Raw genomic sequence first — 128402 nt, 5'->3', positions numbered from 1 at the left:
GAAAGCAGGGAAGCTGGGAACTTCAAAACAGCAGTTGAGCTAAAAGCCTCGAGTACCACAGCTGAAACTTCCCAACCATACCAAAATCCAAATAATAAAACAAGTCTTTCTTCTTGGTAACTGTTCTCATATTAACTTTGTAAAAATGCATGTGAAATTGTAAGAAGCATTCTTAAAAATGTATGGAGCATTAGTTAGAAAATGTGCATGAAAACAGTGTTACTATCTTATTACTGAAACTCAGTGCTATCTCCTGCCATTTCCTACAAAATCAATTAAAGCTTTTGAGCAAAGCTACCAATCAATATCTAATGAAATAGTAAAGCCATTTCCATTAGAGATGTGAATAAAGCACCCGCAAAGCAGAATAACAATGAAGCTTATAGTACCTCTTGTGCAGAATTTGATAGATCCTGCATTCACTTCACTCCCCTTTGTCCAGAAATTTTCAGTTGTCATTGTCTTTTGTAGGCACATTTCACAAGTTTCCCACAGCTTATTCCAAATCCAAAAAAAAAAAAGAAAAAAAGCCTCTCTCTGGATAACTTCTAGAATTTCATACCCACTGTTTCTGCTGTGATAGGCAGCTATACATCTTTACCATTTTGCATTTAGAGTAACTTGGTAAATTAAAGTAAATGGGGTATCTGATCACTCAAAACCACACCTTCCTTTCTCGATTGTACTTTCACAAGCACAGAGGTTTTTTCTCCAGGTGCACAAAGAAACCCTGTGGTTGCCTATCAGAAACATTAATTCTTTATAACATGTAGGGAGTATTTGCACATATCTTAACACTTGGATAAATCCTAGCCCATTGAGATAATACAGGATGGCTATCGACTATTTCTTGATGTTATCAAAGGTTCATTACTGGAGAAGAACAATGTTCTTCTGAGCAATGCAAACTGTTACGATCACAGACTGCTAAGGGAAGGAAGTAAAGATTCAGGGAAAAGAAAATGGGCTCAAGAAAGCAGATCTAGCTGAAGTGGAAGGGCATCTCTCACAAGGGCTCTGTTTTAACAGAACACTCTACTTTGTAGTGAAACGTTAAATTTGGACAGAAGCCAGAACACATCCACCATTTCAGGACACTAAGGTGAAGCCAAACTTGAGACACAACAAAATACTGACAATCAGGTCACATTTTAGTTCTCCTCAAAAGGAAAAAATATTATCAGTAAAGCAAACTGAGAAAGAAGTTAGTTGCCACCTCCAAGCATATGACTTCCTTTGCATTGTTTTACTTACCTGTCATTCTTTTTCTTCTCTTGATGTCTGTATCACCTTTGTTACTAAATATAAAAACAAACAAAAAAAGTAATTGTGAATGTTGCTCATTTACATTTTTCTCATTCACTTCACTTTTCATCTTTTTACTACAATGACCATCTATTATTAACAGACAGTAAGTCACTAATTCCACTATTTCAACCGCAAGAACTGATCAAACACTAACCAGTATATTTATTTTTCTCTTGTGTTTCTCCTTACCCTTTTTCAAGGTATCAGCCATGAAGTGTTCAGTTTCCTTTTCAGAACCTGGGTACACATACCTCTTCTGTGTTTCCTCAAGGAAATTCTGCATCCACTGTGTAATAGCTGATTGCAATTCCCATAATGAATATATTCCAAATAGCTTTTGTTTCCTACTGCAGGTGTGTGTGTATATACATATATGTATGTATGTATGTATATATGTTTTTACCACATAGTCTTTAAGTTGTAATATTATGCAAATAATATTAGGCAAACATGATATAGTTATGTGTCAAACATAACTGACACATATGCTTCCAGTGGATTTTGTAAGTACCAAATCAGTAAGTACAGCTTTGATAACACTGAACATGACTATAAATTAGACTTGGAAAAAACTGCACTTTCTTGTAGGTTTTGTACCTAGTATTAATGTTTTCCTTAAATTCTGAGTACCCAATATGTACTTCTTTCCACTAGTCAGCCACACATAGCATATATGACTATGAAGAATGCATGCAGTCTTTATTGATTTAAGATAGAAGAACTGGTAGGAAGTTCTAACATGAATGTCCCTATCCACACAACTACAGTGATGTCCAAACACAGTCTGCAAATTCACTGCTGTGCAACTTCCACCCCTAGTCATCCTAAGGCAATACTAGTATACAGTAAAAAATATACGTTATTGCCAGTAATGAATGACTACCTGTTCCATTTATTTGCACAGCCTGAGTTTCAGGTTCAACTGTTAACTGAAGAAATCTGATCAGATATTCACCAAAGGATGCCAAAATCAGATCACTCCTCCCATATCTTTTTTATGTACTTGTGTGTCAAATCGGAACTATAATGGTAATTAAAGAACTTAGTACAATGTAGAATATTAAAGACAAATAAAAGGCATTACAAATCGTGTCTAGTCTAGCTTACCAGTCCCAGTAAAAATTACAGATTCTGGCATTCTGGCAAATACACAGTTGGTGATATTTTTAAATTTGAAACTCCATCAGACTTACTGTTCTAATCGCAAGAGGTACATAGCGACCCATTCCGAAAATAACCTGTGTTTACCCAGATCCTGGAGAGCCCAGAACTCCTAAAGAGAAAGAAAGAGTTAATGGTAGATAACAGAATTTTGTTACTGTTAAGCAAAAACCAAAGCGAGCAAATTTTAAGAGGATATAAACGAGAATCATGTAATGAATCCCCAAGGATTCTTTGCCCAAAATCCTACTAGCATCTTTATTTTCTATTTATATTACTCTGTTTTGCTAGCATGATACATCTGTATTATTCCACCTTTGCTACAGCAAATTCTTCCTTAATACCTCCAGCTCTTAACCCCTATTTTTCTTCAGTTTATATGCTGACTTACCTTATTTTCCTTGCTATTTAACTACAGGTATCACTCCCTTCTGTGCTTTGCACATTACAAGTTAGGGAAAGGCAGTTGGAGCTTCCCAGGAAAAGTAAACATCCCCCACATTATATCAGGGCCCTCTGTCCAACCTGATTTACTCACTTGAGTGTTCCTAAAATGGGGTGCCTGTATTAATTAATACCTCAGGGATGTGGAGCTCCTTTAACTGGTCTTCAGTAATTTCACTCAGCTCTCGAAACGTCATTGTGAAGTCAGCCCTCCTATCTTCCATGAGCTAGTGAAATAAAGGAATTTCTGTCAGTGTTTTTTAAAGTATGGGGTATAAGTTCAGATGTTTGCCAACAGGATTAGCAAACCAAACTCACTTTTAGGAGGAAAGCAATCAAATAGTTGTCATCCTCATCGTCCCCAAGAAGACCCAGTTTTGCTCTGAACAATTCTGTAAAGCTGAAAATAGCAAATAGTAAGAATATTGTCACATAAGATGATTTATAGTATTGTGGCTATGGGGGGGGGGAGTTCTAGAACTGCGTACCGGGTATAATAGTGTTGACCATATCCCTCCAGAACTTGGGAAGCTCTGCAAAAACAAATGAAACGTCAAATTGTATGGAACTACAACGCTACTGTGGGTGCAACCCTACTGTACACTAAGCAATACAAATTTCTGTTTGATACCTCACAAACATTAATATGCTGAATCCGAATCAACTGGGATCTGCAGTGGGAAAAAGAATGAGGGGAAACAATTTCACAGACATCAAATACATCAACAACTGTGGCAAAGAAGAAAAATGCAATCTGTCTTTCATATGAGCAAGAAATCATGAGTTTAAACTGCACAAAGATTAGTATCAGGAATCTTTACAAAAGGATATCAAAATACTACTCCATAATTTCAGGAGGCTGTATGGTCTTCCTAAGAATAAAGGATAAGCTAGAAGAATAAGAATATTTACTAAGAATAAAGAATGAGCTAGAAGAACCTATAAATAGAAAACTACAGGCAAAGATCCTACTTAGGGGAAGAAGAATAGCTCTCATGGAGATGGCCTTCCAGCTATGTTTTGCTATTAATTATGATTAATAAAAAACTTTCTCCCCTCCCTCTACCTTATTTTGGATGATAATTAGTTCAGAATCAATTTTCACTTAGAAAAAATGTTTTAAAAAGCTAATCCCTTTCTTTCCTATGCATGTGGTGATTAGGGGTCTCCCATCTCACTAGTTCTTTAAAGCGTTTAGATATTTTAACGATTACTTACAGCTGCTTTTGCCTGGGATCCAATAAAGGTTTTAGCGCTTGTAACAGCTTGTTCAGATTAAACAGCCCAACATTTGCCTGGTTTCCTATTTTATACCTCCCTTCATCATCAGATGTGTTTGGAACAAAATCTGTTTCAAACAAAACATTACTTTTCCCCAACGGAGTAATTACAAAAACAATCAATGTTAAAATATTGAAGTACATTCAATCTTATACTTACACAGTAAACTAATAAAAGTACTGAAGATATTTAAATATTTAAACTTAGATCACAAGGATACTTATTTACAGTGGATTAACTCAAGATCTAATATTTGCAAATCTAGGAAATACATACTTCACAAACGCATTTCCATATGTCATAGGTGGCATTTTCCAACTTGAAGATACAAAGTAAATTTAGATGTTTAAACATTTTTAACACTAAAAATGTGTTAAAACATAAGCAATGTTTTCACTACATATAGTGCTACTATTAAGTACAAAGACTAAGCAAATAATTGTACAACTGAGTTCTAGATTTACTAATAGTTTTGGAAAAGTAACATATATAAACATGCATTAAAAAAAAACAGGCCACCTGACCAGGATTTTAGTTGAATAATCAAGTTTTACGTATTCATTTCTGAAAAATTACATGTTCAAGTAAAGAAATCCATTTTGGGGAGATAAATATGTGACAGGCATGCAGAAGTTAAATGTACACATATCTACAGCACTGGTCTCAGAATGGATGCAGTATGAACTGCCCACCCAGATCAAAAGCAGATAAGCTGATCAATGCATACTGCATTGCCTGGAACCTCAGAGGACATTAATACCAACCAGCATTAAGGAGGAGACCTGTGACACATCTGTCAGGTCTGGAGATCTGTTCAGACTGGAATCTTTAGCTGTAAAGCATTTCATCCAGTTCTAGGGTGCAGCGGGTCTGGCTAGGATGGAGCTAATTTTCTTCAAGGCAGCCTGTATGTTGCTGTGCTTTAGGTTTGTGACTAAAATCGTATCAGTAACACACCAAGGCTTTAGCTACTGCTGAGCAGTGCACAGCATCAAGGCCTTCTCCATTCTCACTCTGCCCTCCCAGCAAGTTAGGCTAGGGGTACGCAAGAGGCTGGGAGGTGACATGGCCAGGCTGGATAACACCAACTGATCAAAAGGATATTCCATGCCACATAATTCATCCCTGCCTATGGCAGGGGGGTTAGAGTTAGATAATCTTTAAGGTCCTTTCCAACCCAAGCCATTCTATGATTCATTCTATAATGTCATATTCGGCAATAAAAACTGAGCAGTACTCTTTCCAAGGTATTGCTTGGGGACAGTTAGGCATCAGTCTGATGGCAGGAGTGACCATCTTTCATCACTTGTGTTCTCCTCTCCTTTTTTTTCTCTTCATTTATTAAGCTGTCTTGAAGTTGACCACAAGTTTTTTCTCACCATTGCTCTTCCAATTCTCTCTCTCGCCCTGTAGCAGCAGGAAATGAATGAGTGGCTGGTGGGGGCTTTTATTATTGGCTGGGGTCAACTCAGCCAATTTGAGGCTGCAATCTCATGAAAACAGATTATAAGATAACCACTAGTGGTTCTGAAGTTTACTCAGATGAAACTTCCAAATAATAATCAAATGTAATACATTTATGTATGTGCTAGACCTACACTTACCAATCTCAGACTGAGTTCATACTTTCAAAGAAAAGGGTAGATTTGATTTCTTTTCCTCCAATATATAATTAGCTGCTGTGACTACAAAGGCAGAGCATAATGCATACAAAGTTGTATACAATTTTTGGCACAGGCTGCTTATAGAGATGTGCAATTTTAATTTGTTTTTTAGGTTTCTGTTGTGGCATCTGTTGTGGCAATTGATGAAATCCATTAGGAAACATTCTTCATGAAAACAGGCTTAATAGTGACATTTCATTTTTAGAGTTGTAGCACTTGAAACACAACCTGCATAGTGTATTATAAAACTGGTCTTTGATATATTTTCCCCTAAAACTCTTCAAGCAATACACATCCTTGGGATTTTTCTGCTAATAACAAAAGACATTTTCATGCATACAGAAATTACATAAACTAATATAAGACATTTATTTTAAGTCAAAATTTGTATTTAAAAATGGGTGCTACACTCACTTGGATCATAGGAGTCCATAAATCCAAACGGACCATAATCTATTGTTATGGATAATAAGCTGAAGTTATCTGTATTGCACACACCTACAATTAAACAACAAGGAGAAACAAAACTTACAGTTCTACCTGAACTCTGTAGCTTCAAGATTTCCTGTGAAATCTATCTACCAAATCTAGATAACATTGGAGCAGTTACCTTTAAGAAAACAGATTCAAGAAAATAAACTTGTCTCTTGTATTCTTGACCTAGCAGACATTTAAAGTATGAAAACTAGGAATTTTTGCTACATTATCTTGCATCTGTTTTTTATACCTAGGTGGCACTGTTTCCTTCTCCATTCAGCACCACACTGTTTTGAAACAGCATCTTGCACAACTTGTCAATTAGTTTCCTCTTTCTAAGTTGACAATGTGCTGTATTAGCAACACAATGCTCTTTTATTTTTCATAATGTAAATCTGAAACAAAGGTGGACAGTACTCTATTCTATACACTATAAAAGAACAGCTTTTTATGTAGATGAATCAAATTCCCAGCAATACGTGACATCAATACATGGTCTTTGTACATCAGACATCCACAACAATTCTGAGAAGCCCATATGCTTGTTCTGTTCCTGGCTTCTGTCAGATACAGTCATGCTTTGAAAAATCAGGAAGTTCTCTCTGTTATGAAAACAGCTCTTCAGTATTAATGCACAACAGACATTGCTGTAGGCACAGACATCAGAAGGACTGAAGAATAAAGTGACAAACGAAAGCCATCTTTAAGTACACAACTATAAAGAGACAATCCTGTAAAGCTAATACAGTGACATCTACTGCAGCTTACCATGTGCAAAACCCACAGACATCCACAACGCAATCAAATTTGCAGTCTCTGATACGACTGTAGAGAAAAATTCCTAAAATCAAATACACATTTTACTTCAAGTAAAACTATGGAATACAATGAATAATATAAACATTTGATTCACTTTAAAAATACTTAATACATTCTGGTTTTAAACATGTACCTTTGATTGCTGTCAGTTGGGACTGATAATTCACATTCTAAATGATGTGACTGCAAAACAACCTTATCCAGCAAAGACTATAGTTAAATAGATATGTTCAGATATACTAAAAGAAATGTAAAAGTCCTAAAAAGAAATAAAGACACAATACGTACTATTTTTATATTAGGAAAAACATAACAGATACCATCATGACCACAGCTCACTTGAAGTCTGGGCAATCAGAGAACAAAAAGTAATGGAAATTGGAAGCTTCCCAATAAACATTTCCATAATCAGAAGTTGTGAAAAAAGAATGTTCATATTTGATTTTGAGAAAAACTACAAGGAGCAGATTTTTGTTGTTAGTTTTTTTGTTTGGTTGGTTTGGTTTGTGTTTTTTTAGAAAAGTAAAAGAATGCTTTTGCTAATAAAACCAGGAAACTTACCTCAAATTTTAAAACCCTACAAACTGAAAAATTAAATAGCTTTGTATAATTTTTGTTCATGTGATTGTGGAAAACAAAAATAGCTTTATATAGCTAATAAAAAGAAAAGACTTACCAGATATCGATCTGAATCATTCACAGCTATTAATGGAAAATGTTCTTGGATGATAAAGTCAAGCAATCTCCTGTAATATGAGATGCAGAATTCATTAAAAAAAAAAAAAGGTACTTTTAGAACTGATCATTCAAAATTCTTACATTTGAATAAATAATGCTGAACTACAGCCTGCTGCAAACAGGTATTAGAAAACTTAATCTATTTATTCCTATGTGTTTTGGATTAAGCCCTTCCAAAAAGTTGAAGATAAAAGCTAATGTTCCAGTTATGAACATGACTGGAGACTGCCACATAGAGTTAAAAGTATTCTATGTGTTACTTTTCCAGGGCACATTAGGATCTGGTTTAGCATACTATAATATCAATCTTTTAGGAAAAAAAAATAATTTGTGGATGAGAAAAAAAAAAAAAAAAGTATCACTACAAGGAATAATTGCAGAACAGAATACTCCACAAAGAAAAATCTTACGTCTGAATTCTCTGGTAGTAAGGTTGCCACATTTACTGGCCATTAACATGTTCATTAAATCCAATGGGACACAAATACTTTAATTAAAGAAAAAAGAAAAATGCAGTGTTGTGTCATCTTAAATTCAGTTCCTTAATTCAGTCTTTCACTTTACAACAAAACACTGCTGTGAGGTTTCAAAAAAGACAAAGAAAGACAGTGTAGAGTCATGCAGGAAGTTATCTTGAATTATCTGTTAATACAATATACAACAGCTGCTACTTCTCTTTCTTGATTTTAATCACCCCAAAACAATTTCTGTTGCAAGTGATTATCAACCAGCATATTACTCCTACAGGGGAATGACCAACATTGAAGTATTTAAAATAGAACTAAAAATCTGCCATGCTAATCGCTTGAGATGGAATAACAGAAATTAATATAGCTAAAAGGCTTAAAGCTGTGCAATAAATTCTTACCTAACATAATTCTCTGGTTATATGTGTTCCTCAAAAGCACAGCTTATACAACAAACTCATGCTAGTGACTTATTTCACATTTCTGCTAATTTAACTTCACAGAAAACTGAGAAATCTAGGATATTAGTCACTGAATTTACAAATCTTACCAAACAACTCTCCCCTCCTCCCAATGCCTAGTTACCAGAACTATTTTAGCTATAATGCCTTTTACGTTTTATAAGATCCTGGCCTTAAAAAATAGGTAAGGGATTTTATCTCTGTAAATTGATATCTTTTGTAAGTTTGTAAAAAAAAAAAAAGGAAAAAAAAAGTTATCTTTCTGAATTATGCAGTCTTCCTTTCTAAATAACTTATGCCTAAATTTCAACTGTACATATGCGTTCCAATATATATTTAATTGTTAAGAACACTAAGAGAATAGGAAGATTGAAATCAAACCTTTCTAAGTCCAGTTCCCCAGAATGGGCTAAGATTTCTAAGGATCCTATACGAAACCACGATTTGGCAAGACGTAGCACTATAGCACCTTAAAAATAGACACATGTTTAAATGTAAACAGAGTATCAGCAAAACAAATTAATCCCATAGCAAAGGCCATTATATGTTGTTTCTATAGACAAATAATTTATACGTGCATAGTTAAACAAGTATTTCTGTAAGTATGCTCAATGCATAACAGATGAATACATGTAATACTACTTTACTGTATGCTAATGAGAAAGCTTAATTTGCTGGAAAGCAGTAAGTAGTTTTTTACTCCTCCACATCTTCATTTGTTCAGTAAGCGACACTTTACCAGCAAACACAAGCAAAACTCCGGTATTAACTTTAGAATTACCCCAGAGATGCTAGCAAGAAAGAAAGAACTAACATAAATCATTTCTGACTTTTCCCCATGCTGTGCCATCCAGCTCTGTTTCAGAACTGGTTTAGAGGATGGAGCAATGGTGCAGCCATGGCAGTGTTCCCATATAGTATTGCTAACAGAACGATGGAGATTTCCCCTAAATTTCAGTATCATTTTTTAAAATATTAAATCCCTGTAACACATATGCCACCATCACAGCGAGTCTGTTCATAGGACTTCATTTCTTTATCTAGGGACCGACTTTCTTGAGAAAGGTTTTCTATCTCACTAAATTAAATGAAGCCTATTACACACTTTTATTACACATATATGGCATTAAAGTTGATTTTTGCTATGGGGAATTAAGTTACAGTATTGTATCATATTATTCTGAAATGTGTTCATTACCTCTCTCTTTCTTAATATTCCCATTGTAAAACTGGTCCCTCCATACTTCATCATCACTTACAACTAAGCTGTAAGAAACAAGAAATGAAAATTAAAAGGTTACCTTAGGAAAAATAATTTGCATTGGAGATCAAGTGATATTTATATATTTTTTTCTTTCAGAAAAAAAAAAAATCTGGAAAAAAAGAGCTTTGTTTTCACAAATAACACATAGCAAACAGGAAAGCTGAGGCTCACCAAGCTTCATTAGCAAGATGCATTTCTCTTTTATTTAAGTTGCCCACTTTCCATTACCTATGTTGTTCCTGGGAAGTGGGTTGCGTTCAGAAAAAGCACTGCATGCATTTGGAACTTCAGTGACTGATTAGTGTGATGATAACATAAAGAAGTCACAAGTCTCCCGAGGACAACAGCAAAATTGGAAAGACAGAGAAATCAGAAGCCAAATTGTTGCATCAGATGGAGGCTGCCCTTTATATGAGGCCAAAACTGTTGTCTCAGTAACCTCGGGCACAGATCTGGGATCCTTAGCAATCAGGAGCTCTGCAAATAGTATCAATGCACAAAAAAGGCATAATTTTGATGAAGCATTATAATTATTCCTTTCTTCTTTACTGCTACTTGTACTTGATTTTTTAAAAACAATATCCCCCTTTCAATTGCCTTAAATATCTGCACATCCTTTGCATTTTCACATTTATCTAAATATTGAGATTTACAAGTGCTTGGAAAAATGACCCATTTTGCTTGCTCTAAAACGCCTCACAATTTACCCTCATCTTACAAAATAAAATATGTAATTTCACTCTATTTTATTATCAGAAAAAAAGAAAAAAAATGCATCAATCATCACAAACCATGCAAAGGAACTATTTTCTAAAGTTAATGTGTAGGAGGTTTCTCTCCAAAGCAACTGATATTACACGAACCATTCAGCAGAAGGAATGCTTGGTGCTGTCTTTTGAAGGAAATGTTCTCCTTTCAATAGGGGCAGAATACCTCTTGGTTAAGAGCCTAGCAGCAGGAAAAAATACCTTATTTTATATAATTCTTTTTTGCTTGCTGATAATTGAAAAAGGTCTTTCTATTCAGAATAGCTGGATGGCACAGTACTGGAAATGTAATGCAACTAAGTAAAGGTACCTTTTAGGTAGCTGAAGACCCTACAGAAAACAGAACCAAGCCTTCCTTGGAGGAACACAGAAAAGTACATCAGGAAAACATAATATTCCATTCGCAAATATGACTGAAGACAGTCAAGAGTTGAAGCAACTCCCAAGTGTTGAATTTTAAGAGGTTACCATATAGTTTTTACAGACTTTAGCTGTAGATTTTGCACATTTGTGTAGATTTTGGAAAAAAAATAGTTGGACCAAAAATGTCGGGTGTGCATATACACATGAATATGTATGAAAAAATCATTAGAATTAATAATTTGTCTGAATTCTTACAACAATAAGGATCAACTGTGGTTTTGAAACTATATTACATTTCTTTTCTGTCTTTCTGAAGGCATCTGGTAGCTATCCGGAATGAACGTTCTCTAACTGCAAAGAAAAGGCTGTGTATTGTTCCAAAGGCAGGAGGGAAGAAAATATATAGAAAACAAAATATCAAAAGTATTGTTTTGCAAACAATTAAAAATGTATCAGATAAAACACCAGAGGCTGTAGGGTGGTTTGCCTACACTTTCACTCTGCTGCTGCTAATGCTGGAACAACATTAGGAATATTTTCCAGATAAGATTGTTTTGGAAACAATCATCTGATGATTGGTATGTCTCTAAGAATAAGAAGTGCTGACATAAGTGAGATGGAAGAATTGATCTTAATTGAAGAAGATTGATCTTCATCAAGAAAATCAAAAAAATTCAGCGAGTATGAACCCCAGGCACTAACACAATAGTGTGTGCATCAGAGCACTAGGAGAGAATAGTCAGAACAATAATGTTACTCAGTTCTACTGTTCTGAACAAACCCCTGCCAAAAGGGTTGTTTCATTTTGACGGTGTAACTTGTAGCACACTTTCTGCCAAATTCTTACAGAACACCAGCACTTTTCTTATTGCTGACAAAAAATAAATATAAAATCCAATGGGACAGCAACATTTTGTTAGTTACTAATACAAGTAATGGGTAAGCAACACTTAGGAGCTAGTCAGAGAACTGAGCAGCCATGTAAAGATACTTACATTACTGCTATAAAATAGTTTTCAAATGGCCCCTGAAGTTTACAAGTACCGTTACTTGTTCAGCAGCAGACCAGATGTACACGCAGCCACATGAGACAGAGCACTCAAATTGCTGTTACATCAGAGAAGCTGGAACAGCTCTCACAGAAGGATGGAGGGACTACATCCCACCCCACCCCACCCGTAGCTCTGGGTTAAACGCTAGACTTCACTCTTCCAAGCGCCCTGCATGCTGTTTTGCATGACCACCAAGCGTTTACAAGTAAGGGCCATTTCACTCTGAAAACTATACATATTGGCTTACTTTTTTGACCTAGCCCACAACACCGCTAACTAGTAGTCCCAGTATGTGGCTAAAATGGTACCACATGAGGAAGCGTTCTATATCTGGCAGTACAGTCATAAACTCTAGCACCCCGTTGGGAACGCAGTACTTGAAATTAACAGAGCAAACCAACCTGCTGGGTGTTCTGGGATAAGCCGTAAGGCTTCTCCCCACACTTCTGCCAAGACTTGACAAGAAGTCTAAGTGAATCTCACCCGCCTCAGTACTACAGCTTCCCGTTGGGAAGAATATGGATATCAGCTGGGGTTTTTTCCAAATGAAGCCTTGAAAACACTTTGGAGAGCCTGTACAGCAGTTAAGAGAGCCAGGCATTTAACCAATTTGCCAGCAGAGAACTAAAGCACACTGTGTACTCAGTAGAATTTGTGCACTGTTAAGGAGTAATTTCATATTGTTTTTGCACTGAGCAAATTGTTGAGACGACACGAAAGAAAGGACGTAACCTTGCCAGATGCTTTCCTGCTGATATTCGGGCAGATTTAACATTTTGCATCAATAGCTAACAGCAAAGGGTCTCAAGGTGAAGTCAGTGAATAAACCATCAAAAACGTCATTTACAAACACAGCACTTCAACAGAGCAAATGTGTTAGAATTAATGCTAGAGAGATTTGCAGGCACTTTGCAAATTTAGAAACCTAGCCATGAGGCAGCTGAGTACTGGCCTTTTCTGAAGAACATTTACTTCTGTAAAGCCTGAAATTCCGGAGTACAGACATGAGATCCCTTGGAACACAAAATAAACTTGGCATTTTAAACACAATCATCTGAAAAATTCAGTTCACTTCATTCTGAGAAGGTCATCCAAATGAGTGAATTTATTAGTCTTCTTTGGTTCAGACAGAATTAGTTTTAAATGAATTTTTAATGCAATCTCCCCCTCTGCTCAAGGGGTGTTGTATAAATAAAGAATTGGGAGCAAATACCTACACTCATTACTACCTCCAACATTAGTATCTATTTACCAGGCAATTTTTCCTACCAATCTTAAAAAAATGCAACTGCTTGACTATGACAATACAGAAATAGTTACTTCTTTTTCTTTTTACAGAAATAGTTACTTTCAACATTTTCCTACTTGGCCAAATAGGAATACTTTAGCATAATAATAGCCACTTTAGCATAATAATAGCCTCAGTTATTAACCATGTAAAATGTATTACTGGACTCATTGATTATCCTCATTCACTAAAGGTATTAGTATCATTTACAGAGCAGGAATCTAGTCCTGCTGGTTTTGCAAGCCTTTCTGGTGAACAAGAAGAGAATAAAAAACTTACTTTATTTTTTTAAGAGAATAAACTCGGATTGCAGTACCATAAAAATTGCAAAGGGGAGTTAGTGCCGGATACAATCACTCAAACTAATTTCCACTTTTTATTTTCTTCACAAATGAACTAGATTTCAAATTAAGGTAATTTAGTTAAGACAGTCTTACAAGTGCACAACAGCGGCTGACCACAATGCAAAAACAGTACATAATACAGCATTTAAACAAAGTTATATTTTAAAGCATACCAAAGATACAAGTGAATGGATAAATGGCTGGAGCTCATTATTATTAGAAAGTTTTATCCACAAATCTAAGAAACTCTTCTGATTGCATACAGGCAAAAAGAAAGATGTGTCCTGGAAAACAGCTGTCCTGTTTAATTGATGCAGTGAAACTGAGACACAAAATTGCCTTTAAATAAGGATATTGTGAAAAAGAAAAGAAAAATACCTGGCAGCTCTGCTTGTTGGAATTCCAAGATAGTGCATAGCCTCACTACACAAAAATTCTCGCACAGAAGAGCGAAGCACAGCTCTTCCATCACCATTCCTATGGAGAACAAAGAAATAGGCAATCAGTCATAAGATCTATGCAAATCTAAAAAAGAAAACATCCAGTTTTGGTATTTATGAATTAACTGCAACTCACCTGGAGTATGGGGTCTTTCCTGAGCCCTTCAACTGGAGTTCCCACTTCTCACCATGCCTGCAAAAATACCTTTAGAGTTTCTGACAGTACATCTTGGGGTTTGCATGAATCAGCTACACAGAATACAGAAGTGAATCAGTCTTTTCAAAAAATACTGCACCTGTTTGTATATACTCCGATCAAGTGAGCTCTTCCATCACCCAGCTGACCTGCCCAGCTACCAAACTGACAAAAATGAAAACCAAGTTATTCTCTTCTATTGGTTATAGCAGTTAAACAGTACAAATCACATGCAGGTTCACTGTGACCTATACAATGCAACACGTGCTCAGGTAGTAACTTAGATATTGATCCCTAAGGCTGTATTTCCATACACATCAACAACAAATCAGAAAGCCATGGAAAAAGAGTAATATGAGTAATTCCAATATTTCCCCCTCTAACTTTCAGCTTCCGGTCTCTTTTATATAAGGTTTTTAACTGACATTGCTTGTAATATATATAAATATATATACTTTTTTTCTTTGTCTGGAAATTACACATCAAATTCTGCCACTCTTTTCCATGAACAGTTTTATCTATTTCAATGAAATTTAACACTTATTAATCATGCTATTGCTGAATTCAGTGAGGCTCTGACCTTCTTCACTCCTCTGAGCTGGTAATACCTATCACAGATCAGAGCTTGTCAGGCTGCAGGGGTGCAAACAGACTCTGCAGCTAATGAAAGTTAAAAGGATAATTTGCTTCTGAGACAAAGAAAAGCAGAGAAAGCAGACATGGTACCATGAAAGAACATTGTAGTTCTCTTCTACCTGTAGTCCCTATGAAGAGCAAATCCACAATCTAAGCATCCGTAAGCATTCATGTACTTAAAGGCACATATTCATATACTTACAGGTATAGGTACGTATATATATATATATAATTCAAGTAAATAATTAAGTATATAACATACTTCAAAGTATAATTCGTATGAAGGAACTACATATTTCCATCTGGAAGAACAAGCGTTGTAGCTACCTGATGTCCTCCGTATCTGTGAGCCAATGGAACAGACCCAAATATCACTTTCCCACCACTGACAAACTGAAGAAAATCAGACGTTCCTTGGACAGATATATGAAGATCCAAAACATTTTCAATAATATCCTGGAGAGAAAAAGGTAATACATATATAGTACTTGAATATAATCAAATTTTCAGTGGCAAATAATGTGTTTTCTATACAGATTTTGTTATTAAAAGACATCTGATGGTATATTTTAAATGCTCTATTGCTTTAAAGTGAATATTGTTAAGTGCATATAAAGTGTATATTGTTTATTGACTTTAACAATAAACAGCTTATGAATATTAAAATATATTTTAGTACATGTGTTAACAATCACTATTAATTGGAGAGGAACAAAGAAAAGAATAATAGCCAACCTTTGAAACAGCTACAAGAAGAACTTTAGATTTAAAAGGTGTAGGATAGACAACTGAAAAAATGCAGTTTCTCACATTACGGACATAATTTTCCTGGATTGGATCAATTGGAAAAGAATCTGTAAGCAAGAAACACATGAGGAATGTTTAAAATATAGGAATTAACCATATTATTCTTGATAACTTTCCTCTTAAATTCAATCAAAATACTTCGGAAACAATGCATGAAAATGAAATTAATGCATGAAATGAAAAACACTTCAGAAACGATACATGAAAAATCTGCATGAAAATCAAGCCCAGATAAATTTAGGGTCTTACTCTGCTTGGGATTTTTGAAAAGGACTGAGTCCTGCAGTTAAAGAAAACAGGCAGAGCATGCCAGCTCTAAGCTCTAAAACCTATTTTGGAGTAGTTTCAATCAACAGTGATTACAATAGTCTCAGGGCAGTTTTATATTGCAGTTATTTTCAACTCTAAAAGGTATTTTCAGACAGAAAAGTCCAGCTTAGCTACTTGCACAGCTAACGATGCAGCGTAAGGGAGGAAGCCGCTGTGCACCTGGAACTGCACAGCCCATTGGCAGCCATGAACGCTGAGCAGCCAGCTTGAAGTCTTCTGAGTAACGTAAACAGCAAACGAAAGGGACAGAGGATGCATTTCTTGCTGTAGTAACGTACTTCATCCTTCCCTCAGAGCTACTCTGGGTGATGGTAAGAGAGGACAAACGTTGCTTTATACCACAGGACTAATGCTGGGGGTTTTAACATCCTCCTGGGTCTTTGCTTGCAATAGTCACACAGTTCTGTGTTAACTATGGAATTCCTATGCCTCGCAGACACCATTTTGTAAAAACCCTAAGTTATTATCTCTGGACACTTGCTGTTGGCAGTGTTCCTCAATACCTCATATGACAAATCCCGTTTTAGACAGCTGCCACAAGGTTTATCCCTGATTCTTGTTCTTACTGCAAGCAATTCTACCACCTGAAGAAACCATTTATCTGATAGCAATAGTGAAATCATCTTTGCTATTACAGCCAATTCTGCATGCCTGAGCACTACACAGCCTTGGGCACTTCAAATCAGGTGTCAGTTTATCAATTTTGCTTTGACACGTAATTGGGACTTGTGCATAATTATAAAATGTCAATATAGGGGGGTGGGGAGAGGGAATCAACCAAATAGCAGAACCTCCGTATGGCCAATCTACTTTTAATATTGAAGGTAGTACTTGACCATCTTTGTCATCACCGCAAATCCCTCCAGCTCTTTCGAAACGAGGCCTTAATGACTGCTAATGACTTAATGACAGGGCAGGAGGCAGCGTACCTACGAGGCTGGCTGAGGAGAGCCCCCAGGCGCCGAGGCCGGCAGCTCCCCACCACGTCTCCCCGCAGCCCTGCCCCAGGGGCGACGCGTTCAGGCCGAGGGGAGCCCGGCAGAGCCCCCAGGAGGGGCAGAGTGGGTCCAGGTCCACACAGCCGACCCCACAAGCCCAGACGAAGCAGGCGACAGCCCACGGGACGCGGAGCCGCAGCATGTCCCCCGAAAGTGCCCTTCCACAGGGGGAAGGGAACGTGAGGCGCCTAAGATGGCGCCGCACCCCCGCCACGCGTGGGGGCGAGACGAGGGGGCTGGGGGCTGCCCCGTCTGTCCGTCCGTTTGTCTGCCTGTCTGTCTGTCCTCCGTGCCGCCCTGCCGGAGGGTGGTGGCGGAGCGGGGCTTCCGCCTCCGGGTCGCGGCGGGGCTGGGAAGGCGGCGCCGGTGCGGCGGGGCTGGGGGACGCCATGGCCTTGCGCTGGGGGTGGTGGTGGTGGCGGTGGAGGTGCGGAGCCTCCGCCCGCCGGGCGCCGCCGCCGCCGCCACCGCTCGGCTCCGTGCCGGGACCCGGCTCCCGGCCCCCGCCGCCGACCCTCGGCGGGGCGGTGAGTGCCGGGGGGGCGCCTGGAGGTCACCGGCAATGAATGGGGCGGAGGGCAGCGGGGGCTGCGGGGACGAACAGGGCGGGAGGGCTGAGGTGGGGCTGGGCGGCAGGAGGATGGGGGGAGGCTCGGAGCGGTCCCCGGTGGGTTCCCGTGGGGATGGGGGGCTGCGGGTGCAAGGTTAAGTGAGGGCTTTAGGGTCATTGTAGGCGGGGGTGCTGCTGTGGTGAGGGACATCTCGGGTGCTTCTCTAAGTGGGAGCCCAGAAGGCGATTCACGTTGCTAGGGGGTGTAATTAGCGGCGTGGGTTGTGGTCGGGGCTGGCTCCTTCAGTGCCTTACCCCAAGGCCACGCTCCCCTTCTGAGCCTCCCTGCTGCATTGCACCCAACCTCATGGCTGGCCGGGCCCTGGCAGCCTTAGGCAGTGTGGTAACGGGGAGAGTCCGGCTGTGCCCTCCAAAAAGGAAAAACTCGGCTGTTTTTTGACAGAAAATGGGAGGTGCGGGAGAGCAGACTTGTAAAGGTCTCAGCCATGGGACTGATACGCTTCCCTTTTGGGACACTGGAGTCGTACACCACTGAATTGCAAGTCCTTGATAAATTAGGGCTCCTTCCTTCCCTCCTCATCCGCTTCCTTCCTTCCTGCTCTACTTGCCTGGCTTTTTTCCTCCCATACACAGGGAGGACAGAAGGGTGCCCTGGGCTGTGTGTGTGGTACTCTTGTTTCTCTCCCTGTGCACAAGCAGAGTTCAGGCCATGTAAGAGGAGACACGGAGGGGTGAGGAGCATGCCGAGGGCACCCTTCTCCACCTCCAGGTCTTTCCACGTGTCTCTGTGCAGGCTTTAGGAGAGGCGGTTCAGTGAATGTGTAGATTGCAACGATTTCAGGGTGGGTCAGCCTTACGGGCCCCTGAGTCAGTGTGCACACAAAGCAGCAGGGCTGGGCAAGTCTTGGCAGTGTTGCTACGAGCATAAAAAAAACAGAAGTGTTTCTTTTCTCACCTTGTCCCTGCTGTAATCGTGTACCTGGGACCAAGCCTTTTACCAGGGTCCTGGTTTCCATCTCTGGGGAAAGACCTTTGGAGAGCTTGCTGGCTTTGGAGGTTAAGCTCTTGACATCTAGCAGGGAAGAAGATATGCAGGTGTAAATTACGAGTGTGAGCCAAATTATAATTGCTGCAGGGGAAGAAAAAAGGATACGTTCTTCTGTTAGTGTAGTAGTTTACAGAAACTCTTGCCCTTTGCTCTGTGACTGGTGCTATCTGGATTTATCTGCAAGGCAGGAAATGTTTGAAAACCATCTTCCATGAGTGCAAAAGCAAGATTTCGTTAGAGCTGTTCCTTGGAAGTGAAATGATAGGCTTTCCTGACTGTTCCTGAAAAGGGTTGAAGTTCACCGTGCCAGAACAGAAGAATTGGTTTAAGTCAGAAGTTAACGTACACATTGGCAGTTACGCCTCACGTGATACAGGAGATTGTGAGACTGCCTTTGCTGCTGAGTTGTTAAAAGGGAGAAGTGGAGCAATGTTGATGAAGACTTATAGTTTTGTAATCAAGTTTTTCATCAGTTTAAAAATCTGTATTTTAAATTAACCCTCATTTTTCTTTATGCAGATGTGTCACTTTCCTCAAAGAAGCTCAGTATCGTTATTTCCAAAAATATGTAATATATTTTGGCGGTAAGTTGGAGATTGCTGTTGTGTGATGGGTAAAGACACAATTACTGGGTGAAGTGTGTAGTAACAGATGTGAGCTGTAAGCTTAGACTGAAAATAAGGTTATTTGCTATAGTCTGTCATTGGATAATTCATTGTAGACCACTGTTACAGTATGGAGCTGGAACCGAAGTCCTCCATTTTGGAGAGCAGCGGGCAAAGCAAGAGCACTGTAGGGGAACCCATAAAGCTCATTTTGAAAAAGGAGACATATTAAGAGGTATAAACTTCAACTCCAGGAAATATGTAAAAATAAATAATTTAATTAATTAGGCCTAAGCCTAATGCACCTTCATTCATGCAGGTAGAACTTTGACCTTTTATTGCTGACCTTTCATGGAATTGTGATATTTCCTGGAAGTATTGATTTTAATTTATAATTTAGATAGGGCCATCTAATATAGCTGGGTGTGTAAAGGGGAATTTTCAAATACAAGCCAGAAATATTTTTCTAGGAGGGCCCAGGAGAAGGAAGAAAACAAAAAAAAAGTGTTGCTGGAAGATGAAGGCTTCATCTAAAGAAGTATACTACTATATTGACAATGGTGTATTCAAAAGGAATACCTTGAAAGCAGCATAGGTTTTTTTTTTGTTTTGTTTTGTTGTTTTTTTCCCAAAAGACTTCTGTAATCAGATAAGTGGAAGACTGAGTGTGGGGTTTGGTTCTTATGTTTTCTAAGTGCTGTGCTTTGCTCCTTAAAATCTATGTTCATCAATATGTAGTTTTGCAGTTCTTGTTCCTCATTAGCTGGCTAAAATCAGTATTTTTATGTCGTGTGTTTATTTTTTGGCTAAATTTTATATGAGGGGAAAGGAGGAGGAGGATGTGCTTTGCAACGTTTTTCTCTGGGGAATCATGGAAAGTTTGCTTTATTAATGTTACTCTTTTGAAAAATACACACCAGGTTTCATCATACAAGTACATCCCAAATGTGCAGCTGCAGTAAGACAGTTAGTGATGAAAAATACCAAGACCCTTTTCAACTTGGTAGAAAAGACTTGAAGAATCTCTATGAAGATATTAAAAAGGTAAGGGATTTTAGTGCCTATCCTGGGATGTTGTAATGATTTTGACTATAATTGCAACCCTTGGTTTGGAAGATAGTTATTGAAGGAATATTCTTCATGCTTACGAATTGCTGTCTGAATCCTAAGTGAAGATAAAAAGAGCATTTCTACATATCCTGTAGAACTAGAACATAATTTTTGTTTTATCCTGATGTACACTGCTGGAATACATCAATTGTGTTTCAGATTACAATGAAAAATAATTTAAAAAACAACTTCAGCCTACGTTAGTGGAATGAATACTGGCAATAACCTTACACATGCATACTGCTTACACTAACAGGTTGGCTTTCTCACTTTTATTCTGATATATTCTTTTCCTTTTTATAGGAATTACTTGTATCTACAGCAGAACTTAGGGAAATGTGTGAATATTACTTTGATGGGAAAGGAAAGGCCTTTCGACCAATGATTGTGGTGCTAATGGCAAGAGCTTGCAACATTCACCATAGTAATTCCAGGTGAGTCTGTTGCTTTTAGGTATATGGACATGTATCACACTAGAAGTTTGTCATTCATGTGTTCCCCACAAATATATCTAGTAACCTTATGGCAATAAAAAGATCCTTGGTAAAACCCAAATTTAAATTCCATTTTGAAGCTGCATTTTTGTACTTAGCAGTGCAAAAAGAACTACAGGTTTCATTACCAGTAGTGTAAAATGTGTAAATTTCATGTGTAAAATTGTTGGCTGTACTGCAGCTGGAACTGGTGATGAATAAATAATGTTGCCAAACTGTGGAATTTGGGGTTTAGCCAACTCTAGCTTCTTACATAAATGCTTTATTAGAACTTGTAATAATCCTGGGAACTATATAAACTTAACTAAAACTATTTTTCAGTTGTAACCATTCCTGTAGCTATTACATTCTTTGAACAGGTAAGAACTTTGCTTCAAGAATAGACTTCCATAATGTTTTTGTAATTACACAGAAAAGCCATGAAGGTGGTATAATTATATTCAAAGCTGTGAGACATTCCGAGGTTTCCCCCACCTTTAGCAGCAAATTTCTATGCTTTCGTGTAAGATTCGAAGCTTAGAGGTGCTGTAGTCCTCGTGTCCTTGAAGATACTTGTCTCTTGAAGGCAGTTTTAATAGAGCAGAACATCATATTGCCCCAGTATTCTCTATCACCCCTTGCTCTGGCTGATTGCAAATGCTTCTTTCCACATGTTCCTATCACTTACGTTTGCGTTTTGAAGAAAGATGTTGGCTGGAGTGCTCTCCACATTCCAATTATGTTTCCAGTCTTCCCTCATATAGAATTTCAAATATGAAATTTTTGGTCCCTTGCCAAAAGTCTTTCTAGACTTCTTTATTAGTTAATGTATCAGTCTTAAGGGATTTCCCAGCCATTGCACCATTTTTTCCTTAGTGCCTTTCTGAACTTTATTTCTGTACCTCAGGGCACAGTGTATATTTTGTGGCTTGATGTGGCACAAAGCCCTATATGCCAGCAACATCTTATTTTTTCCCTTTCTATGTGAATATAATTTCTAAGGAGAAAGAAGGACCTAGTTGGCAGTGTCTTGTCCTGTGTGTGCCAGTTCATCTTGTTCTAGGAGAACATTGTCAAGAATTAATGAACTTTACTCCGGCTTAATTCAGTTACCCACACAGTACCACTCTTTGTGATTGTGTTAGAGGTAGCCAAAGGAACAGTATTTGTGAAAGTCCTTAGGGATGTCCTTTGTCACAGCACTGGTTGGCTTAATATTTTTATGAGTGATCTTGGGATGAGTGTGGTGATGGCACTTTCCAGTGACAAAATCATTCTTGATGACTGGCCATCTGTGGTGGAATAAAAGGTAGAGCAATAACACAACATTTTTTGCTTGAGCTTGGAGACTCATTACTGCCCCAGTAGGGCATAACCCCAATGAGATTTACAGCCATCTTCTCTGTGAAAAACTTTAAAGTGATCCTTGCATGTATCATGCATCAATCATAGAATATCTGGTTCAGCTAAGGAAGTACCAATACCATTGTATTGCGCTTTGTGAAATCATCAGTATCCATGATTCTAGTGCTCAAAAAAAGATAACTGCAGCTAGCTTCAGGAATAGACTGCAAGGATAATCAGGGAGAATGAATGGCTTGTGATCCACAAACATATCGGGAATGGAAGAGAGAGGGAGCTATTTAAGACTGCCTTGGGTTTATGTGGCAAGGGTTCAGTAGCAGGGGTTGCAGGGGTGGTCAGCAGCTGCCCCATGTCAGGTCACAGCCACCTCCAGCCGGCTCCAAAAGGGACCCGCTGCTGGCCAGAGCCGAGCCAGGGAGTGACACTGGTTGGGCCTCTGGGAGAAAAAGAAGGGGAAATCTGCTGTGCAGAACCAGCCCCACAGCCCCCAAGGTGAGTGCAGCAGGAGGTGCTCCAGGCACGCAGCAGCAGTTCCCCTGCGGCCTGTGGAGAGGCCCCTGGTGGAGCAGGCTGTCCCCCTGCAGCCCATGGGTCCCACATGGAGCAGATCTCCACGCTGCAGCCCGTGGAGGAGCCCCCGGTGGAGCAGGTGGATGTGGCCTGGAGGAGGCTGCGGCCCATGGAGAGCCCCCGCAGGAGCAGGCCCCGGGCCAGAGCTGCAGCCCGTGGAGAGGAGTATTTTCTCCTTGTATTTTCTCCCCCTTTTTCTTTGGGGAGGGGGAGTGAGAAAGTGGTTGTGGTGGAGTTTAGCTGCCCATCAGGGTAAAAGAACCACAAAGACAGTGTACAATGCTGAAAAGAGAGTAAATATAAATTCAGGGTAGAAATTTAGGAGACTTTTAGCAACGGAACAGTGAGGTTTTAGAAGATCCTTCTAGTCAGAATAATGAAAAATACGGTTTTATCTCATTCTAATGTTTAGCATGAGATGCTTATGAATGAAATTACATAAGTGTACATGCAATACCAAGAAGTCCAGAATTGATGTAAAGAATCATAGAACATCAGATGTGAGCAGTGAATCAAAGGGAAGAAGGAACCATAGAAAGAACTGAATTTGCCTTTATTTGCTCAGTGTACTTGCTGCCTTTTGACCTGTATGTGCTCATGGCTGTATTATTGTCCATGCATTACGCTGAATTGAAACAGCCGGACCAGTTTTGAGACCTGACCCATGCTGGTGAGGAAGTGTGATCTCTGAGTTAGAGAGCTACATAGAACTAAGGCAAATAGCCAACCCTCAGCACGAACACTCCAATTTACAGATACCCATGTCATTTGACAGCTTTTGTACATCTGTTGCAGTTTTCATCAGCACCTCCAAACTATGCTTGATGTTTGAAAGTCTCCTCATTAATTTCAATGTTCCTTGTACAAGGACAGACTGAGTCATCATCTGACATGGGTTTTTTTAGAATGAAGTTCTGAGTAGGGAGAACAGAGATGTTTTAACAAAAGAAGATAATGAAATCCCAGGGTATTTACCTTCCTTTTTGCTTCATGACACTTTTCTCAAAGTAATAGTTAATGAAATTAATGTATGTTTATGCAAGCCTTTAATATACTGCTTTTAGTTTGTGCGTGATGACCAGTGCCTTTTTAGGATTGGGTAGACCATGCCAAAGAATATACTATCATATTTTGTGTACCTGCTTACTGAGTATTGATGAAGTTTCATATGTATTTTTTTTTCCTCTTTGCTTTCAAGTTTCTTGAAGCAGGCTGTGTGTTAACGCCTGCTTTATATACACGTATACTTCCAGTTCGCACTGATGGTAGTCTCGTTATTGTTGCTTCTTACAGAATTGTTGTTTCCAGGTGACAAATTGTTCTTTTCATGAGGGAAAATGTACATGTAGAGAAGAAAACACTGCGTATTTGTCACTCTACTACTCTGCTGTAGACCTGAGGGGGGAAGAAAACAACCCTTCCCATTCTGCCTCTCCCAATTGTTTTTATTATTATTGTGGGGTGTTTTTTTGAGATGTTTCTCCTCTTTGAACTTGTCGATTCCCTTAAAGCATTTTATCATTCTTTTGCTCAGTTTATATTGATTCTTCTCTCAGACTTGTTTTACTTTGGTTCCCACAGATGTAATCAAATACACTGGCCAGAACATCTGTAGACTTGTGGGGTGAGCAATTTCCTGTGTTGCTCATCCCTAGCATTTTTATTTTATTTTTTTAATTCTGCCTCTGGGGCTTGTGTTACTGCTGTTGAATTTCTGCCTCATCATACCGCCCTTCTCAACTGTCATAGAATTTGCTGGGTCCAGCATGCTTTTGCATGTTCTTCTGTCTGTTTCTCTGTGTGATTTTGTTTGTTTCATTTTGTTTTTGTTTTGTTTTCCTTTTGATGCAATTCTTGCAGGAAAGGTAATATTCTTCCTTGTTTGGTTGTTAAATAACGGGACATAACTTTGTAAGGGTATTGGTCCTGATCTTTTGAGACAGGCTGCAGACTTCTCCCAGATCCCCTTGAGAAGATAAGAATCGCTGAGACTTCTTAAGAGAATGGAGGGGGATACCCAAGTAGCACTGCTTCCAGATTGGGTGGCTTGATCTCTTGTGTTTAGGTTTGATAAAGGTAGCCACTTAGAATGTCCCTAGCAGGTCAGCTGTCTTTGTAGAGTAAGGTCACTTAGTTGTATTCATTATAAGGAGAATGACAGTTGTATAAGGCCATAAGGAATCCAAAATATTATGAAAAAGTGTCCAAAGCATTCAAATTGTTCTATGCTTGTATGACTTTTTTTTCCCCCTTGAAGATCCAAGAGCCAAAAGTCCATCCCTGCCTGAGTCCTTATGCCCCTTGTGCAATGTGTTTTGTTTAACAATTTAGCAATTTATCTTTGTGTGAGAGCGAAAATTGTTGTAAAGAGATTGTGCAAGCCCTCAATTTCACACATCCTCTGCCATGTCTTCACACAACGCCTGTGTGCAGAATTTCACAGAATTAGCCTGACTGGATCTCTATTTCTGTTTGGGGTGTATTCTCCAGAGGTGTTTGTAAATAGGAGTTTTTATGTCTATTTCTGCAACCAAAAGGAGAGACAAACAAAGAGAAGGTCAAAGAAGTACAGAGACATCTCAATAGAGAAAATAGTGAGCACAAAAGATTTAGGGAGAAAAGAAGGGAAATAAGTCATCAGAATGGTGAGATAAATACTTAAATATAATGACCTAGCTAGACTAGAGAGAATAATATTTCCTAATCTTTGACAACCTGCCAGCAACCTTAGCCCTCTTTTATTTCCCTCCTCCAAACCACAGTTGGCAGATGCCTGTACTGTACGTTGTATTTCAGCTGTTCTGCAATTTGCTCCTGGTTAATACATCACTTCTCTATGCTTCCCATAGTTTGCAGTGCCCTTCTGTGTCGCAGACCATGTTTCTGAACTGTTCATTCCTTTCAGCCACGTGGACTTAACACCAAGAATGCACTTTGAGGAGTGTGGTCATGCCACAGAAATTTTGCAAGTTGTTTTGCAGGTTTCCTGTCTTTTAACTGGCAACACTTACTTACTGGCAAGCTCATTGCAAAGCTCTTGGTTGTGTCTGTAAATATTGTTTTGTGTTCTTTTGGAGGGAGAAGGTTGGGCGGGTTGGTTGGTTCACCTGTAAGATCAGCCTCGGTCTTGTTCAGTGCATGTGAAACAAGTTTTGTTACAGAAAAGACCCCAGGATACCCTATGTCTATAAAAGCTTATTCAGTCAAGCAGGGGGTCCTTTACTCTGAGAATGACCTAAAAATGGCATAATTTCCCTTAATGAACTTGTGGTGATACAGTTATCTATTGACATGAGTTACTGCTGCTACTTTTTGCTCTTCTTTTTCAGGCGAAGGAGAATGAAAAATGGCAGGGAATGAAAAGGATCCTGTTTCTTGTGTGTTTTCCTTAAAATAGGCATGCTCCGATTCAGAATTTTTCTGACAAGATGTTTGTAGAAAACTCTTGCAAACTTTCTTGCCAGAGGTGGGAAGAACTTTGCTGGAGACTTTCCAGAAATAGTAACTTTAAAAAAATGTTCAGGTTAAATTATCCCGTTTGATATAACATCCCAGCAGCCAGACACATTAACCATGAGCTCTCCTATGCCATTTTTGGTCATTGTCACAGATGAACTGCACTGTAAAACAGAACTTTTCAAAACCTGCTTTTGAGAAGTCTGTCCTTGTGCTGCCTTCATACTACTGAACAATTTTGGTGTGTCTGTGAGTGTTGCCATTTACTGCTACTTCCCAGCAGGAAGTCCAGTCTGCTGACATAATTAATGAAAAAGGGAGTCCCCAAAAGGAGGCCAGTGCATGAAAGAGGCTGGAGACCTTTACAGTTGTTTGAAGGTAAGTTCTCCTACTTAGTAACAACAGGTTGTTTTTTTTGAAAACTACTTACACTGAACTAGCATTTGACTAAATTACTAGTCCACAGTAAAACTTACCTTCAAACAGCCATGAAGGTTTCCAGCTCTTATTCTTGTGTATTTCAAAAGCCACATTTTCACAGCCTGTGAGCCACACATCCTGTTATTGTTCAGGATGTAGAACTCCCACTGACAGCAATGCATACTTCTGCATAGAGGTAGGTGTCAGAACACTGTGTTATGTCAGCAGACTGCAAGATGTTCTTTCATTTTGTGATTAATCACTAGATTTTAATAGACCAGGCAATGCAAGATTTTAAATTTCATTCGGCTGAGCTGAAATGATTATCTTCTGCTTTCTCTGAGTTCTTTTTTCTCGGTTCTTTTTCCTCTCTGATGGAAAATAGCATGATTTGCTGTGTTACCTGTATACCAGAAGTAAGGTATCTATGTGTCAAAAGTAATCTTATTTTATTTTTTTTTAATTTTATTTTTTTCTCATCAGTGTGGGTTGGTTACAGCTATAAGGCAGGGCTGACTGGGATAGACATTTCTGGGATCCTGCATGCAACTCTTGATGAAAACAGGTAGAAAAAGATAGATACTAGAATGAGGCAGTTGCAATTGAATACTAAGGTAGATGGTCTTTTTTTTTTTTTCTGATCCAGGACGGCTTTTTTTGTGTTCATTTTGCCAGCCTGGATTCCTAGATAACTGGTTTTATGTTCTTCCCTTACCTTTTTTTTGTCTAGTTTAAAAAACAAAGTAGGTGTGAACTAGTGAGGGGTGAATCATCAGTGTTAGATTTTCCCAAAGGCTGAATTTCATTAAGTGTTAGGTAGTTAGTGTTTACAGCCCTAAAGTGATTGCAGGGTAATTCTAGCTAATTCCTTGGGCTTTTGAAGAACCTCTGAAGTCTTAAGATAATCAGATAAAGGATAAGGTCCATGAGTTATGTTTTCAAATGTTGAATACAGGTTTTCTTTGCTGATCTCCCCAGCTTGCTGGTTAGTAGTGTTAGCAAGGTTTGGGGAGTTTGTGATGCTGCATCTTAGAGGTAGAGCAGCACAGAGATAAGGAAAACTTGAAACTCCTACAAAACCGCTTGTCGTTCTTTTCCGTGCCCTTTTCCGGATTTCTCTCTGCTTGGAATGAAGCATCCTTAATGCTGTGCTATTTATTGCAGTCTGGATTTAGAGGGATTAGAGTCAGTAACAGCGGTTTCACAGTGCTAATAATGCAGCAAGGCAGAAATAGGCCTAATAAGGATGGAAATGTCCCATGGTGCTCACTGTACTAACATGATCTTACTTTTCTCTCGTCTTGCTAATTTCAGGTTTGAAAGATGGGGTTCAGACCATGGAAAAGCTGCAACAGCTGTTTTCAGCGAAACACTGTTTGGTTTTCACAGAGATTTCTTCTAGTGTACTGCAGCACTTAAAATGTATTTAATTAAATGACAGTTCTTGTTGTTGTTTTTTTTATTATTATTATTTTAGGGAGGTGCAAGCAAGCCAACGCTCTGTGGCCATAATTGCAGAGATGATCCACACAGCTAGCCTAGTACATGATGATGTTATCGATGATGCAAATTCTCGCAGAGGCAAAATGACAGTCAATCAAATCTGGGGAGAGAGGAAGGTGAGTTTGTCATCACGTGCAAGGCTTGCCTTTGAGTTCTGGAAAAGCAGAAATACCTAGCTAGGGTTGTCATGTTACTCTGCTGGGGTACAGTTTTGCTATGCTTAGGCATAGTCTTGGGATATTCCAGAAAAAGTGTGAAGCAGTGCCTGTGGATTGTAGGTAAAACAAATGGATGTCTTCTTACTGAACTTTGGAAGCATTAGAGAAGGTATGGGTGCAGAGTGATTTTTAATGCTTTCAGCATTGTGGTGCTGCTGGAATACTTTGCACTTGTACCTTATCCAGAACGCAGTAGGATAGCCTGTTTCAGTAATAAATGCAAAAAGGTTTTAATTCAGCATGAGGATTTTTTGAGAGAGGCATTTATTTACAGAGTATTATTAGGAAAGTCTTAATGAGCAAATGCAAGGAAACAAGTAAATTGCTGGTACATCATAACTTACTGAGGCAATTTAGAGGTGACGTGACATAACAGTCAAATAGAGAGGCAATGTTTTAAAGTTCACAGGCAAACAGATTCCGATATTGCATAGAGGGAGGACACTGCTTATAATGGAAAAGTCTAAACAGCACTATAAGATAGGGATTCAGAAATGGTTCCAATTTTAATATTCAACCATCTTCTGTTTTCTCTCTATTACAGTGAGGAATTTATACTTTATGTAGGAAAATGATGTGATGTGAGTAGACCTGCCTAATAAAGGAAATGGTATTGTCTTTACTAACACTTACAGGAAAAGACTTAAAAGATATATTTTTCTTTTTTGTTGTTAGGCTGTTCTAGCTGGTGATTTCATCCTGTCAGCTGCTTCCCTAGCATTAGCACGGATTGGAAACACTACTATCATCTCTGTTCTAACTCAGGTGATTGAAGATCTGGTGCGTGGTAAGGTCTTTTTCTATTTTTATCTTCAGACTTGTTTGCCTAAGCAGTAGACCCACAAATAAAAACTCCTATCTGTGCAAATTTTTAGGTGAATTCCTCCAGCTGGGTTCCAAGGAAAATGAGAACGAGAGATTTGCTCACTACCTCGAGAAGACTTTTAAGAAGACTGCGAGTCTTATAGCAAACAGTTGTAAAGCAGTATGTACGTCTGTCTCTTCTAACGTTAACATACCATACTGTAAGCTTCACAGCTAAACTCCTAATTATTTCTGCTTTCTCTGGAGACCCTCCAAAGTAAACCCTTTAAATGGTGTTCTGCCAGAATGGGTTTGAGATTGTGAATTTTATCTCAATTCAGCTGTGTAGCCTCCAATATTGGTTTTCATTTTTTCCTGTTTTATATTCATACAGAGATTTATTGCTTCTCCTCACTTGCATCAGAACAAGGTTCACAGCGGCAACCTCAAATTCATGAAATTCTGCAAGTTTGAGACAGTGGTTTTTAACGTCAGTTGAGAATTCTCAAGCCTATAATTTGATTTTAAAACATCTTTGACATCTGGTCCCACTCACTGGTGTAGAATGAGCCATTAAATTTTAACAGTAGGAGGAAAAGACTGCTTGCATATACTCTGCATTACATTCTCAAACAACAGAAGTGTGTACTTCTTGATTTGTCTGTTGTGTGCTTTTTTTAAGATCTTGCTATATCTAACCCTACCTGTCATTCAGTTCTGTTAGTTCATTATAGAAAGATCTCATTCAAGACAATGTCCTTATTCAAAAAACTTGTTTAGTCATAGTGCAGAAAATGGAGAAGGTGGACAACAGTCTTATCCCCGAAGTTGTAATATTTAATTTTTCTTTTCCCTCTTCCTGAAGGAGTTATAGGTGGTGAATGCCATAGCGAGAGGGAATTCTAAGGGAATTAGATTAAAAACATATGCTAGTGCCCATCTTCAGCCTTTGTTCTCAGAGAACTGGTAGTTTTAATCAACAGACAACAACTGTGCGTTGCTTATATCAGAGTGAAAGACAAACTGTCGGGATGCTACCTTTTAAACGTAACATCTCTATCTGTCATTATATACATTCTTCCAGCTGGAGGAGAGAACTTAAATATTCTGGATTTCTCATATTAATGGCAGTATGGCCCAGGCAAGAGTTTCCCTTTGCAATTCTTCTTTTGTATTCGGGGGCAATTGGAGTAGTAAGGAGTAGTACGTTTTTAAAGTTTTGTTGTTTTTTTTTGCGTTTTTTTTTTTTTTTCCTTTTCATAACTCACAGAAGAGTTAAGGATTTAAGCACTTACCTCCACATTGTAGCTGTGATGCTAGTGAACGGGAAGGATGTGTGTTTGGCTGCTGTTCTTCAAGTAGTTGTCCTGAGTCGTTCCAGTGCTGAATTACTGGAATTTCATATGCAGTAGAATTTGTGTTAGAAATTAAAGCAAAGGAGAGGGCTGTCTTTAAGGCAAAACCATGCTTACTGCCCACAGCATCAATGATGTGTCTCCTTCAGTTTCGTGGATTGGGGAACTCTAGTGATACTGTTAGCAGTGAAACGTTTGTTTTTGTGGTTTGGGTTTTTCATTTGTTTTCCCTTTTCCCCCACTTAGATGTTTTTGACTCCTTGAGAAGGATGAAATCAGAAGGGAATTCTGTTGTCAGTAGTGAAGATGATCGGTAGGATCATCAGTTCTTGCCTGAAGGGAAACTGAGTGGGGGAGTGAAGAGTATTCACATCAGATTTTCAGGGACAAAGCTAAGGAAAGAGATTTTTGGTTTTCAGAACATCAGTTATAACCAGGCTGGCATGCCGTTAGGTACAGTTCAGTTCCTGTTAATGACTGGAGAAGACATTGTTTTCGGTGCCTAAATGAGATACAAGTGTTCACCGAAATAAAGATGTGAAACTAGATCAGGAGGCATCTTAGAACTCTACACTGAGAAGGGGGAGTGGAGTATTCCTCATAAAATGTCTGAACAAGACAATAGCTAGTGTATCAGCACTAGCATGTATATTCACTGCATTCAATATTTTCTGTATCTCCAAAGCATGACTGCATTTGAATCAAAAGTCCATTAAGGTAGTAATTATTTTTCTTTAATGGACAGAACAGTCTCTTGAAGATATTAGTCATCCCAGACCACAGTTTATTTCTAGAATAGTTTTAAATGGGGAATGTCACCAAAGTTGCAGTGAAAGTAATACATTGCAAAAGTAGATGGTGGCAGATGGCCCAGGGGGTCACTGAAGCTTTAGTTACTTATTTATGAAAGGCCCTTTTCAGAGAACCATTACAGGTGACTTTGGTTCAAGACTTAAGGAACAATAAAGCTGAATTGGAATTTCTGTCTGTCATCAGTCATGCCGGAGAGAGCAAAATAAGCTTAGCAGGTTCTCTTTCTGTCTTTTTTTAATCTTACTGTAAAGTGAATTCCTAACCCCAGTGAAGCTATTTATATTTTGCATAACACAATCTCAGAAGAGGGATTAATCTTGCTTGTTTTGAGATCTGTATAAAGTCACATTAGAAATTCTTGATTTCCCTGATAGGGAGAGAGCACGCAGCCTCCGTGAGTACGGCAAGGCTGGATGTGGAAGGTTCTGCCTTAGGGACTGAAGAAAAAGAAGCGCCTGTGGCTCTGGATCTACCTGTGAGCTTAACGAGTTCATGGTTTCATGTGTGCACAGAGCTCCATCTGAAAAAAACATGCCAGGGTATGGAACTGCTGTGACATCTGAAATATTAGAAGCGGGAACACACCAACAAAAATTGATCTCTGCCCCACCCTCAAACTAGGCATGCAGACTACAATGAAGTCCAATGACAGATGTAGCCTAAAAGTGTCAGTGGCATCAGAGGGTCAGGCAATAGCTTTCCTTGCTTCTTATATAATTTAGTAGTTCCTCTGGCGGTGTTTCTTCTTCATAATCTGTTTACTATGGAAAAGATTCCCATAAAAGGATTACAGATACTCAGGCAGGTAACCTTCACTTCTGTAAAAGTACAGTTCTTCATAAACAAGCACCTGCCTAACATGTTACGACAATATCCAAATTAAATAAAATATGAATTACTTGAGAACAGGTAAAATGTATGAAAATACAAACTCTGGACAAGAGGGTTGTCTGCTGTGTGAGCAGGCTGCTGCTGGGTAGATATCTTCCTCTCTCAGGGAGGCTTTATAACCCTCCTCCCAAGAGCAGTTACAAAAAAGGGTTTGAGGAGCCTGGAGGATAAGGTAGCAGTGAGGGCTAAGCACATATGGGGCAGAATCACGAGCAGCATAGCCCATGCTTCAAGGGCTGTGGGTTTTCCTCTATCCAGCACGTGAGACCTCCTTGGCAGTATTGTACCCAAGACTGGTTCCCTCATACGAGGCAGACATTTGTTTTGTTAGTGAGTTCAGTGAAGGGCCAGCCATGATGGTAGGTGGCAGGAGCACAAAATGTTCCACGAGCTGGCTTTAGTCAAGCAGAGAAAGCTAAGGGGGCATCCTCCTGCTGTCTCCAGCTATGTAATGAGAAGGCGTAGGAGAAGATGGAGATGCACAGTGAAAGGACTAGTTGTTACATGAAAGAATTTACTAGTAAGAAAAACTTCTCTGTGAGGTTGGTCATACACTGAAACATGTTGCCCATACAGAGCGTGGGGTCTCCATCCCTGGAGATGTTCGGAACTCAGCTGGACACAGCCATGAGCAGCCTGTTCTGCGTGGTAAGCTTTGAGCAGATGACCTGACCAAATAACCTTCAGAGGTCTTTTTCAATCCAAACTATTCTATTCCACTGGAAAGAGGACAGTGCTACCTGGAACCAGTGCAGGATGAGCCACAGCTGAGATGGCAGGATCTGGACTGCTTCCGGAGAAGGGCGTGGGGTAGAAAGGCTGGAGAGCAAGCAAAGGGAAGATTTCAGAGCCTGCCAAGATAGCCAGCAGCCTTTGGAGAGGGAGTTTGAGAGCAAACATCTCTTGTACCATGTATACAAGTATATATGTGCCCAACAGTGGGTTTTTCTATTGAGCCTACAAGTCAGTGGTATAAATGTGCAACTGTTTTAAACCCCAGCTGCTGTGTTCTCCCATGCTAAGAGAGCAGGATGTATCCAGAGCTGATGGAGGATATTTTATGGATGTGAAAAATCAGCACAGAGGCATGATTGGTTTATAGGTTCCTGTGTAACATAAAAGATCAGAAACGATTATTATTATATATATTCTTTTAGTTTTAAAAAGTGTGTTTGAAATAATACTAAGCAGATTGAGTTGCTTTACTGAATTTAAAGAACCTTTCTAAAGAATTCATTCCACTTGGTATTAGGGTTTTTTCATCAGGATTTACTAGAGACATATCTGGATTCTTGCAAGATTAAATTTGTAATCAACCAGTCATACCTTGGGAACTATAGGATGTTCTCAGAGGGTGAGCTTTATCATTTAAACACATACAATTTATTTATATTGTTACCCTGTTCTTTATCTGTAAATGCATGCTATTACCGCAGCATGGCTTCAGTTTGCATTCCATCGCTGCAGAGTGGCAGGCTGACTGGGACAAGCCTGCCTGCATCCCAGTGAGCGTCCATGTGGGGGCAATAATCCACAAGAGCAATTTCAGAAATTGGTTCCTGAAGGATCTCCTTGGTAGATGAGACCCAGTCACGTTGCAGGTTTATGATGTGGTCGTGGTAAGAGAGTTGCTCACTTGAGGAGTGATAGGTGTATAAATCTGCTGGATTAGTTTTATTTTTTGGTCCTCAGAAATGTTCATAACTTGAAAGGGAGTTATGACGGTCTTTTCTTGCAGATTCACTAATTCATTTTTATGATAAATTTTGTTCATGTAGAGATGTTCTATAACTCATCTTATGTTTTTCAAATGTTCATATACTGTAATTATATAGGTAGTGACGATGTCCCCGGAAAAACTGTCTCCCTGCGGGGATAGCTCAGCTCTGACCTTTCAGGTTAAATGAGAAAGCTCTTCTCTTTACACAGCATTTCCTCTCTCCATCTACTAAGATGTCCTCGCTCTGACCTTTTGCCGTCAACCACAATTCTGTCATTTAAAAACTGTTCTACTGAATTCCGCATTTTAATTCTTCCCTTTAAATGTAGTGACAGGTAAAGGCTTTACTGGAACAGGGTAGGTGCAGTCACCCCGCCTTGCAGATCTTTACTGATGCTACAGAAGTAACCAGAAGGGCATTGTACAGCAGCAGATGCTGTTAGCTCTTTGGGGCAAATACTGCTATTTAAGAGACAAGCCTCAAAAGGAGGATACAAGGGCAAGATGTTCTAATTGGACAGTCATTAGTAACTTCTATTTAAACACCTTGTATTTGAAGTTCACTGCTTTAACGGCCTTCAGAATTTCATATGACTGTACATAAGTAGCATCGTTTCCCTGCTCTGCTCTCCTCTTAAAATGGGGAAATGCGAGGTGTTAATGACAAAGGGATCCGGACCCCTGGGTTTTAACTGTTACCCATTGATAAAGGTTACAATAGGAAGTTTTCTGGTGCTTAGTTACAAAATGCACTGATGCATGAAATAATTTCTAGTCTTAATGCAAATTGCATCATGTTAGGGTATATCCTTCGGAATCTAACATTGTTTGTATTTACAGCTTTATATTCACCTTCAAAACTACTCTTGGACCTTCCTTCAGTTTGTTTGCTTTTTTTGCTTTTTGTACTTTTAGTGATCCTACCTTACATACTCCTTTTAAAGATGATTTTTATGTACTTATTTTTATGTTGCATGGCTCTCCTAGCATGTATTTTTAGTCTGACATTAAGTAAAATGTACCTTCACTCCTTCCGCTAGTCGCAGTAGACTTGCATGGATTTTTGTCCCCTATTCCTGATTGCTTTATTGAAGGCTGAAATAAAACTGAGCCTTTAAATGTAACCAACCTCCTTTTGCAAAGTGTATAATCAATATGTAAGTGCAAAAGTGTAAGTGCCCTTACTTTAGGGCAAGATACTAATTCTGTGATCTTACTCAGCATCCTTTATTTTAGTTTTGTGGAGTTTATTCAACAAAATCTGTCTCTCAAGTAGTCAATTCCTGTATCTGTGCTCAAAATGTTTAGTTTAGTGATACTTCTGTCTAGCCTGGTGTGCTTTTTCCATTCACTGTCTTACTTTTCTTTGCTACTAATTATCCCTTGATACCTCTGTCTGAAAATTAATCAGTTTTCTTCCTGAGCAATTCAGCTTTAGACAGTTAACATCACCTTAAACATAATTCTCCTTATCTCAACTCCCTCCTGTACTGGGTGCATCACTTCCAATTTGTGGATCTTTTGTGAGGCATGTAATGTCCATTTATCTGTTATCTGACCTCTTATTATCCCCTGGCTGATTTAGATACGTAATAAATTTAATTTCTCTTGTCTCTGGACTGTGTATGACTACTAACCTGCATGTGCAATGCATTTGTATTCCTTCCCTCTCCATCCTTGCATTACAATTTCCAACTGATTAATATTTAATAAAGCTCATATCTTTCCAGAGTTGTATGTATTTCTCATACTGCGCTGCTGTTCAGCCTTGTTTTTCCAACGAGCTTTGCTATTTGTGTGTATCCAAGAGATAAGCAAGAATGTGTGCCTGACTCAGCTTTTAATCCTTTCCCAGATTCCTGCAGCCTGTGCTTGCAGTGTTGCACTTCTGGTCAGAGACTAGAAGGGGATGCTAACTAAAGCTCTCTGTTTGTTTTGTTTTTCTTTCCAGGTTTCAATTCTAGGCTGCCCTGATCCCAAAGTTCACGAGATTGCATACCAGTATGGAAAAAATGTCGGCATAGCTTTTCAGGTAGTGCTTTTGTTGAAGTAAAAGGAATCTGAACTTTTCCCAACTACCTTAGAAGTCAAAGTGAGCTGTCTTTATTATTTCTATAAATCTCTTAACAAGGATTATTCTGTATTTAGTTTTCTTAACAAAACAAACAAACTGCCTTAAATTAATCTGTGTGTTTATCTTTTTCCAGCTAATAGACGACGTGCTGGATTTTACATCATGTGCCGACCATCTAGGCAAACCAGCAGCGGCGGATCTCAAGCTTGGATTAGCCACAGGCCCTGTCTTGTTTGCTTGTCGGCAGGTAAGTCGAAAGGGACACGTCTCTCCCAAACCACAAGCCATACGCTGCTCCTCACAGCCACACAGAGGTCTAGCTTGAACACACCAAGTCTTACAGCATGGGCGATGAACATGGCCTGGGCACATGTGAAAAATCAGTGCGTTCAGGATCAGCTGGATTTAGGGTGTACGTGCATGTTTTTTCAGATTGACAAGCACCTTCCTCCACAATCACTCTTACCGTTAAGCCCACAGGCTAGTCTGGGGGATTCATGAACTTGTTGTCGAAGCATTATTTCAGAATTTGTTGATAAGCAGCAGGGCCTTGTTAGTCATCAACAGCCAGGGTTGTCTAAAGGAACAGCGAGAGACAGGTACTGAAAGAGGATGCAGCTGTGTATAGATACTTGAAGGGAGAAAGGGGGACATAGCACAAAGACTGAACGGAGTTTGGCAGACATCGGGTGACACTAATTGTCTTGTGAATGTTGAATATTCCGATTTTTTTAATTAGAACTATTCTGTTCTAATTCTGTTCTAATGAAAAATTCATGTATTTGGTTTGGTTGGTTGTCTCCGACTTGCATCCACCCCTTATCATTTAGTTAGTTTGATAAGATAAATAACAATATGGAAATGCAACAAAAAACCCATCAGTTTTATTTTAAAATCTTGAACTTCATAGGTCACTTTTAAATGTTTTTAGTCATTTGTATTTGATAGAGAGAAATGGAAGCTTCCCATTCAGGCTTTCATTGAAAGGTAACTTGATCATCCTGCAAAGATTTTCTCATTAAACATAAGACTTCTTAGCTGAACATTTCCTGCTATTTTCAAGGAACTGGAAGAACAGCACTACAGACTTAAATGATATATAAACAAAGTATAAGTGCTAAAAAAAAATCTGGAGCTTCAACAAATGCTTATCTGTGTTGCTACTAAAAGATGTTTCATCTATTTTTATCTGAGAATAAAAAGTCCTGAGCCAAGGACTTGAAGATAGTCCAAAATGTAATTGTTAGTTATAGGCTGTCTTTTCTCTCAAAATTAGTATTACTGCTATCCTACATACCCTTTAATTTATCTGCTAATCCCCATGTTTTCTTCCTGACAACCACACTTCAGTTTTTAATGTTGTCTGGATCTTAAGTGATAGCCTTCTTTTCTTCTTGTCCTCCACCCTCCCTCTGAAACACATTTTTTGCATTGAAATATTGAGTGACCTTTAAACAAAATTGTTTAGCTTGATATAAGACCTCTTCATTTAGTATTTTAAGCTCATTCACATTGTAAAGAAAAAATCCTGATCATTTTTAGAATTATACTACTGTATGCTAATTCTAAAGTTACTCTTTAACTAGTTCAGCTGAAGAATGAGGGTTTATTTTTATTATTAGCATTGCTATCAAATGCTTATGTACTACCCTTTAAATCTGTACAGCTGTTAAAAATAGCTTTTCATTACAGGTTTGGGTATTTTTATATTCTTTGGAGCTTAAATGTAACACATGAAAGCATGTACCTCCTGTATCACTGTAAATATGAATAATATGAACATCGCAATTAACTTGTCATTACACGGGAAGAAAGCTAGAATCTAAAGAAAGCCAGGTATGAGTCACCAGTAAACTTTTAAACCTATCTTCCGAGATGACTACCTCTGACTAATAGAGAAATGTCACAACAAAGAGGGATATTGCATGTTTGTTCCCCAACAAGAAGTTTGTAGATCTGTGGTTTCAGGCCCAAAGGTGTGTGTGCAGGGAAAGCAGATCGTTGTTGATGAGCGTACTGCGATCTGTGTTTACTGGTATCTGTAGTAACAACAACGGCGGGGAAAGGAGGCTCTACTTCAGTTTCTTTTTCACCTCAGCATAGCCAGCAGCCACATGGAGAACAACTCATAAGCAGTACAAAAACCTTCTCTCTTTGTGCTTAGTTTCCAGAAATGAATGCAATGATAATGAGACGATTCAGTAAACCAGGAGATGTTGAGCGCGCTCGGAAATACGTGTTGCAGGTAGGACTGGTACCAACTACTTCATTCCCAAAGTGCTGTTTCCACTGAAGCCAGTATGAAATTCATTGCCTCTGAAGTAACATGGCAGGGTTGCATTTTTCAAATATACGTTAAGTAGCAAGCTATGTGCCATACCAAGTTAGTACTCTACAACTGCCTTACTGGCAGTGTTTGAAGTTACTGGTTACTGGATTTAATAGCTTTTTTTCCCCTTCAAATAGCATAAAATCTCCATAATAAAGACAAAAAGCTCATGCATAAACTCAGTTCCTTCAGTTGAAGAGTCCCTGCATCCAGCGATGAAAGCAGCAACTAATTCTTGCAACTGAAGCACGCACTCCAGTTTTAATTGACTCCGATGTGAAAAGAGTGAATAATTATCTGTGCAGTATTAGTACATATTTAGTCAGCATGGCATGTTTGTGATTTTTTTGGGGGTATGCCTCTATTTTGGGTAAGATGGGGAGGGGTTGATCAATTAGTTTCCAGTCCTACTGAATCACATCTTAGTAATACCCCTGTTGTTTTATAAATACAATGAAGTTTAGCATGGATGAGTTTTAGTATTTCAAAGCTTTGAGGAGGAGATGTAGGATTCAGCGGATACAGAATGAATCCTCTTCCCCTTCAGAATATAGGTAGGAGTTCAGGGTACTTACTGACTTTTAAAACTGCCCACTGTGCCTGGAAGAGGCAAAAGGGGGCCGATCAGTTACCCATTACGTTTAACTGTCTTCCTACATAAGAGTGATGGTGTGCAGCAAACGACCTACCTCGCCCAGCGCTACTGCCATGAAGCTACAAGAGAGATCAGCAAGCTACGACCATCCCCTGAAAGAGAAGCCCTCATTCAACTGACAGAAATGGTACTCATGCGAGACAAGTGAGAGAACTCCTTCCACTCGTTCTGGCAGCTACTTACCAGACTGTGCCTAAATTTACTTCACAAGTTATCTGCTTCCAGCACAGGCTACCAAAAATTATTTTTTTAAGAAACTTTTTTTGGGGGGGAAGTTCTACTTTTTTTTCTAAAAATATAAAATAAAAATTAAAGTGTTTTATTGTAGGAAACTATACAAATTGTGCTGTACAAGTTTTAGTGGGGGGCTATTAATTGTGGGGTTGGGAAAGATGTTTACATGTTGATGCACGAAGGCCACAGATGAGAATAAATATAAATCCGTATGAAAACTGAAGTTGCTCCAAATTTCGTTCATTCACAACAATAAATAGAACATGCATGTGGCTCGCTGTTAAAATATCTGTGAGAATAGATGGTTTGAATGCTTTCCTGGCTGTTAAACTACACAAGTATTTGGAATTTTATATATGTGAAAGGTTTATAGTAACAACTCTTATGTAGACGTTAATAGCTCATATATATATCATGAGACTCCCCACCTGGCGTAATGTGTTCAGCTCTGGGGCCCGCAGCACAAGAAGAACATGGATGTATTAAAATGAGTTCAGAGGAGGGCCATGAGGATGATCAAGGGGCTGGAGCACCTCCTATGCAGACAGGCTGAGGGAGCTGGGGTTGTTCAGCCTGGAGCAGAGAAGGCCCTGGGGAGACCTTACAGTGGCCTGCCAGTACCTAAAGGGGCCTACAGGAAAGCTGGGGAGGGACTCTGTGCCAGGGAGGGTGTAGTGATGGGAATGGTTTTAAACTAAAAGAGGAAAACGGGGGAGATTTAGATTAGATGTTAGGAGCAGATTCTTCATTCAGAGTGGGGTGGGGCCCTGGTACAGGCTGCCCAGAGAAGCTGTGGATGCCCCATCCCTGGAGGTGCTCAAGGCCAGGCTGGATGGGGCTTTGGGCACCCTGGTCTGGTGGGAGGTCCCCCTGCCCATGGCAGGGGGTTGGAGTTTCATTATACTTAAGGTCCCTTCCAACTCAAACCACTCTATGATTCTATTCTATGTTATAAAGGTATGCTATTGGTAGTTACTTGCCAGTAGTTAAGCAAATAAAAGGCTTGGTATTTCTAACTCACTCCAAAATGAATGAGTCAACAGCCAGTCAAAGCTACAACTCCATAATTGCCCATCACTCATTTATGGAGTATATTCAGTACCCTCCCCATACAAGACTGCTGTGAAGGCCCAGACACATTCCTACGGCAGTAATTAACCGGTACTACCACATTCCTTTTTCAGGTTATTTCAGCCAAAGAATTTGTAGACCAGAGAAGTATCACCTCTAACCACCTCTGCTTAATGCAAACAGCTAAGTGCCTTCCTTGCTCTGTTCCCTGTTAAAAGAAGCCACATCCTGTTGTGGTTGTTTCCCCTGTGTCACATCTTGAGAGCAGCCTCCCTCTCTGCTCAGCTGGGCACAGGATCAAGTCCAGATACAGTTTCCACTGAGAAATGTCAGTTACAGATAATGTCCGAATTACTGCAGCTCGGTAACTAGATTCAACCAAAAATCCTTGCTAAAATTTATTTTGGAAGAAAAGAACTTTTAGGAGTTTGTATAATGGGTAATTCAGGTTTCATATCTAATTTATTTGCCCTCTGTCAGTGATAAAGTCATGGTACAAACATTTGCTTTTTAGTACATTGCCTGGGATAACACAGCCATGGTTTTGCTACGTTAGCATTCCAAACTTCTTTGCCAAGCCAACCAACAAAGTAATGGACAAGACCTTTGGTTCACTTATATATTTATGAATGGAAAAAGTCATAATGTAAATTTACTTATTAAAAAAACTCGGGTACAAATTACACATACATAAGACCACCCATTTTTTGATTCACATGGACACCTTAGACCCAAACAACTCATTATAATAGACTTTAGTGAGAATACTCCAGGTAAAGATTACAACAATTGGAAGCATCTTGGATTTTTAAAAAAGTATATTTCAATACATAAGTTTGTATGCATGCTTTAAACAAATATAGTTCAAGAATGAGCAAAGAGTCTAAACAAAAAGTAATATGACCAGCACTAACATTAAACTTCTCATCCAGATTTTAATATGTTAGTCTAACGTAGTGTTAGTTACCATGCTGTACTGAAAAATGTAATGGCACAATCTGAATCATGGTTCATTAAATATTATACCCTACTTCCCCAGAATATTTAGGCTGGTCATAAAATTAACAATGCATAAGTAAATAAGTATAACCAGTTATAGACAGTTGCTTGTTTTACAAATTGCCATCAGGTTAAGACATACTGTCTCCAGAGACTTCGAGATGGGCATTCAATCATACCATTAAAACAGTATGGCCTGAAGAAATGGGCACATTTTCTGAAAGTATATTAAGACAATTCTGTTAGCTTTTAGTTACCCCTTGTAAATAATCATGGTATGACTGAATACAAGACCCAACTTTGAAAAGCAAAGGATTTTAATCGGCATAGTGCATGATTGATTCGACGTAATTCCCAGGAAACAAGCCAGTTACTCGATTGCAAACTCCTTCATACCAGCCGTCATCGTTCTTCTTTATCACATAAATGATTGCACCCTCCATAAACGACAGCTCATCGTCTTTGTCCTTTGTATAGTCATATATAGCAACAACTGTGGATTGAACAGAGAAAAAGTTTAGCATCACGTTAACAGCACCAGTAAGAAATTCTTTTGAAGTACAATTATATTTTGAAAACAATAGTTTGCATCCTGGGGTTTTCCATTCTGAATTCACAGGGTTTTCCTGATCGACATCAAGTACAGAAAGTGAAATTCCTCTTTTCTTGCAGGACTGGCTACCAGTAAGTGGGCGGTGGCTGCATGGAAACTCAGTAAACCTTTTGGTGGGGAGAGGTACGGTTGGCTGGGACACAGCGGAACAGTGCATATGGGCTCTTAACTGAACTATGGAAGAGGTGGTCTAGTAAGGTGGCACTAATTTCTGGTCAGAGTACCTCAAAAGCATACAGACCCCTGCAGGGGATCTCTTGATTAGGAAAGCCTAAAAAAACCACCGCTCTATAAAAAGGGACCTAGAGGAAAAATTTTTACACAATGGCCCCTGCAACTATGTAGTGAGTGCTGCAATGTGTGATTCTGTAAACTTAGCTGCTTAAGGCCCCTGTACAGAAGTGAATGATTTCCTGCCTTTTCTACAGAGTTTCTATGTGATGGCAAGTTTTGGCATTTCTTCTAAAGGGGCTGTGATGATTGCAAGTGTTGAAGTTACTGTAGGAAAAAGTGGAAGTGCATTTACAGCAACATCCCCTATTGTATGGTACCTGCCTGGTAGAGACCTTACTCTCACCAACCTCCCATTTCCTGTGTGTAACCAACAAAGCAGAGATCTCCCTAAGGAAAGGCAATGTTGCCACCTGTAATACTGGAATTAAAAAATACCACCACAAACACACAAACTGTGGACATCACAGCCGTACCCTCTAAAACAGTTAGTAGGAATTTACGCCGTCGGCTGTGTAGATTCCAAGAACCTAATACTTTACACGTAGGTAAAATAACCTTCTCAGAAACAAAACCTCAGAAACCTGATGCCTTAATGCCCAGCAAATAACGATGCGGCGTGTCAGTTATTTTCACCCCATAAGGACGCCGTGCATGGAGTCCAGCCAGCAGGGCAGGTGGAGCAGAGGAGTTCTGTCGCTGCTGCGGCGACAGGTATCACAGACATCCCCTTTCACACATGCTCCAGGACCAGCCAGGTCCTGGGAAAGCTTGTAACACTGCTGTTGACAAACTGGTCACTGTCCTAACACAGACAGCTCGATAGGCAGGAAATCAGCACCTCAATTATTCATGGGAAGATGCATTTACTGCAGGAGTTTGCGTCTCAGCATAGTTACAGTCTGCTGATCTACACTCACTGGAGGTCCCCATGGAAGCCTCACTGCATTCATAGCAAAACAACCCACTCTGGCTAGCTCTCTGTTTGATAGGACTGAGACTTCCTGGCATTTCTGAAACACTTTTTAGATGATTGCCCAGCAATCCTGAGGTAGCTTCAGACACAATCCAGCAGCTCTGCAAGGATGAAAAAAAATGAAAAGCCACCCGATTCACATCTGCTTCTCATAACTGGTTTTTTTAATCCCTTCATTCTAGAATGCTTGAAGGTATTTATAATCCTTCTAAAGAAGGATTATATTTTATCACATCAGGTGTAGCCGCTGACAAACTACAAAAAGAATGGTTGGAGTTCCAATTTAGCAGGGAAAATGGTTGTTTTCACCAGACCCAAGCTAAGTCCTTCATCCTCTTCAGATACCACTAATCCTCCAGCACTGCAGGAACACGGAGTTGCCACACTTCTTACCTTTCTCTATATAGTTTTTAGGCGCCCAGGCAGGATCTCCATCCGCGTAGGGATCGCTGTACTGCACAACAGCAGCCTCCTCGTCCTCGTAATCCACAGGGGGTGGGGGCGGAGGAGGAGGAGAGTCATCGAACATCGGCATCTCGTCGGGGGGCGGTGGGGGGGGAGGAGTCGGGCTATCAGCAACTGGAAACGTTGGGAAATCGTGTTTTGTTTTGTTTTGTTTTTAATAAAAACCAGCGTGCAGGCACAAACCAACCTGAGGCTGTAAGACTGTAAATAAAAGGGGTGGGGACAACGACACACACAGCATGCACTATGATCCCATGCACTGATTAGAAACAGAGGCTTCGTATTAAAAGCTACGACATACAGCTACGTTTGTTATTAGTGGTCAGATCTAGGTATAAATGCTACTAGAGTCGAAGCACATGCTGCAGGGTGTAAGCTGACCACCAGCAGAGGAAAGCTCCCTGCCCCACGTCCCCGCGCCGAGGGCTAGCGGCAGCAGTTAGCTATGGGAGGACTCCGAGCGGCACCCTCTGAGCCAGGCAGCAACAGGCCTCTGGACTGCACCAGCAGCTCAATTTTTAAACAAATCCTTTGCCTAGACAAACATTTCCATTTGTTTCCAAACACTACTGCCTTGGATTCCTTCTCTCTCAAAGCGAGCCTTAAGGGGACAAAAAGATCTGGTGCAGATCATAAAACAGGGAAGAGACCAGAGTTTGAGATCTAACCAGGTAAGAGAAAGCCAGGTAATCCTTCTGCAGAAGGAAAGCTTTGAACAGATCCTTATCTTCCAGACTAGCTTGTGCACATGCACACATCCAGGATTCACCTAATAGATGGAAAACTACAACAGGCAGCTGCTGTTCTTGGGGGAAAGGCGCTCGAGGAATGAAGTGTGTAAGCTAAAATGTCAAATCCCTGCCCTGAGATTCTCCAATCAGCACAATTACAAGTTGCTTTGGGAAAGGGAAAAAGGAGAAAGGCATTGTGGTACAAAGCACTCTTCAAATTAGCTCATCAAATTAATTTTCAGTTCACAGCAGCTGAGAGCAAAAGGGAGGGAGAACTCAGATGCAAGCCATCAAGTCATCCCTCTCATCGCTCACCAACTGCGGTCCACTACACATCAACCTGGGTGTGAGCACTATCAAACTACAAGTTATTGAAAAGCAGTTACTGTCACTGAACGTGGCTTTTTATACAGGAATACAGATTTAATTACGAGCAATTTGGGAGCCTGCACACTGAACACAGACACAGGTTGAAAACCCCTGCTCTAGAAGGTTTGACTGAGGGAGCGGGGCACGTGCTCCAAAGGCTGGGCGCGTGCTGCCAAACACGACGCTAATTTTAGGGAAGCTAAGCTGAACTGCAAGGAATAAACACCATAGCACTGAGTGAAGCTCCAGCTATTGCTAGTTACAGCAGCACTGAAAATTACAATGAGGGTTTGTTTGTGTTAATGCTCTTTACTCCTGCCTGGCCGCCGCTCCAGCAGTGACTAACCTTTGGGCTTCGGCCGCGTGCCCCTCATGAGGGGCTTGAGCTCCGCTGCCACGTCCCAGCCATGTCAGATGGGCCGTGCTGGTACAGGGGAAGCCAAATCCCCCTCTGCAGGGGCCAGGAGCTGCTGGGGCAGCCCTGGCACCCAGCCTGCACTGCACCCCCTTGGGGAGCTGCTGCTCTTCTTCACCTGTGGGCCCAGCTCCTCTGCAACGTGACCAGCTGGGCCACAGCCCACGGCTCTGCATCAGCAGGCTGCCTGCCACTGTGCCAGGGATCCCTCGGCCATACAGAAGCCCATTTGTGTCGCTTGGAGACAGACTAACAAAGTCTCTGGCCAGCTGAATGCTGTGTCTTGCCTGCGTTACTGAGCAGCACTCCCGGGCAGGCTTCATTAATCCACCGCAGACACATGACAACAGGATTTATAAACGGACTGGGTCTTCTCGGCACATCTTTCACAAAATGTATTTCTACCCTTAATTTTCATCTGCAGCCAGGAAAAAATAGTATTGAGGCAACGCTCCTTTGGGATGCTGAGGAATCCTTACCTTAATAAATGCATAAAGTTGTATTTATTCAACAATGAGTTGCTTATTTGGAAAGAACAAAAGAGGGGAGGAAATGCGAGTGTGGAAGTGCCAACACAGATAGACCCTACCCGAGATGCAGTGCTGAAACTGCGTGCTTCATGGGAAACACTGACAACAATTCAACTTCACATTAAAACAAGGGGAGAAAATGGAACAGAGAATTAGACAAGTACCACCCCATGGACATATCCCCGCCTCTGGGACTTTAACCTAGACGTGTCCTGGCTCTGAGCTTAAAACAGGCAGAATCTAGAATAGCACTGATAATCCTAGGAGGGGGAAGGAAAAAAAAAAAAAAAAAAAAAAAGGAAAAAAAATTAAACAGAAAAACACTCTAAATGAGAAAGGGTAACCGGACCAGTATTTATACAGCTCCAAATTGAAACATCTCTTCTGTGTGCTCACCTTCCTGTTCTTTAAGTGGGAACCATGAGAGTCCTCTTTAAAGGACTGGTTGTGACAGTGACAGTGCAGCAGTCTACATCCGATCAGAGGTCTCTGGGCACACCAGAAAACCTCTCTGAAGGAGATACCCACAGGTTGGGCACAGGGCGCAGGAAAAAAAGAATAGGCCTGGTGTATTTTGTAATCCGTCTGCCCTAGAAGAAATCCAAAAGGCTTCCACGTAGCGGGGGATGTTGCTTTCCAAACCCACAGATCTTCATGATAAGGAAGGAACATTTTCCCATAAAAGACAAGCCTACCCACACGTCTCTGTAACTCCACTCCATGTAGACGTTTGGTGGAAAATGAGGCAGATGAAGCACACAAGGCCAAAACTCAACAACAACGGCCTCGACAGCCAGTTTTGCCGAGCGTACGCATGGACTGCCACATGTACTCCTGCCTCCAAAATGCAGCTCAAAGCCATACTCATTAGGTAACTTTCAACCCCAAGGGACTATTAAAGAAGGAAAATAAACGGAACAATTCCTAGACCAGATTTCAAGCTTCAGCTATTTTTGCTGCAATCTCATTCCCAAGTCAGCTTTATTTCTTGTTGTGACACACACAAGTAAGTCTGTCCCTTTCACCTCGGCTCTCCCAAGTGCTGTGTTATCTCCAGGAGAACAGTACTTGGAACAATTCAGAAGCAGGTGCCAATTTTCTCCTTTCTCTGCAAGTGAAGACTTTCTGTAACCTTCATCTTTAGGAGGTCTAACTCTACGCCTGGCATTTTGGAAGCATTTGTCAACGTATTTTTGTGGCGTGCTATTCTAGAAAAACATGGTTCTTAGTATTTACCTAGCATTACACCAAAATATCTTATTTTTGAATGGGAACCATGGAGATGCCTCCTATCTCTAGGGGAATGCTCAGAACATGAGCACTTAAAAGCTCGTACGGGAAGCTGGACAGCAGCACTGAGGGCCCCTAAGTACATGCTGGAGCATCACTACATAGTAAGAGCCTCTGAGGTTCTAGCAGACTTTGCTACGGTTCCCAAACGCTCTAAGAAATGTTTTACACTCGTTATTTGTTTTATACTCATTTCCATTGTATTCACTCTGTTGTTTATTAAACTACAACATTCTCCTATGACAGAGATGTCCCTGCAGCAGGAGCATGACTTGACCCCTGTGCTAGCATTTGGGACAGGAGCACTCACCTGAAAGGAATCAAGGAAAAACAGTAAAAGCAGAGAGACCAGTGGAAAACATCTTGCAGCACAGATCATAGCCAGGAGGCATCTCTTTCACAAACCTAACTAGCAAAGCTATGCTGCAAGAAGCTCTGTAGGGAAACCTGGCTAGAGGACACAAAGAAATGGAGAATGAAAGGCTGGCGAGAGGAGGAATACCTTCGGAGCTCCTTTGTAGTGGCATTAGATCCTAAGACTGCACATTTTCAATTGACTGTGTAGGTTCCTAAAAACTACTGGAGGATTAGAGTCAGTGGTTACGCAGTACATATTCTGACAGTCTACATAAGCCTTTCTAATAAAAACTAATCAATTATCCCTACTGAAGAAGCCTCAGGCAGGATGAATCAACATGAAATTAATATTTTTAATTAAGATACGTTTCTATATTCAGACCAAGCAGATGCCACGTATTTCACGCTGTATTTCTATAATAAATTTGCAGCTCAGATCTTAAATGGGTCAGTAATAATCATGCACGTTATAAAATATTGAAGAGTGTGCCCTTCAGCTCCAATAGCATATCGACACTAGAATGCAAGATGGTATTAGCTTCTGGAAAAGGAAACAAAATAGAGTCTGACTTGCCAGCCATGCATGCTAGAAGAAAGTAGGCTCTACCCTTTAACAGCTCAGCTTGTCCAAACTTACTGTTTTCCTGCACCCTGGCCACGAAGCCTGTGAGAGGTATCTGTGGAGTCAACTGAGGCATAGGGGGAGGGGGTGGAGCAATAGAAACTGGTAGCAACGCACACAGCATATCGGGGGAAGTCAACGGACACAGGGGGAAAAGGAAAAAAAAAAAAGGAAACAAACAAAAGCAGCCGTCAGTAACGAGGACCACAAAAAACAAAGTATGTAAAGAACAACAAGAACACACAAACGGAAGAACCTTCTTCAAGCTTGTGTTTCCAACAAGGCTGAATTCATGGCTAGCCAATTGAGGCTTGAAAAGCAAAACGTGCCCGTGTCCATCTGAACAAAAAGCAGGGCGCAGGCTGCGTGTTGGGGAGCTGCGTGTGCCAAGGGGTTTGCTCAGCCTCGCTCGGGGAGCACGCAACACGGGGCTTTCCATCATGCTGCTCAATGAGCACTGCTCAAACATAGTAGTTCTCTTTTACAAGCGTGCTACCAGAAGAGGAGGTGATGCTGTAGAGGATGCTGGACTCCTCCTCTAATGTAAGAGCAGGGAGCTATATCAAATGCAGCGCAGCAGCCCTGCCGCAGAGCAAAGACAACTGCTTTACAAAGGCTATGATGCTGTCATGTCGATGCTCCGTGTCCACACAGGGAGCACCTCCCGTCATCTTGCTCTGCTCAGGCTTGCAGGGGGCAGTGGCAGGCTTACGATGTTTTTGTTGTATGTGTGGTACATCGTATGTACGATGTTTCTGTTGTATGTGTTGCTCGTTGGTGGGAAAATGGGTGGGTTTAGAGCTGAATGGAGCTCTGTTTTAAATTAGCAAGTCTTCTCTGATTAGAGGCATTCAGGAACTTCAGGAATCTGGCAAAGGCTTCAACGGCTACCACTGGCTACAATGGTGCCCAGAGCTGCCCAGGAAGCACTCACAAGCTCATCTCCTGTGACGTATGGACCTCCTCAGCGAGCAATGAGGTGTGAAACACAGGCACCAGCGCTCAGAGATGCTGGGCTGACAGCTGAGGTGTTGCTCTTTCCTCTACAGGTAGGAGAGAGGCTTGGTGGTAGCAGGACACGCCATTTAAAGTACCAGCTCTGGTGGGACATCTCCCAGTGAAGGAGGGGGGGGGGAGAACAAAGCAAGCAAACCAAAAAAGAAAAAAAGAAACAGAAAAATAAACAACAGAACATAACTCATTGGTTTATACCATGCCCCTTCTCAGGAGAATTTCTCTTGCACTGAAATAGAGAAGTTCCTGTGAAGGTGGGAATTCAGCAGTATACTCCAGTTGGAATCAAATTTGAAAGAGGTTCTGTACTTCCCAGTAAGCAACAGTTTTAAATAAAGCCATAACTAAGATTAATGTTCAATGGATAAAAATGAAGCATTTAGTTCATTACAAAACCAATAATCAAATCAGCTGTATGGGGGAAACAATAAAAGAGGGACAACAAACAGGTTTCTCACAAAATTGAAGTAAACATCTAAGAAAAAACAGAATATTTGTTAGCATGAGAAGTAAAATCTTAAAGAAACATGGAACCTAGATTTAATGTCAAGACAGTAGCATTAAAAAAAAATCACCAGTTACAGAAACGGAGAAAAATAGTTTAAAGTAGAAAAACACCCATCAAAATACTGTTCAAAAAAAATCTTGACAATCAGTATTTTGAAAACACCAGAGAGGCTAGACTAAGGAATAGCACCTGCATTTGAGCAAAAAATTGCTTTGGAAAACTCCAAATGTTCAGAAACAGTGTGTAGAGCATTCGAGGCAACCGAACTATTTCCAGGAGTAATGCCCTGTTTATTCAACAGAATACGACTGTTTGAACAGGAAGGAGTTTCTATTGCTATGGTGAATTAATTTCAGGGAACAGGAGTGTGGAGGAAAGTGAAGGGTCAGAGTGGGTCAGAGAGAGTAGCAGGAAAATTAGAATTGGGAAAAAAAACTAGATAGGTACTGTGCCTGCATACAAAGATGCTTTTGGACAAACTTAATACTTGTAAACCTCTGAGAAATCTCTTCACCTCAGTGTCTCAAACATTCTGTATCTATTCTTTCCATTATAGTAAGTATACTAACAACCAGCACTCGTCTGTAGTGGGGTTTAGCCCAAACATCTACATTTTGTTTTAAAGAAACATCACTTTGAAGTTTAAGGAGTTGGCACACCACCAGAAGCCATTAGAGTACTATCACTCTTCTATGTATATTTGGTCAAAATTATTCTTACTGAAATTCTTCCTTGCTGGAAGCAGCAAAGCAGAGGTTCCTGGTCTAAACCTAGCTTCCCACCAAGATTCTATTAGATCCCTATTTTGCAGAGCTTTCTGCAGTCACCCTTGCTTGCCTTGCTGGGTGGTTAGGCAGAATGCTGATGACTAAAACTAGCTCAGCTGCCCACTGCATCCCATCCCTCATTCATCCCTATCTATTCTACTTGTGTGGAAGCACAGAGGAGTTGTCTGCTGAAAAGAAAAGAGGCTGAACTCTTCTGTCCCTTCTTTAACAGTTAAGTTTAAAATGAAGAACAAAGGAGAAACTTGGAATCAGGAATAGGATTTGGGAATGAGACAGAGACAGGTAGAAACTATGTAATGGGAAAAACTTGTCATAGGAGCGCTGTGCTCTGACAGCACTCTCTTGCCACTAGCCCAGCAGTGGAGGGAGTGTGCTACGAGCACATTAGGTCTCCTGAAAAAAAAATTTGGTTTTAGTTTATGTTCCCCAAGCACACCTGAAATACTAAGTATAATGTGCCTATAATTAGATAGGCAATCATAATAATTTCTTGCCATGAGTAACAGCAAACAACTCAGAGGGGAAAAACAGTGTAATTGCATACAGTGCAATCACTGTACAGCTTAAAGAGGGTTTTTCTTGTTTGTTTTTCCTTCTATTTTAGGAAAGAAAGCAATAATCTTATTGATGCTCTTCACAAATGAGTTAAAATGCCATGCATGCTTTTACAATCATTTTGCTCAAAACAGTTTGTGATTTCAGAGCTCAGAAGCTTACTTGAATTTTGAGAATAAAGAGGCCCGCCATTAACATGAGGTTGAGCAGAAAATGGGGCAGTCACAGAAGGATTCCGTCTGTATCCACCAGAAGATGCTGAAGAAGTGGTAGAGTTGTGTCGCGAGATTTGCCTGGTCATTGTGCCATACTGGGAACCAGGAGCTGAACCCGGAGCAGCTGAAAAGCATTAGCCAGAGGAACCGAGGAAAAGACTTAAGCAGAGCATTACTTGGGGCAGAATGCAGAAAACAGAAAAAGCCCAGAACATGGGAATCACTTGATTACAGACCACCAATAACTTAAGGCAGTACCAAGAGATTAATAGAAAACAAACATCCCTGTTATAATCAATAATGAGAAAAAACACACAGGACATAAAATAACATTGATATAAAGGGCATTTGAGAAATGCTGGGAAAACTACTTTGAAGACTGGGTGGGACTGGAAAGTTGAACCAGCTTCCAACTCATAAGCATATCTCAATATTCTACATGCAATACCCTTTATTAAAAAGCACACACAAAAAAATCCACATTCTGCTCAAAGCAAACGTTTTCCATTGTGAACCAGAACTTGTCTCCAATGTAATACCAAAAATTGCTCTAACAAAACAGTAAATTAAATGACATGAGCTTCAGACACTTGGCGTGTTTGCCAATCATGTTTGCTAGTTGTGGTTTTGTATTCACGGCATTTATACTTCTACCAGATCAGAATCACCAGTGCAGGCTGACAGAAAGACACATCACTCTCTCATCAAGATGAACACCCATTTTTACCTTCCACATGCTTGCTGCACAAAATTCAAGGTTAATAAAAACAATTTAAGTGCTCTTTTTGCATGAACCTCTGACAGATGAAAGAATCAAACCTTGCAAACTAATGAATCTCACATGTTGAGGTCACATGGATCAATGCACAACTTTGCAATGTTTAAGTGCAAAAATTGTTTTGCAGTAGAATGTTCTGTGCTTTTAAATGCATACGTATATATCTTTTATAACCATATAAAAATATATACAAAAATGCATACACACACACACGTACACACACAAACCGTGTGTGACCAGAAGTTTGCAGTCCTGTAGTGCCATCCACAATCACTTTCACTTAAACACTTCAGTAAGAGAAAGTGTTACAGGTTATGTGGGTCAAAGCCTCCAAAGCTCGTCTCTTAACAAGATCAATGAATTTTGCCATCAGCCTGTGATAGGAAAGGGGTGGTGGTGTCTGTCTTCTTTTATACTTACTACTTTTAAATCAATTTCTAACAGCTACACGTAATGTTTGAAATAATTTTTCAAAACCTGTCAGCTCGTATCCTCAAGTCTTCCAGTTTGGCATCTGCCTGCTGCAGTACAGCATCACTGTGGCAGACACTACTGCTTTCCAGGCACCTTATTTCCACAAGATAGGTCACATACATCGCACATCAGCTACCATTTTTTAAGTGAGAGTGCAACCATAGTGGCTTATTTTCAACTGCAAGAGTGATACAGCAGAATACCAATATTCAAGCTGATTTGGAATTGTTATAGATCAAACTAATTAGATCTCAACTTTATCGGGAATAGAGATTCCAAGCAACTAGCAACCTGCTCCCCATACCTTGTGCATTTACCTTCAGAGGCTTTAACCACAGGAAATTAGTGATTAGATTGTTTAAAGAAAAAAAAAAATCACCCCAGAATTGATTTGTGTACTAAAATCATACAGCACCCACTACAAATGAAAAAAAACAGCTTTGCTAAGTCCATTAGGAAGAGATGATTATTGATTATGCAGCACGACTGCAATCACTTCAGCATTGACACAAGTCTCACCTATCAGACTGCCCATCGGGAGAGGTGGTGGCAGTGGTGGTGCTGGCGGGGCTCCAGGAGGAGGAGGAACAGAAATGTGTGCTAATAAAATAGTTTATATTCCCAATTAGGCCATATATTAAAAAAGCAAATAAGAAAGCATGGGCACATGATAGGCTTCCCAAATAAATATGAAAATTCAACTTGAGTCAACGGATAATAGCTCAGGCCCTGATCCTACACAGGGTTCTGTATCTGCAGATCTTTATTCCCATTGATTTCAATGGGATGACAGATGATGGTAAGATTCACGCCTATTTGTACCACTGCAGGATCAGAAACACCTGGGAAAAAGAAAGGAAAGCCTACATGTGCATAAAAAAGTGAAGACTTGCAACCAAGGAACAACGATTTAAGAGGTGCAATAGCGTAATTACATTGCACCAAAATTCTGCTATTTTCTTGTACAAATTAATTTTACGCGCTTACAAAGACACAAATGTAAGCAAGTGTCAGAGTTGGTTTATTACCACGGTAATCCTGCAGTCTACTAATAAAGAAGGATTCTACACAATCACACAATTTATCATTATTAAAAACAATTGAGCAGTTTTTGGTGATGAAAGATCATTCGTGGTTCTCTTTTATTGCTGTCCTATAGTATAACACTTGTTCTTCTGCCTCTCACAGTGATCTCACTCATAGCTTAGCAACTTCAGACTGTAACAGAATAAATGACACTGGTGGATGAGTCTGAATTCTACTACTGATAATTTTTTGTAGGTCATCTTCTGTATTTTATTTGAGGTAAAGACTTTTATTTAATTAAGAACACACACACAGAAAATCATTGGCAGATGGTAAATTAGTAGACTATTTGGGAAAAAAGATTTCCCATCAAATATGTAGTGACAGTTGCTGCTGCTTCTCAGGACATTCAGAAACGCCTACTTGTAGGCAAGGCCTTTGAAAATGTACTGAAGCTTTGAAGGGACATACTCTTCCTCTTTAGCATCCCCTGTCCCACAATTGTCTTGTCAAAACATGGACAGACAAAGGTGTTTTAACCATCTGTTACTGCACAAGTGATTGTTCTCTAAGTACTTCTGGTAAAGAATTAAAACTTTACATGTCCCCCAGCACTCATAAATGATTTCCTGACTACGACTGTGCTTTGCGACGGTTTCTCCTCCATTGTGTTCAGGAAAAATTCCCTCTGCAAACACATGACTGACATTACAGCCTTAAGTTAACATGGGAAGACGAGCCCCTCATACCTGGTCCAATGGTTGGCGGTGAAGGTGTAGGCACGGCAATGGGAATGCCAATACTGCTGCTTCCACTGTTCTCTCGACTGCCACTTCCTCCACTACTACCGCTATAAAACAGAAGAACATTAAGTATTAGCACAGCATTCCTACAAAGGCCTATCAACAGTCACGTTCCTTGTGTGAACTATGCTGGCCTAACTCAATTACAGACTTGAAAAATCCACTTTAAAAAAACCCTGTCTCCACCTACAATCTCATATAGCTAATCAAGTCAGGATGCATTACACTCCTAATAAATGGAATTAGCTAAGCTGATAAACATCACTACACATAAAATGTCTAATTAAATGATTTCAGAAATAAAAAGGTAAGCATCTATACTAGTTCTAGGCAATGGAGTAACAACTGCAGGAATAGTTCAAGGGCCTTGTATTAATTAGAAGTATTAAGCTGGGGCTGGAAGAGTTCATGCCTAAACCGTAAATAATTTTTCTAAATTATTTACACTATCAGCTGAAGGAATCTTTTCTCTGCTCAGAATAGAGCTTGAGAATAAGAACTTTTTAACTGAGATCAAGCACAATAAACCAAGCTGAGAAGACAGGAAATAATTTTCTGTGTAGCCGATATACCTGTTCACATACACATGCACATACTTTTTATGTACAAAAAGGTTGTTTCTGAGGTAGTCTGTAAGGTAACAGTACAGCCAGGTGGCAATTTGTCTCAGTACTGTTTATATGATATTCAAATTCAAGGCCAGCAATAGAGATTTGTACAGAACATACTTCTAGTGACTACTGAATAATGTTTCTATACATCTTTCAGAGGCCACATCATCTCTTTTCATTGAGGGAGCCAAAAAGGAATCAATCAGGGCTCAGATGGAATCTCTCCTTATTCTTATCCATGAACATTCCTTAGGCCAAGGCTTGAATCTACACAGATTAAATGGTAATACAAAGAAAACTAAGTAGCCAATATGCCTTTAAGCCAAAACACCACTTTAACCTATTCATGCTAATTAAGGAGTACTCAGTGATTTTACAGTTTATTTAAAATTCCTGAGTAGCTGCAAATCAATGCTGTCAGGAGTCAAGAACAAATCATTTGAATATATCTTAAGAAAATAACAGTTACAAAAAGAAAACCAGTGATATGAAATGGAAGCCAAGATAATTCCTTCAAAATCAATGTTCTGTCTGCTGAAGACCTTGATCTTGTCACCATGGTTGCGGCTGAATTTCTAACTGCAGTCTACATAAAAAAAGATCTTGTGAGACAAGAGTAGGGAGCATTCACAGTAGCCAGCTAAACAGATTAACAAGATCTTCACTGCAATCAGATTTAGTTGTTACTTAATTCTGATAGTACTTCATGAACAACTGTATCCAAAATTCTCTCTCAACCCCTCAATTAGAGACCTACTGTGTTTAATTGACTACTGGGAGTTAAAAAATAAATAGGGGAGAAGCTGTCTGAAAAAACTACCGTCTTATTTTTAACTACACTGAACTCTTTTATCTGCTTTTTCCCTGCAGTTTGAAGCCTCTGATACAATCAAATAGAGGAAACCAAACTTGCTCCAAGAGGCTTGGAGAAGAATCTAGCCTTGCAATTTGAGAAGAAATTTACATATTAAAAAAGAAATGAACAAGGTACACATGAACACCTTTCTCATCCTGAAACACACTGCTCTTTCAAAGCCCATAAGTACATGGAAACAACTGGCTAACACCAATACCTGCTGGTAAGTTTAATTTTCTACTTCTATCATGCCAGCACTGATTACAAGCATTACGTTTTAGCCAAAACAAAGCAATCAGCTCTTTCTGACTATCTTTATCACAGCATTTCTAATCAAGAGAAACTTCTCTTTGCAATTAGTGGTCTTGAAAACAACAATAAAAAAGATATTCTATAAAGCCTAACTATATTTAGGATAAGATTAACAATGTACCTTCTGCTTTAACCCAGTAGGAACCATCATCATCCCACTTCTCAACTGCATAAATGTTTAAGTTTTGCTTATTTGGGGGAAAAAAGTAACAACAAAACAAATGAGGTCTGTGCTTATGGAATTATGCTGTTAGATATATTGAGGCTTCAATAGAGCACAAAAATGGTTCTGTGTGTTAGAGAAGTCAAACAATAACTACATTGAAGTTCTGTGCATTAACAGAGTGGTAGAATAACTCACCTTTTGCCTTTTAACAAAGAAAAAAAAGCACAGAAGTTCAAAGCTTTTCTGTGACTTCAGTAAGCAGCAGCACGCCAGGCAGGCAAGAGTTTGAGTGAGGAAAGAAATGCTCTACCTGTGTGTTCTTGGTCTCTGGTTCAAGGAAGCTGTCCTTCCTGGGCTGTGCTGGCTGCCCAGTCTGGCAGGACTGGTCATGTAATCATTAGGAACTGTTGGTGGTTTGACTGGCTCCAGGGTTTTGTAAGGAGTATTTCGTCTGGTCAAGGAAAAAGATTTCAAGACAAAGATAAATGATCAGAAGAACAAAAGAATAAATGCATGAAGTACTGATGCCATTTGTTTCCTTCAGTTTCCATGTGAGACCACTGCACAGTGACTCGCATTACAGCATATTAAACAAATTCCACCAGGGAGATGTGGGGTGAAATCATCTTCAACTCTCTAAAGTGCTCTTAGGTAGAAAGATCCACACAAGTTGGCCTAGAGCACATAAACTGATTTAAAAAGCCTACACTAAATTTAACACCAAAAATATCTTCTTTGAACTACATACCATACAATAGTTACACCTGCATACTATTCCAGGGTTATCTTTTAATACACTGCATGTGACCACCTCTTCCACAGTAACAACGTCCTGTTTCTCTTCCTCCCCTCCAACTGCTTAACGGTCCTAAAAGCATTCTTGGCTAAAAGGTATTCAACTCATTAAGACAGGAGCAAGTCTGAAAGATTCACAGAAAGAGTTACATTTGCAATCACCAGTGCTTTTCCTAGCAGCATTGTTTTATGCTGTAATCAAGCATATCACTTAAGCAGATCTTTAAGTGCTTCACAGATCAGCTTCATTGTCTCCATCTTACAGACAAAGAAAGTGAAGCTCGGAGACTTCCAAGGTCACGTAACAGGCTGCATCAAGTCAGAAATATAACACAGATCTTTCCAGATCTGTTTACCCGACCCGTTGCTGCCTTAGGAACAGTCTGTGTATTGTGCTCAACTGCAGAGCTCCTCGGTTCGCACTAGTAACTGAGAGATCCCTCGCAAGACACGGGATTTGGCAAAGCACCAGCTAAGCAAAAACAAAAATAGTAAACTACTGGCATTTAATCATTTCTTCAATTACTGGTTATGACCGAGCTGGTGAGTTCCATGGCTTCACAGTATTTAAAGAAATGTATCGACTTCCTTTTCACAATACAGAACCAAACAGCACTAAATTTTAACTACAATGTTTTATTATTAAAACCTCTCTAAACAGAAAAACGGAAACATCATAACTGTTTGCATGAGCTATGGTGTTTGTAAATGAGTTTGTCTATACAAAGAACTGCAGATGAGTTTGATACGCAGACTGCTACCACCTATAGATCCGCCAAAGGAGATCAGTCATGGGAAAAATAAATTTCGTATTCTAGCTATAAGAGACAGAGCTCTAAATACCACCAAATAAAATGGTAAGCACGGAAGATTTTAAATGTGCTTCCAACAAAAATAGCTTTGAAAACTACTGTTTTAGAGTTTTCTCGGTGGAAATGCGCTGGCAGTAGGAAATGTAGCCCCCCCAGCTCTGTAGTACTATTTATTTTGCCAATCAGATTTAAGTATCCTATCAAAAGCAACCCCCTGCTACATTTTCCAGTTCAGCCAAGCTTTGGTTTCTCCTTGTTCTTCTCAACTTTACTGAAGGACTCAAACTCCCAAGCACCAGAGAAGTAAAAAATAGATTCTTTCTGCCTCCTGAGTCCAGTCCTTGCCTTTGTTTTTCTGTCTGCCTTACACCGGGGAGAACAGCTCTGTCCCGGCACAGCCCACGGCTGCCCACCTCACCATCCACTAATTCCTGCCAGCAGGTAGCTAAAGGCAGCCCAGGGCCGTGTGCTGCTCCTGGTCCCTCACGGTGCAACTGCAACTGCTCCCCTCATCCAGCTCCACTCGTTTTGTCCCTTGCTGTATTTCCAGCCTGAGCAGCTCCGACAAAGACCCCCCTGCTGCCATTCCTTTCATTTTGTAGCTCGGACCTCGGAGCAGGAGTTCCTCCCTCCCCACAGCCCTGCCTTGGAGGGACGAGCTGTACAATAGGCAGCACGTACTACAGGCCCGTGTTAGACACCAAGCTTGTTCTGATTTTACACGCTTATCTCTGGTTTTGTGGATCAAAGGGAGAGGAGTAGCATCCTTGCGGTTTCTAGCAATTTTTTCTGCATATGTTAGGGGAACCAGTCATGCCTATGATATTTCGTGCTTTGGCAGAACGCGGCAGCTCAAGACAAGAGCTTCCTGAACAAGAAGGGCAGATAGGAATCACTGTACGAGCCCACATTATTCCTCCCCCTCAGCCAACTGCTGCCTCTCGTCAAGCTCATCTGGAAATGACGTTCAGCTGATTAATCCTTATCAGGCATCAGCGGAGGCAACCAAACAGCTCCGGCTTGTTCGGGGGAGCAGGAGAGAGGCAGCTCACCAGCGCATCAGCGCTGCTGTTTCACTCGGAGTGTCCAAGAGGACATGAAAGCCTTCCCCTGCTTCCCGGGGCTGATAAACAACTCTCTCTCTGCCGGGATAAGAGAGACAATTGGAATACTGATTGCGTGCCCTCGAGCAATGGGAATTTTCACAAAACACGCTGAGGAAACCCCTAGGGTAATTTCTCTGTAGAATACACAATAAACACAGCCATCTTGAAGCAGCAAAGCAGCAAATCAGGATTAAAAATCACTAAGTCTTTGACAAAAGCAGTTGCTGCTCCTAATTTTCCTCGACCATTGCTCCTGTTCTGTCTCATTATTCCCCATTTTCCAGCTCCCCACTTTTTCCAGACAACGTACCTGAAGCCAATACAACCACACCAGCCAGCTTTACAGTGCCTCACTCTCCCACAGCGTATGGGAAATACCGAGAGGGACAAATAGGTAGATCTTGCTTCGGATGGCTTCTGGAAGATGGGTATACAGAACGGCGTGGCAGAGGCTTTTCAGGTATTAATGCTTCGGTCCCTAGCAACAACTGCTTGCTGGCATACAATGATAAGCAGATTTCCCTCCCCACAGGTCCATGGCAGTGAAATTGATGCTACGGTAGGGAACTGAAGTCACAGGGGGACTTGGGAATAGCAGTATCTTTCCTCATTTAAGCATGCAAATAAAAATTCACAAGCCAATGAGAACTAGTGTGGTCCATGTGTTAACAATGCCATGAATTTTGCTTAGATAATTTAACAAGTATGGTATCTACAGCCACCTCATATCTCTGTAATACTGAGAAACAAGCAGACAAAGAACTTCAACAATGAAGTCCTTCCCCCACTGAAGTTAAAACCTTATTGATATTCTCTCATGTCATCAAAGATTTCTGTCCAAAATTCAGGAATAAACAACAGTCTTCTCATTCACCCATATCTGTAATAAATCCTCTCCCTCATGAAAAGTGGCTCTTTCAAAAGGTCACCACGAAAATAAGAGTCAGTGCAGCTGAAAGGGTTTATACAAAAAAAGCACAATTGCGTTATTTGCTAAAGGCAATCAGAACTACCATCCATTCCACCTATTTAATAAAACCCCACCACTGGCACAATTAAAACTATATATTACGCAGGAGGCACCAAGCAGCTTGCATTCTTACCCCAGAGTTCCCCGGCCTGACATGGGAGGACTTGGTGGTTTTTGTGTAGGCGGATTTGTTCTTGACAAGGTGCCAGTTCTTGCAGGCTGGTTATTTCCATGCTGAAATAAGGGAAAACATGATTTTATTTTTATAACGGAGCAGCTCTATTATTGACAGTTTTTATTTTTTTTAAAGTGTAAGAATATGAAGTGAGAATTCCCAGACAGCTGTCAAACAGCAAGTTTTTAGCTACACACAAGACAGACACCAGTATATACAAAGAGTCTAAATACAAGCTTAATGTTATTTTTGCTATTAATTTACAACAGACATCAGAAAGCTAGGCAGTTGACAGGTTCATGCACAAATCTCTTATGTCTCTTTTCTTTAAAGGGAAGCCACATTTGTGTTCGTCCCAGCTCGGGTGTTAATAATTCAAATCAAACTTTACGGCTGACAGTACAACACAGCCAGCATGGGCCCAGAATTTCTCAGTTTGCCCCTGCTATTTGACTAGCAGAGTCATTCAGGTTGTCTGGGAAGTCTCCTGCAAAAAAAAAATGTAAGTGAAGGGAATCAAGGCATCTACTGAATCCAGAGCAAAGCACTACATGTGTTAGAGAAATTAATGTATCTAGGTATAAATGCAGATGTCAATGTATCGCAGATAGATTGACACACGCTAAACGCTGTAAATAATAAAAAAATCAAGTACAGCATGTTTAATCTAAATATCCTATGGAAAGCAGAGGAGAGCGTAAGAGCGCGCTAGTTTTCAGTTTTAATGGCTCTGCAGCCTCTACTATCAGTCACATGAGGCACTGTGGGTCAAAGGAGAAATAACACTTCTTACCTTGGCTTTTAGCCACTTAACGTTGGCAAAAAAGGGGGGAAAAAGGCAGAAATTAATGGCAGGTCCATCACAACTGACAGGACAGGTTAAACTACAGATAATCACATTCAAAATATCATTTGTGCCTACTGATAATTAGCTCCATCCCAGTACACTAACAAAGACTTTACTGGCTCGCGTAGTAAAGGCAGAACTTTCAAAGATGAAACGACCCAAAGAAAACAAAACAAAACAAAAAATAGCGGCATCAAAATCAACTTAGCTCAGCTCTGATGGATTTATTTGTCAGATTCCTCAAGGCCAGGAAAGGGTTGAAAAGCCCTTTGCTGACTAGTCAAGTCCAAAAGCAGATCAATGCTATTGCAATGGCAACGTGCACTTAAGAATTTGCTCACAAAACCACAGTCGCAGCTATACGGTGCAGAATGGGCTGGCCCGTTGTTTTGACACTTAACCTTCACGTGTTTTGAAGAAATCCTAGCTGCTGCACTGCATGGCAAATAAAGAAAAGGGAGTCCTCGGATGGGATGAGCAGCAGAGCCTTTCACCTCTGGTTTATTGATTGAAACCTGATTCAAGCCAGCACAGCGCTGGCTGCTCAAATCTGCGTTGGCAGTGATTGTTATTCTGAAATTTTAGCTCTTAGCATCAAGTCTTTATGTGACTCCACTCTATCATTTTTACAGCCTTCGTGACTGCAGAGGAGAAAAAATTTGAAAACTTGGCCTCCGTTCTATAAGGAAAAGTCATGCCATTTTTTTAATTCCAAGTTGAGTTCTTCACATTTATTGAGGGGGCAGGGTTAAGGATTCTTCTTTTTGAATGGGGAAAAGGGGTAGTTTCACTGATTAAAAAAAAAAAAAAACACCAACTACAACATAAAACAGTCCCAGTGCTATTTTGGAGGGTTTTTAGAAATAAACTGTCATTTCCAGAACAGGCCTCCTAAGGCAGAGCTCTACAAAGTGCAGTGTGCAGACCTCCTTCTCCTCCAAGATGCACAGACTAGTCCAAAGCAGTTCACACACTCAGAAAAAAGTAATGAAATATTTTTTTATAACTTTATAACGGAGCTTTACAACGATGTACATATGTGAGGTGGATTTCTGACAAGGCCAGCTTAACCAGTGAGGAACAGTTGGGATTTACAAATCAAGAGGTTGGAAGCCACTGCCTCTACGTTATTCACATCACAGGAGCAGAAGCCCAATGCCCAGTCCCAAACCCAAATGAAAAAGCTTAGCTGCGCTAAGTACATGTGAAGGCCATCCCATGCGCTCCCAGTCTGGGCAGAGTGGCAGAATTAGCGCATTTCAACCAACCGCTTCTGTCCCTAAATGTTTATTTTGCAGATAAACACGAAGCTCAGTTTCCACGACGCCCGGGTCCTCTCAAGTATTATATTTTTAGTGCAGGCTTGCAGCGATTAAATTTGCTTTCCCTTCTTCCAGGAGTACGTGACCCTTCCCCTCACTTCTCCAGTTGCCAAGGGCAATAGCATAATACGAGGAATTTGTTAAAAGAAACCAAATAGTGCAACTGTCGCCCCGTTCCCCTGTCCTCCCTCCCCCAGCAGCCAGACAAAACCCTCACGAGGCTTGCAAGGAAGGGTGGCATGGCTCCTTACCCAGCCTCTGCTATTACATTCGCCTGCCTGAAAAATGTTAAAACAAAAAGCTTCCTCGCTTTCCTTCCCTCATGCGGTGTCGCTCAGCACTCGTGGTGAGTCTTTCCACCCCCTCCTTAATCACTGCACATTCTGCCTCCGCTGCCGCAGCACCGTGGCTGCATCTAGCACTGAATCTGGCATCTTCATCTCATCTCCTACCTTCCTCATGCTAAGCACTGTTCAATTTACTGAACGTGTATCTCGAGTCCAACTCCTGACCTTTGTTCCTGTCCGTACGACTCCGTCAGGTGAGCTTCGTCGCCTTTGCTACCAATTAAATTAATACACAGATACACAAACATACAGACAGTTATTTTTATTTCTTTATTGTGCAGAAGAGTTAGTAACTGCTGTCACCCTGCTTTCAGTAAGTAAAAAGCTCCGTAGAGCCCTCCGTGCTGCTGTCAGTATAAACAGGAGTCACACGGGCAGGAAAACACAGAAGGAAGGAACACAAAGGGGACGGGACTCTTAGGGCAGAGGAACTCCTGATCCAGAAGAGAGAAGTATGGGGAGGAACGCAAATGAATCAAAGCGAGATGAGCCATATGGCTATTTAATCACGGTTACTAAGCTAATTAATTAGGAGGAGCCATTTTCTTGTATTTATTGGCTGAGCTCACGAGGTCAGCCTTGCTGCCTTTCTTGGTCTGAAACCCAAACTCCGTGCTCTCTAAACAATTCAAAAAATTGCTTAGATCTGGGAACAGTTCAGGCAGCAGGGTCTAGACTTGCTATGAACTCAAGAAAAATGGGGAAAAAAGGCAGAAAACCAAAAGGAAAAGCAGGCATATGCTCCGTTTGGGTTCAGGCATCTCTCTCCAGCTGCCTCCAGGCCAGCCAGCTGGCAGAGCACGACCAGCACCCCCAAACCGCCGCATCAGCACCACAAAGGTCAGAGGCCGGAAGGAAGGAAATGGAGGCAGGGCACGAGGAAGAGGCAGCAGGGCACAGGGTTCACAGCATGAAAAAGGGAGAGACTGTACCTAGAGGGAGCTGTACCATTAGAGACAGGAGGTGCAAAAGGTTTCAAAAAAGCTTAGTGAGACAAAGAGCAGCACTGAGGGCTCCTGCAGAAGCTGTTAAGAAGCACAGCTCCCTTCTCCTGCTATCTGTATTACTGAGACGGTCTTCAGGCAGACACCAGCATCCTGGACAAGGCACACATCAAAACAAAAAGAGTGCACAGGCTTGCTGGGGGCGTTTGCGATGCTGAGGCAGAGAACAAGACAGAGTAGGATGCTCCCAGAAACAAGCTAAATGGTAGGAAGCAGCAGTACTGGCTGGGGTTTCTTGCAAGCATCCTAGCAGAGAGGTGTTTTCAAGACAGGAACAGAACAACTTTGCTTTTCCTGGAAAAACCTGCCAAGCATGTGGATAAAGTTTTAAGGGCTGACACAAATTTAAGAGACAGAAACTACAGGTTTAGGTTCAAGAAAGAGGAGCCAACCCCCTGCATTTCCAAAAGAAGCAGCGGCACTCCTGCAGGGTTTTCACTGCTAAGGAGAGTGGGGTGGGCGAGGACTGCGAGCCAGCAGTGGGCTGGGAAGAGGTAATGTAACTCAAGCACTGGGCAAAAGCAGGTGTTTGTAACAGCCATGCAAGGCATTTAACAAAGGCAAAAGCATGTCTGCTTTTGTAACTGATGCAGGGACTTCAGAGAACCTAGACTGAGAGTTTTAAATGCGTTTGGACAGGGCAAACAATGCTTTGGGACAGTCAAGTGATGACTCTAAGTAAGAGGCTTACTTGCTTAAGGCAATTGTTTCAGCCTGCTCGATTCCAACAGATTTAACAGTCCAAAAATTAACTGCAGAGAGAGGCAGTACTGCAGGGCTGTGCTGTATGTGGCCAAAGGGACAAGGCCACAAATGGCCTAAGATTCATGACCAGCATAAAAGGGAAGAGGGGCTGAGGCAATCAGAAGTATCTGGTAGCCAAAGGATGTCCAGACATCTGAAGGGCTCTGCCGGCTGCCCTCAGGAGGCAGCCATCTACAGAACTGTTTTTAATAGTTTCCATGCCAAGCACCAAGTCATGGGGGAACATTAGTCATGATTCAGGGAACCAGAAAGCTATTATTTGAGTTACAAATTGTGTTTGGAAAACTCCAGTTATGAACACTGCACATAACTCATTTATGTGAGCAAACCTATCTGCAAGCACAGAAATACAACGGGCCAGTTGCACACAGGAGCAAAATCCTCACCACACTGAAGTCCAGGAAGCTCCTTCCATACCGTTCAGGTATGGACTTTCCAGTCCGAGACTGCAGCAACTTTACATTTCTGTGCAGGTCGGCTGTACCTCCCCTGCTGTATGCTGTTGCTATTTTTCCAGCTCCTGAATTTCAAGAGCCAATTTCACTCTGTACTCCGCCATACCTAGCATCTCTGAAAGCAGTCATTAAAGACTATCCAGGATAAATGCTGACAAAAGGGAAACAAAGGTTTAGAAACTGCTGTCACTCTAATCTGCATTAATAGAGAGTATATGGCAAACTCAGAACTTCAATATGGATACTCTGTAAAAGCAATAACCAGCCTTAGATCTGTTGTTACCTTTGACCAGTAATCAGTCATCAGCTGCAACAGAAAAGCACATGATTGCTCTTGATGACTCTTTAGCCAACCTCCCCTTTTACTTTAAAAGTTTTATCCTTTATTAGCCAAAGGAGAATCACCTGGGACATCCCTACATCAACCGCAGCAGGCCATAACACCTTTGAAGTGCTGTTATGTCACTGCAGCTAGGCAATCCAATTGCCCCCCAGGCATCCGCACAGGTTTTTGCACAAGGACTGCCTCCTGCCTTACCAGCGGAGCAGTTTGGGATTTGGAGTAACACACGATAATACAACTGGAGCAGGAAAAGCAGCAGGAAGGGCAATTGTACAGGAAAGTTTGGGATGCTTCAGGAACGGATACAGTAAGGCACTAGTCTAGAAGCTTCCCTGCAGAAATCAAGATATGGACTTAAGGAAAAGGGCATTTGTGAACAAAGATGTTTCTCAGAAGGCAGCCTGTACGTGGGCATCAGACACTCAGGGTAACACACTTCTGCCACTAGTTCTGAGCAGTTTTTTGAAGAAATCATTCCTGTGTCTCAGTTTCCTTACTGAATGGTTCAGAAGGTTGTTTTTTTTTTTAATCTTTATTTTGTTATAGTCTATTTTAAGGCAGCTATTTTGAGAAAAACTTCAGCTCCAAATCAATATTTCTTTCAAAATTGAATGTGAGCAGGTAAAGCTTCTGCAATTAAATTTTATTTTCTATCTGTAACATCTTCTAGTATTATTTGCAACCTGGTAATTACATAGCTTTCTGTTAACAGTAACCAGCTGTAGCTTGTCATTATTCCTTCTCTCCTGTATTTTCTCTTTTTTTAATTTCTTTTAGCTTCAAAACTAAGCAGGCAAAAATTTTCAAATCATTTTATTTTAAAATGTTCTAACATATTAAATGACTGTTAACAGAAAGAAACTATTCATAGACAATGGACAAATTTAATATTGTTCCTCAGCAGTTATCAGTAGTCTTGTTCAGACAAAGATACATCACATTCCTGCTTTGAAATACCTCAAGCTCTTTGAATTCTTTTAGTTGGTAATATCGAGTAGCTACAAAAAAATAAGGTTAATAAAAATATTTTCAAAATTAGAAATGAGAGACCTCATAGCATTAAGTTTTCTTTGGAACGAGAAAGGCCTGAAACCTACATCATATCAGATTGCATGCTTCTGAACTTGAACTATGCACACTTCTGAACTTCCAGTAGCAAGTGCCCGATGAAAGGCACTCACTGTCAGCACTCACCCCGGCCACCAGAGCTGGCAGCAGGGAGGGTTACTTTGTCCCCCCAGAGAAGCTTCTTTACCCTACAGCAATAATTACTGTTTGGCCATGCCCTGCTGAGTGATGATGTGACAATAATGAAATTACATCCTTTGAAGCACGAGTGTCCGACAGCCCCTAACACAGGAACAAAGGCAGCAGAGGCTCAGCTTCAGCATCCCTGCCTCGCTTTATTTTTATTACAATGAATTATTTAGAAGTTAATACTCACGTGGCCAACACACACACAGTCTTATCCTAAAGGGAAAGCAGGCATGATTAGGTGGCCTTCCACCCCCATACCAGCACCTCATCTGCATTTTTGCCTTGCACAGAGAGGTAAGCATGAGGACTGCAGGTGCCTGGAGCAGGCTGCAAAGCACAACACAGGTGAGAGCAAGACTCCCTGCTGGAAGCTCAGTATTGGTTTGGTAAGCTTGGGCCCCATCCCTACTTTAAGGGAGTCCTTCCAACTTCCATACGTACATTTTATGGTGAGGAAGTTCCAAATTTTTTCTTCAAACAGCTGAACACAGCTCAAGGGAGTTTTAGAACTGATTATTGCATACACCAAACTCGATCCAATTACAACTATGATGTTTTAATTTAACACATATTCAACATTATGTCCTTTACCTTAAGTCATCATTTCAACTTCCTACTTTGCTGCCATTTTACAGATAGCTGCAAGTCCACCTGCCTCTTATTAAAAAAGGGCATCGGAACAAATTCTAAGGCCATCACCAGGGCTTTCAAGGCGGCTTCCATGCTTCCTCCTCCTTCTCCCCCCTCTTAAACTGAGGATTTTCTGTATGAGTAATTGTATTTGACCTATTTATTTGCTGGCACATTGCTTTTTTCTTTTTCCTCCTTTCACAAAAGAAAGGGAGAAAAAGGAAGGAAATGTTAAAGCAACCTCTGCCTAATTGTCAAACCAAGCTCTCTGCACAGGAAGGTGGGCTCTCACATCACAGCAGTTACTCTGATTTACCAAGAATGACTTCAGTTACATTCCCCTATCCCCAGAGGGTGACAGCTGAGCCACTACTTTGCAGACTGGCACAAACACTTGCCTGTGTGTTTCTTGGAGCTATCTACACACAATATTTGTGTAGCAAGGGAAAGCCTTGTCTCTAGAAAACAGATTATAAAATTGTTTTGTCCTGATTGTGACTGATGCTAGCCTTGACTTCATAGGCACACATATAAAAAACAGTTTTACTCCTTATGGAAATTTCATCTATATTAGGCCTTTCAAAAGGAAGGGTAGGGAGTGAGCAGCACAACCTGGGGCTGCCGTGGAGTTTTGGACTGGAAGATAAAGCACTTTAGCCATCCTAGGATAGTCTCTAAAAGCTTTTCTGTCAAGATGCTACTGGAGAAACTAGGAAACTGCACTGCCTTCCAAGGAGGTTTCCCACAGCAGGGCAGAAACCTGCTACAGAGAGCAGCTGCCTACCACCACCACCTGCCCCCTCCCCATCAGCTGCCTCTCAAAAATTGCTGCCTGCATGTGAGAGGCAGGCATGCAGAGCCCTCCTCCATGCCCCAAGCACAAGTTTCTGCTTTTGTGTCCCCTCTATATAGCCACGTTAAGCATTACAGAGAGACAAGGAAACCAGGGTTCCTCTAGAAAATGTACAGGGGAAGAAGGTCTTTACTCTGAAGATTACATCTTTTTTTCTTTTTTTTTTTTCTTTCTTTTTTTAAGTCCGAGAGTTTTTGTTCATATTTCATTTATGATTTTTACAAAAAAGTTCCAGATCACTCCTTAAAATATACTGCATATTCTAAAGACATTTTCACCATCCAGGATCAGTATTTCTTGAAATAAATAAAAGCAGGAACAGGACACAATCCAGCCTGTATCTTTGATCCCTCTTCCTTGTATTTTCTCCTTTCAGTTTCTTTATCAAATCCCATACCAAACCACCAAAACCAGAGTCCTATTAACAGCAATAAATCATCATCTATGTATTTCAAAGTGCTGCATAATTTTGAGTTAATACTAAATGTCAATGTATGTGTTGTACTTTATTGACTGTTGTATAGCAGAGATATAATCAAGGACCTGCAATTAGTACAGCTGGAAAGTCAAACATTTTTTTACACCTAGAATAAAATATGATTTCTAAGGCCTTAGTGCAGATGTTGCTGCCTATCAGCTTGGAGAGAAATTTTTCTTAAGTCTTTCTTTCTTGACCATAGTCTGAAGTGTCTTCTGGGACCATTCTTGGCACGACAAAGCTTGCAGTGCAGTTTCCTGTACACTTCTAATTTGTATGTGCAAGAGGCAACCCAGCCTTTCAGCATCACTAGTTATTTGTGCTGACTTCCAACAGGACCTGATCCACCAGTTTCTGAAGTTATTTTGATTTGATTTTCTTAAAACAGGACTGTCTACATCTAGGTTTGCTACTTCCTTTAGAGCTTCGCTTTCCTTTAGAGCTGTGACCTGTGTCACACTCTAGTAATCCCAGTAATATGCTGGCTAAATACATGTAATTATGTTATTCACTGTCTCAGTCCAACAATGTGTCCAGTGAAGGTCAAACTGATGAAGGTGTCAAACGTATGACAGCCACCTTAAACTATCTACCTGAGGCCTGATGAGCAGCTTGTTTCATTTGTTTAAGATGTCTACATACTAAATAGCAACATCATCTTTCTACTCACTGCTTCATGCTCCCCACAGTAGGAAACAGGCTCAGGCATATCACTCAGGCAATCAATGTCACATTAAGAAACTAAACTGGGAGGATCTGTTCACTCTGTCAAGAGTATAGAGGCCTTGCAGAGATCTTGACAAATTAAGAGGGCTGTGCAATCACCAACTTCATGAGATTTAACGAGATCAAGTGCCGGATTCTGCACCTGGCAAGGGGCAACCCCGGCTGTACGCACAGACTGGGGCGAGAGGCTGGAGAGCAGCCCCGCGGAAAGGGGCCTGGGGGCTCTGGTGGAGGCCAGCTGGCCACGAGCCAGCCGTGTGCCCTGGCAGCCAGGAGGGCCAGCCGTGCCCTGGGGTGCGCCAGGGAGGGCATAAAGCTGGCACAGAGCCTCCAAGGGAGGGCTGCCGAGGTGGTGAGGGGTCTGCAGGGGAAGGCGTATGAGGAGCGGCTGAGGGCCCTGGGTTTGAACAGAGCAGGCTGAGGGGAGGCCTCATGGCGGCCTGCAGCTCCCTCACGAGGGGAGCGGAGGGGCAGGTGCTGAGCTCTGCTCTCTGGGGACAGCGACAGGACCCGAGGGGACGGCATGGAGCTGGGACAGGGGAGGGTCAGGCTGGGTGCTAGGGAAAGGTTCTTGACTGAGGGGGTGGTTGGCACTGAGACAGGATCCTCAGGGCAGTGGTCACGGCACCGAGCCTGCTGGAGTTCAAGAGGCATTTGGACAACACTCTCAGACATATTGTCTGATTTTTGGGTGGTCCTGTGTGGAGCCAGAAGTTGGACACTATGACCCTTGTGGGTCCCTGCCAACCCAAGATTCTGTGATTCTATGTTTCTTACACAAAGAAACAAGAGCAAGATATAATTTGTAGCTGACTTATGAGATGCTCATTTGGTTATTACTGGATACTGTTTCACTTCTGAACAGATCAAGTTTGTAATACAGAATTAAACCACTGAGAGTTAAAAAAAAAAAAGCTTTATTAAAAATATTCAATAAGACCTGCCCGAAAATAGGTAAACAGCACTCTTTTCCACCTCCTGAATAAAAAGGGTCACATTAATAAAGATGCTAGTACTCCTAAGAGCAGGTAGTCATACTGGAAAACGCAACTGCTACAGCTTAACAACTTCAGCATTTAGGGATCAAGTACCTTGTTTTGAGCCTACACAACACAAGTAGTCTTTGAAGCTGATGCTTTGCTGCACTAAGAATAATTATTCTATTTTTTTTAATAAAGGTCTTCTACAGCATCTGAACCCTAGAGCACTTAAATGTAGAAAACAATATCCTGATGTTGAATTTGTGGATTCCTGAATTCTCTATTCATTGCGCTCTCTCCTTGCATGCAGGCAGAAAAGTCAGTCTGACTCTAGTATTTCTATTCTACAGCTATTCAAAAGGCTTCTCTTTCAGGCTTCTTCATAAGATTGTGCTCCATCCAGTCCATCTCAAATTAATAGTGTGAAAGAATCGTACGAATTACAGATTTAGTACAGGTTTGGCTACCAAAAAAATGAAACTAAAAAAAAAAAAAAAAAAAAAAGTCAGGTAGTTGAAAGCCACTGCATTAATTCACAGCCTTGAGCTGTCATGGCATAGTGATGGCTTTTTAAGTTGTTTTGGAATTAGACACCTCTAGGCATTCACAGGGTTACTACAATGCAGGAGATACTTTGGCACTCTTCTGTATTAATTCTGAAAGATCTGTTCCTCAAGAGCTCAGCCATTCGAATGGCACTTGAAGGGCTGATCTAGCAGCTCTGACTGACCAGAATACGTCTAGCTTTAGAGGACACACAGGTCCTGAATAAAAGCTTTTTAATTCTAAGACTGTTGTGAACTGAACATACCTGAAGGTCTGCTCTGGGGGAATGCAAGGTTTTTATTTGCTATGAAAAGATGTCCAGGGAGCAAAGGGTGTTACAATAATTCATTTTAACCATGGCAATTTCAAAAGAGGTAGACATTAATTTACAAGAGGTTTGATTTAGAGAGAAGAAAAATGAGGCTGCCAAAAGCACAAATGGGAGGGAGACATCAAATGCCACTGAAATTTCAATACCAACTATCTGTCCCCCCTGTTCCCACTCTCCCTTCTCCCCCACCACCCCCCAAAAAAAACACTAGCTAGTTTCCCTATAACAGATGACTTATTTTTCTCAGTACCTTAAGAAATAAAGGGAGTGGCAGAGACAATTTATTCAGGGTAGGAAGTAGTGAGAATTTTAGCAGTCAGTCATGTCTTTTTTTTGACAAGTCACTAAGCTAAGATCATGAGCCAGTATTTCCAGACACTGACTACCATAGACAGTCACAGGGTTATGGCAAACATTGCTCAGAAAAGTCTCATTGTAAAACAATCCATTCTGTTATTGAAACATTTGTACGTGGGAGCGTATCAAACCCCCGGTCCTTCCTACCATAAGTGAGCTAAACATTTTTATGTCAGTAACATTCTGCCCCAACCCTATCTCCTGGTCTGTATTACTTGGAGTCCTGAAGTGTCCAAGTATTCTTACCTTTACGCCATGGCCAACATCATCCAGCACCGTGTAGTCTATAGGTTTTCGAATATACCTTACAGGACGCTCCATGTTCGCTGGCGCTATAATTTTGTGAGTTCTCGATGTGTTCTTATTGGTCGTCAAAATGCCTATCTCTCTGCGAGCGACCTTTTCTTTATGGATGTCCACAGTCTAGATTGAAAACAAGAAAGTAGGGGTTTCTTTAGGCATTTGTTGTTTTTCTTTTTAGAGCTATCTACATGTTTAGGCTACACTATTAGACAAAGATTCTGAACCAAGTTAATGCTGCTGGAAGGATGCCAGATTATTGATGAAATGAGTTCAATCTACACGAACATTGTTTGAAAATTACACTTTAATGAAATAACCAATATTAATAATAAAATTTCAATTATACATTACTGCTTTGATGCTCTAAAGACACTATGCAGATACTGTATGTGCAGATTAACCCTCGACATTCTTATGAGTGACAACAGCAATAAATTCTCCCACTCCCCAGCTGGGAAACCAGGACAGACAAGCTCAGCAGTTTGCCCAGAGCCCCAGAGGGGAACTAGGCTTGGGAAGGCTACGAGGTAATTTATTTCTACGCACAGAGCCATCAGTGCATATCAAAGTAACAGAGTGCAAAGGGAAGGACCAATCTTAGCACTGACACTAGTCTTGGTCACACTATTTACAGTATGTTTACTGAAAGAATAAAATGGAGCCTTACAGATACAAGTAAGGGAATATAGCAACACCCATGTTAAGCTTCATCATTATATTAGGAAATTCCTAAAGAGACAGAGAAAGGTCAGCCCTGCATTGTGTGAAGGATCAAACTAGGCTTCACGTACCAGATGCGTGATTCTACATGCAAGATGACCACTGCTTAAACCCTCGTTGAGGTAGAACAAGTACAGATCAAGCATCAGATGGACATAGCAAATCCCACCTCTAGGAAGCCTATTTCAAGGTCCAGGGATTTAATTTACTGGTTTATGTCGTTACTAGAACCTCAGGATCTCATTACAGAAGATGGTACCTGACAAAAACCACCACTCAAAGTCACTTTGAAGAAAACCTATTAAACCATCACTTTTTCCACTAAGGAAAATAATTCTTAGTCTGTAAGCGTCGATTTCTCCTGAACAGACAGAGCGTCACAGCCCAGGAAAAAAAAAAAGAATTCTTCACCCATCAGTACTGGTTTGGGTACATCTCTAGAAATCCCTAAGCTGAAGTGGGTATTAGCAAGAGCAAGGTTTTGTTTCATGAAGCAGAACCACAGATGAAGCATAAAATTAGTTCGTGTTTCACTCCACATGAGGCAGGATGAAAAAGAAAAAGGTAAGCATCGAGGAAATGACCATTTCTAATTTCTAGAAAAGCCAGCACTCAGTGTTCAGAGTTCACTATCAAATTCCTTCAATTGATAACTCTTCTACCCCCATCTTTTACCTCCTCTTTACCAAGTGTATACGCTCTCATACTCTTTAATTTTCTGAAGTATAGAAAGAAATTCTTCAACAGCTTTAGTACATGGCATTGCAGATTGCAAGTGGGAACGCAAGTGGAGAAGCATCTAAAAGCAGTGATATTGAGCAAGCTTGTTTTCACAGCTTAAAGCCAAATAATAGACAGCTTGTAACACTGCAAAAGGGTGTTACTTTGAAAGGTAAGCAACCATAACAGAAATGAAACTTTTCCAGACCAATGCAAGACATTCAGTGTGTATGTCTGCATTAGCTTATTTGGAGTAAGTTAATTACATACCCCAGTGAAGTTTTGGAAGCTTTGGGTCAAACTTTATTGTTCTAAATACTCATACCCTGAAAAAATACCAGTTGGGGTGGAAAAAAAGAAAAAAAAAGAAAGCACCTTTCTAAATTAGACAACCCTAGACATGAAGCATTTGTCATTACATCAGTATCAAATACATCAGCCACTGCACCCACGTTTGTTCTGGAAGCCAATTTCACAGAAGACAGAGCAAAGACTTAAGAACAAGACTACCGGTGTTTCTTCAACTCCAGCTATTATTTGTTCTTTTCCTTTTAGAGACTGAAATGTGTTAGTGCTGTCTTTTAGTTGGCTTTCAGCGAGATCAAGAGCCATTATTTGAGTATTCTGCTACACATTCTTAGATCATCTCTCCTCCAGTTCCTCTGTACAACTTGAACCCTTTTGTTCAGTGAGCCACTAAAACGCAATGCCTCAAACTATCTTGCAAAACTCTAAGGTGCAACTCCTCACATTTTTAATACATGAAGACTGCACAAGTAAAAAATAAACACTTCAAAGTCACCTAAACAACACAGGATGCCACAGAGAATGTCATCATAAGGCACACACTACAGGGTCATAAAAGAGGATGTTTTAAAATACTACTGTGCACACTGAAATTCATATTTATACTTCACTCTTATGAGCTGAATCTGTTGCTACTAATAAATTCATTTTTGTTCAGTGTGGACAAAAATGCATCTTTATACTAACAGTTCTCTTAATGTTGATAACAAAGTAAAAAACAAAGCTCTTCACAGTACAGAAACATGCATCTTTTCCTAGCAGGTGGCTCATGAAGACTGACTTTTCCTCCCTGCAATGAACAATGAATTCCATAAATTACTAGAGCAGAGAATAGGAGATTTGCTGTTCAAAGCAACCGAGTCTGCAACTCTTATTTAGCACATCTGGTACACCAGAAAAGCAAGGTGGCGTTTTGCCCTGTGCAAAGCCAAGGCTCCAAACATATGCTTTGCACGTAACACTGCATATGAATTGTTATGTGCTCAGTAGACAATACAAAGCACGATCGTTGTTCATTTTTACATTTGTATTTGTATTAATTTCCTTGATGGCGATGTGGAAGCTTATCGTTTAGTCATAGACAATAGAGCCTTGATTTTTTCACTTCCAGAAAGAGGAAAAAGCCATTTCTAGCAGGATTGCATAGCTGGCCAGCCAGACAACAGCTAGTTCCCAAGTGAGACAAGCCAAAGACACCGGGTAACAGCCAAACCAGGCCATCCTGAGCCCTGGCCACAGCTGGCACCTGCAGCTGCGAGCTGGTGCCCACTTGGACGTGGTGACGGGACAGCTCAGCAGCAGGTGGCTTGCCATTTCATACACGAGACCTAATTGTAACCTTCAGAGATGAAGAGAAGCAAAATGGGGCAGACAGGCTTGGGTTCACACAGGTTAACATGCACCAGGGAACAGGCAGACCAGCTTCAAGTACACTGGGGCTACTCTGAAACAACTATGTGGCATAATTTAAGGTTTGGGAAATAGGGATGGGATTCCCACTCCTAGACAACATCATCCAGAAGGAAGAAGTCCAGCACTGAACTGATTTGGAGAAGAGGAAAGAGCCCTTCCAGAAGCACTTTTTTTTTTTTTTTTTTTTTTTTTTTTTTTAGGAAGCAAATTTAAGCTAAACCCTTTTGCCATTGTAACTAGGTGCTAGGGAGCATGCCAGCTGATCCCAGAAGCAAAGTTGAGCTTGGAGGTTGAAGGGACTGTTAATGATTAGCTGCCTCCGCTATCTGTCTGCTTCCAACCATTTGAAAGAAGCAGTGGATCAACAGGATGTAGAGTTAAACTTTAACCGTTTGCTTTCTCTGAAGTAGCCTCAAGGCCAAGTGGAGTGCAGCAATGATGCAGCAAGAATTGAATGTGTTCCTTTTGTGTGCCACTGACACAGCTCTACCCATGCCCAAAGTGTGCAAGATGCCCTCGACAAATCCTTTACAGAGATAGAGGCTGCAGTATACTTGGCCAAGCTAATTCAGGGAAATATCTCAATAGTTTAACCAACCCCACATATATAATGATCACATCAAAAAAACAACTTCAAGCTTTGGCCATATTCGTAATACTGAACCCCTGCACCTCAAACCACTCTGGCTCAAATTTATGAGCCACATACTCGCACAGCCACAGCTTTCCTTATTAAATGTAAGCCCAGTTGGTAAAGAGCACTTTTTTTTTTTTTTAATCAACTCAACTCATCAGCTGTTGCCAGTATCAAGCTGTCCTGAACACAAAGACAACTCACTGCATCAGTACCACAGATTCACACCAGATAAATATCTGATTTAACTGATATGCCAGAAGCATCACGCAGAAAAACTCTACTTAAGGTTTCCCACTACACTGTTCTCCAGCTCCTCAAGAACCAGCCTACATGAGCGCACACCCTCACCTGTCGAGGAGATGAGGAGAAGCAATTTGTGGCACCGAAGAAATGGGAAAAGCTGCTTTTGGGAAGAGTGAGGTAACAGCAGAGGGAAGAAAGCAGTCCTCAGCAATCATGGTTATCATGTAAAAACAGTAGGCAAATGAAACCCCAGAAATATTTTAATAATTTAATTTGTAAGAAGCTACAAACTAAGTTTTTTCAAAAATCAACACCACTTTCACCCATGTCTTCAGGGGTGAGTGAAAAGCTACTTTGAGGGCATTTCCTTGATTTAAAAATGTAATATTCAACATACATTAGACAAAAACAATCCTAAAATTATGCCTCCATTTCTAATGACAGTTTTTCGGGCCATTTCATACAAAACTTTCAGATTTGTTTTTTAAAATTATATCATAAATGTCCTTCAAACAACTGCATTGTGCTGCAAAGATCTGCCAGGAGGTAATTTTTCAGTTTGGCTCCAGGTTCAGATTCAGACAAGAACAAACGTAGGCTCAAACTCCACACACCACCTGAAGCTGCTATTTAAGAGAAAGCAAGGAGAAAAGGAAGGCAGCACTGTATGTTATTAGCAACAGCGCTCCCTAATTTCGACATTGTTTCCCTTTTTCGCCTTTTCAGTTTGTGGTTGAATAAAGGGTTGAATCTATTACTGAAACTTGATTTGAAATGAAGTAAAGCCCTGATTACAGGGCAAATCAGCATTACACACATCTAGATGTTAGCAACATCGGTTGGAATTACTTTATATGAGCAAAAGCAGAGACACAAGGCAGAAGCTTTGCAGTCAGCATGACCTCTTACCACTTCCCAGCCCCATCTTCCCAGCATATGTGGTGCAACTACACACCACTGCACTTGGCAAGTGGATCTGCACAAAGCTGGTGCTGGACTGCCTGCAAGCCATCTCTACAAACCCAAACTGAGAGTTACAGGCCTTGCTAGGGTCAGTGCTATTAAACAGCAAGTTAACAGAGAGAACAGGACTTCATTTCACATCTGAGAGCAGTGAAATCCTCATAATCAAAGACTGTATTGCTGGCAACATAAGGGAAAAGAACGCCATAAAGATAAAAGTAGGATTTCTGGTCAAAGACAAAACAATTGCAACACTAGATTTGATGTATCAAGTCTGGTTAGCAAGCCATCAGATGTGGTATCTGCTTTCAGCAGAAATTTTTCTTGATGTTATAAAATACTGGGCAGAGGCACAAGCTTCAGATTGAGCCTAGTCAATAAAACCCTGCAATGCCTGCAACAGGGAGCGGTGCGGAGAAAGGAGTTTCATTTCCTTCCTGGTACAACTGTCTTGATTCCAAGCTTACTTGCTTGTATTTGAATATGAAAAGTAAGATCAGTTTTACTATCTGTGATTCCATCTGCGGCTTCTGACTTAGCTGCTTATAACGGTAAAACACAGAATCATTAAGGTTGGAAAAGGCCTCCCAGATCACCTGGGCCAACCATCCCCCTACCAATGTCACCCACTAAACCATGTCCCTAAGCACAAAGTCCAATCTTTCCTTAAACACCCCTAGGGATGGTGAGATAACTACACAGTTAGTTAATTCTACAGATTAACAAACATCAAAATAAACATTAACATGTTCTAGTAAACACACATTTTCTATTGAGTACCACAGGCTCATACACCCAGCCTGTCAATTGTAGCATTAACCGAAGGAAACAAAGAAACGCTGAGGTGCTTTCAGTATCCCCTAAATAAACAAGAAAAAAATTACTCTTTATTTTGTTCCTAGATCCAACTTTAACATTAGCCCTTACTGTCATTCTCCAAAACAGCCCATTTTATTTCAGTGTCTTGCTACATAGTCTACACAGTACGTTTTCCTAAGGTTAAACAATCTGATGAGACTAGAAACATTAACCTGTTCTGGTTTAGAAACAGACTTATCCCACTGCTACTTCCATAAAGAAAGCACATTTAATGAGACTTTTTAAATAAACAAATTACAGTTAATCAAATAATGCCACCAAAGGGACCCTGGACAACACACTTGTACAGACTACCTGCAATGAAGTCAGTTTGACCTACAAAAAAGGTTAGTTAGATCTCCAGCTTTAATGAGATCAGACAGTTAACTTCAGGGAGAGCACATCTCACACTGTTATTTTGTGAAGAAAATTCAAAAGAAAGCTTAGTATATTCAACAGATGGAAATGTGGACATACACTGCAAGAGAAATTCTAGAGAGAAGATCAGTCAGGAGTTCAAGGCACAACAGGCATGAAAAAGCATGAATGGTTTGGGGTTCTTTCCTCCTCCTTGGAGACATCACCTATAAATATCTACACAGTATTACAAATTATATCTTTCAATAACTCCTGATTAAAGTGCAAGGAACGAGTATTTGTCTTGACTATTATTGTTTATATATCGTGTGATACTCATCAAAATAGTGTTCAAGAGCCTCAAGAATTCACCTACAGAAGTAAAAACCTTTCATCTTGCTTAAGAATGAACAAACTTTGATAAGATCTCTTAAGGAATTTGGCTGTTTCTTTCCACTTCTTCTCCCTCAAGATCCATAAATACATATAAGAATCTACAAAGGAGAACTAAGGAGTACAGGACACGTCTATCTGCTGTCATTTCTGACTATCTGTTATCAACTGGAGATGAGAGATGTAGCTAAGGTCTTTATCAAACATGAAGATCTCCTCACACGTGCAGATTTAACTGTCAATAAACAAACGTACAGGTTGCACCCACGAAGAGGTGAGTCCTCCCTGGTTTGAGGCTCTACTGGCACTGGGAATCCCAACAGCCAACCACTGACGAGGGGTACCTTGAACACCCCGTCCGTGTCTGCACCGACTCAGTTACAGAATGGAACCGGGCAACCTGGGGGCATCTGCCTCTTCCCATCCCTCTTCCAAGCCTTGCCCAAAGAATGGATCAAAAGCTTGGTCAAGTCCTACAACCTCATTCCTTTCCCTGAATTTTCTTTCATCAACTATGTTGAAGTGAACAATAATCCTTAATAACCCAGAATCTCCTGCCATGCCTTCTGAAGCTGCACCGTGCAAGACAGGTTGCCCGTAACCTCTAGCAATGTAGGAGGCAACTGAAATAGATTGAGTCACAGTTCCTGAGCTGCAAACCCAGCAAAGTTTTCTTGTAGGTTTATAGATAGAAGTTTCTCTCACATTCCCTTCAGCGTACAGACAAGTTCTAGCAGTAGGACAGACCTCTCCAGACAGATTCAGCTCCTGAAGCCCTGGGAAATCCCAGCCTCCTAAGGTGAAAGGCTAGAGGACCCCGATAAGCCTTGCTTCTTAATCTGAATCTTCCTTTTACTGCAGGCAGGGTTCACAATCAAGAGATTTTATAGATTAACACAATGAATTGAGGTCATCAACATATACACAGCAACTTACAATCTTATAAAGATTGTAATCTTTTATCTTTTTGTAATCAATCAATATAAAATGCTTACATCCACCTGAAGGGGAACAGCTATAGACAGAACAAAGGAAGAATTATGAAAGAAATATCAAGTCCCATTTCCAGAGGCAACACATTTTTATGTATCTGTAGATACACACACTGCTAATAATGTCTTTTGCTAAAATCACTCAGTGTTGGGAAGGAGAGGATGCTGAAAAGTGATGATTGTGTTTTATTTTCACAGTTTCAGTTTACTGACACAACTGGACATCATCTATGTCTGAAAGCAGATTGTTTTTTCAGTTTATCCTGCGAAGCTGGCCCTTGACTTTAGAATTTAAGTATTTTTCTTTATACACACTAGCAGATTTTTTCTCAGATTCTCCTAGCAACAGTCATCAGCATAAAGCAGACCAGATTTTCTGCAAAACTGAACTAAAACGTCAGAAATCTAAACAAATGTTCTACCTTTACATAAATATTTTGCCTGGGATATCAGAAAAATTGGGATGGGAGGCAGTGGGGAAGTACACCACAGAAGTCCACAGTACATGCTGCTCAAGAAATTCAACATGATGAAGGAATATCTGAAGCTGGAGCAAGTCAGGTACAGGGCAAACTTAACAGAAAACTGATTTCTGACCAACAGAGTGTGTGCTTGCAAGTGTTAAAGTACTGATATATATTTACAAAAAATGGGGAGAGTGGGGGTGGTTGCTGATACACTGATGAGCCTCGTTAAAATCAATAAGCTCAAAACAACAGAAACAGGCATAAACTTACTGGCCATAGACAAACAGCCTCACCTCTGGCCCTCCTGCTGTTCTGAAACTAGAAACCTTCCTTCCAAAAGAAGAGCAGGGTTCACTATTGGACTGAAAGACCACAGACTGCATTTTGGAAATTGGGAAGCTGCACATACAGCAGCCTTGAAAAGGAGAGAGAAGAGCTTTGTTCAGCAAAAGGATTATTTATATAGATCCTTTTCAGAGTACCCTATTGGCAAATCTAGTCACATACTTTGCGGGAGAAACTGAGCAGAAAGGGGACAGAAAGCAAGGACATACTGGAGGGGCCAGGAGCGGGTGCGTGACATTCTAGGACAAGAATCAGAGCAAGGAAAGCAACCCACTAGTCCAAGAGCTGGACTCAAGTTCATGCTTGACTTTTCTCTCCTGCTGCCAACTGAAAACAGGAGGACTGCCATGGAGGACACACACTCATCCTTCACACAGGACTGGAGGAAAGAAAGGAAGCTCCTCACGTTATCCTCCTACAGCTACTATAACAGCCTGCTTGCAGGAGATGCTGAGATGAAAAGGGGCAGCTGAAGGAAATCAACAAGTCTGGCCTGTGCAATGCCACCTCACAGAATTAGGCTCTGAGGAGCATCCTCAGAGGAGCACCTCTGAAGAGTCACAAGGGCACGTCATCACATCCTCACCGCCGTCCCTGCAGCTGAAAGGAAGAGGATGTTAACACAGGGCATACGGAGAGGGGTTCTATAGAGTATTTCTGGGAACATGGAGAGAGATGTGGGAAGGAAGGCTGGCAGATGGCAACTGATGACAAATGGAGTTGAAGTCCTGCAGAGAAAGAGCTTTCAGCAGCTCTGTGGAGACCCTCATTGTGGAGAGAAAATGGTTAAGGCAACAGACCTCCCTCCTCCCCGGCTGCATTGGTGAAATGCCAGAAGCACTTTGCTAAAGTTCACAGAAGCATGGGGGAAATGGAACTTCAAACATCTGGAGCACGGAGGTCAGAAAGCACCGTGAAGGCAGCTGGCCCCGAATGCAGGAGGAGGCTGTCTGCCGGGATGTCAGTCGAGCGAAGGGAAGAGGTGGGATGGCTCTGTGGCTAGGATCAAGAGTCTGGAAGACGGCAGATTGCAGCAGCTCTATTCCTGGCTCTGCCAGACTTCCTGTGCTGTGCCAAGCCAGTCGCTCCGCTGCTTGGGCCAGCTCCCAGGCCGCCCGCCGGCACCCGAGCCCACACAGGCAGAGCTCTGCGGGGCTCGCGTATGGGCTGGGCTGCCACCGATACCTGCCCCATGCACTGCCAAAAGCAGTGATAGATACACAGGGTTTCTCCGTCAAAGAGCATCCATCGATGTTTTAATTGCTGGTGAGAATACAGAAGTGAGTTAGGTAGCATTTCCTATGGTTCGGCAAACCCTACTGCTGATTTTAACCATTTGTGCAGACCAATTATATACACACTTCTTATTGAAGTGTGCTGCGTACACGATTCATTTTTTAAAAACAAACAAACAAACAAACAAACAAAACCCTCCAATCACCTCAGATACATGTTCATTGGGAACAATATGATTTTTATTCTAGCTTTTTTTTTGGTCTTTCACATTCAAATGCTTGTTCAAGTCCCTCTTCAAGAGCCTGCATATAATAAACAGGTAGGAAAAAAAATACACCACCACCACAGATCTCTATGGGAGAACACGAAGAAGTGGAGACAGAAAGATGATGTGAAATTGCCCTCTACCTGGCTTTTCATCATCAAAAGTCAGGAGTTGTTGGGGACAGCAGCAGCTTCCATGGTGTTACTCCCTGCTTTAAGATCAAGTCCCCAATCTCTCCAGAAGTTATCCAATGTTTGTGGAGGTTCAGCTGTGGCTGAAGGCACACCACCACTTCACAACTGTTGTGTGACAGGATGCACAGAACCAGCTCTATCAGCTCAAAACCACAGCTCCTAGCAAGTTAACCATCCACTTGAGTCCCTTGCTCTGCAACAAAGCCCTTTGGGAAGGACAGTGACCTTTTTGGTCTATTCTCCCACGTGCCCGGTGACAGGACGAGGGAGAATGGGCTGAAGTTGCGCCAGGGAAGGCTTAGGTTGGATATTAGGAAGAACTTCTTTACCGAAAGGGTTGTTAGGCATTGGAATGGCCTGCCCAGGGAAATGGTTGAGTCACCATCCCTGGAGGTGAGCTTAGTGATATGGTTTAGTGGAGGACTTGTTAGTGTTAGGGCAGAGGTTGGACTCTGTGATCTTGGAGGTCTCTTCCAATGTAGGTGACTCTGTGTGTGCTTCTGTGTTTATTCAGTCACCCCTGCTCCCCTCATCCTTTCTTCACCAAGACAGGATCCTGATAAAGGAACGATAAAGGTACATCTACAACTCGCTAGAGGAGGAGAGATGTTCTACACCATCAACTGAGTACACATTTTAATGATTTACTAACACCAGTTACATTGCTAGCACAAGTTTCCAGAGAAAAACCCACCTAAATGGAACCAACAGCTTATTAATTATATTTGAAAATAAGCCAGGAATGCAACAAATCTGCTGATTAGAAGTGGTCTTTAAAATAGAAGACACTTCAAAAGAGAAGTGCTTCAAGTGTACAGCCCTCCTGATTGATGCTGACAGAACAACAGTTGGGATGTGCAGTCATAACGTGTTAACTTTGTGTTCAGTCTTCAAAAAGCACAAAATCAGATAAATGCTTTTGCTTATGCAAAGTCAAAATCCCAACTGTATGCATGGGTTTATTTCAGTACCTGAAATCGGATTTTAGTCATTCTGAATTGCATTTTTGCTGGGTATTCCTCAAGATATGCATGCATGAGTAGGTTCATTTGAAAAACAAGAAAAAATATGCTTATGCAAGCTCCCACATGAGAATTTCAGCATTTTAAAGTAGCTGAATGAGTCCTCCTTTCCTTACTGGAAGCAATGCACTTGTCTAGAATTAAACAAAACTTACAAATCTAAATATAATCTTGACTGAAGAAAAGCACAAGGACAGAAAGGAAAAATTAAAAGGCTTCTTCAGTAGTTTGGACTCGCTAAAGAACCACCATGGGAGTAGAACAAAATTGTATGTCAAATGAAAAGCATTTTGTGTGCCAGAAAAAGCAACTTCATAGGAGATGAACATGTGCAATTGCAAAGAGCACTGCAGGTGGCTGAAAAGGAAACCATCTAAAAAAAGCCTATAAAAAATAAACTCAACAGAACAAGTTTGAACTTTCTGAAAGTTTGTCAGAGGTAAGGAACCAAAAAAGCTGGAATGACAAGCCAGAATGTTCATGCCTAAAGGGTAAAAAAGGTAGACTCCCCCTCTCCCCTCCCCATATTTATTGGTAACCTGACATTTCAAAATTTAAGGGGGGGAAATCATAAAAGATGACTTAACACAACCTCAGTTTTAATTACTGTGTTTTATTTTATCACCTTTAACAGCAAAAATAAAAGATTTTCCAAATACAAAGGTATGCTGTGTGGTTAGGAGAGTGGATCTGCTGTGCATAGCATGATTATTACTTTAATAAAGAAAAACAAAATTCCCACATAAAATATATTTGTCACATGCATGTACTTGAATGTTTTCTGAATTAATTTTCAGATGTGTACCTTTCCTAAGAACACATGAGAAATCCCAATACCCCACAATGTCACCCCCCTTGCCCAAAAACCAAAGATGAATTCAGGGCCTATACGGTGTCTAAGATTGAGAGTCCTGGGACAGACTGTTTCCCTAAGACATAAAACAGGTGCAATACAGGTGGAAATGATGTAGAGTATCCTTCAGCCACCTGCCAATGTAGTTTGGATTACAAATCATCCAAGGGACAATGTTATTTCCATAACTCTTTGATCCCACCTCATCTGATGGGGCCAATTTTCTCTCTTAGGCCCAGTGCTGGGGGGTACTATAAATATGATGGCAGAAGCAACTCTTAACCACTATAGATCCCACTTAAAAGCTCTCAGTACACTTATTTCGCCCTGTAGTTGACTTCCTACCCGTGCTACTACCTTCGGTGCGTTACTGCAGCAAAAAGCACTTCCATGTCAATTCAACACCAAAACAACGAGTATCTGAGAAGCTCTTCATTTTTGTTTTCAAAGACAAATATAGAACAAGAGTTCAACACTCTAATCCAGTCTCTCCTTTCTCAATCCCCCTTCTGTAAACAGCTCTCTCCTGGAGGTGTATCAGAAGACAAGCCATATGCTTAAAAGCATCATCAGCTTCACTCAGTTCAAACCTCTTCCAAAATCCCCATCTCCACAGCATTGTGCATGGGAGTGAATGAAGACATTCTAGCAAAAAAAATGAGAGTTAGCAAAATCCCCTCACAAGTATCATAAGAGAAGGAACTATTTTGGACTGAGTCATACAGGCTTCTTGAAATTTGGAATAAAAAAATCAGAAAACAGACAAGCCAGTAACACACATGTATGGCATTTAGGAGTTTAGAAGGAGGGGGCAGGGCAGAGAGGGAATTACTAAGGCTGCTGCACTTCTCCATTGCCATTGTAATTTCCACATGCACAACTAAAAGAGGAAGTAACACGCTCCTGTAGGTGGATTTCCTTCAGTCTCCTACTCTTGGCCGCCACCCATGTGAAATACTGCTGTTGTATCTGCTGGGAACATCCGCGTGGCCTTGGCAGTCCCAGCAAGCAGCACTTGCGCCTACTGAGTCACAGCCTTTCCCAGCCAAAATTCTTCCAGGCAAAGCCAGGGCACTCTGGCAGAGGATCCCAGCCTAAGAAGAAACTATCCCAGCACCTGTCCCCTCCTCCAGGATCACCACTCAGCTCCATTCTGCCTACGTGCACTGATGGCAAGCTGAGAGCAAGTACCTACCAGTCATGAAGACTACTCGCGCATGTAGGCCCAGAGGATATTGCTACGTCCCCCCACTGAACTCATTATCCCAGCGCTGTTACCCTAATTTCATTAGCCAGACTGATCATATACATGTTCAGAACTGGGTGGTCAGTTAGTTCTTTATAGCTTGGGGAGAAGAAGAACACCACCAGCCCTGGGAGATGATGTGTCAAAGGCAGCCTGCAGAAGGGCAAAGTCTGTAGTTTTCATGATCTTGTCTCCAGGATAACTGATCCCACAGCTAGGGGCAGGCAGAGAGAACAAAATGCTGCCTGCTGCAAGAAAATGGCAGGGTAAAAGCAGATGGGACATGTTTTCAGTGTCGCTTTAGGCAAAGTTAAACAAACGCCATGCAGATGCTGGCCAGCAAACTGATCAAAGCAAGCTGAGGAAGATATGCTGGTGTCCTGTAAAGATATTCCTGTTCCTCTGGTGTGTTGGAGGCTGCAGCAGCATTTCAAGAGGAAGCCCCACAATAAGGAGCAGCACTGACACATGGACAAGTGGTCTTTAACCTGGGCAATACCACATAGCTCAGCACACACACAAGTTGCTGAGCTCCTCTAACTGCATGGCAAAGCAGCTGGGATCAATTCACTGCTACACTTACCTGAACCAGTGGTGGGCAGTGAAATACTTCCCTGAGAAATAACGGGGCTCATCAGGATGCAATTTAATGGACTGTAGAGAGACAGCTGTGCAAACTTCGGTGGCCTGCTCCTCCTCATTGTTTTGGTAAATCCTGATCTCCCTGAGGTCAATGTACTTTTTGGATTTATGTTATGTATATCTATCCAGCATTAGTGTTTACTCCTAGAAGGATATAGCTAGTGTAAACAACAACTACACATTTGTTTTTAGAACTACCATGATGAAGAAATCTAGGCAAATGAGCAGCAGGGGAAGAGTACACAGAAAAATTACTGAAATCTTTAGTCTAATAAATCTCTAGACTGTTCACAATCTGTTTTTTTCTTCCCCCAAGATGTTTGCTTAAGTCATGTAATTGTTTGCAGAACCTCTGCTTTCTAAAAATGCATTTGGGAAAATTCACACCACGTTTCTTTATTCTGTTCCTACTGATTAGATAAGGCTTTTGAATAATATAGGAGTAGGTGGCCAGTCACTACCCAGTAACAAACAATCAGCAGCATTCTCTTGGTCTTACGTCAGGCAAAACTTTCACATGAAAAACAGCCTTTAAAAAGTTTTGCAAGTACTTTGCAGAAAGAAAAAATGTTAGGTATGTTTATTCCAAGTAATTCAGCCAGCTTTAATAGAGAGCATCTCCAAAGTTTTTATGCACTGTCTGAAGAACTACACATTTAAGCAGCCCAAAGAAATACATTTTTATAAAATGCTGAGAGATAACTTCAGCTCTTTGAAAATAAGATGCTACTTGGAGTTATGGCCAGTTCAAGCTCCTCTTGCTCCCAGGTTTGGGGGTCTAGAAGCAAGAAACAAGCTAAAGGGGAATGAAGCTTGATATTCTCTGCCAGTCATGAGGCACGCTGCACTAACAGAGGAATGCTTAAAGCAGCAAAATGCCAAGTGATTTAACTTCTCTGAGAGAGAACTTCCAGAAACCATCCCCCATTTCCTGAAGTCCCACTATTTGTTAGCGTGCCACAGCTTGTACTAAGGAAAGGGAGAAAACATTAACAAGAAGACCATAAACATCCCTAAAAGTTCCCTACCAGCTTTAGCAGCCAGAGTGGCACCAAACACTATCACTACAGCTGGGGTGCTTCCAAACTGTGGTATGTGAAGGACGAGCACCTCTGTGCTCATTTGTCTTTCTACTGTCAAAGTAAGGCTCTGACGGACATGTCTACAGATCACATGGATGAATTCACATACCAGAAACAGATATACTTCACTACATCAATTTAGAAGGAGACTGAAACAGTGATATGTAAGTGGTGAGCAAACAATTCTAAGAGTGCAGAGGGGAAAATAAAACAAAGGATGGTTTGGCTCCATCAGGTTACAGGCTGATAACCGTGGCAGTGACACATTACGTTGCTGTCTCAACATGAGATTTAGGGTGTATGAGGAAACCAAACCCAAACGTAGTGGCACAACTAAGAGATTACATAGTTAAGAAAGTCTAATTTGTTTCAGGCTGTTTGATTGCACTTCTTTCTTTACTATAACGCCCTGAAATTACATTAAGATAGTGAATTTCTGGCTACGACTTGCAGGTTGCACCTCCCAAATGGAGATCGTCCTCAGTTACTTCAGCAACTCATCCATCACCAGCAGGTCAGGAAAACAGTGCCCGGTGCTGCAGCGCTGGAGTAACACAATATTGCTACCTGCTCTCAAATGCCTTGTTTTACCTGCCAAGATACACATGTAGATCAACTGCATAAACTATAGCTTCTGGTTTGTTGTTGTTGTTGTTTGTAAGAACATACAGGTTTAAATAGCATTTGATTCTTTTTCTAATTAAAAGGTACAAACAATTCGCTTGTCCACAAGCTGGCATGTGATTAGGTTAACAGACACTACCTATCAGCTATTAAGACACCAAAAACACGTATGTTGCTCAAAAAATTCAGCAACACCTCTCCTAGCCTAGCTCAGAAGATGAGCCTTATCTACAGAAAAACTCATCTCATATAGTCCTGTACTACAACTGGCCATTGCTGCATTTTGCCCAATATTTGTCTTAACAACATATACAAGGAAATCCTATAAGCGCACAACAAAGGATCAGCTTCCCAAAGATGATGTTTATCCCCTACCCAGTCAGATAAAGGGTGATTTGTGTTTTGAAGGCTTTTCTCGCATCCTCCCCAGCCTAGTTTTGTTCAAAACCATACTGAAAAGAAAAAAATCCCCTAAGACACTGAGCTCAACAGGGAAGCTGAATTTCCTATTATCCAATCAAGCCCTTTGGCCATTATTCAATGCTTCTTTGTTCTTATATTTGCAAGAGGTGGTTCAACAGACCTCTCCCGAAACATTTATATGTTCTGTAATTTCCATCAATATCCCTCTAAACTGTAAGGTCCCTATCCTACCTGCTCTCATGTTGTACAGAAGCCTGACAGCTTTTAATCATACCCTTGTTGCTCCTGCTTTTGCTACATATAGGAGTTCCAGATGGCTTGACAAGATCAGACCTACGCTTGACTTACAAAACATTATTTTCTATTGCAAGCAAGGAACAGAGTAGCAAGTTAGAGAAATCACAAGTTGTGCTTCAGTCTCCATGACATTACACTGAACGGTGCTGATGGATCCCCTGTAAGTAACAGCCATCCCAGGGCAACACGTGTGGGAAGAAGCAAACGCTTTTGTGCACAAACAGGTGAAGCTACAGGACCACTGTACATTAGTATTCATAAAAGAGTATTCAGGAAAAAGCCATTCTTTTTTAACAGATTCTCAAAGAGGAAACAAAATAGAAGTTCTGTGATCCTATGCTCCTGCACTACATTCATTGTCATGCCCACATAACATAATTAGACACAGCTCTTAAATAACGTAACCATTTGCTGGAACTAGAAATGAAGATTAGGCTCTCCTCTGCTCTCATGAGACCCCACCTGGAGCACTGCGTTCAGCTCTGGGCCCCCAGCACAAGGAGAACATGGACATATTAGAACGAGTCCAGAGGAGGGCCACGAGGATGATCGGAGGTGCTGGAGCACCTCTCCTATGAAGACAGGCTGAGGGAGCTGGGGTTGTTCAGCCTGGAGAAGAGAAGGCTCTGGAGAGACCTTACAGTGGCCTGCCAGTACCTAAAGGGGCCTACAGGAAAGCTGGGGAGGGACTCCATGTCAAGGGGTGGAGTGATGGGACAAAGGGGAAGGGCTTTAAACTAAAAGAGGGGAGATTTAGATTAGATATAAGGAAGAAATTCTTCACTCAGAGGGTGGTGAGGCCCTGGCACAGGCTGCTGCCCAGAGAAGCTGTGGATGCCCCATCCCTGGAAGTGCTCAAGGCCAGGCTGGATGGGGCTTTGGGCACCCTGGTCTGCTGGGAGGTGTCCCTGCCCGTGGCAGGGGGTTGGAACGCGGTGATCTTCAAGGTCCCTTCCAACCAAAGCCATTCTCTGATTCTATGGAAATATCAGTTTTAACAATCTATTTTTCAAAACTGAGGAAGGGGCAGACATATTTCATGGTGGTTGCTTACACACAGACAGCATTCCAAGTGGAAATGACTGAAAAAGCAATTCATGGCACCCAACAGTTGTTACTCAAACTGTGTTAGTCTAAAACATATAACTATTTTTCTCAAAAAAAAAGAAAAACCCTGCCTACAGCACAGCCTTCCGTCAAACGAATCTTGAATTGTATTTCCTCCCCACTTTCTGTCATGGCACTAGCAACAGATCAGTTAAGAATCGTATTCTCCAGTGGAAAAAATAGTTCTCAAATAATATAACACATGAGCCTATTTATAATTAGCTGTTTTCCCATAAAGAATGTGAATACGTAAAATATCACACACATTGTCTTTCTGTTCATTAAATGGAAACTTTTGTGCTCTGCAACTGCCTCCATCATGCACAAGCTCGTACTGTCCCACCAGTGCTGAAACAGGATGCTCACCTGAGTACAGCAGCCACACGACAAGTGTTTGGTAAGGTTAACAGTCTGACACACTTCTGCTCAAGTTACAACAAAACAGTAGTATCTGTCCCAGCTTTAAAAGAGCAGCTAAGTCACTCATATACCTCCTGTGAACTAGTCCACAGTGACCAAATTCTTTCCAATGTAACCTGAAAAAGGTATTTTATAAGACATGCACAACTGACACGTAAATGGGTCCCTAAAGGCTGCTAGCAAAGAGAAGAAAGCCAAACCAGCAGCAGTATAAAGAGTGTCAGAATGTTACCACTGCCTTATAAAATACTCATGTGAACCATTACCTGGTTCTCCGTTTGCAGATCACCATTAACGAAGTACTTTCATGCCCCCAAAACAAAACCAGCCAGCAGAAAGTGCTAAGCAATTCCTGTCCCGGCTGCACAAGAAGCCCAGCCACAAGCACCCAGCTCTCAGCCCCGTGCTGAAGCAGCCAGCAGACTGGGAGGGCCAGTTTCAGTGACACCATACAAGTGAGATGCCAGCTCTGCAGTACAGCATCTCGTACTTACCTTCCCCCTTCCTTTCCCCAAATATTGTTAGCTGAAGCTTAACACTACCCAGCCAACAAGAAAGATAGCTGTGCTGGATGGCACAGATATGGTGAGCAACTTAACACTGGCAGCTGGTCACCCGCTGCTGCATCTTACCCCCATCTCTTCCTCCATTTCCTTCTTCCTCAGCCCTTGTGCTAGTAAAGCATTGGCAGAGGTGAGAAAACCCGAATACAATACAAAACAAGAGCTCTTTAAAAGAAGTGGTCTTTACATGAATAGACCTGAAGTAGAAAGAAAATTAATTTTGGCCAAGAATCTAATCAGATGCATCTGAAGGGGGAAAAAAAAAAGTCAGACTCCTGAAGTCTAATATATGACTTCACAGGAGGTTAGTGACACGTTTCATTTATGTGATGTATCTACCAGATATGAGAGGTTTTCATTAAAAAAAGATTGCCCAAACATCTTTGATTCATTTGTTGTACAAAGTTATCAGAAGGAGCCTTCCAGAATAACGTCCACAGTCCTGGAATTTTTGCTTTGATTTCAGAAAGCAAGAGGCTGCATCAGGCCTCTTAATTCAGTATCTAAAGCTTATGGCCAAAACCCCATAGAGCAGAAAGGAGGCTTTAATGGTCTAAAAGATACTGGAAATGATCTTTTCAGACTGCCCTTCTACCAGACTGTGGATTAACAATGAGTCCATGATGGATTTCACTACAGTGAACAGCTATTACAGTTAGCTGTTCCCCAAAACCGCCTTCAAACCCAGTACTCACAAAAAAGGTGTGAATAAAGCATGACAGGAAACAGAAGTTTCTGACTCAATTTCTTCTTCTCTATCAAAGCAGCTGCCCTAGAGGAGTCACTGCAGCAGTCACTTGGTCATCACAGAAAGGGTTATGGTTGGTCTTTCGCAGCCAGACATAAAAATAAAACATTCCCATGATAGTTAACTCATCAGGCAAACTGCACAGGAGTTAGACAGATCCTGTGTGTGTTCATTTGTGGTCATGAAGGAGAGAATTTCCCAACAGAAGAGCTGACAGGGCAAGCCTCACGTGTTACATTACATTCTGATCAATTCATACAGAATGTGTAGAAGCTGATGTGAACAAAGTTAACAAATTTCTTAAGGAGAGATAACCTGAGCGAGCACAATACAACTTCTGAGCTGAGGCAGCTTCTGGGAGCCTTGGCCTCTATCACAGAGAGTACAGGACGAACAGGATGTGAAGCAAAGGCCACAGAGATAACTGTCAGCACTTTAATAGGAAAGCAAATGCCACCCAAGGCAAGGTTAATTTAAACAAAGGGGGAAAGTTTCTTCACCATATTAGGAATATTTGTGTCTGTTGACAAGTAAAGGCAGCGCAAGAAAAGCAGTAAGATGCCATTATCTTTCCAAGGTATACATTAGATAATACTCTTGTTCCTGCAAAAACAGCGCTTCCTCATGCACTTTTGGATGCCTAGAAAGGAAAGCTTGTACAGAAGTGGAGCTAGCAAGGATTTGTAGACACGGAGGAGCGTTTTCACCCTGACTTAACTGCCTCCACCTTCCCCCTTTGCCATTTGGCTGCTATTGCTTTTGATGTGCCCCGCAAGGGCACAAAGTCAGATTTTAGGGTATGTCCAGCTACTGAAGTGTAGCACTAAAATGAGTCACACCAGAGAGTAACTTGTCTTCCCAACTCCACGGCAGAACCCACTGAGCTGCAGTTACAACTAAGGCTCCTTTTTACACTGTCACTACCAAAAGAGCGTCACTACAACAATGACAGAGACAGACTCAAGTATTCGTTGGCCACCGTTGTGTCACTGCTTTGCTTCCTCTTTGTCAGACTAAATAAGCACAACTCCTTCAATCTCTCCCTGTAGGCTTCAGGCCCCTGACAACCGCTGTAGCTCTCTGCTGGACTCTCTCCAGTTTCCCTACATCTCTCTCGAACAAGGCAGGGGTGACAAAACTGTGGACACAGCATTCCAGGTGATAGCTATGTTACTGCTCAGCTGATGGTAACCACTGCCCTCCATCTGCCAGCCATGCTCTTCCAAAAGTAGCCCAGCTCTCGTTTCACTTGTTCAGACAGCCTTGTGGCACTGGCTCACGCTCAGCATGGCATCCACTGAACACCAGCACCTTTGCAGAACTGTGGCTCAGTCACCCCTCAGCCTGCACAAAACACACAGGGTTACTCCACGTCGGGCACACGGCCTTGCACCTCACCAGCTTTCCTGCATTTTTTGCTGGCTCTGTCCTCAAGTTTCTCAAGGCTCCTCTGCCCTGAAGCTCAGTCGTTCAGCATATGAACCAACTCTCCTAGTTTAGAGTTATCCCCAGATTGGCTGAGGACATGCTTTATGTTCTCAGTGGTCTCTAAAGAATATTCTGATCAATGTTAGTAGCATTCAAGTATTTTCTAGATCTGGCTAATTTTCTTCCCACTTAACAGTCTTTGTCCAACCCATACGCTCTTCATGTCAGAGATCAGTTTTATGTATCCTGTTCCTTTTAAAGAGGCAACTTTAAGGTGAAATACCTGAAGTTGTTCCTTGGAACCATTAGATGGAACTGAAGAGTACCATCCATAGGAGTACTAAGAGTACTTGAGTAACTCATGCTTGGTCCCAGGGGTGGCCATCCACAGAGATCAGCAGATGATTTGCCATGTTTTCTACCCTCTTTCTACTTGGTTTTCAAACGTGAATTTGAACTGTGCTGTGATCATATGCCACAACCCATGAATACAGTATCGCATTAATCCAAGACAGGCACACTCAGACACAGCTCCTCCCCATAAACTAAAACATAAGGAGTCACCACTGTATGTGCACTACCTTATGCCTCTTTAAATATCAAAGACATGCTGACCACTTAATAGCTATTATGCTTTTTTTCCTGGCATCGAAGACCAGCCAGCCTGCTCTACTGCTTACAAGTTCATCCCCCAAAGCCCCAGAGCGTTGCTGGAAGCTGGTAGAGCTTCCCTGAAGCCTGATCCACAGGAGTCCCAGCTGGTTACCTACTGAATGGAAAATGCCTCACTATAAGGGGATGGGAGTGGTGTGTACGTGTCAATCACCACACTCTACAATGTGAAGATCCAGAAGTTTGACAAAAGATCCGTATATGCCATGATTGCCACTGGTTTTAACCAGACAACCACACTGCACAACATGCAGTTGGCTTTCTGCTTGCTAAAGTTGCGTGAAGCTGCTTGTGTTGAGTTACACGTGCAACGGATTAGACATGGGGGCAACAGGCAAGATTCTTCTAAACCAATTCAGTATTTTTCTGCTTCTAAACCTTTAGTGGTGACCAAAGATGCACGTGTATTTTCTTGCTGAGAATTATGCTTTCAGAACACTTTTCTGTAATTGCCCTTATTTTGCACTAGAGAACAGCTTTAGATGCAGAAGGGAATCTTAACACTGAACATTTTAAGGGGTGCAGTTTTCCCTGGTGCAAAACATTTCTTAAAAAGGACTCTATTCCTTTCTTCGTGATTCAATATGCATGGACTTAAATACTGAACTATTTAAAAAACTATTTATGACCATGAAAAAAAAAATGGTTGCTACACCCAGGACTGCAGCTGCTCAGACATGAACATTTGTGAGAGATGATCAGTTACATTTTTCAGTTTGGACACAGTAAATAAGGATGTCCCTGTCAACATCTCTCTCCTCTGAGAACTCTGGCTCTGTCACATCTTCACTCTCCTGAAGGTTGTGGAAATGAAGCAGCAAAAACATATCTTGAAGTATGTTTCCTAAGTTAGCTCTTTTTCCTGGAGGGAGGGGGGAGGAGATGAGAGAACCACCAAGAAACCTAAGCGAGAAGACCAAAGAAGTGTAGGCCCAACTTTCTAGAGGGGCAGTTCTCCCCTGTCAAATGTTAATGAAGAGCTCCCCTGTGAAGCTATGAAGAGAGGAACTGTTGACTTCTCTACTGAATGACAAAATTTTAGAATAAAGGGGAAGACAGTACAGGATTTATTCATTTATTAAAGAATTCACTTGTGGGCTTGAGGACCCATGCAGGAATGATACAAACAAACAACAGTGTGAACAGCAGACTAGAATTTCTTTTAATAGCATCAACTTCATTCAGAGTACAAGTACAGTGTTTAACATATCAGCAAGGAACATGAGGAAATGCTTTATTTATTCACTGAATATGACACTTAAGAAGTGTCATATACCAAATGTTAAGGTCTTCATTCCTGTCCCACCTCGATGTCCAAGGTTCTTCCCGCTGCCTCCCAATGCAGGCTGGCCCTTAGCAACTCTTTTATTCTGTCACTGTCCAGTCTATGCATTCATCCATATTTCCTAAAAATCACTATAAAAGCAAACAGTACCTGTTCCAGACACCTCACATTTCAGATACTACAAAAAAAGCTGAACACTTAGCTACTGCTGTTCAGTCCTCAAGGAAAGGGTTTTCTGGGTCACTGAAGCTGAAGACAAAACAGCTCCTCCCTAACCGAACCACTGCTCTGCTAAAACCCAGCATTTGTGGGTGCACAAGTCATGTGGGGCTCAAGCCTTCCCCCTGCTGCCTTTTTACACCAGTGCCCCATATGGAAAAGTTCAGAGGCCACACCACAACAGTACATTACTCAGGCCAGCTCTGTCTTTGTACCCTACATCAAAACTAGCTGAACTCCTACCTGAAGTTTCCTCCCCAAGTATGTATTTGCCTTAAGAATGGTCAAACTAAAGCACCAAACAGGAACTGACAGAAATATGCTGTGTAACTGACTGCAGCAGGAAGCTTGTAGTATGGAGTCCTAGAGGTATATAAAGCATAATGCCTTTAGTATATCCTTCAAGTTCAAGATGGTCCAAAGTATCAACTTGCTTTTTCCCCAAAATCTTACCTAACAGGTTCTCTTACACCAAAAGGGTTTTCAAACTTCACACCAGCGGTCAAGTCTATGCTCTGCCATATCAGAACGGCTTGGAAAGGTCAAAGTCAGTAGCAAGGGTTTAAGCCAAAGAGCTGGGCTGTATACGCACAGCTCTGTATCATGGGTGTAGTAAATAATTATGCTGCAGGCCACCTCAGACCGTCACATTACAACTGAAATTCAACTATGACTGCAGAAAATATAGATGAAGCTGAGCTGGCTTTCATGTAGCAGCCAGAGTAGAAAGAAGCCTTTCCTGGAGCTGTTCACTGTCTTCAGAGCAGTGCTCCCTCACCCCAGTGCGATTACTCATACGAAGCCTCTGCTTGCTCTCAACACACGAAAAGAGTTGAATTCATTTTTTCCTATAAAAGCAAGCAACTTTTCCATCTGTATGGTTAAGTTCCACTAGCCAGAACAGAGCACACCTCCCCATTTAACTTCTCATGAGTGCTTTTTCCACTGAAGAAGGCACACAGCTAGGAAAAATGTCGAGTGGCTACTAATCAAGATTAGTCCAGTCATTTAGCCTAGAGTCATTCTGGAAAACATGCAGAGAACTGAAATAGAGTGTCGGTACTGTGTGACAGAGGTGCAAGGGAATAGAAACTGCCCTTCCAGAGTGCTTGTTACCAGAAACGTTTTAAACCAAATTGAACCTTATCCCACAGGTATCTGCTCTGTATTGCAGAATCCAGAACTGAATAATTGACTGGCAGCGCCTTGAATTTGTTTCTAGGTAATGCTTCTTCCATGCTGAAGAATTCCATTTCGAGAATACAGTCATCCCCATGCTTTAGTGGTATAGAACTATTCATGACTGATACAAACATGGGAAAAGATGTTCTGGAAACTCAGAGAATATAGGAAGTCTATCAAGAGACTGCACAGCAAATTTAAGATATGCAGTTTAAGCATTTGATCAAGTACATTTGAAAGCAAACAGCTGAGCTAGTACATATCACCCATATCTAGGTTAGTTCTCCAAAATTATTCCGCAGCAGTTCATTTATTAGCAAGGATTACTTTCAGGAAGGACCAACCAGTGACAGAAACTACAAGTGACCTTGCTAAACACTGCTCAAAAGCTCTACAAAGCACTGATTGTTCCCAGTCTTTAGCAAACAGTTCGTGTATCAGGTGACCCAATAGCTTTCAGCATAGTGCCTTCAGTTCAAGCAGCAAACAGGACAGAGGGCTAACAGCTTTTGTGCTAGTATCAAACATTTGGGGCTTTTTCCATGGTTAGTCATATCAGTGGGCCAATGAGGATTTAACAATAACCGCCTCACACACTGAAGCTCTGAAACACATAAGAAAAGATGTGTTCATTACAACAGGACACGCAATGTTTGCAAAGGCCTGCTGGCTCAGTCCTTTATGCAGTCAATTCTTTGGAGATTGTCATAATCCGAGCACCACAAAGCCTCTGAATACTACTTGACAGAGCACCAAACTCATCTCCAGCAACTGTACTCCATCCTACTTCACTGTTTCAGTGGCAACTACTTTTTAAATACTTGATGCTGCTTTAAACTCTGCATAGTTCTTCACACACACAAACTCGACAAGTGTTTTAGAAAGGTTTGTTACTAGGAAGGCCCTTCCACACGCACTGGAATCTCCTCCCTGCTGACACACTTTCAGGGGAACCACTGAGCTGCCATTTCACAATGTTTTTGGAAACCATAATTACTCTAAGAACAGTGAACAGAGGTTAGCAGGGCCTACAGGGATACAGACAGCAGAGGCCATGAGAAGCATTTTCTTTCAAGTTCGAGCAGTTTGGTCTAAGATGTACCACTAGCACAGTATTGGCTGACCGACAAAGGTTTTAAATTCACTGACCACACTAAAGAACATTTTCATTTGAATCCTCTGAATTCCTTTCCTTCAAAAATAGAATACTTTTCCCTACCCCTTCCTCAACTGCAGCTTCTTATTCTGGAATCTTAATCATTAACTCCAGCTTTAAGCCAAATATAGTCCTGGTGCTTCTTGAAAAGGATCTGTTTTATTTCAGTCGTGACCTCCATCAAAAAGTGGCTTTTATAAATATTAAAAGAAGAAAGTCTTACCATTTTCAGTCGCATTACTCAGAGAATTCAAAGACGACAATGTAAACTATCCAGCTCTCAATAATACAGGAGGCAAGATAATGCCTCTATTAAAAAAGATTACCTGGGAGATATGGTTGATTGAGGACTCCATCCTCCGTAGCTGGGATGCCTGGATGTCCAGCAGTTGTAATACATTGTTGGCCAGTGCATTGATCTGATAAGCAACACTGGCTAGAGATTGAGTTGTGTAGGCTTTGGTCTCTTCTAACGCTTTCCTTTTATCTGGAGCCTGTAAAGCAAAAGAACAAGATGTTTGCTTAAGGCCAGGAAAAGGGTGGGGGTTGGGGGAAGAGAGGACAGGAACAAAAAAAACACAACCTATATTTAGAAGAATCTGTAATCAAGAAGATCTGACTGTGCAGTCAGACAAAGTACTCTATATCCATCTACGTTAAAAAATTCTCAACAATAAAGAGCAGATAAAGAATTTGAAAAATATTTAGCCATAACATTACAGGCCAAGAAACAACTCATTCAGTAGAAAAAAAACTGTCATGATTTGTTGGAGCTGTATTTCTGAAGCCTGCCCATCTTTCGTTTCCAGAAAAATCCCCAATTCCCTAGGAACACTGAAATGTAGCTTTCGCCATCCCTTATGAGATCACATAACCCGAGCCACTTAAACACAGAAAATATTTTCCCACAGTCGGGTATCCCCCGCTGCACACACTGCCTGCAAAGCCACCCGTCCGGCTGTGCCGTGCTGGCTGCTGCTCTTGCAGCCCGGGAGCAGGGTGAGCAGAGCATCAGGAGGGCATGCAGGGGGCTCCTGCATGCAGCTGCATTTGTGACATTACCGCTCCTCATGCAAAAGCTTAATGAACATTCCTGGGTGTCTGGGAGCTTGCTGCTGCCCTCGCTTGCTCAGGTATCGTTAATGTGCAGCAGCTTCTTGTTCTCTCCCACCCACACACGGAGAGCAATGCTCATCTCAGCCTCCCAAAAGTAGTGCCCAGCCTCATGCTCTTCCCTGCACCACCCTACCCCCATTCCAACACACACTTTGCCCACGTACGGTGCACACCACACACGTTCCTTGCTTTATACCATGCCAGCAGCTCTGGGAAGACATGCCAAGCCAGACAGCAGCCAAACTGCAGCAGGCATGAAGAGAAGAGGGGGGAAACTCCCCTCACATTAAGCGGGTCACTGTCTGTGACCAGCAGCTGTCTATGCCTTGGATCGTGTGGCCCAAGCCTTCTCATGAGCAGAACAGGAGGAACCAACAGCACCTCCACCTGCAAAGTACACAGACCCCACTCCAGATCTCTCGGTGTATCACCATTTGGGAGGCGGGTACTTCATCTGCTACCCAATTTGCAAGCTGCAGCTACCCAGAACTCTTTCCTCCCTTGGCAGGAAACGTGCTGGGCATGAGGAAGGACTCTCAGGTGATGACTCAGTACTAGCATAGTTTCTGCTGCATTTTGTTTATTTGCAGCGTAGTCAGCATCAGCAACCAAAAGGAAAGATTCATGTTAATAGTCTCTTCCAACTAGACTTCTATTTTTATTGTTGATTCCTTTGAACAATGTTGCAGACAACCGTATGCATCTCAATATTAAGCACAAACTCAAAGTTTGCATTCCAGCAAACCCTGTACCTCCTGACTTCCATGCACTTACCACCCGTTCTTGAACCCTGCCTCTGACTTCATCTCAATATTTTAGAATCAGAGTATCCAAGTTGGAAGGGACCCACAAGGATCATTGAGTCCAACTCCTGGATCCCCAAAGGACCACCCAAAATAATAATAATAAAAAAAATCAGACCATGTGTCCGAGAGTGTTGTCCAAATGCTTCGTGAACTCTGGCAGGCTTGGTGCCCGAGTTTAGTTAAATTTTAGTTTAACATCCACAAGTATTTAATAATCATGCCCCTTGCTTAAAGGGCTGATAAGGCATCCTTGTCTCTTGCTTTAAGTAAAGAACTAGGAGGTAAACGGCTTGGATACATTATAAAGTTGCAGCATGGCAGAAGTACTGCAACCCAAGCTATGTTACACTACCTTTTAATTAAAGATGATTTTAAACAGGAGTGAATCCCGCCCCCCAAACCTGGAAATTTGTTTATATTCATGATTAATGTTCCTAGCAGTGCTTTGACACGCACTAGAACACCAAGTTAAAGCCACCCCTCAGACAGACTCACATACAGATGCCTTCTACAACGCGAAGCAGGTAGCACAGTTTATTGCCATCTGTTACCAGAAGGTAAAATAGCATCGCATGCGCTAAGACCATGCTGGGCAAAGAAATTAGTACTTGTGAATGCAAACAAAGCTACCTTTTTAAGGTAGCTTAAAAGAATGTTATTGTTTCTAGATGTCAGAACACTTTATTAGGAGTCACTTACTTTAGAAAAACTTCCATGGTGAAGGACTTGTTACTAGTACAAGCTCAAGAACCAAGTTTCCCTAACCACCCTGGTTCTCCAAAGAGGCATTTTAAACTTCAAATCACTAGCAATGATTTCAAAAGAAAAAAAAAAAACAGCCACCACGCTGTCCTATCAGGTTGAAGCCCAAAGAAAACAGCAGGTGATTTGTACCTGAACTATGGTGAAAACACAGGTAGGAGTCTGAGATATCTAAAAGGGAAGTTTTACTGAACTAGACAAAGCCGCCAAGAAACCAGTCAGCATAATTCTGCCTTTACATTCATTGAAGCACAGATGTAAAGCCTTTACTCAAGCATTTTATTACCAAGTTTTAAGTAAAGAGTGTCAGACTAAACACTGTTATGAAGCCACAGCACTCAATTACTGAGCATTCTCAAATGAGAAAACTCCAATGCATAAGAAGTTTATTTTATTCTCTAATGATTTATTGATCAAATGTCTTGCCCTTATTTGCCTAAGCACCTAAAGTTCTGGTTATTTGCCCAAGTGACTGGTTTGGCAATCAGATTAGATGCACAGTCTATTTTGTGTCCTAGCAGGATTACTTTGAAATATTTTCAAGCCCTGCAGATAATCCAGGCAGTTTCACTGTGCAGTTTCCGTAACAGTTTAGACTAAAACTAGCTTGACATCCAGTCTTCTGCACTGCTTCATTAGGACTGTCGGTACCTGCGAGATACAAGCTAAAAGCTTCACAGCGTGCAAAAATCAGGAGTGGAGAGGGAAAAACCAAGAGCAGCAGCAGGAGGGAGCAGGGATTTCCAGTGTTCTTCGACAGGTATTTTTATCTGTCTCTAAGGTAAAACTAGAAGTGGTATGGATCATAATGCATGTTTACATTCTTTCAGATACTTTAGTACAATACATGAGCCCCAGTTAACCATTCAGAGATGTCAACCGACTGGTACTCCTGACAGCTCAGAATTATTTTACGATTTTGTATTAAGAACCTTAAAGACAGTGTTGTTTCCCCCGTAGTTCTGGGTATAAGCAGAAATTTTAGCATCATTAAGTAGCAAATTGAATATTCTTTAAATAAATAACATCACAGCTTTTGAAGTTTCCTCTGTAAAAGGCTCCCACTTGTATCTCCAGCATATCCTTAATAGTGATATTAGTATTGCAAAATTACAGTTTGAAATTGCTTTCACATAACTGGGTTTAATATTAAAAAAGAAAACTTCTCCTGCAATCCAGAGACAGACAGTTGGACCAGCATGGCATTCCACACTGCACATTGTATATTTCTGTCAAATCCAAACTTGTCTCATAATACTTCCTAAAAAAGTTAATTATTGTATTCAAGTCATAATTAACACTGCACCCAAGCAAACTGCCACTTGTCTACTGATTCCTCAGTTCAGCAACACTTTGTTGCCAAGTGATGGGGAACCTGTCCAGTCAGTAACTGACCTTTACAAGTTGTGTTGTGAGCCAATTCTACCCCCCAAAAGCACCACTCACATAGGCACATCCCCAAAACAGCATCTGCACAGTGTACAAAGCATCAGCTCTCCCAACTCTCTCACTCCCAGCTTATTCCCACCATTTTCTAGTTCATACAGCACACACCAGCTACTTGTATCAGCTTCCTCCAAAAATCACATCAGCTCACACTACACAGCATCTCCAGAAGCCACGCATTATATTGCGAGCACACCGCTCCATATCCTCCATACATCTTCTCCAGCCTCTGGTTTTCCTCTTTCCGCTTCAGTCCTCCTTACTGTTCTGGAATTCCCTGTAAGAAGATGCCCCACCAGAAAAGCAGGCTCCACTTGCCAAAGGTCAGAAAGCCCTCATCAGGTCTCCCTAAGACAAGCTGCCCTGCCAGGAACAAATTACTTTGCCTCCTGAGTGTGTGGCATGCGTCGTTTCACATTTTTCATCAGCTGTTGGAATAAGTGCAACCTCAATTATAGAAAAAAATCCATCCATGAAAAACTACTAATAGAGTACTGCCCTAGAGCAGCCCAATGATCATTGAACTAAATAGCGCTGTTACTTATTCAGTGCCCAATATCCTTTCAGATGCTTGGCATTCTGTCCAAGGGCCGGATCACTGCAACCAAGCTGCAGGAATCATTTACAGCCACTTTTCTATGCCTGTGCCGTTCTTGCTCAGGATACACTTAATGAATTTAGCAGTGTGGTACGTTTGTTTTTGCTTCAAGGTAAGCACAAGATAATTGTTCGGTTTTGCATCTTGGTTGCCTGATTAAAAGAAAATCAATATTACTATGATCAGGTGCCACATGAGTTTAGCAGTCCCTGTCACCTATTCACAGAACACAACCATGCCATTCAACAAAGTTGTCCATTTTACTCCCTTTTGTTCATGTCACTTATCTAACTTCCAAGTTTATAGAATGTACTTCCTCGTAAGACAGGTCCTATGGTTGAGGTTTCAAAATTCTGGTCCTGACAAAGTCTAGAATGAGCTTTTACCAAGAACAAACAGCCCAAACTTTCAGCTTAAGCTAGCTATAACCTACAGCTCCTCATTTTTTCCAGTCAATTAGAGATACTTTTATAGAACAGTGAAGACACTTATCCAAGCAGTGGCTTCAAGACTTGTTATCAGTACTTAACCTCCCTGAGAACCAGCTGGTGCCACTCAAAGATAGAATAAATTTCTAAACAGGGGATTCCCCACTAAGAAAACGGAATCTGAAAACAGAAGACAGGAGATAAATCTACCTAAAGCAAGAGCTAGTAACATTACATCTTTTAGAGACAGCTATGAGCTTGACATTGCAGCATTACTCATCTGAAAAGGCCTTTAATAACTCAAAGCTGGACTACAGTCTTAAGGGCTTTTTTTTTTTTCTTTCTGATTGCTATTGGCAGAAGGTTTGGACATTTCTAAACCATGCACAACATACGTTCAGCTTTGACCAAATATTCTGCATTCAAGCTGCAGTAATGCCTCAAATATTTAAGTACGCCAAGTGCACTAGATAAAGTTTATCTGTTTAAATCCAGAGGTCACATTCAGGTTCCCTCTTACCTATAGCTCATGAAGGTTGCTTATAAAACACTAACATCATGTATTGTGAGAGACTTTTCAGGCTGTTATTGACAGTTATTACGACAGATCAGTTACAAGTAAGAGAAGAAAGCCTAGCTGGCAAGTCCCAGCAGCAGGTGCCATGAAGTTGGATGTTCTGGAGAACTTTCAGGAGCCAACAACTTACCTGGAAGCCATCCAAAGAAATCGGAACAGACTGTGGTTATTACTAGAAGGTGCTCACCAAGGAGCATTCAAGGTTTCTCTCATCACAGGTATACCCTTAGGGAATATACATCATTCCAGAGTGGCAGGGGATACTAAGGCTTTAAAATTTACAAGTAGGTGTTGCTTACAGTCTTTACATACACCATCCAGATAAGGAACAGAGTAGAGACCAGGTGTGTCAATGCCTCCTAGAACAGCCTTACTTGATGTGTGTCATGAGCACATGATCTACAACACATTATGCTAAAACGTACTTCAATGGGACAGTGCACTGAGTACTTCCCAATATCCACAGAGCTATGCTAGGCCTGGTATTTATCTGCCAAGAGTTACCAAGATGGTTCCTCACCGATCAGCACCTCTATTCCCTCACTGGAAAATAGAGCAGGCCATCAGGAGACTTGGTTCAGAGGCTTAAGCTCAGCCTTTGCCCAGTATGCTAGCATGAGACATCCCGTAACACCCCAGGTAAGACTTCAGAGGGTTACCAATACACTTTATCTCCTGTCCATCTTAACGTAATTAGCCTCAGACCAGCCACCGTCTTTGTTCTCGTTACTAGAACCACCTGCTTTGCCACTCATATCGTTGCTACCATCAGTAAAAAACAGTTGTGTGACATTTAAAAAGAAAGCACTTATGACAGGGAACAGGACTGGACTTCGTACAAGCACGGCCTGATAAAAACAGCAAAGCAAACCCGGTCTCCACACGAAGAGGAGCTAAAGCCAAAAACACAGATTCAAAGCACAGGCAAATCTCAGCTAAACTGCCTCACGAAAAGCAGTGCTACAACATGTGCAGTAGAAAAACATTCAGTGTTTTACTGAAGTGACTTGTCATAACTTGTCATTTTGTTGTAGTTTTCTACCATTCCTGAATTTGTGTGGGGTGTTGAAAGCTCGGGATTTCAGAGCCCAATAGCTTTCAAGCTATTAATAGCAACATACTGCAGCCACTGAACATGTCCATCTCCCATCCAAGGCCTTCTCTCCAGGGGACTGGCAGTCAATCCTTGCCCTGACAATGAAAACAAGAGAAGGAACAGGCTACCCAACACACCTCCTCCTCCTACGCAGCAGGAAGAGTGTCAAGCAGAAGTACTGAGGCTCTCAACCACTTAACTGACTGGTTGGGTCCAGGAGCACGAGAGAATTTAAGACGGAGGAGGCACAGACGGATGCTCAGCCATTCAGAACAGCTCTAAAAACCTAAGATCCCTCACAGTATGGTAGCCCTGAAATTAAAACCAGGATGATGAAATGCTTTCAAGTCCATTCAGTAAACAATTCCTCCTATCTACTGAGGCAGAAATCCTCAAACACATGGAGACAAGCATCTACAATTCATGGAATCCATAGAGCACAGTCAGACGAGCATCTACAATTCAGCTAACTCCCCTCCAGTGCCCACAAGCACTATTCCAATGGTATGAAATAAGACTCGGTCTGTTCAGTTTCTCCAAAGATAAGGTGCAGTAACTCAGCCCTACCAAGCGTGGAGGAACTGGCAGAACTTGAATCTCCTCTCCCCAGGTAAACACCTTGCAAAACAAAGCTGGCACTGGTTCAAGGCACCAGACAGCAAGGTGATTGCTGCCACAGCAACAACCATACCACAGCCCGCAAGCAGGGTTTCAGTCTGATCCTTTTTAGAGACACTATTTTGGCAAAAATCATTGACTAGTCAGCTATTCCCATTCGAAGGTCAAGGCACACCGAATTATCATAGGGTGACCAATACACAGGACAGCCTCCCAACCGCTGTCTGCGTCTCACAAGCTCTGCTTCAGCCAGGCCCTTCCCCCAAATCCTGTATATGCTAGACAATCAGCTAGAAGCAAATCCTTCATCTCCATCGATAATATTCCCCTGACCAGTCCTGAATAGCCTTGATAGCAAATTAGCATCTCTATGGGCCGAGACCAATTTAGCCAATCTGCCCGTGGCCTTGCAGATTTTCTTTTAGTTGAAAGTTGCTCTTCATTCTGGTGAAGAACTGGAAGGAGAAGAATTGCATTTTTTCTAATCATCATCTCTTCTGGGGAAGGGAGAGGGAGAAAAATTCTTCGTTAGTGAGAGAAATTCATTCCAAAGGAGAGTTTAAAGGACATGCATATATTGGATGTACTCACAGGTATACGGCACAGTGGTCAAAACTTAGGAGTCTTGATAACAAAAAAAAAATACAAGCTGAGCACATACATCACCATCTAGAAAAAAAGTGTTTACTTTTCTCAGGTTCAGGTTATCAGGTCCCAGCCCCTTCTGACCTGTACACATGGCACAGAACCGTGTCTCTGAGATTAAGCCCCCAATAACTACCTTACTCTCATAAATGATTTTACCTAAACTGAGACAAATCCGCAAAATGTGACATTCACAATACCCTGACACAGACTTCAATAGGTCTGTAAGCAAGGGCAGAAGCAGCTTACAAAAAAAAAAAAAAAAAAAAAAAACTAGGATCTCCCTTACAGAAAATAACTTTAAAAAACAAGCAATTGAGGAATTCCATTTTAATCCAGGCAGCAAACATCATAGCAAGAAACTAATCTATCCAACGGGAGAGGGATTCACAAAGCAGGGCCGGCTCTGACAGATGGAGCCCAGGCAGATATGTGCCAGCTGCTCTAGCAGCGCTTTCTGCCCAGCGCTGCAAGCAGTGCTCGGGCTGGCTCTGCTCTAAACCACTCCCCTTATTTTAAAAAGGGAGAAAATATATATATATATACCATTAAAAGCACAATTTTCAGTTCTGCTGCCAAATCCAATAGAGATGTCATAGTAAACGTGTGTTGGCAAAACACATTGTTAGTATTTCACTAGTTAGAGTCTGTGTGTACAACAAAAATAGCACACAGCAGTGAGCTAAATGACAGAGGTAGCCGTGCCCAAGTGTCATTTTCACACAACTCCTGTACACTGGATAGGGCTTCAAGACCGCATATGCAGCAAGCTTAACAAATCTTATCTACTGGGTCTCACTTCTGTGTTTTACATGCTACAGACAACAAACTCCAGGGCAGAAACAGCATCTTCCATGCCTGTAAAGCACTGCACAGCATTAGCGCTTACAGGTGCTTCCAGATTATGCTCCTGACTTCCCTGCAGTGCCCGTGATTTGCCTTATGACATCCCATCATTACACACACAAATTCCTTCAGAGCTAACCGAGCTGGCTCTGACACCAGAGACATCAGCCACGGCTCCACACACAGACCGTCAGTCAGGACGAGAAGCCCTGGTGCTTCCACAGCAATCTTCCCTCTGTAACACTGAGAGAGCTACCCAAGGCTTTGGGGAGCGTGCTTATTTTGGCATGCTAAGCTACAGATAACAGGGAATTAGAGAACTCATGTTCCATTTGTTTCCTTATAGGCTGTCTCTCAAATATTGATCTTTTGTTTTCTGGTTGTAATGGGGCTTGAAATTAAAATGGCTCTCTGTTGACTTTGCTTAAGTGCTAGCATCCACCCACAAGTTTTAGCTCATCCAGCAGGGACAGGCTCACCGGCAAGCCAGAGACCCAGAGGAAAATACAGTTAAAGAACTGCTCCTGATGTAGGTTGGTTTTGGTTTTTTTTGGTGGCAACAGGAAGGAGACACTTTAGCATTTGTGAGTTACCTTAACCTCCTCTTTCTAATAACAGTGGCAGCAACACAGACCCTAACTGGAGTGAGCAGTCCAAACTGGGAGAATTTTTATGTCATGCAAGCCTCTGAATCAAGGCAGCTCAGAGCACCAGTCTGGGGGCAAAGTTCTTTAGCTCACATTGCACAAGGAGTCACTTTTAAAAACAATAATGATTTCTTCTAGGGATTTTAATTACTTTAATTAGTTTCCTTTCAATTAATGGTGGGTGCTCAGGCAGTCAAAAATTTTTCATCTCAGTTTTGACAAATTAGACTGAAGGAATAAGCCTAGAATATCACAGTAAATCTATAACTGAAGACAAGCAACATACTAAAACTCAACAACGTCCTACAAGAGAGCTTCCAAGACCACCTCTTCTTCCAAGACCACCTTTTCTTTCCAGATCCTCGCTTTCCAGCCCTCCCTACCTCCAGGCAGGTCTGGAAGCACACCAGACTGCCTTGAGCAAGCAAGGTTAAAACAACAGGATTTAGCATCAAGGGTCAAATGACAGCATGGCCTCACCACGTTCAGGTAGCACAGATTGTGTGTCAACATTGCTCTGAACTCATACACCATGGTAGCCTCAACAGCTGTTTGAGGGATAGCTGCATACAGAGCACAGCACCTGCAGAAGCATTAGATAGATGCAAGGTGGCTCAAAGCTATGCTCTCTGCCCCAGGAAGAACCCCAGCGTGCCACAGAGCCAAGAGTCAGCCAGGCCTTCAAATACTGGTTGTAAAAATGCCCCTACTTCAGGGAGGGCTGGCACGCTGCAGAAAGTCGCTGAAAAAACAGCCTCCGTAACTGTAAAATCTGGGCAGCTGCTGCTAAGGCAGCCTACAGCCATCACGGTGTTTTTGAAACAAAGAAAGCTATGACCATTACAGGGTCAAGTTCTCTTTGCATACTTTGTAGTACTACATGCTCATTTAGGTCTTTTTCAGTCTGAGAAGATATTAAAATAGCAGGCATCTCTCTAACCATGGTCAACATTCATCTGAGCTTGTGGCCTACAGATGTTTTTATATTTAAGTTCAGACACTTACTTTCACTTCCCAAGGCACTTCTACTTCTCTTAGAAAGATTAGGAGCATGCCCAAAACCAAGAGATTCAACGCATTCTGGGGGGGGTGTAGAGAACCCTGAAAGCAGTAACAATGACTCTCAGATATAAGGGGCTCTTTACTGAAGCCTCTTGGTTATGGCACTACAAAAGTGAGTCTACCTGGCACAAAGCTGCTGCTGATCGCTTAACTTTGAGAAATTGGTATACTCCCTCCAGCAGGAAGTCATCTGAGGGCTCACATCTCTGATACAACATCCTTAGACCAGAAACCAGCAGATCCTCCCAGTTCTGCAGTAGCTTGCTTCCCAGCATAACACATAACACTCAGAGCATGCAGGTCCTACAGTGATCTCATGGCAATAACGAGATGGACTATGATACAAGGACTGATTTTTTTAATTTTTATTTAGCAAGAACTTACATGTGCAAGTGGAAAAAAGTCACATAAAAAGCTGTTAATATTCATTAGGCTTCTGTGCAGTTTGGGCCTGACTGTACGCTTTTTATCTGATAGCGCTTGTAAGCACGTTACAACCAGCCTCTATTTGAAGAATTATTTCCTATAAACATTAAAATTTGAGTCTATGGTTAGCAACAGCATTCCAAAACCTTACATATGTAAGCTCATTTGAGCACTGGGTTGTTTCAATTGCAGCAAGCAGGAATTTAACTTGTCAAAAAAACACAACAGAACAAAACAGATGGCTCAGGAGAATAGAGAGGAGGAAAGAGAGGAATGAGGAGTCAGTTGTATACCACTATTTCTTTCCCAAGAACAAAGTGAATAGGCCAGCATGTAACTATGAAATAAAAGTGAACATGGTAATCTTCACATTCAGCAACATGTAAAACTTTAAAAAAAAACAACAGGAGAAAGTAAGCTCTTCAATAGGAAATAAAATATCAGCATCAGGCAAGGTATGCGTATACATGCATATGGAATGGTTTTTGTTTCAATTCCAAATTGGAAAGAATGGTGCCGTGGTGCTAGTTAACACGGGAGTACTCAAGAAAGGAAGTTTTCCTACAGATACAGCTGCAATGCCTCTGGCAGATACAATCATATACGGTTTTTGAATGCAAGCTAAAGCCGCAGTGGCTTCACATCATTTTTTAAGACAACGCCTTCACACATGATGTGGAGGGCAGCTGCTTTAGGCCACTGCAGAAGGTGCAGATGGCCAGACAGCAGAGCTTGCACTTCCATGCAGCCAGATGCAGGAGAAGCGTCCCATCCCCATGGCTCCCAGTTCCCTCACAGCAGTATCACAACCCCAGGACCGTTTTGTTTCACGGCCTACGGTAGGCAGAGCCACGATGCCTTCTCACTCACTTCTCGCCTAGCCTGTGATCAGCTTGATGGATGAGCAGCCTCATTACCGGCACCGAGGAGCTGTGTAGCAGTCCTTCCACAAGAGGAACATCAGCCACAGTTGTGCCCGCTCATGGCCACCCTGCCGCGACCTGAGGAGGAAACACTCCATGCAAGTTCTGTGCCTCTTAGATCTGCTGGCAAGGCTTAGCAGGGATCTTATCTCCTGGTAGCTAACTGTGATGTGAGCAAACACAAGCGAGGCCAGGGCTGAGACAATTACATTTCGTAAGCCCTGATTGAAACTGGTTAATTTGAAACAGTAAGCAGGAAAAAAAAAGTTGTGCACTATAAACATGCTCTCAAATTTACCAAAGAATTTACAGTATTTACAAGTAAATGAAATGCTGCATAAATAGAGGGATAGAAGAAAGACTTTTATAAAAATACAGCTTAAACAAGGAAGATAAGCCCAAAGCAAAGCTAAGATACACCTACAGCAAAGCTGGAAACTGCTCCTTTTACCACCTCACTTCCCAACCTAAGAGCCAGTTACCTCTTAGCAGAAAAACTGCTTTTCAGCTTCCCACCTTGTCAATCTTGAAAGGAAATTGAAAAAACACTTTTCTGTTCAACAACTAAAAAATCTGTTTTCCTAACCACAATAGGAGAATTTTCTTATCAATCTGAGCGGCCACATTTTTGCACCCATTATACTTAATGGTGCATTTTTCTTAACTTTCACAGCGGTTAGTTTGCATTTAGTCATTTTCTGAGGAGGCAAGAAGCTAAATGAGTATCTCCTGCTCATTATTTATGCTCTCTATTTGCGTAACTCCTTCATAACTGCTCCATTAAACACCTCTTCCCCTCCAAGGCCGATTTTAAAAAGCCTCCTGCTTCCTGAGACTGCCAAGCGTGACTCATGGCCTGCCCCACACGCAGTCCCCAGGGCCTAGTGGGATGTCATACGTAGCTGGTTCAGTTCACACTCCCCCACTCCCACCGGTGGGAAAGTAACCCTTAAAGTCATCCAGAATGAAAGCAAAGCTACCTTTCTAGCTGTCTGAGGTAGGCAGCAAGCAACTAGCAAGGGTATTTGCTTTTAAGGCTGTCCATCTGCCATGTCGCAGCTCGCAAGATGGAGCGACTGAGCAGGGGGTTACACGTGCTCCCAATCCCTCCTGTGCTTTATTCCTACCAGGAACTAGCAGAGCTGCTCAAGCCCCTTCCAATCATTCCTATTTATTATTCACCACAGATTGTTCTTTATCAACTCTTTACAGGCTGCATAGAGAGGTTGTGGAGTCTCCTTCTCTCGAGATATTCAAGGCCCATATGGAGGCCTACCTGGGCAGCCTGCTCTGAGGATCCTCCTTTGCAGCAGGGTTGGACCCGATGATCTTTCGAGGTCCCTTCCAACCCCTACAGTTCTGTGATTCTGTGAACTCTTAAGCCTTCTCCACAACGTGCTCGAGCTCCCCCACCTTCCCCATTCAGGACCAAAACCAACTTTTCTCTCTGCAGCAGAGGAGCAGCAACTGGTTTACTTGGCTCAGCACTCCCCCGTTATCGAGCGCCTCTCTCGGTCACAACAGATACCTCTCAGTCTCCGAGCAGTCAATATCCACCACGTCGTATTGGCAGGAGATGATTCTACAGGTCTTGTTCATGGGCAGGAGGTTTCCAAAGAGGGACTGCGTGCCAGAAAGCTTTCCATTGATTGCTATTCTTCTCCAGCAGTTTAAGAGACACACTGCCAAAGAGGAATGTAATACACATCTAGAAATGACACAGCCACTTTTCAAGCAACACGAGACTTCTCACCAAGTAAGATGCACTGTACGAGCCCAAGCTTCAATTACAGCTATGGCAACAACAGTTTCCCCCAACACTGAAAGCGAAAGACATCTTAAGAATTAGATATAAAAAAAAAATCTGTTGCCATTTAAAACAGCATGTTCTTGCAACACTCCCAGACAAGTCTCAGGACTACTGCAGCAACCAGATCATCTCAGTGCTGCGAGAACATACGGTATGCTGCAGCAGGAAACACACCCACGGTATTTCAGAGAGCCCTTCCAGATACAAGCACTTCCAAACCAGACACACATTTTTATCTAATGCAGCTGAAGCCAGGAGTTTGCATCACAGAAACAATAGCTCCTCCCAGAGATTTAGAAATCCTGCAAGTCAGCCAGAAAATCAAAAGCTGATTTCCAGCCAGGTCTCCAAGGATCTTGCCAACGTAAGTGCATTGATCCATCATACCTCTATTTGTTAGTCTGATACTCCCTGGACCTTGGTCGAAGTTTCATCCAAGCCACTCGCCACAAGGACTCACGGGGGAACCCCAGAGGCTGTAATCCTTTTTATAAAAACCCTTCAGGATTAGGTCCAACGCCACTTTATCAATACATACCTACTAATGTGTGCTAAAAGAATACCACACCCGATATCACCGGCTTTCCCTCAGTATTACAGGATCCAAAGCCTCCAACCAGAGATGTTTTAAGTCCTCTCCACCCTTCGGTCTCACAATAACAAAGGGACCAGCTTCCTAAACAAGAAGGATTTCTTACAAATGAAAGGCCTGGCTGTATATATTTGAGAGGCCCCCTAAGAGGTTTCCTAGTAGACAGAAGCACGTAAGTCTCACTGCTCAGAGCATCTCCTGAGCTGCCTTCTGTTTCTCTGTACCCTGCTCATCCTCACATTCCCAGGTGGCTACAGACCACTTCATAGCCAAAGCTTTAGTCTGAACTCCATGCCAATAAAGATAATCTAAAAGAGAAATGTATATAAATGCCTTCAGTAGCTGCAGTTTTATGAGATGAGCTATTATTCAAACCCATGCTACTGGAAACTGTTTGTCTGAATGGTATCATGAAAAATAGCTGCATAATTTAAACTGTAACAGTAAAATATGCAATTAAATAATAGAAAGATTAATTACAAGAAACAGGCAAGGGAGAAGAGGTTTTCAGATGAGATCTGAAATGAGACTGAAAGTCAATGAGGTAGAGAGCAAGCGCGAGAGAAACCGTCTGTTTCAGAGGCAGAAGCTGTGATGAGAGCACTTGGCATTAATGGCAGCGAAACAGAAAGTCCACAGCATTTGGCAGCAGGAGAAGAGTCAGACAACAGATCTAGGAAACAGCCTGAAGCAAACAGACGAGATTTTAACAGGGAGAGAAAAAATCAGCAAATTCACATTAAGATCAGAGCCTAGTAGAAGCACCTGGAAGGAAAGAAATGTTGTCACTGGTAACTTTTAGCAATGCAACAGTGACTAACGCTACTTGCTGCAGGGATGTGAGAAGACAAGCCATGGCATGGCAATAGCAACTATGTCGACGTTATTGCAGTAGTCTGATGCAACTGCCCGGACAACTTGTCCTTCTCTTTTCTCAGGCGTTTTCTTATCTTAGGCTCCAGAAATCGTGGAATTGTTGCATTGGGACCACAGTTCAAGTACTCATTTGCAGCACACCTGCTACAATAAAGTCAAGCAAGATGCTCAACTGAAAACGATTGCCACAGGACAAATACTGGTTGGCAGATTTGCTGACCTCCCCACCCCCCCCAGTACAAGGAGATCAGATGATGAAAGTGAAGATATGCATCTTGTGAAAGATTAGCTGGAGAGAAAAAAAAAACATACACACACTTGCCTGATAAAGTATAGCTTAGAAAAAGCATTATCTTGTGAAATACTGGCATAAAAGTAGCCAGAAGAGTTGACAAGTCAGGTTTTTTCCCAAGGACATCAAAGAATTGTTACGATTCAAGTCGTAAACAAGCCATTTTTCCTTGGAACTATTTATAACCCTAAGACTACCCCAAAAGAATATTTCATTCAACTCTAAAGATACCAAATCAGCATCTACTTCAGTAAGCCTCCTCTATCCAAGTACCAAGAAACCTTCCTGCTTTCTCAAGAGAAGTCCTAACAGCACATTTTACTCCTGTCTCAGAGGTTACAATAAAATTAGGAAAGCAATTCTGAGTCTCTTCTCCACAAGTTCTTTAACTGCTCATCACCACGCTGCCAGAACCTCCTTGCACACGAAGCAGCATGCTTGCTCTTTAACTTCTGCTGTTTGAGGAGTACGCGTAGCTGGTGGCTCGGGGCTTTTTGGAGAAGGAGGAAGGAAGAGGGAGGGAAGACAGTGTCACAAATATATCTGCTATCTTAACATAAGACCTAGTGAAGGCAAGTAATCTGCATGCAAAAACAAAGCATAAGGTAAGCAACAGCCCTTCTTGGGGCAACAGTTGTGTCCTAGCCCCCAAAAGAGACCACCTTTACTCTTCTTTTAGCATATTCCACCGTGTCAGAAGATGTAACAAGGCACAAATCTCCTGCAGCAGCTGTGATGTGACTTTATCAGAGTAGAAGGCCAAACCAGCAGAAGTTTTAATTTTCAGATCCTTTTTCACTTTGCCAGACCCAGCAGTTACTAATGGAAAACATTTTATCTGGAATCTCAGGAAAAAAGTGTTATTAAAAATAAAGTCACCGTGTAAACAGTCAATCTTTTTCAGAGTAAAACTGACCTGTTTTGTGAGCTTAACTGACAGGTTGGCTAGCAATTTCATCTCACGTTAATACAGAGTGCTGAATTGTACAAGTTATATCTCAAAATGTTGCCCTCGCATTTCTTAGTTGAAATTCTCTTGCAGGAGGTGTCCCCCCCCCCTTTCTAAAATATCTGCATCTTAATAACAAATCTACTCTCTGCAAGGAAGCCTTCTTACATGGCTGCTGTTAACAGCATTAAGGGCTTGCATAAGCAATGAGTAACAGCATTTGCATAGCATCAAGCAGAGGTGGCACTTACATTCTTATTAACCCTCGGAAAAATAATGCATTCCCTCTAACACCAGGAAGAGAAGCTTTGCGTTCTGCTTTCAGCAATACATGGATTCCTAGGAGAACCCACCTGGCAGAAGCCCTGTGTTTTTATTTTGCTACCAGGCACCAAGCAGATGAAATGTTTCAGCCAGAAGGGGGTCTGCCAGGCTGGAGGTGAAGGGGGAAAGGCACCTGCAGATCCCACCGTGCTTACAGGGGTGCACCATGATCTATTCCGCACAGCACCCTGGTTTTAGCCTCCAAGCACCCCGTGCGAGTTTTGAGCTGCAAGGGGCTGTTTGCACAACCCATGTGAGACACTGTGTCTGTCTGTCTGCATCTGCTGCCCCGCCAGCAAGGTCAGGAAGAGGGAGGAACCGTGCTGAGGCACCCTATCTGCCACTACAAACGCAGTGGTTACTTCCCTTTTCTGCGGGGTGGAGGGAAGGGAGGATCCCTGGGACCGAGCCCGCCCGTCTGCAACACCGGTGCTCGGATTTGGGAGGCGAGGGGAAAGGAATGGCCTCACACTAAGAGGAGCAAAGGGAGCAAGGCAGCTGCACCTCATAGCCAGCCTGCTTGATAATTACAAACAAGCCTGGGCTCTGAGTAACTGGGGGCCCACGAGTCATTTCCTACCGGGGAACAACAAATAAAAAACACACCATGGCCCTTCGGCTCCCAGTCACTAATTAAGGACTGAGCACAGGCACCAAGAGAGCAAGATACCCCCTTATCCCTCAAGGATGTCTCACCACATCAGTGCTGATTCTGCCTGCACAGCTACCACCCCGCTGCTCTGCGGATAAGTAAGATTTCAGAGCTGTCAAACACAGACTGCTTTCACTAACGGGAAAGAAGATCGACATCTTCTAGATCCTCTGCCAAGACAGCAATGCCCACCAGCAGTCAGGCAGTGCCGTGAGCACCACGTAACTGCAGAAGTTTACGGGGCTGAAAAATCAGCATCAAAAGGAACTTGTTAGAACAGATAAGTAAAGCTCCGAAAGGAATTGCTCCTAATGAATTTAACAACAGTTTCAGGTGCGTGTTTTCCCAAGGGATTCATTGCTCCGTCTCTGGACACCACGTCCCTGTTTCAAACACGCACTTTATGCTGCGCTGTAGCGTAACAGAGGCCATCCGGAAGGGAGGAGGGGGGAGCCCTCGTGCGCGGCACTGCACTTCCCAACAATCGGGTTCTGTTCCCAAATCTGACAGCACGTCCCTACACGACCTTCCATGAGTTGGTTATGAACTCTATGCCTCTATTTATGCTTCTGTGAAATGAAGACAGTTTGAAATACTACACAAAGGTATTGGGAAGTTGAATTATATTTCTTTCAAAGTTTTCTGTTGTTGTTAAACTTAGACCAGTAACACAGATTAACGGGAACTTTGCCCTCAGAGGTGCAATACTTCCTACTTGTACATAGCACATCCCTCCACTCTTATCTTCCTTACATGTGATCCACTTTATAAGCCATCCTAAAGGCCCACCTATGTTCTCTTTACCGCGAGTTACTGACTGCAACGAGCTCCCAGAGCTCTGGAGGAAAAGAAGCATCAGACAATTACTCCTCTTACAGCTTCTCTCTTCCTTGCAACAACTCCACGTGCCTGGCGCAGCGAGTCCAGCACAAAGATCATGCTTAATGTACACCCACCACAGGCGACCTGAGAGCCTCTTCATTCCAGTACAGGAGCAGAAGGAAGGGAGCAGTGTGCTTCCTTCGTGCAGGATGCGGTACGCACCTCTAACAGCTCAACCCGACCCACACCGCTCAATTAAGGTAGCGTGGTGCCAACAATCATCCGCTGAAACACTAACGGGAAATGCAGCAGCAAAGCATCTGACATCTTGCTGGCTTCTTAAAGCGAATACACTAAAATTGATGGAAACATCTCAGATTTGGAAAAGCCGATTTCCTATCAACCACCTCTTCTGGACACAAAACAGACGTACGCTACTTTAGGATCCATTTCCTGTACGCGCAGGGGAATCGCTTGGCCATTTAATGAAGTTGTACTCCTGTCTTATGCTGCTTCCAAGTCTTATGCAGCTGTATTTTCCAAAACAAAGACAACATGCTGGCGTAGAAGACCAATAATCCGAAGCCACCAACCCGTACCCAAATGACTAGAAAACAAAACCCACACACCTACAAAAAAACAGCACTTTTAACCAAACATTTGCTGTTAGTATAAAACGACCTTAAGAGGAACAGTATTGTTTCAAGTATAAGCTAACATCTTTTCTTAATTAATAGAAAGAGTACGATTTAAACCTACAAGGAATAGCAGATGACACGTCCATATTTTATCTTACAGAAAGAGGGCTGGCTTACTTTACTTTTTCCTGTAAAGCATTCCAAATTTAGCAAGGAAACCAGAAAAAAAATACCACTTATTTACTCTCTTGATACAAACTAATTAACCTATGAACATAAAAGCATGTAAGTTCTCACAGCACGTAAAAGATTTGTATTAGGGACAATTTAAGAAGTTTATCCTTTTAAAGCAGGCCACTTCCTGCAGACTCTGAGCGAACCGCTTTGCACTGAACTGAGCTACACTACGTTCCATACTCAAGGCATGAAATCGACTGTCAGAGCAGTTACCAGCATCTAAGGAAAAAGAACCACCACAGAAGAAGTTACTTCCCTTCCCCTATGTACTATCTACTGTAGAGGAAGCACGGAACGTTCAACTGACCGAGCAGCAAGGATCCTTATACGCAAACTGGAAGGTCACATCAGCACTTGTGAAACTTCTCGCATGCAGCATTTCTCCTCCACAACACACATACATTTTTCTAACCAGCTGGAAAGAGACTTTCAATTCTTTGTAATAGTAAAACTGAGATCTGTCTCTGCTTTTGTCTGTTTCACCCTGAATAGCTTGTTAACTCACCAGTTTCCACATACCAGTTGGAGGCTACAGAAGGAAATAACACGACACTAAAAAGACACACATTTGGGCAACAAGGTACTTACTTCCTTAATACGCCTTTCACTTAGTTTATTTTCCAAAGCTGCTGAGTCTACCCACTGGAGACCACCAAGACCAGAACTTACACGAGCAGTACGTATTCCAAGCTATTCGTTTAGAGGGTCTCAGTAAAGTTAAAACCATATTTGAGCTTAAGAAAAATTCCAAATGGATCTTCAAGTGCACCAGAAGTAAAGAAACTGAAGAAAACTGACAATTGTGCACAGGCAGATTCAAGGCTATACAAGGCTACAAGGTAGCTGATTTAAACTGTAGGGGACACTGGTAAGGAACATTTTATAGGCAAGGCTTCCATGCTTGAGTCAGCTGAAGTTATTCAAAAGGAAGCCGTCAGTACACTGACACTGGAGACGCTCATTTCCCTTGTCATTTCCAACACTCTTTAAGCTAGATATTTAAAATGAATTCATTAAAAACTGAAAACAAATTAATTCAGCCTGGAAAGTGATTGGAGAATCTCTCCAGAAGCTCGTATTTTCAGCTGAAGAATCATAATTAGAACCGCAAGTACTTTAACTCCATCTGTTATTTCTGTCTCGTGCTGATAAAGTTTTCATACTTCTCAGGATACTGATAATACAATTCCCTCACTACTATCTTCAGCTTTAAGCTACGCATTTTCAGATGAACTTTCACCATTCCACACACCCTGAAAGGGCAACTCTCAGATTTTATTTGCAGACAAGAGGATTTGGAGAAGGCTTTAAACACCACAACTTACACGTGTATGGCATCTTTTTTAAAAAAATATTTCTTTTATTTCCATTTTAAGTTAGTTCTACCACTCTCCCTCCCTCGCTGATCCCACCCTACATTATTATAAAGGTAAGTCTCCATCACCAAGATAGCAGTTGGACCAGTATTCTAAAGAGTGCCAGAAAATAAAACGTCTAGAAAAATGTAACTGCTCTACCTCTAACAAAACTTACTAAAGGAGATGAAAATGTACTTTCAGATAAGTATTCAAGGTTCAAAACCTGCTCTTAAAACTACACAGAGAGTTTAATTTGATCTAAAAGAAAACAAAATAATCTACCTACTTGTCACTGAAGCTTCTGACCAGAAACATAACAGACAAAGTATCTGGATACAAATCAAATACAGTAATGTACCTATAATTCCTTTTTGCCTTGTAGCCAAAACCAAAATAGCCACTAATAACATCACAGCTTCCTTCGATTACTACTTCTACATTTGGTTTCTTTTCCCCTTTTCTGTCTCCCTCTCTTTCCCCATGCTCCCCAAGACTGCCGTCATACTGTGGGGCACTGGAGATCTTTCTTAAGAACTTACATGCTTTGCTTCTCCTGATTTTTTTTCCCCTTACTATCAGATAAAATCAGATTATAGATAACCAGAATACATATAGTCTGGGGGACAAACTGTTACTGCCTGGCACTCTGATTCATTCACAACTTGCCCTAGCTAGAAACTGCTTCCCATTTTTCTAAGAACAGGGATTTTCACCTTGAGAGGCCCAGATGCTGTCATCTTTCCTAAATGCTTTACTAAAAGGATGCTTACTGTCAGCAGAGGTACAGGCACCATTAGGGAGGCAAGTTCCACCAAGGTGAATATTTTATTCCCCCCGTCCCCACCTTTTTTTTTTTTTGGAGGGATCCCTAAGGACACCGAAGACAAATTTTCTTCAAGAAATCAGTACAACTCTGAATTTTACCATAACTATTCCTAGATCAAGTGATGGAAATAAAGATGTTTCATCTGTATTCTAATATTATAAAATACTGGAGTTTGAATACAGCAATATCTTGTGGGTGGGGGGGGATAACATGACCTGTTAAAGCAAACAGAGAATAAAGAGCATGAAGGGGAGAATAACAAGAGTTTAGAATAAAGAGCCGAGTGCTGTTACTGGAAGTTGTTAATACACTTAAAATAGTCAAACTTGTTCCACCTCCACGCCACGAGGCAGCACAGGTGGCAGTGCACAGGAACAGCCTTCCTACTGAGGGGCACATAGCCTTTCTAAGAAAACAACCCAAATTCAAAGCTATCCAAGCTCCAAGAGGCCAGATTGAGTCAATTGCATGCTACGGGCTCAGATATGAGGTCTAGCCTCTTCATATCTACTTCAACATTAACTTAATGCTCAGATTCTCTGTTCCGGCCTTTTAAAATATTACTACTAAAATAAAATGCTCCCTGACACCTTGACTGTTAGTTACCAGCTCGATCATATTAAACACAAACACTTTGTATTTTGTGTTAAGCCTTTTCCTCTGCTTCCCTCACACGGGCACGCACTCTCTCTCCTGGCTCTCATCACCCAGCACCCGCTGCCTGATCCTCCAGCGGCCCCACCACGGGCACTGGGGCCATGACCTGTCGGGCAGTCCAACGGGAGAGCAGGTGGCTTGGTACAACGCAATTAGAAGAATAACACCCACCTCTGTCACTCAAACAAAACAAAACAAGGAGTTTTACTGATATCTCTGTGATTTTTACTGGGTTGAATAAATGCACAAGGGATACATTTTTCAAAGCTACTGCTTAAGTCCTTATTAGGAACTTTAGCTTCCTTCCAAAAGGGATAAACACAGCTGTACATGGATGGCCAGACCGCAGCTATCCCACATCCAGCTGACCTTGATACCCGAGGTGAAAATGAACTAACAAATTAAAAAAAAAAAAAAAAAAAACACCACTCCACCCCCAAGTGACTGGATGGGAACTAGCTTAAATGTTGGTTTAATTTTGGCTTGATAAAAAAAAGGCAAGTTTTAGGACCCTGAAGAAAGTGATGTAACCAAAGATTCTCTAACTTTCTGACATAGCGAAAAAGTCAGGAGCAGGAGACAGGTCAAAACTTGTGCTGCAATTACCATGCTCATGTATTTGTCATATTTCCCATGAGTAAAACCAAATGAACCTCGCCTCTTAGAAGCATTTATATCAGCAGCTTTCTTTGGGTGGAGCAAACAACTCGGAAGAGTAAATACACATTAACTCATATTATATTACCTCACATACCAAAATTAAAGAAAAAAACCTTTAAAATATGGCTTCTTCACACAGTTTTAACCCAAGTACCAAAATTAGCTCATAAAAAAGGACTTCACGTCACATTATTAAAGCTTTATTTTCAAATCTGCTGCTCCACGATTACAAGTAGTAAGACAGCTCACCAGCAACAACAGAGGCCAAAGGTTTTAACAACCTGTATTAAGCAGTCATCGCAGGTAGCCTAGTATTGCATTCAACAAGTTCACTGTACAAGCTGTCCAGTAAGGAGTCTGCTTGCTTTTCCCCTCTTGTTTTCTGTTCCTCAAAAAGGTTTAATTTGAGCATCTCTCGGTGGCTCTGTATCCACGCCATGGCTACATCTACAGACCTACACTGAGAGATGGGCGCTGCAAACCCTGGAAAAAGCCTTAACAGTAAACAGCGCACGAAGTAGCTTTACAAAAAATTAAAAAAAAAAAAAAAAAAAAAAAAAAAAAGTTAAAAAGGGGGCCCAAAAAGCAACCAAAAAAAAAAAAAAAAGAAAAAAAAAAGAGAGAGAGAAATCCACACCGAGTGGTGCGGGCACGCTGCGGCCAGCGGAGCCTCCTCCAGCGTGCGACCCGCAGCTCTCGCTGCAGGATGTGGGAATCGCCGAGCCCCCGAGAGGCACCGATTGCCATTTTGAAACACCGCCTCCCGCCCGTGCTCGGGCAGCTCCCTGCTCCCGCAAACCGCCGGCTTTTTAGGGCTGCGGCACGCCGGGAAGGCTCCCGGGGGAGGAGAACGGCTCGGTGCCCCCCGGCAGCCCCCTCAGAGAGCCGCTGATGGCGGCGGGGAGGCGGCGGCCGCACGTGAGGCGCGGAGCCGCCCGCCTCAAGCAACCGCCGCCAACCGCCGAGGGACAACCGGAGGCACCGGGGCCGAGCCGCCGGCACCGGGAGCGGCTCAGCCACCCGCCCGCCCTCCGTGCCCAGAACGGGGAGGTCTCCGGGATGTGACTCATAATGAATAAATACAGAGGGGGGGGAAGAGAGGAAAGAAAAAATAAAAAAAAAGACACACCCTCCGAGCCCGACTGACATAATACCCCCCCTCCCTTCCCCTCCGGAGCGGGGAGGGGGAGGGAAAGCCGGTGGTTCGGTTGGGAAAGTTGAAAGAAAAGGCAAAGCCGGGGGAAGGGGAGCGGGCAGGCGCCGCGGTGCCCCCGAGGCGGCTCCGGCCCCGCAGAGCCGAGCCGAGCCTCCCCGCCCCGGTGCCGCCGGGCGGGCGCTGCCCCGCCGCCCCTCACCTGGATGTAGTTGTTTTCGCAGTAGTCGGCGACCCGAGTGAGGTTCTGGTAGCTCTCGAGCAGAGCCCGCTTGCCAGAAGGGATTTCCTCCTCTAGTAACATCTGCAACTCTGCCATTTTCCACCCCTCCGCATCGCTTCCTCTTGCATTAAAGAGACAGCGGCAGCGCCGGGCTCGCAACCCGCCTGGTATTGTGGGATTCCTCCTCGCCTCGCTTTCGTGAGCTCTCGCTTTCCCCACCCATCCTTCCCCCTTCCGAGGGAGAGAAAAAAAAAAAAAAAAAAAAAAAAAAAAAAAAAAAAAAAAAAAAAAACGCTTTGCAAGGCAAGCCGGGAGCTGTAGGCGCAGCTGCGCCTCGCCGGGCGCTTGCGCGGGGCGGGAGCGGCTCATGGCGGCCGGGCGCTGCCCCGGCGGGGATGTGGGGCTGACATGGCGGGCGCGGCGCCGCCCAGCCCTGTGGTGGCCGGCGGGAGGAGCGGGCGAGGGCGAGGGGAATCCTTTGTGTCTCTCCCCTGTCTCCGAGTAAAAGTCCTGCTCCCACCCGTGTTGCCCTCAGGCAGCGTGGTCTCCTCAGGAGAAGGCAAAAGGCTTCCTCAGGGAAGCGCTGCCCCGGTTATCCGGCAAGTGTCCGCCTCCTGTCAGGCTAGGGCGAGAAATTTGGGAAATGACAGCAAATGGTGGCAGGAAATTGCTAAAACAATAGGAGCAGCGCAGTTAAGCGGCACTTAGGCCAGTGGGAAGTCCCTGGCTATCCAGAGGGAGAGGGGAATTGAACGAGCTGTGTAGAGCTTTGTGAAGGTCTGCCCAGAAGCAATAATTGACAGTTCACATTTGTCTATTTATTAATACCAGAAGAAGAACTTAAGTGTCTGAGGTAAATACATTATTCCTGCCACTCTCTTACCTCATCTTTTACTCATCATTACTCATCGGCTGTGGAAGATAAGGGGCTAGTGATTTTTTGGGACAATTTTTCTTTTTTTCTTTTTTTTTTCCTTTTTTTTTTTTTTTTTTTGGAAGTAAAATCCTGTTTCTGTGGTCATAGCAGAAGAAAAGCCAATAACAGCAGGTGGTTTCTATGCTGGGATGGCCAAGCCTGCCTTTCCAGTGAGTAACAGTCTGAGACGAAGCTGTTTCCAAGGCCCGTTACTCACGCCTTGGCTTTGCCTGCTTTTTTTACACCCTTCCAAGTGCAACTGGTATCGGTCCTTGCATTTTATTAGTTGTCCCAGAGAAACCCACAGCAGTGAAATATCAACACATTTTGGAAAAGTAGTCTCTAATGCATCATAGTAAGAGCAGACAGCTTATTCTCTATAGCATGGTATATTGTATGTCCACTGTCCATCAGAGTCCATTTTCTGTTTCCAGCACTTAAAACTGCTGTGGTCTGGACCCTTTGGTGTACCCGCTGGTATCTCTACATCAAGATGGAGAGAGGAGAAACGGATCTCCTTCCCCTTACAAGTGCAGCACAGCCAGCCTTGAACCATGGAAGTGTGAGGATGAAGGGGAGGGAACCTGAGAAGGACTGCTGGGTCCAGGAAGGTCTTTGCAGCTCTCTCTGGCTGGCAACAGCTAGACAGATGCTGGGATGGGTATTTGAGTGCCATCTGGGACAGCAGGGGAAGGAGCTGGTACCTTCACAGCACTTGCTGTGGGACAGGGATGCATTTATGCTGCTATCTTCAGATGGCTAATTCGTTTGGCAGCTTAGCAAAATTGTTTCCAAAGTGATTTAAATAACTCTCTTTAGGACAGCATGTAATTTCCAATAAAGCACTTTATTTTGGATTCCAAGTGCCTTTTAAATGTGAAATAATTAAATGTGATCTGCATCAACATTGAGATATAGACAAGCCCTTAATAGGTCCCAGGGCAAGTGTGATTACAAACCATCCTGGGCATTGACTTTTCTTGTTTTCAGCTATTGTAATACAAAGACAAATTTGATTTCTCTATTCAGTCAGGCTGCAAATTGCTGAACGCCCAGTGGCTTGGATGAGTCTGTAATTGCCTACAGATCACAGACTGACTTCATTGAAACTGTTAGCATCCTCAAACATAGCGCAACTCTTGTCAGCTATTCTTAAAATGTTATTGCTGCCCCTGTACCAAGAGACTGCAGATGCATGGGACCTTGCACATCAACTTTTTTTCAGTATGAGAAAATTCAGTCGTGCGTGCTTTGTTTAATATCGTGCTTCACATCAGCAGGCAGCCAAGTCCTACAAGATGGCAGAGCAGCAGCTGAGCAGGGCAGTGCTGGCTCCCAGGCAATGCACCACCTCAAGCAGTAGAGCAGAGGCTCCAGGAGGGCTCACAGCCTTTCGCCTTCCAAAGGATCTCCACCCAAAAGGCCTTGCACAAAGCCAAATACATGATCTGCCTCCAAATTTCCTCCAACTCAAGAGGACCTTTGAAGACCCCATCAAAGAGCGCCACCTTGTGACATCTCTGGCTGCACATTAACGGTCCAGGCACAACCGGGGGTTATCCCGATGGTGGCAGGTAGGTCGGTAAAACCTGTTGTAGATATAGGTACGCCCAAACTGGCTCTCCGCTGAGCTGGGTCATCTCTAGCAGGATTCTTTAACTTAGTGCCATACAACCCCGGCAGTAGTGCTGCAAGGGCCAGGCAATACAAGACACACTGGGATTCACGGTGCAGTCACGCTCAACTGTTTAGATAGAAAGCAGCCTTATTAGCTGCTACCCCGTGCTAGTCCTCCTTGGCTTCAGAATGGCTCTGCAGGGTCACTCGAGCATCTTTGCAATGAGTTCTTCATGCCTGAGGTTCTCAGAGGGTTTATTGACTCAGATGCAATAGACCCAAGTTGTCATAGTTGCATATGCCAAGTGATTCCAAATCATAGGGACATTTGAGTAGCTATGCCACTAGCCAGATCTCACAGAACCAGCACTGATCCAGAGCCAATAAATCCTTGGACAGGAGCTGACCTTGTCTGAAGACACTGGTGTGTGTCTAAAGCACGTTCAGTGGATTGTCCTCTAGAAATTATTTACTCAAGTTACATGCAAGTGTGCAAGAGAGCTGGGAGCTAAACTTTTCCTGACTGGAGAAGGTGGAATGAGAGAGAAAAGAATGTAATGATGTTCCTCAAGCTCCACCCAAATGACCACCTAGATGAAATCCCATTCAAAGTCAAATGAGCTTATATACCTCTCAACTGTTTGTCTGAGATTTGCTCCCCCTCAGTGGGGCAGACTGATCTCAAGGGGCACTGCTGTCCTTATGGGACATAGTCCATTTTTGACTAGAAGAGAAAAAATGTGACTTTTAAACACATCCATTTAGAATAGCATCAGAGTAGTAGTATCAAAGCAACTTCTCCTGCACTGTAATTTGTGTAGCTCTGTAGCTGTCTGTTCCCTTTTCTAGGGCACAAATTGACATGTCTTTGTTTTTCCCTTGAGAGCAGTACTTCCTTCAGTCGTGTTGATTGGAAAATAACCATTTATTTCTTGTTGGGCTGTTTCTCGGCTGAATCGATTCCTGATTCAGCTGTTTAGCTGCACAAGCACTTTTGACGGTGCAATGGAAAGGGAGATGAGGGATTTGAGGGGGCAGCTGGAAGCACAGAGGCCACGGGGCCTATTCAGATCAGCCACATCAGCTCTGCTGCCAAATGCCAAGCCTCACATTCCTGCAAGAAAAAAAAAAAATGTTGATTACAGTGGTACAGGTACACAAGTGTAGCTGTACTGGGACAATCCTGTGTGAATACCTAATGCTTTTTTTTTTTTATTTTCTGGGACCAAAAGTCACCCTTTTACTATTTCCTAGAGCAGAGTAGAAGCAACCACCCAAGAAGGTATGCAGCTGTGTTAGTTTGCTTTCCAGTGCTTTGGATCTAGCCCAGGGAGCCTTAAGAACGTGAATAATTAACTGTATTGATATTTGAGTAATCATCAAGGGGTGTCTGACTATTTCAGAGACATAGGGCTGCTCCCACTTCTCAGAGACAATTTATCAGGCTCTCTGCACTCCCGTGAACATCTCCACATGTGCTTTTCTTCAATTAGTATTTCTACAGTTTTCATCACAGCCAAAACAACTGGCGATTCTCCCTCATGCCTGGCCAGGGCAGCGGGGTGTTTGGGGTTGGGCTGTGTCCCCAGTCCTGGTCCAGGGCCCCCTGGCACCCCCCTGCCAGTTGCTAGGCAGCCGGCGAGCTCTGCACGGCAGAGGCAGCACACACCAGCCAGGCATTGCTAGGCAGCCCGAGAGCTCAAAAATAATAAGATTCACAAGTGCTGCTTCCAGAATGCACAAGATAAGAACGGCAAAAAAATAAATAGTTCTACTGTATTTTGGCATGACCTATCATTTATTTTCACTTGCAGGATTTCGCCTTCTGTCTCAACCTCATTTTTCATAAAACTCTCTCCTCTTCATCCCTCCTGTGTGCTTATCATTGCTACTCAGCAGTGCTCTGGTATCAACAGGCCTTCCTCTGCTCTCACCCCCATGACCCTTTTCTCGATCTGTCATCTCAGCAGTTTCCCTCCCGTGCTCTGCTGGATCCCCTGTTCCTTTGGCCTCTTTTGTTTTGGTTTTCATTCTTTCGTCTTTCCCAGCTCAGCCTCCAGACACCTGCCTTTCCATTTTCACTACACCAAAGAATTCCTCCCATATCTTGTGTCCAGCTCCTGATCTAAGCCCCCACTGCTGCCGTCTCTCCCAGCTGTTCATCACGAGGTAGGCTTTTCTTCTTAATCCCCCAAAATGCTGCATGCCATGGAGAGGAGGGCATCCACTGCCCTAAGAGCATAGGAAAAGTGGATGATCCAGACTGTTGTGATGCAGTCATAGGTATGGAGAACCTCAAGAAAGTTCATTTCTTTCTTCCTAAACCAAAACCAGGTCACATAGGTATTGTGTGACAAATGACAAGATGATCTGCTTCTTACACCAGTAACAAATAAGGCTAAACTCTTAAGGAAGGGTGGCTGGAAAGCTGGGCAGAGGAAAGGGATCTGGGAGTGTTGATCGATGCTCGCCTGAACACGAGCTGACAGTGCCCAGGTGGCCAAGAAGGCCAATGCCATCCTGGCTTGTGTCAGGAATAGTGCAGCCAGCAGATCCCCCTGTACTCTGCTCTGGTGAGGCTGCACCTCATATTCAGCATTGGACCCCTCACTACCAGAAGGACATCAAGGCCCTGGAGCGTGTCCAGAGAAGGGCTACAAAGCTGGTGAAGGGCCTGGGGCACAAGTCCTGTGAGGAGCGGCTGAGGGCACAGGGGTTGTTCAGTCTGGGGAAGAGGAGGCTCAGGGGAGAACTCATTGCTCTACAACTGCCTGAAAGGAAGCTGTGGGGAGCTGGGGATCGGCCTCTTCTCACAGATAACCAGTGATAGGACTAGAGGGAATGGCCTCAAGTTGCACCAGGGGAGATTCAGGTTGGAAATCAGGAGACATGTCTTCTCAGAAAGAGCAGTCAGGCATTGTAACAGGCTGCCCAGGGAGGTGGTGGAGTCACCATCCCTGGGGGTGCTCAAGGAAAGGTTGGACCTGGCGCTTAGGGACTTGTTTTAGTGGGTGACATTGGTGGTAGGAGGATGGTTGGACCAGGGGATCTTGGAGGTCTTTTCCAACCTTAATGATTCTATGGTTCTATAAAGCAACCACATAAAATAGGAGGTGGATTTCTGGCTGTGATCCTTTATACTATCAAATGTTTTTTGTTTGTTTGTTTGTTTGTTTGTTTTTATATATATAATGGCTTTGGGGGTGGTTAGTCTCAATATGAAGATAATCCCACTGAAGAGAGAGGCTCTGAGTGACAGTCATCTTTCTGAGTGGACCCATGCAGGTTTGGCTCAGTCATTAGTAAGCAGGTTGGAATTTCCTAATGAAATACCTGTTGGAGGATGACAGTCCTTTAAAATGGAAGCTTTTCTTTGATATGTATACATCCAATAAGACATTCCTTGGTTTCTCTCCCTGCATAGAGCTTCTGAAACCAGAAAGACAGAGACCTTGCCCAGAAAAATTAATATCCTGATAATTAGCAGTGATATATAAGGGAATGTAGCAGATCCAGAGGCAAGTCTGCCATGTCCCTGACTTGAAAGCAGGCACTGGAAGGTTGAAGCCTTGTGTCAGCAATGTCCTACTCACTTGGCTCTTTGGAGTGAGCATTCCTAGCAGGGAAAAAAAAAAAAAACACAGCTCAAGGTCTTGAGAAACATTTTGAAGTCTCAGAACATCATTAGCACGATTTCTGTTCCATTTTGCACCACTTAATAACAGCTACGAGACTAACACAAATGAAAATGTTCCAGAGTGCAATGCATAAACCTGTAGCACCACCCTAGGCTTAGTGGGGCTTACTGGATCAGGTATTATTTCCAGGGTCATCAGGAGTGTAACTGCTTCCTTGAGACACAGAGCCTAAGATGGCTTTGCAAATTCATGCAGCGCTGCTAACCATGTCTTGGGACCACTGGCTAGGGGTGCCAGATCATCCCTAATACCTGTGGCACCCAGGTTTTTCTAGTGTCACCATTTCCCAGTCTCCCATCATCCTAGATAATGGAGAGTTGACTGTCATAATACCATCATCTAGTTTTCATATACACCTCAAAGCTCATTAGTTCACTGTTATGGGTACACCTAACTTCAACCTCTAGCCTAAATTATTTTCTGTCTTCATTACTAATTTTCTGTGTGTTAATTGGGTGGATAAAACCTAGAAAGCAGTAAACATGTATGTTTCAGTTCTCAGTGTCTTAGAGCTAACATTTCATTTATCTCTGTGGATTTTTGATTTTTTTTAAACTATTTAAAATATTTATGTATGTCCATTTTTATGCTAAAGAAAAAGAAATCAAAGGCTCTTCAGAAGGTTCTTAGCATAATGCAAAGCCTTAAAAGAATATATTAGTGCAAAGACAGTTTAATTGCACAATTGCAATTTTTCATTGTATTTGAGGAAATGTGAGCATGGACGGGAATTGCTTTTATACACTTTCTATTTGAAAGATTGGTGTGTTTTCTAAGGCCCACAGTTTTTTGATGGAGATTAAAAGCATTCATGTTCTGTACTGATTAATTGGTATGCCTCTTTTGCATTTAAATATATACTTCATTGAATTGCAGCTTTCCATCATAAAGCAGAAAAGAAAAAATAATTAAATGATAACATCATGCTACTACAGAAAGAGTGCTATTTTCCCAACAAAAATAAACATTTGACAGCAATTCTGCAGTGATAGTATTTTTCAGCACAATAGTAGGATGGCAAAATAAGTCACAGCATAATGAGGGTTTTTTTCAGTAACTAAAAACACATTAGAGTTATTGGGTCTGTTCCAGCTCCCAGTGAAACTGTAACGCTTCAACTGGAAGCAATGTTGAGTCTACGGCATTCAGCGGCATTTGAAAAAGAGTACTGTCTTCAATAGCCATTGAAGCCAAAAGCAATGGGATTGGATGCAGAGCAACCCTCAGATGCAGTTGTCTACCAGAAAATCATTTCCACACTAAGATAACATTGACATCCTCCTTGGTATTGTCCCAGTCAGAGTCCAAACGCAGACTGTGCAGATAATGAGG

At 41.9% G+C, this 128402-nt stretch overlaps 2 protein-coding genes across 14 annotated transcripts; one reads left to right on the top strand and one right to left on the bottom strand.

Annotated features, from left to right (window-relative positions):
• The first annotated feature begins 17691 nt into the window (after nt 1–17691).
• PDSS1 (decaprenyl diphosphate synthase subunit 1) lies at nt 17692–39742 on the top strand. 3 transcript variants are annotated; one of them, XM_035319299.1, is made up of 11 exons: nt 17692–17832; nt 19444–19508; nt 20450–20573; nt 20943–21073; nt 28401–28542; nt 29320–29431; nt 29520–29629; nt 36179–36259; nt 36435–36548; nt 38466–38546; nt 39293–39742. In XM_035319299.1, the coding sequence occupies exons 1-11, from the start codon at nt 17695–17697 to the stop codon at nt 39431–39433; spliced, it is 1239 nt and encodes a 412-aa protein (XP_035175190.1). In that variant the 5' UTR covers nt 17692–17694; the 3' UTR covers nt 39434–39742. The 3 variants fall into 3 exon arrangements, with proteins under 3 accessions (XP_035175190.1, XP_035175191.1, XP_035175192.1); XM_035319300.1 differs by lacking the exons at nt 17692–17832; nt 19444–19508; nt 20450–20573 and adding an exon at nt 26787–26881 and having other exon boundaries at nt 20942–21073; XM_035319301.1 differs by lacking the exons at nt 17692–17832; nt 19444–19508; nt 20450–20573 and adding an exon at nt 26784–26881.
• Nucleotides 39743–41023: 1281 nt separating this feature from the next.
• Nucleotides 41024–121091, bottom strand: ABI1 (abl interactor 1). 11 transcript variants are annotated; one of them, XM_035319287.1, is made up of 12 exons: nt 120819–121091; nt 97101–97268; nt 71640–71816; nt 60946–60960; nt 60111–60211; nt 56605–56745; nt 54296–54396; nt 53040–53120; nt 51216–51392; nt 48204–48290; nt 43803–43988; nt 41024–42082 (listed from the first exon to the last, which is right to left on the bottom strand). In XM_035319287.1, exons 1-12 carry the CDS (start codon nt 120933–120935, stop codon nt 41907–41909), a joined length of 1527 nt encoding a protein of 508 aa, XP_035175178.1. In that variant the 5' UTR covers nt 120936–121091; the 3' UTR covers nt 41024–41906. The 11 variants fall into 11 exon arrangements, with proteins under 11 accessions (XP_035175178.1, XP_035175182.1, XP_035175185.1 ...); XM_035319291.1 differs by lacking the exon at nt 48204–48290; XM_035319294.1 differs by lacking the exon at nt 51216–51392.
• Between the last annotated feature and the right edge of the window lie 7311 nt (nt 121092–128402).

Source organism: Oxyura jamaicensis, chromosome 2, assembly GCF_011077185.1.
Source record: "Oxyura jamaicensis isolate SHBP4307 breed ruddy duck chromosome 2, BPBGC_Ojam_1.0, whole genome shotgun sequence".
NCBI lineage: Eukaryota > Metazoa > Chordata > Aves > Anseriformes > Anatidae > Oxyura > Oxyura jamaicensis.
The sequence above is the reverse complement of the archived record's forward strand: the minus strand, read 5'-3'. Positions and strand labels throughout refer to the sequence as shown.

Coding starts and splice junctions, on each gene's coding strand:
- PDSS1 (XM_035319299.1), top strand. CDS start 17,695: ATGGCCTTGCGCTGGGGGTGGTGGTGGTGGCGGTGGAGGTGCGGAGCC. Junction 17,833..19,443: donor CGCCGACCCTCGGCGGGGCG/GTGAGTGCCGGG, acceptor TTCTTTATGCAG/ATGTGTCACTTTCCTCAAAG. Junction 36,260..36,434: donor ATGTCGGCATAGCTTTTCAG/GTAGTGCTTTTG, acceptor ATCTTTTTCCAG/CTAATAGACGACGTGCTGGA.
- ABI1 (XM_035319287.1), bottom strand. CDS start 120,935: ATGGCAGAGTTGCAGATGTTACTAGAGGAGGAAATCCCTTCTGGCAAG. Junction 97,269..120,818: donor GCGAAAACAACTACATCCAG/GTGAGGGGCGGC, acceptor TTTGCTTTACAG/GCTCCAGATAAAAGGAAAGC. Junction 71,817..97,100: donor CAATCAACCATATCTCCCAG/GTAATCTTTTTT, acceptor TTTTCAATCTAG/ACTGTGGACATCCATAAAGA.